We start from the raw sequence: 144,179 nt of genomic DNA, 5'->3' as shown, positions 1-144,179 counted from the left end.
CTCAGTCCCCTGACATTGTGAGGATCTTGGATTGAACACACAAACACTAACACAGCTAGAGCACATGATTTGTGTTTAGAAAGACTGAGCTATTTGGGAGCGGTGCGCTGCTGGGTATTGATGTCATTAACTTCTCTCTTCCTCCGTCTGTAACATTTGTGCAATTCTAGCTGGCATTTGCGTTGGAATGCTTCACACTGGTATGCACGTATATTGTGAATTCATGCCAGTTAGCAGTGTTGCATGGTTTTGTCCCTTTCCTGTGTTGATCTCTCTGTAGGCCAGTAAGTTCTATATGAGGAGTGCAGTTCTAGACAGGTGGCTCCCAATGAGAGGATAGTGAGTCCCCTACCACAGCCCCCCTCCGTTGCATTTTTTTTTTTTCCAAGCCCAGATCCAGTGGACCCATTTAGCTAATTGCATATCAGGGTCTGCTACTTATCCATGACAGCGCTGGAAGACACCAGACAATTAGTTAGTTGGCCTCAGTCAATCTGCTCTGCAAGGCTGAGCTGTGATGCTCGTCATGATTTGCAGCTTTCAGTTCTCCTCTACAGAAAACAACTAGAAAGCAGCAGCATCATCATCGTCCTGATTTTGTTTTCTCGCTGCATCTTTTTCTCAAATTTCAATCTGTAACAAGCTTTTTGGGATTTTCTTTTCTTTTTTTTTTTGGTTGCAGTGTTAGGTTTCAATCATGCAGCTTCGCATGGCTGATGAAGGAGACGTTTGCTGACGTTGGGGAAAATGACGACCGCAACCTTAGGGCACGAAGCATAATCCAGTCAGTTATGTCCGAGCTAAATGGCATCACCGTGACAGGTGTCAGACTAATTTGGACTAAATTAAGGGATGTTCTGCTTATTGGATGGATTCTGGTGGATAATAGGCTTTGGTGTACTTGAGAAGGGAGTAGGAATTTAACAGATCTTTGACTTAGGTTCATGATATACAGGATTACCCAAGTTGTAGTGCATCAACTAGGACCATTATTGAAGACTCTGATACAGTAAAGCTATTTTTTTGTAGCTCCATAGCCTACGCCATGGCCAAATTCACCCTCCTTTGGCCTCCTACACACTACCTACTCGAATGTCTTCTGTATTTTCTTCGTTACTTGATTTTTGTAAAAGTAAAATATGTTCAAAACTAGTTGCCATTGTGCGAGGAACCTCGGCCTTAACACAGCTGACTAGAGGCCGACTAGTGTTTTAGTGGCGTGATTACCGAAGAATGCCAACACACCAGCACTAAGGTATAAATACTTTTTACCGACACAGCCCCTACGGTGTTTCGAACAACATGGAACAATGCCACGCTCGGCCTTCACTGCTGGTAGTTCCTTCATGTTCCTTGATGCCTTGTTTAATAAAATGAACACTTCACTTTATATTTAATGGACAGATGAAAGAAGCGGCATAACACTCAATCCAACTCTTGGCTCGATTGTGAACAGTGTCTTTCTTAAAATGTCAAACTATTCCCTTTTAAGAGGAGCAAGTCTTTCTAAATGTTGTTTGTGCAAATCTCGTTCTTTTGAGTGAGTAAATGCCTCCCCTCAGTGAGTGAACAGCTGCCATTGATCTTTGAGGTGGCCTGCAGCAAGGAACTTAGCACCCAGCCCCCATTAGATTTAGTGGAGCTGCTCAGTGGCAACAACTGTGTGTGTGCAATAAATCAGCTTAATGCAATGAATTCACATTTCTACTTTTGCTTGATGTTCATGTGCCATAATTCTTCATTTCCATCGATGCACACACACACACTCATATGCGCGCCACGTCCTCTGTGAATTATATGAGCTACCTCTTTGACCTGTGCATAATCCAACTGTGTTGATATTGTTTCATGTTGCGACGTCATACTGGGCAGTTTTATTAAAACCTCCTTTTTGGGGGTGGAGCAAGGTGTTTCCCAGGCACCATATTGTCTGACCTGTCCCAACTCTGCCCTCTTCTGCACTGTGTGATTAATGAGGCTGCAGGATGGACGGAACAATAAAGTCCCGAGTGGCATATTGTGCATCCAAAAGGCTTCCAGCAGAAATGCAGCAATTTACCCCCCCTCTCCTGATCATGGAGGAGTTTCCTCACTCATTCAAGTTTTGACCAGCCTTATTTCCTGTCTTTTATTCAATTACAGACTTGGCAATGACAAAATATCCTCAGAGTTAAGTGTGCTTTTTTAACACATACTCTCCTCTGGTGGCTGTGTTTCCCTAAACTGAACATGTTGGGTTTTGCTCAAAGCAGTCCCCCTTAGTCTCAGAGGAGACAATTACAGGAATACAAATGTTAAGTTGTGTGAGATAAGGATTTAGTCTCCTTAAGTGTATTTAGTTTAATTTGTGTGGTCAGATTATTTTCCTTTGGGGAATTTTAAGCTCTTCCCAATGATTCCTTACCCGTTTTATTGTTGTTTGATCTGTGACAAATGTCCTGCAGTGGGTTTAATTGGAGGCCTTGTTAATTGGTACCTTCAATAACCAAGTATTATCAAAGAGAGTGCACACATTGTAACGTGCAGTTCAAGTAAGATTTTATGTGTAACTCTATAATTTAAATGTTGCAGTAAGACTAAATCAAACATCTTGTTACTTTGCCAGTTTGAACAGTGCAGTTCAGTAAAATATCACTTCCTGTTTCCAGCGTAAGTGGAACTGCACACTCATTTTGTTTACAGGTCTTATTTACATCTGCCGATGTTGAAAAACGTCTGCGACCTGTCATGCGACAGCTTAAAGCTCTCCTTTGCTTGAGGTTAGCAGCTAAAATGCTAATTGCAACTGATTGTTTTAATATGCGCTCACAAGTATCTAGCTTTAAGTACCTTTAAGTACCCGGCATAGAAGATACGTCTCCGCATATGTCTCAAACCACATTTCTGTATGCAGATAAACACGGATATCACAGCCATCTCTAATGGACCTCTACCTACTGCTGTATCCGAAACATGAACAGTGCGGTTTGTTGTGTTTGCGTCATGACAGGAGGTTTTGGGAAAATGACACATCTTTTGGAACAAGCACGCACATACAGTATATAATTTATTTATACACCTAATGTTAGCTATCTTAGAGGCTAGCACAAAGCTCGCCTTGTAACACACAGTAGTGTCGCCGCTGTGCTGTTTCCAGCAGAGAAAGAAAAAATCTGAGATTACTGAGGTAGTCTGTAACTTCATATGGCTACTTTGCATGCATCTGCGCATCACTAATTAACCACAGAAACACTTTTTTCTTTCTTCAGTGGTTTTTCTTTAAACAGACATTTATTATTTTAAATGAGTTAATTGCAGTTTCACCCAAATTATCAAGAACCCCAATTCCCAAGATTTCTCCCGAGGAACTAACCATTTCTTTTACCCTGTTGGCTGCCTGTGTTTCCATTGTGGTCTTATCCTGCCTAAATGCAGAACTTGTGAGCTTGGCATGGTAAAGTGAACACAACGTGCACAAATGAGTACCACAAGAGGCCTTTCACATGAACTTTTTCTTGGAAACACGATAAACGTGATCTGATTTGAAGGCAGCATAAAGACAAGCGAAGAGGAATTTTTGTGCATGACTATATAACAGCTGGCTTTAGGTGGCTGTTTCTAACTCCCCTGGATTTCATCATTGATTCATCCTATCCCGTCCTATGCTTTCTTCTGTAAATCTGTGTTGATCTATTGAAGCACAATAACATTACATACAGCTAGAGATTATTAAAACTGTTGGCTGATAATGGAAAAAAAACACCGAAGTTCCTGTACTACCCCAATAGGCGGTTTATACTTCTGCATAAACTCGACGCAAGGGCTGTGATTGGTAGTGGCGTATTGCCACTTTAGTATTTCCAGCTGCTTCCCCATCTCCGCAATTTTTTAATTGATTGTTTTGGATCAATAAAGATGGAACACATCTAGGAAAGGCTAACTGAGGAGGTTTGGAGCATGTACATACGCTTTGTGCGTAGATTACAGCATCTATGACCTGCAGAGGTATAAACTTCGCTTAAGAAAGGGGTATTTTAATGGTAAAATAATTCCCCACCCAGGGTATCCGAGTAACCCCAAAGAGTTTTCGTACCTATAAGCAAATGTCCTGCTGTGAGAAAGGCCTAAATGTATAATTCTTTACCTCCCCAGTGGAACTTGAGATGTGAGCCATTGTGTAAATCAATTGCCTCCCAGTAAGAAACCTAAAACCTTTTTCTGCTCCCTGCTAGTGTCAGCGAGTCGATGACACTCAAGGGACAGGTTGTTGCTGCTACCTGTCTGAGAAAACTCAGCTCTAAGGGGTGATGAGAGTCATTAGCGATGGTTAGCAGCGCTGGCCGATGTTCGATTTCATCAGAATTTAGCTGATGTTTGGTTTTGACCCTCTAACTTCACACTGTTTTTAGTAGTTCTTTCCTCTTGAATGTGACGGATAAATGTGCCGTAGACAGGTTTTCCTGTGAAATATACTTAATCCTACCAGGTTGTACCGCATATGAAAACCAATGGCTTCTGCTGCGGTGCGCGTGTGTACAGCAAGATTTTCTTGACTGTTTGTGAGATTGTGAGTGCGTGCAAAGCCTCCCGAGGGAGAAAGGACAGGGAGCGACAGTGAGAGCTTGCTGTGTGCTGCTTCCCCCTTCGATGATCCACCTTTAGAGTGTCGCTCACTTGTCCCCCATCAGTCCTCCAGGCTGTCACCGGAGCGGCTGCAGCTTGTGTCATTAACTCTGGCTATGGGCGCTATGCTGCACTGCCTGTACAAGTGCAATAATCCACGCTGCCTATTGTGAAATATATTCTATTATCCCGGTATCCAAGTCCAGAACATTTGGAAAAAGAACTATAGCAATATACCACATGTCACTGCTGTTAAGTCTTTTTACTAGTGCAAGAATTATGTTACTGCTTAGGGCTTCTGAATTATTACTATTTGAGAAAACGCTATTTTAAAAAAAAGAATCTTAGTTGCACTATAAGACATATTTACAGGTGAAAGGATTATTGGTAACCCAGTAGTAATGGTACTAAATAAAATTCTTGGCTTTTAATGTGCTTTTTTTCTATCAGGTAATGAAAAGACAGTATAAGTAGAGATAGACAGAGTTGACAAACTATTTATCCGTTCTCTATAACAATAAGTCCTTATAACTTATTTTCCTCACCATAAAGAACAAAACAGTTTTCAACTCAAACTGCTGTTTTTGGAGCACTTCATTTTATTTTCTCGAATATTTTCCAATTAAGCTGTAATTTATTTTTGGTGTTCGATAGACATGCTTATTAAATTGGCATCCAACTACTTAACCAGATGCAATTTCCCCTTTATTCTCAACAGCAGGCTCGTAATTATTCTTGCTTGTCGTAATTATTTTTTTTGCCTTGAGTGAATCTTATCCTTATGTTCTGCCAAATATGCCATAGCTTATTACAAATATCTAAAAATATAGTGCTGAGCATGTGTGCCTGGAGATTTCTGCGGAGCATGAACGCTCCTGCTGTTTGATCCTTTTCTTCCATTTGTTCGTGGGGGAAAAAATGCCTTGCTATGTGAACCTGCATGTACTGTATATATTCTGTGCATTTGTCTCATAAATGTTCATTTGTTTCTTTCAGCTGCGAAGACAAGCAGACACTCGAGGCTGCGTTTTCCTCAGCAATAAGGTAAGAGGCTGCTAATGTAGACGTGAAGGCACATAGTGCCAGAACGGCTCTCCTGTCATCTGTTTGGTCTGTAGCTGGATAGATTTCAAAATGCCGCTGCAGATGGCGTGTGCTGCAGCACCACTTGGGCATGAAAGGGAAGTAGCGGATGTGGGATTTGGCTTTTCATTAGATTAAAATCAAACATAGGAATAATTGCGACGGAAGCATCGTCAGTACTTGATGTTGTTTGCACTAACATATTTAATTAAATCATCTCATTTACCCTCACCTGCTTTTGTATTGATGCTACATTTCACCTCACAGGTATTCATAATGCTCTTGGTAGTTGGGTTACATAAAGTTTGGCTGAAACTGTAATACTGTACTGCGCCGCACTGGAGATGTTCTACCTTGCACCAGCGTCGCTGTCGGTGTACAATTACATCGGCTGCTCTGTTGTGCGCTACATGTTTGCCCTGGCAGCTGATCGGGGCGGGGAGCACTTTCCAGCTGTCAGGGAGCCATATGGATGCATACTGTGCAAGTTTTCATCCCACAGGCTCTTCTCTCTTCTGTTTTTAATTGCAGCGGTGGCTTCTGTTTGGTTTCTTGCACTTGGGTACCTCTTTTCTGGTTTTATGAGCATTTCTGTTCACGGACACAATCACAGAAATGCAGGGAAAGCTGAGTGTTTTAACCACGTCATATACACTTCACCTGTATGACTCAGTTAGAAGCGTGACTCAACAGTCCGGCTGAAACGAAACCATCTACTTCCGCTCCAGTTGTGTTTACCCTGTGTGTGTGTGTGTGTGTGTGTGTGTGTGTGTGTGTGTGTGTGTGTGTGTGTGTGTGTGTGAAAGCCAGGCATACCTGATTTAGAGCTGTTTGCCAAGTACACTCCATCAATTACCATTTGATCTCCTGCTGACTCAAAACATGATATTAATTGCTTTTAGGTAACTACCAGTAGTCAATGGATTTTTAATAAATTAAATGTGTGTGTGGGCCTTTATACACGTCTGCCTGACGACGTGCGGCAGTGTACATTTTCAAGCTGACTCAATTCGCTGCTTTCTGAGGGCAATTAACTGTTAGCATCTGGTGCCCAGCTTCTCTGTAACCATGCTCCACTCCACAAATGAGTTTACAGTTGCTGTGTGTTTTAGCTTTCCAGCAGTTAATGAGCGCGGATGTAGATCTGTGTCATGCCGCGCTTATGTAAACAGCCAGGTTTCTGATTCTGAAGCTAAAATCTGCCAAGGGCGCAGGTTAAAAAAGTGGCTTTTGGGTCGGAGGTGATGTCATGCAAATGATCCTCTACGTGTCGGCTGCTCACAAGTGCCCTTTAGCCTTTTGGCTTTACACCAGCGTTTAACAGAAAGGCACGGGACAGAAAACAAATCTGCAGTGTTTCAAAAAATTTGTGTGATGTCATTTTCATATAACATAAGAGGGCCATTCAATTAAATAGTGTGATACACTTTTAAAGGTTGGTGTGCTCTTTGTTTACAGTGACAATCTCTAACATTTCAATCCTGTTGGATTTTAGTGACAACTAATCCTAATCCTAGGGCTAATCCGAGAGGTCGCAGAAGGTTGGGAGCAGCAAAACTAATTATTGCCGTTGTAATAACGCAGTCCTCTTATTTTGTGAGCCCCAGTGATCTGATTTTATGCTGCACACTGCATAAGAGTGTGAACAGCAGGGCACAAAGAAAGTAGTAGGTTACCTCGCTGAGAATTTGGAGGTGTGCAACCTGTGGTCTGCAGCTCTTCATCTAAAGCCTCATTTAGAGTCCTGCAGGACATAGACACCGCAATCTACGCACGTAGCCAACGCCGGTGCGAGCCATTTATACTTGTGCGCTCGTCAGTCTGGCTCTCTCTGTAACAACGCCACCCAAATGCTAGTCGGCGCTGCGTCTTTTTTTGACATTCGGATTAATTGTGGTTTCCACTTCCTGCTTCACTTTCAGTAATGGCGACTGAAACTTTCGCCGAAGACGAATCGAACAAATGCTTGTGCCTTCGAACCTCCTCACTTAACCTTTCTTCGATGTGTTCCACCTTTATTGATCCAAAGCAATCATTTTGAAAATTTTGAAGATGGAGAAGCAGCCGGAAATACTAAGCTGAAATACGCTACTACCAAGCGGACAAATCAGAAGTCTGAACCGCATATAACGGCTCACTGTGGCTGCTCCTTCAGGTTTTTCTGTTTCCTGAAATATTTTGAACTAATCCTCTATCAAAAAATGACAAATTTGACTCTTGTCTTGCTATGTAGACACATTTTTTATGAATGATGGCAGTACACACTAATCCCACTGTAAAAAACGTATTCCTTGTGACCACCTCATAATAACAATCAGATCGTGTTTTGCGAGTGAAATCCTTTTAATGTGAGTCACATTGTCAGTAATACATTGTGACTTACCAGACTTTTCCATTCATGAAAATTTTACATGAGAGGTGCCATTTAATGTGGAAAGTCTTCCAGGCTTTCTCTCAATCTTATGTTTTCCTTAAAAGCAAAAGTCTGTCTGAATCTGTCACGGACGTGGACAGCCAGTGTGATCCCGGCCTCCACCAGCTGTTCACTGTCCTGGCTGTTGACATTCTGAGCTGTTTGCTCACAGTTGATTAGTCTAGTATGAGCCCGGCTTATGAAGCCGTGTCGGGACAGACAGCAGAAAGTAAATCTTCATACAATATTTGCTCAATATCAGATCAGATTTTGTTGTCTAAACCATATTTATAAAAGAAATATAGAGATCACTGGGCTTGAGCATCATTGAACAATCTGAGGAAACTTACTAAATTTTTATTTAGGGGTTTTGTGTCAGTAAACGGGCAAAAAAACATTCTGCAGCAAATCGGCTTTCCATAATTTATCCATTTTGGAAGGAATTGAGTTTCAGCCACGCATTGCTGCAGGACCTCTATTGTTACATTTCCAAATGACTAGCGGACAGCGCTAACCCCAATTTAGGTATTTATTCACAACATGTTCCTTTGTTACTGTTACAGGCATAGTTTTATCCTCACTTCCTCAGCCAAGAGGGATAAAACATTTAACTGGAACTGGCACATCTTTGTTTCTTTAGTTACGGCTGGTTTAATCACTATGTAACACAGTTTATTACACTTTAAACATCCCAACCTTTCCACATGGAATTGCCCTGAGTGGATTATTGTTGCGCTGTCAGCCACTTTTCTTGCCAAGAAGATCGATTAAATGTATAGGCCTGTAAGTGCAACTGAACAGCGTGGCCATGTTTTACCCATATGTCTGTCGGTGGCCGAACACTTGGCTCTAGCAACCCACAGCACACAGATTCAAACTCATAAGAGAGGATAGTGATCAGTGTGACATGGATATATTTACTGTATGTTATCTTAACATGGCAGCTGGACGACTGTACCATTGCATCAAATACTCTGTGGTTAACAGAGGCGTTATACACTATGGTGACTGCAAAGGCAATGGTCACGTCTGACGATGACCAGATGTTGTGGAATTACTGAGTCATAGTGGCATCATTTAGCAGCAGTGCCAGATGTTCCCTAGACATAGCTCAGCGCTGTGCTTAGTGAAGAAAGGGGTGACGTCACATTCACTCCTCTCAGGAGCAGGGCCCTGTATACCTGCTTCATGCTATCGTATTTTCCTCATGATTTCATTTTCTAACCAAGTTGCCTTATAACTTGAATGAACAACCTGAGATTCCTGGGTGCTTTTGTAGCGTAGCTTCCAGTTGGAACTGAAACGTCGCCGATGTCAACGGATGTCAGCCTCTGGGTGTTGATGTCCCTTGTCATTTGGTTTGTGAACTGCCAGTTTATGTTTTTGGGAGCCTTGGTCTCGGTGGCTTACTGGCTCCTGACCACATCTTACCCCGACTCTTTCACGCTACCACTGCATTCCTTCCACTGCCAGATGTTTTATGGGCAAGCAGCGGTCATACCCTCCTGGTGGGGGGTAACTGAGGCCATCACCACGGCAGCTGACTGGCACCACAACAGTGAATCACCTGTTTTTCCAGGCAGTGTGGCTGTGTCATTGGGTAGAGTTGTGTAATCTGAACTGTATCTCTGCCGAACAGAACAGGCATCGTTGTCCAGAAACCCATTGGCTTTCTTGGCATTCAAATCTAGATGTCTATCATGGGTCTCCCCCTTGTTATATTTCTGGTTAATTTGTGATAGTATCCAATAAATGTACCCCTCAAGCCCCCTCCCGCCCCAAAAAACATCAACTCAGTGTAAACTGTTAATACTGTACTTGTAGACACTGACACACCTGTATATTTGCCCAGTAATGATCAAACTACACTCGTTCCTGTTTGAGCCACTTCATCAGCTTTCATTATGCCTCATTATACATCAATGCCGGTACTTTAGTCAGAGTCAGCCGCTGCCACATCAGTGACATAATTACTAAAATCATCCACAAATTTGACTCATCCGTGTAGTATCGGCGATCTCTTTACCCTACAGAAAGCCGTGGATTCATTATCGAGGAAAGAGACCCCGACGGCCAGAATTATGCCTGCGCTTTAGCTAAACCACCCAGTCCCAGAAGAAACACAATCCAATAATGACCCTGTAGTACAGGCAAGGTTTATCGACTCACCATAGTGTGAGCTGTCCACATAACTTGAGGGCTTAGGAATCTGTATGTGTCATGAGTACGTACAACCGAAAGTCCCATACGACTTAACAAGAGATAACTTTATAGAGAAACATCTCGCTTTCATTTTCGCCTCAGTATCTTTGAGATTCATGATTTCTCTACTGTTAAACTGTGTCCTGCAATTTTAGATTCGCAATGAAGAAATTTGTCAGTATCAGATTCGGTACTATGATGTCACCAGATCTAGGACGTGTCCAAGAAAAGTCCAGATAAGAAAGAAAGGCTATGTTCAGATGAAAAAGACAAGAAAGCGTTGATGCCAAGGACAAACACAGATCACTTTCTTTTCCCCCCCAAAAGGGAGAGACAAAAGTTCAACACATGCATTAAACATAACGAAGTAGTAGGAGTACAGGGACCAAGTATACTTAAAGCTCTTTTTTATAGATGACATCAGACCAAGTATTATAGTGACATTAAAATACTTGTTACTAGTTGTGTGCTTGGTACTGCGTACTTCATATATCTAAGAGGAACATTGTGTTATTTCTTACCCCAAAAGCTGCATTGTCTTATAATGAAAACTAAAATGTCATGAATCCAGAGTAGGAAGTATTTTCCTCCGACATGTTGGGAAGTATAGCAGCACAAAATGGAAATGCTGTAAGTAGCCGTGCAGACGGATGGGATGAATTATAGGCCGGTCTACCATTTTGCTTCAGTCATTTCTCCCTCAACAACCAACTTTTCACAACAAGCCGTAGCTCTAAGTGGAGTCTGTTTGGAGACAAATTGTAGCTCTGTCAGAGTCGGGGAAGGCGAAAGAAACACGGGAACGGAACATACGACGCTGCAAAAAGCACTGACAAAAATGTTGGGTGAGTAACATTTGATCTAACTATCAGGGTGGTCTGTGTCTGGTTTGGTGACTCTTGCTTTTCTGTGTCACTGATGGATGCTGCTCAGCTCTGCGACGAAGTGTTCAGAGAGCTCGGTGGAACGGGAGGACGTGGTGCTGAGAGAAAGGGCTTTGTAGACAAATGGCTGGTCCCTTTATTTACGCCGATCTGTATGTGGCCTGAATTTCGGCATAAATATCGGATGACAATTGTTTTAGTGAGTGCTCATAATTAATCTCTTATGCATTGCTGTTGATACATATTTCATCTCCAGTCCAGAAACTTGTTGCAGCTTTGGCTTGATGCAGCTCTTTGGCCCGAGACAGGCTGAGGAAGCAAAAAGAAAAACAAGGAAAGACTCCGAACTGCATTCATGTCTTTTTTTTAAAAGGTGGCCCCACTTGGCTCCGTATGCTCACTGGTGTTTGACAAGAAAAAGGCTTGGTGGATGATTAAGCTCCTGGAGCTGATTGCAGGTTTTCACTTGGAGAAAGTAGTTTTTTCCCCCCTCTCGATAAGTGTGTGTATTCCCGTTTGCCGTCGCAGTGTCACTCTGAGGGCGAGATGAGAACTCCATCGTGGCCGGAGGCAACAAGTAACAGAAAAATTGATGTTTGCAACACTGTGTTGGGGAATAATCTGCTGATAGAAATGAACAGGTGTTGTGCTTTCAGCTTCAGTTCTCTAGGCTGCTAGAGTAGCTTTGATACTTCCTGAGTTTGAATGAAAGCAGGTTGATAAGTTCAGTTTTCTGATCAGTCTATGAATGAACAGCATGTAACGTAGCTCTCTCTCTCGCTCTCTCTTGTCAGCAACAGTGTTGATACATATATCTGGAATCATTTTTTTTTTCCCCCGGATCTGATAGAGATCTTTTAATATTTAGTATCAGACGATCCTAGTCCCGATCAGATCTTAAATAAACAAAATGTCCTCCCGTGGAGATTCATAAAGGCTTTTCTTATCTTTCTTGTCTAGATCTCATGTGCACCGTGCGACTGTATTAAGTCCAATAAATGGGGCTGTCAGAGTTAATGCAGTATCAAGAGGGTAGCTCCTACCTCGGCTCCAACAGATGCTGAAATGCTGTCTTGAGGGAATGTTTCTCTTCTTTAAACACAGCATTTCAGTTTTTGTTTTTAGTGCACTCCGTGTACTTTATTTGCGTATCAGGTTCGTAGTATTGAGTGACAATCTCCTACTACCACATCGGCAAAGAGAAGAAGAAGAAGTCGTCTTCTTCTTTGTCATTTTAACACTACAGGGGTATATAGTTTTGGTTTATGACACATATAACATAAATAGCTGCGCAAGATTCTGCATCTCGATCCTGATTTGGCCCCGATATCTATCTCCTGATACCGTTGTGGACATCCCTGCATTCATCCATCTATTGGTGATTTAATGGATTCATTCATTCATCAGGGATTGCAAAGTACTGAGGGTAGATTACTAGTAATTCATTGTGGCCTCAAGAAAGGCAATGAAAGCCTTTGTTTCCCCCACTTTTGAGGCTACGCCTCCGAGTGCATTTCATCAGCTGAATACAGCCTTGGCTGCTTTTAAGAACAAACGTCTCTGATGAACATTGCACATTTTAACAGTTTTTTTATATATATATATATACACGTATATACTGTCAAATCCACAAATCCGTAACACATCTTTAGTGTTTCCATACCTTATAAGCCAGATCAGATATTAGTCAGGCCGCAATCAGCCTCTGTAACCACGGCAACCTGTATTTGAGGTTGGATCTATATTCTAAATGGAAAACAAAATCTTGGTCTTCGAGGGAAAACTGCAATGTGGGAATAAGTGAGGGTCGTAATAAAAGACTAACTCATAAACGTGTTGTCCTGCGCAGCCACGCTTGCTCTCAAGCACCTCATCAAAGTTGATAGCTGTGTGACAAATTGTGCCAAATGCTGGAGGAGACTGTGGTTCATGGCAGCATATTTCAAATAGATTCCCTCCTTCTGGTTAAGACGCTGAGTTGGTCCAGGTTCGCTCCTCTCATGATTTTCATTCTTGGAATCGTTCATCTCAGCTTGAGCAGCTTTTCCATTACTTTTTCTTCACTTTATGGGAACATAAAAAACAAACAAACTAGGCAATAACCGCACGATGATGCGGGCGCGTTGGATATTTAGGACTGTTCAGCCCTCCGCTGTGTGAAAGCCGACACCTGCGCTGGAGACTGGAGCTGCTGCTGACAGAGATACATCACCTGGCTGTCCCTATTTGCCGAGCTTGTTCTCTCTCTCTCTCATACAAATGTGCTCATGCAAACACACGCAAGGAGGCAAAGCACTTGTAGTTTCCGTCCCCTGACCTCTACCAGGTGGATAATTATGTGCACAGCCGTCAGAGAGGCGGATATGAGCTTTGTGTACCCAACGTGTCTTTGTGCACACGAGCCTGCAATTAAACTCTGGGCGTTAGTGTTTTGTTAACTATTGTATAGTAAGCCCTCTGGCATTTCAGTGAAACTATAAATCCAACAACGTTTACATTGTGATCAGGCACATGACATTTTTATTCTATAGTCCATTCTGTCCGCTGGCATTAAAATAAACGATTAAAATGTGATTCGTGGACGCATCTCCAAAGCTCCGCTGCTCCTTCTACTAACACGTCATTATCAACATTTTCTCAGAGGCTTAAATAAAGTCTGAAGCAGTGGGTTTTAAATGTTTTAGTATGTTTTCTCTGATGCTAACAGTGGAAAACAACCTTGTGGAACCCAAGTGTAAATATTCATTGACGAGTTCACCTTGAAAGCTGATGCGTGTGTGCCTGTGCTTCCAAACGGATCCCTCTGTGTGGCAAACACTCTTTGAAACATTTGAAAGGCTCGTGGCATCCAGTCTGACTGGCTTCATGGGCGATGAAGTAAAAACAAGAAAAAAATAATAAATAAATGGTAGAATCGTTTATGTGCTGGCGACACAAAAACCACGCCAATGGAAAGTCAGTGAGGATCCTAATGACACATGTGTTGACCATTCCCTGTTCAGCACCATTTCATGGCAGATTTCGCAATGTTTTTGTTTAGGTGGACTTGACTTTTACTTTATCTTACCGTGACTTTTATGAACCTGTAGTAAAAGCAGGAAGAAAGATGGACCACCTTAGCAGGTTGGAGGGGTGGTGGCTCCATTCATTCACAAGGCCTTTCTATCCTGGAGGCTGAAGTTTTAATCCAGTGTTGAGAAACATTTCATTTCATTTTTACACTTTCATTCTCACACACAGTCTTTGTTGGGTTTAGGAAAAGACCGGAGCTGAAATACAACCTTTCAGATACGTGGTGCAGATATAAATGTCAGTACCCATTCAAATCTATTACTTTCAAAGTCTACGTGCTGCAATAAAAGGACTTAAATTACTTTTCTTGACTATTTCATGAACTCCCATAGAGCCAGGTTAACAGAGCCCAGAGCCGCATGCTGAGTAGAATACAGAGCTGGGTGTCGGTGCTTGACTCAAATGCACTTAACAGTATTTACTCAGTTCCCCGCTCTGTATTTTCCTCTAACTCCGGAGTCACAAGGGCACTCTTTTGACCTCCTGTCCTATGCCGTCGCATTCAGCCTGCTGGTTGATGGTGACCTCATTCTGAACTGTGCCGGTTTGGCACGCAGTTCCTGTGTGTGTGTCTGGGGCTGTGTGGTTCAGAACACTTTCAATTCTGCTTGATGAGTGGTCAGACAGAGCCTTGAACGTCTTGTTTGCACTGCATTTGTGTGGACCTGACGGCAGTCAGCTGAGATATATATAAATGGGTTTAAATGGTTTTTAAGAAAGGACTTTTTGCAGATCTGCACCTAATTGGGAAACATTTTGATACTGATTCATCACGGAATAATAATAATCCTGTGTATATGTGTCTGTGAAGTTGAGAAAATATGACTATGAAAATATATAACACTTTTCCGGTAGAGAAATAGAAGGGTCCAGCAAGCTGTCAGATGTGCAAAGGGCGCTGAGAACAAAGAATGCTCTGAATTTCAAGTGTTTGGAGGGTGGCGTTTTTTTCTCTTAGGCTTTTTACAAGTACATCAAAATAGTGTGCTTCTCAATTGTCTCTGATTTACCTCCAGTAGTAGCATATTAAGCTATTACTGCATTATTGTAATATATACTTATACTACACGACATATTTCTTAGAAGTCCTTCAATCATTCAGCATCTTTGCATTATGTAGTCCTTCACCAGAGGCTCCACAATGAAAGTTTCTTGTCTTAGCTTTGTTTTGTCCCAGGTCTTGGTAACGGACATGTCAAATTAAAACTTTTCATCCCTGCGTACGTGTCATCACGTATCACAGCGTTGGAAATGGGCTTTCTCCACAGTCCCATTGATTTAGAAAACTGAACAAATGAGTTTCCAGTGGCCCTCGTCCTGGCTGCGTCCCCTGGGGGCCGTGTGGGGAGTGAATTCCACTGTCATATGATAAGGTTTGATTATGCTGTGCGTGTTGCTGTTTTACTTGGTGGGACCAAGTTGTGTTGCTTTAGGTGAGAAATGAAGATGCTTTTAATTAGAAACTTGTGATATAATTGTGTATCTATCTGGAAACCAAAGCGCTAAATTAAAAGCTGATGTTACGAGGGGAAACCGCATGGACACGTCTGCATTATCCACTTTGTCTTTGGTGTCAAATCTAGGTTACTAACACGCTCTGGCCAAATATTGAACAGGGACCCTGGTCTAGAGATGCTCTTTGATTGGCCTGTTTGACTTGTGGGCTGTTCTATTATTGGATTAGAGGCCATGTTACTGTAATAGGGCCTGGGCGTTCCCAGCAGGCACTGCTCTGCCTCATTGATCTATTGAACAATTGCTACATGTTCCAGTGCTCAGTCTCATTTTCCTTTTTATCTCATGAAGCCCTTTGTCTGACTCTAAGGCTGACAGTTTTCACTAAATGAAATCGAATTCTGCGTGTGCACAGTGACAAAATGTAACCTGCTTCCCTCTAACTCTTTGGAGTTGTCCGTGAAATGCCTCCGTCTCCTCCGCCAACGCCACAATGCTTAACACAAACGGTACTGACAGCTCACAATCTTTGGCGTCTGTCAATAGTTGTTCTCGTGGATTTGATCCTCGCCTCGACCAATAGTGCGTGACCTCACACAGTAAGATTTGCTTAAGGCTTACTTGCATACCTTTCAAGAAAGGATCAGTTATTTTAAATGTACTGTGGTTTGTATGGGTAGGTATTTAGCTCAGTCTGTGCGACTATGTGAGAGTTTGCCTTGACTACTTAAACTGGCGCTACCTTCACCAACTACAGCAGTAAAATGCAATAATCCAACAATATGTTGTCACAGGTCTACATTTTTAGATTTAGAGATGTTTTAAGTACATGTTTCTGATATTTTCAATGAACAGCTCCCTCTAGCTTGCACCATTCACAGATTTAATTTCAAGTGCAGCCTTTTGGCCCAGGGAACACAACAATCTGCCTTTCTCTCCGCTAGTTCTTTGACGTCGGCTTGATGTGTCACTGCCTTTACTCCCCCATACCCTGAGGTGGCCATATTCCTCTGTATATACTCTCAGCATTGTCATCTATAAGTGCATATCATATTTTAACAACCCTTTTGTAACTTTTTTTTTTCTAAATGATTGTGAGGCACAAGTTTACCCGTACCATTACAGTTCTAGTGGACTAATTTAAATGAGTTCCACGTTGCGTTACTTTCAAGTTGAACACAGACGGCATGTAGGTGGCTGGGGAGGGGGGGCATTGTTGAGTTGGTCGTGGGTATTCACAACTGTCATTGACAAAATGACCCATGCGGGGTCCTTCCCTTTTGGTCCTGGCAGCTCTGAAGCTGAAGGGTACTACAGTATCAGGTTTCCTGGGGGGCCTCACTGATACAATGTCTCTAGCAGCAGGTCGATGACATCTTCAAATATGATACTAAGGCTAAGATACGCCGCCAGGGCTTGGCTGCTTGAATGCAGCCGACTCCTTTGTTGGTGGCAATGTGTTTTCTCTTTACTGCAGTGGATATCTGTGCTCGTCCATCCTACATGTGTTGTACTGCAGGTTCAGTTTTAGTTGTCATATGTTATACTTAGGTATGCCACCATGCAGACAAACAAAATGTTTTTCCCAAAGGACAGACATGTTAAAAATAAGTACAAAAAAACAGCCCTTCTTCCCAACTTCCCTTGCCCAAACATTTTTGCGGTTGAAAATTGGTCTGGGGGCACTCTGTTGGGAACCTGTTATGTTCCATCAAAGGGACAATGAAATCCTTTGGGCGGGTGACCGTGATGTAGCCTGATTGTATTTGCCACTTACTTGCAGAGGTATTTTATTTCTCCATATTGGTTGAAACATGGCCCTTAATGAATTCCAAATGGCGCGTTACCGCACTCATTCTGATAATTCACAAAAAGAAAGTAATACCGTGAAACATGCCACGGTGTTGAGACACAACTGACCTGGGGTCTTCATAAAGTTTTTCCTTTTCACAAAATAAAGTGGTTTGCCCAAGAATCCATGTTGACATTTAGCAGGCATGATGTGTCAGCTATCTTTTTCACCTTTTTTAGTTTAGAGTGTTACCATTAACCTTTACTAATTAGCACTACGAAGAGCAGCCTGCTAATGGAGAGATCATTGGAGTTGACAGACATTTCCAACCCTGAAGCCATTCTGCTAAGAGGCTAAACAAACTTAACTAAAAACCCATCATATCTGCCTCTGTCAAATCAGCATGGCGTTTGCTGTGCCTTTATGGAGATGACCCACTCGTCGTCATGTGACTTCAGTGTAGAATATGTATTTCTATACATATTATATGAGGGCTAGTCACCATCTGCTATGGTTTATTTCTAAAAATCCCCATCTATTATTTAACAAAAGGCCAGCCGACTATGATTAACGCGGCCCAGGATGAGGTTCTGCTGTCTGCCGTTGGTGTAAACCACATGGAAATTGTTGCCAACGGTAGAGAGTACTGTTGAATATTCTTTGTTATGTGAGCCTGCAGTGGATCAAAGGAGTGTAGGTGTAACTGGTGCAGTTGAGTTTAAAGTCAGGTGGGGGATGGAAGTTGTGCTTATGTATTACCGTGTGGGAGTGTAAAGTGTATTAATGATTATGCGTTTATCTATCTCTATCTGTGTTATGTTTTCACGGACTGGTGGTTCAGTAGGTTTAGTGTGTGTGACTCCTCTTCCTCTTCTCTAGGGGTTGTTTTTGCTCTAAATTTTTGAGTAATTATTAGCAAAAGCTTCCTGATGTTGTGCCGGTTTGAGCTTCTCTTGTTTGTCAGAAAATTGTCACTGAGGTCGAGGAACAAAGCTGAAAGGCAGCGACGTGAGGTAGACGGATAAAGCTGCAGACTGACAGCACCCCGGTGCAGCAGGTGGATGATACGTACAGTCGCATAAAGAAGGTAAATAAAGCGCGCAGGAGGCGGACAGACGGGGCTGCATCCAGATGGATCCACCAGGATGGAGACGGATGATGACAAGAGTGAAATAGCAGACTGCTGTAGTCATCACTGAAAATGCATCTCTCCTTCATCTCTTCAAGTGGAACTCAGGATGAAAGTGGTTTATGAGGCCTGCTTTATTAGTTCCTTGCAGTGTACAAATTCTGCAAGGAACTAATAAACAATAATAAATTCTGCTTCTGGGCCTGTAATTATATCAACTTATTAGTTTTAACTGACCTCAAAAGGCTCTTTGCCCTATGAAATGCCAAAGACAGTATTGGCTAATGATGAAGTTTTACATATTGAGTTACCGGATGAAAGGCATTTGAGTATGACTAACAATATGGCATTCAAACTGAATGTCTAGTCGTTTGGTACAAATTAAAATATCTCAAAAACCCTTTGGATGGAGTGGATTGCACTGCCCACATGGCAAATATAAATGACTTTGGGGATTTTGTTTCCTTGAGGGATAGCATGAGGTTAACGTTCATCCCTTTGAGTCAAAGGGATGCAAACTGTTTGCCATAAAATGTGGTACACGTATTCACTTCCCGGAGATGATGAATTTGAAAAAAAACTTTGATGATGCATTAACCTTTCCACTTTTATCATCAGAAGACCAAAAAGGCCTCAGCTTTACTTTGTGTTTAAGGCTAATTAGGATGCTAACCAGATAAACTTAGACCCAAAAGAGCTGCCAGAAAGGCTCCAGACTCTTCAAGGTTGTGAACCGGTCTGGTTTTGCCTTTGGCTTGTTTGGAGAAAATATCTGGCAATATCAGCAAGCTGCATGGGCTGCAGTTCGTCTTTAGCCTGGGGTAGTTGGCAGAACATGAGTCCATTGACATGCTAATTGGATTTCATTTGGAGGCGTGTTTCTACCGACACTTGGGGAAATAAATTGCTCTGCATTCAACTGGATGGTCCTTCAACCAACCAGAGCCATTTTGTTGCAAACTAATTCAATCCGGCGCTGCTCAGATGACGTGTGTGACTACGACGCTGTTACTTGTCTATCCATCACCGCATAAAGCCCAGCCCTAATGAGGTGATTGGCCCGGTAGCAGCGGTTCCAGACGAGCTTTCCAACACAGCTGTGGGCGAGGAAGTTTTTTGTACCTGGCAATAAACCTGTTTGTTTCTGCTGTGGACTGACTCCCTTTTTTAGCCAGCCTCAAGTGGCCCTTTAAGGAGCTTCTTCACACTTCAATGTTCTTTTCATCTTTCAACCCCTGATGTTGCTGCTTGGCTGACTCCGATGCTAGAGATGGTTTTGGTACCTCAGTTATCTTTACAGATACCATAAAAGATACCCAATGTACAGCTGATTACTGTAGCATTACTGTTGTAATTCTTTTACAGTTTCTGCACTCTATACACACAAAACATGAGGGAGACATTTTTCTAAAAGAAGAAAGTTGTTGCAACTTGTTAAGTTGCATCAGGTGCATACACGATCACTGAGGCGTGTTTGTTAGCGCTCACTGGAGCCATGTTCCTACATTGGATTTGGTAGCATCCTAATGATTTGGCGCTACTCTTGTGTTTTGGGAGGGGGCTTTACAAATCACATTTGATCTCAGCAAATCCTTTCTCATCGGCGGGAAGGGAAAATGTATGATAGGATGCTTTGGTGGTAATCCGGCTTGGATGGAGACCCTGCTTTGTCTTGATGTGGGATGAAGGAGAGATTTACCTTCATGTTTTTTTTAAATTTTTTTTTTATTGGGAGTGTCTTGCTCGCAATCAAGCTCAGGATTCGCTTTGCTGTGCATGATTTGTCTTTAATCAGGTACAAAGCTTGATGTTTAATAAGCCGGAGATGTTGTTTGGCCGCGTTTGTTTATGAGTCAAAGCGGTCCTTATTGTGAATGTGTTGTTTGTGTGCAGGGAAATAAATTAAAATCCACAGAGGGTTCACATCTTGCACAGGCTCAGAGGGTTTTAAGGATGGATAAATAAACCACGATGTGTGACATAACCAATTTTCATATTACGGCTGAGGGGAAAAGAGATTTGGGGCAATTTTTATATGTAGAGAAATATATGCAGTACATATATATATATATATAAGTCCTCAGATATTTAGTGACATTTCTTTGCAATCGTTGTACTGTTAATTTGTTAATTTTACCACCAGTTGTGAGTGGGATGGACTTTATGGAATAGGAATTCAGCTCCTCGGTTGTAGTACTAATTGGGGTGATTTGAAAAAGTGCAAAGAATAACGCTCAAATAAAAAGATTTGGTGATTTCAATGTATCACCAAGCAATTTCTCCATGTCTGGGAGATGTTGCAGTGCAATCTGAAGGTCTGTGTTTATTTCTGCATCTCTTTCAAAAGCCTCTGAATGGGTGACACAACCATTATGGGCGCAGCAAATCAATTGATACATTCAATAAGACGATTCGATGGATGTGATGGAGGAGCATACAGTATACGGATAAAAAACGGCACAGTGTGATTTCAGTGCTCGTGTCTCATGGCCGTAAATAAGCCGGCAGTAGTTGATGGTGTTGCTGCCTCCGCTAACAGGTCATCATTGTTAGTTTATCATTCTACGTCCTCCTTGCTTCCTCCTAATCTCCAAACGTCCTCTTGCCGTTTGTTCCACCTTGTAAAGACTGATGTTGCGGCGATCACAGTGTAAAAGGGGAATATTAAATTATAACTTTGTGTTTGTTCACCTCCCCCAACAAACTGTGCAAAGACCACCGAGGCTCCAGTAGCCAATCTAAACAGATGAAGGAAGGTGTTAAATGTCCACAACAGTAACTCTGAATCAGATGCTGCAGATACTTTGCGGACTCATGCAATGACACAGAATGTCTAGCATTTTAAAAATGCATCTGTGTGCTTGTAAATCACCCTAAGCCCTGGCAGCGTCTCCACAAAGTCACTTCTCTTATTTTTAGTACACCGAATCAGACACGGGAGCTTGTTTTTTTGTGAAAGATGTTGGCAAATCACCATTGAATGGTGAGGCTCACCGGAATAACAGTCATACCTTTCCTTGGAAACCGTGTTGCGCTCTGACTGCGTGAGCGCAAGCCAGCTGTTGGGAAAGTGTTTGGCTTTGGCCCAACCTGCCGTCAACATGATGAAGACGAAGCCCAGTGCAATAAATGAGATATCAAAAGGCTTTAAATACTGCTTAAAAACCTCGTTATATCCATTAATGTTTCATATTTACAAAAAAAAGTGCCATGCTGAGACAGAATTACACAACTCTCAACTCGTCATTACTTTGAACAATGTCTAGTTGTATTATTACCGGTGCTGGGTTCTTCTTACTGAGGTGTACTGTCAGCACGGAGAGACAAACACCTTCACTCCTCTGCGTGAACAAATCTCACATGGGAACTAGATTCTGAACGTCTCGGTCAGGGTCAGCAGTCGGCGGGGCAGAGGAGAGGCTGGCTGCTTCAGCCATGGCCCGTATTGACTTCTGACCTCTGACCTCTGACCCCTGTCTCTGCCACAGAGCAGCTCTGTGTTCCCATTGGTCCCAGACAGGATGTGTTCTGTTGGTGGAGTCGTAACACTCTTCTCATTTTGTCGTCCTCCATTTAGTTGTGAACCAAAGTAGTGTTACAAAGTACAGCAGCTTCTTTCTGGTTATTTTTAATAAACAGCAGATTTATTACTACAAGTGTGATTATTTATGAGACTTAATTATTGTTTGTCAGTTAATAATCTTGGTCCAACCTGCTATGTCAACCATGACTGAGAAGAGTGCGGAATCTAAAGTCTTTAAAGTGTTTCTTTGATCTGTTAATATTTAATTTCTTTAGTTTTTTCCTTTACGCCGCTGGACCTGAGTCACAGATGTTTTTCTCTTTATGTGTCAGCTTGTTCAGAATGACAGCGCGTGAACCTTGAACCTAATATACAATTTTAGTGAGATTTTAAATTGCCTGCAGTGAATCACTGATGAACAGGTAACAGGCTGACAGATATACGTTTTGTGTTTTGGTCCACCGTCTGTTTTTCTCTTGGTTAGAGAATAAGTAGCATGCTGTCAGTTTAACAATGTAAGACCTGTGTTGGCTTTATCTGCAATAACAAGCTGGAAATTGCTCCGCCGCCTGCGTATATGTGAAGAACATTATGTTTGTTCAGGCTTTTCTTGATGGGTTTTGGCACCGGCATAGAAACGACAAGATTCAAACAGGTTTTTACCCACTCAGTATGAAAAAAATAAAAAATACAATAAAGATTGTGTGGAGCTGCTTGGTCGCTTTCATTTGTTGTGGGTAGCTTTGCTGCTTTACCTTTTTAAGTCCTTCGCACAGTCTTTGTCTTTGTCCCCCAGCGGGGACCAGATGGGCCATTTTCAAAAAGTGATAAATTTGTTGTCAGCTCCTCTGTTTTATGAAGCATAACAATGGCCTGGCTGTGCACAAATTAGCACTTTCTTCGCATTCATAAAATTTCGTCGTTTATGGCGGCGCGAGGGGGAGACATTTTTCTCGAGTGTGTGTCACCGCACGCTGACCTACAAGAAGGCACAGATGCGTGGAAGTGAAAAAGGTTTTCGGTTGTGCTTTTTCAAACCAGAGAATAAAAAAGCAGATATTTTCTCAAGCCGAACAGTGATTCCACACTAGCTTTATATTAAGACTTCAAGATCAACCTGTTTGCATGAGACTTGTGTATCAGACAAGGTGTGTAAAGTGTGTGTGTGTGTGTATCAACAGAGGGGTCATTCTTCTCCTTCAACATCTGGCTCATTTATCCCAGTCAGTGAGTTTTGTCCCTGTGCTCAAGTTTTAAATCTCTTGGCCACATGCCATCTAATAAACCTCTTCTCTGTTCTTTTTTTTTGCGCAGGTGTAGCTGCAGCTCCCGCCCGCACCGCTTGCCAAGATGGTGGCGTTGTCGCTGAAAATCTGTGTGCGCCAATGCAACGTCGTGAAGACGATGCAGTTTGAGCCCTCCACCGCCGTCTACGATGCCTGCAGGATCATCAGAGAGAGGGTCCCAGAGGCTCAAACCGGACAGGGTGAGCGCTGAAGCCAGGCTCATATATACAGCAATATACAGCATAGAGGCTCATTACGGCTATAGTGATATATATATATATGTGATTATGCCATCCGATATATGACAATAAACTGAAGTAAATATGTTTTTAAGCTGCTAAATCCTCACGATAAGCAATTATGAAGTCTTGAATACTTCATTAACTTTCCATTTTCTTGACCTATCTGTTCCACCTTCCCTATACCAACATCATCGTTCCTCTTTTTCACTCTGCCATGTGTACAGACACGCATGAAGCATTTTCTGTTCTTTAATTAATTTTTTATGCTGGGTAAAATGAAACATTGTTCAGCATTTTCCCCTGCGCTCTACGTCTGCTGCTCTGGGACCATTAGGAGCTTTCGGGTCGCATGGTTTTGGGGACTTTCGGGTAACGACAAGAGCTACGTACCTTTAAGGGCTTTTCAGACGGCTTGCAACCAGTATAGCAACATCACTTAGTCCCAGTGTCACAAAATCATCACATACTCATTAAATCCAGGACGTCATTGTAAAACCTTTTCTCTGTTCTGTCGTTTACACAGCTAACGGTTTCCGCATTCCTGTTGAAAAAGTGGTTACCAGTGCTGCTGTTATGTCACCATGTCACTCAGCATTCCTCTAGTGCTGGAAATGTATCTAACCCGAAGTAGGAGCTATTAAAAACAAAACTAAAAGGTTACTTAGCATTACTGCCATCATTTTCAGTTCTTGCAGACACACAAAATAGGAGGTGCTGCATCCAGCAGTTAGAGGAACTATGATACAGTTGGCATACTGGCATACTGAATCAGTTCCGTCTTGGTGATGTCTAAAAGGCTCATGTTTCTTCTTGCTGCTTTAGCTTCAGACTACGGCCTGTTTCTTTCTGATGAAGACCCCCGGAAAGGCATCTGGTTGGAGTCTGGAAGGACACTGGACTACTACATGCTGCGCAACGGGGTAAACACAACAATGTGATCCACCCAAACATACACGCAACACAAGCACAAACTATGGAGTGAATGTTTACCTTCAGCCGTCTAAAGCAAACACGGTTACCCTGGGAGCTGCGTGTGACTGAAACCCTGGAGAGGGATGTGTGAATAACACACGATGGACAAACTCAATCAACAGCACCCAGGGGAGTTCAGTGGGCATCCTTGGACATATACATACACCAACACTTCTCATAGTTTATGTTATCTGTATAGTTTATGCTGCAGCTGATCATTGGAACTATATCCACATGTTTGAATGGCTGTTCTACGAGGTCTAAATCAGTATGATGATCGAGAAAAATACCTTAGAAATTGAGCATATACACCAATCAGCCACAACATTAAAACCACTGACAGGAGAAGTAAATAACATTTACCATCTTGTGACAATGGAATACAATGTTCTGCTGGGAAACTTTTGGACCTGGCATTTATGTGGATGTTACTTAGACATGTACCACCCACCTAGAGCAGACCAGGCACCCCCACCAAAATAGCAATGACACTCCTTGATGGCAGCAGCCATCCCCAGCAGCATGCAGCCAGACACAGACACACACACAAAAACAGTTTAGGAAAAAAAACAAACAAAAAAAAAACAGCACAAGGTGTTGACCTGGCCTCCAAATTCACTAGATCCGAAAATGATCAAGTATCTGTGGGATGATCCACAGAGGCCCCTCCCCTCAACCCATAGGACCCAAAGGCCCCCAAACAACATTCTGTTACCAGACACCACAGGACACCCTCAGAATGCCCATGTCCATTCTCTGATGAGTCCCAACTGTTTTGGAGGCACAAGGGAGACCTTCACAATATCAGGACATAATGTTATGCCTGATCGGTGTATTTAACAATTTAAAAATCCATTAAAGGGAACCAGTTACTGAAACAATTGGAAACTAACAATCCTACATTGGAACAGTGAATGAGATGAATGAGAAACTAAAAGAATGGGATGAATCTGAATATCACGACAATGAGGGCATCCATAAACCCTTTTAAAAACGGTTTGCAGCCAGCTGTAGATCGCTCGCCAGCCTGTTCTTAAAGTCTCTGATCCCTTGCAGCCAAAGGCTTGGCTTCTCTGTGCAGCTGTGAAGCACTGCCTCTCAGTACATTTGCAGTTGTGGTTGTGCAGCTCTAAATGTTTTATTTTTTTTCCCCTTTTCAAGTTCCACCAAAGGCAACCCAGGTAGAAAGCTTGACTGTGACCAATTGCTCTGAACCAAATCTCTCCTCATTGTTGTGATTGGAAGGGAGCGGCGGGCTGTGATAGGCAGCCGTTAAATCAGGTTTTCTGGTGTATATTCGCCCCAGGATACATTTGATCATTTTCTTAGCTGTTACTTTGGGTCGTTCTCTCTCTTACTCTCTGTGTGTGCGTGTCTTTCTCTCCTACATATAATTCCTGCTTCCCTCCTTTGAGCTCCTCTTTGCTATCTCTTCTTACATTTTCCCTCTTCCTTTTGTCTTTGAGCAGGATATTCTTGAATACAAGAAGAAGCAAAGACCCCAGAAAATCAAAATGTTGGACGGGGCAGTGAAAACCATCATGGTGGATGACTCCAAGACAGTGGGGGAGCTGCTGGTGACTATATGCAGTAGAATAGGTACGTCGCATTGCTTTGTTCTTTATTTGTCGAAAAACTGACATTAAATCTCACCCGATCAGAGGTTTTACAGACATAACAGACAAATGGGACGATAAAACAAAAAATATGCTCATAAAGCCTGACGGGAATCATTTATTTCCCCGTTGACCTCAGGCATCACCAACTACGAGGAATACTCCCTGATCCAAGAGACGGTGGAGGAGAAGAAAGAGGATGGCATGGGCACGCTGAAGAAGGACAGGACACTGCTGCGCGACGAGAGGAAGATGGAGAAGCTGAAAGCCAAACTGCACACAGATGATGACTGTGAGTCCAAGACGGAAGCGGCGAATGCTCTTATGTAGGAATATTTATCACGGATAGACAGGTTTTACAGCTCTCTGTGGTATCTACCGCTGGAATTTGGGAGTAGTACATCTAGAACTCTTGACCTCAACCCCTCCCCACTGTTGCAGCCAAAGACTGTGTCCAAATTCACTCCTTCAATCTATTATTCACTGCTCATTACAGAACGGACACTCAATGGTGTCCTCTGAGGTAGAGGTATTCAGGCTGAGGGGAGTGGAGGGAGGAATGGGAGGTGGAGATGTGTGTGGTAGAGGAGACAGGTGCTTGCTGGTAGTCCAAAAACAACTGGAAGTGTGTTTGTGTAGTTTGGATCAATTTTAAGGCCAGAAATTTACTTGATTTCTGTTTTTTTACTTAAGGATTCTCACTTTTTTCTTTTCTTTAATTTAGTTTAGTCTAGATTTTGGGTTTTTTCCTTTCTTTTCTCTATTTTTCTTTCGCTGTGGCCCTAAAAGGAACAAAATGTCACTTTTCTTTTCTGTGTTTAAAACAGATGCACATTTATGTCCCTCTCATCTCCGATTTCCATCGCCAAAAAAAGCCCGTAAATCTGTTGTGAAATCGTGTAGAAATGTGCCTTTTCCCTCTAAAGTGGGGTGCACTGTAGTGTAAATAAAGCAGAGAGAAGTCGAGAAAACAGAGTAGAAGAGCCAAGCGGGAGAAATGTGTGGTATACGTTTGGCTTAACAGAATTGATTTGTCCGGATTTGATTTTGCGCTTTCAGTGAACTGGCTGGACCACAGCAGAACGTTCAGAGAGCAGGGGGTCGACGAGAACGAGACTCTCCTCCTCAGACGCAAGTTCTTCTACTCGGACCAGAACGTGGACTCCCGAGACCCCGTGCAACTGAATCTGCTTTACGTACAGGTCTGACCCTCACTTTAACCGATTCTCACTGCCCACTAGATGTTTTTTTTTCTTTTTTTTATTTTATGCCTGAAGCCAAATCAGATATGTTGAAAGGAAGGTGATGGCCCATCATTGCTCCAAGCAGATCACCTTGGGGTGAGGTTTTCCCTCGCCCTACCTGAAAAACGCACAACTTTGATGACTGTAATCTAATGCTGGCAAGCAGCTACCACAGTCTGGAAAGACTTTTTTGTATGAATTATGGAATATTTGTCTGTGGAAATCATTTACACATGCTTTAGATAAAAATACAGTCTTTCTCAGTTCACTTTCTTTTAGGTCAACAAAAATTTTCATTTGTCTTCCAGGCCCGAGATGACATCCTAAACGGTTCACACCCGGTGTCATTCGACAAGGCCTGTGAGTTTGCAGGGATTCAGGCCCAGATCCAGTTTGGACCTCACATAGAGCATAAGCACAAGCCTGGATTCTTAGAGTAAGCATTTAATTCAAGAGGCGATAATGTAGTATTTTAAAGAAACCCAAATTCATTTTTTGCTCAGGAATGTATTTTTGGCTCTCTAATAAATATAATTCCTTTTATAAATATAAAATCAATGATTGAAATGGATTATTCAGTTTGTGGCCGAAAAATTGGAGGGCAGATTTCAGCTTTTCATGTGTTTAATTTCTTTCCAAGCCTAAAGGAGTTTCTACCCAAAGAATACATCAAGCAGAGAGGAGCTGAGAAGAAGATATTCCAGGTACGGTCACATTGTACTCGCATGTTGATTTCTTTTATTGCCATTAATTTTTTAATTTCATCTAACAATCGTGCAAAAGTGTTCAGATTCTTAGTACACAAAATAAATAAATAAATAAATAAATAAATCTAACCCACAGGACCACAAAAACTGTGGAGAAATGACGGAGATCGAAGCAAAAGTGAAATATGTGAAGCTGGCGCGGTCTCTGCGCACATACGGCGTCTCCTTCTTCCTGGTCAAGGTCAGTTGTAAATCACGCACATTAATCTTTGTGCTTTCATCAGAACTGTACCGCTATACCGGTCTTTTATTCAGAAGAAGAGATCCTCAAAGTTCAGTAGCGTCAAGTTCTTTTCTTTCCTTTTCAATTTTCTTTTTAAATTTTGAAATTGACTGAGCTGTAGTCGGAAGCTTTTATCTCAGTAGCGTGAAATCTGTCCTGTGGGCTCGGTGTTAACTGGGTAAAGGTGGGGAAATTGCGTGTGTGTGTGTGTCCGTTTGAAACTTCAAATCTTATAATCTCACCAAAAATACAACTTACCTGTCGGGGGTGAAATGTCCTACTTTTTTAGAGTTGGCAAAAACGAAACCAGAAATCACTTGGGTCATGCTCAATACACAAAGAAATCATCCTCATGGATATTTATATACCAGACGTTACTCTGTTACATCTTCGTCTGTCTCGTTTATTCACCGAGACGCACACAGACACACTCCTCCAGCAGCAGCCTCCTTGGCGGGGAGTGTCCCTGGGAGGAAACCGAATGTTGTCTGTGCAGCCGAGTGTGGCACTAAGATTATTGCAGAGCGAGCGGGGAGGAAGTGGAGTGATAGGGAGCTAGAGACTGTGACATCGCACAGGTAGTTCAGGGATACTTACTCTCCAGGATAAGCCAGCAGATGCCAGTTGATAGGAGCAATTTGTGGAACCACTATGACAAGAATAGCAGATAACTTCCTGCGTCCTGAAAAAAAACTAATGGGAACATCTCCCTGTTTGCTTCAATATAGCGCTTCCTGTCACATTTTCTGATTGCATTGCTCTCTAGTAAAAAAAAAAAAAAAAGGAGGTCAAAGGTTAAGTATATAAAAAAAAAAAAAAAGTCCCGTCATAACTGTAGCTAAACTCACAAAGTCTTAATTTGCAAAAGCTCACACATCTCACACTGTATTCCACTTTTATTTCACCTACCGGTCTTGAATCTATGTTTCCCGTGATCAGTCTAACGTCATTCCTGCATGCTTTTGTAGTGTCTGTCATCTTTGAGCTAAATCCAGCTGAGCAGAAACTTCTTAAAAATAACCCACTGGAAAAAAATGCACCTATAGTGTGTAACCTTTAACCTCTGTGGGGGCCCCTGAGATTTTACAGGCCCTACAGGAGTTTTGCACAGCTCACCTCTTTGCCCTCATGTCACAGCCTTTCACGCTGGGTCCATCTGCTCCCTAACTGCAGCTCCCGAAGAAACATTTGCTCATTCCGTGCAAGGGAACAGGGAAAGAAGTGCGCCGTATTTGGGCTTCAGGGAGCTGCTGGAGCATGACATTAGAGGTTTAGCAAATGAAGGGGGAGGCCGAGACGGCCGTCGACAGGCAGATAAAGACGCGATTAACACGTAACGTTTTAATTACTAGCTGGGAAATCTTGGCTTTTATTTTCCACCGGTTGGAGAGATGAATACCCATCTTGCCAGATCAGCGTGACGGAAAAAAGAAATAGACTTTCCTGCTGTGAGGCCTATGAATTTACATTTCTGCTGCTTGAATTTTTAATGTGTCCTCCTCTCTGAATGCCTTTGATTCCGCTAATACCCTCAGCAGGCAGAGGAATCTGTAAATGAAAGAAGATGAATGTGGGTTTGTTTGCATCTTGAGCTGGGTTTAATGCTGTTGACTTTCTCCTGTTCATTATACGACATGGTTCAATGAGAAGTTTTGCACATGTGCACGGGAAGGAGAGATTCTACAAATATTAACGCAGTCAAAATGAGACAGACATTCAGACATGCAAGGCCTTGAAATAAACCTCATAGACAGAGGTACATAATGTACAAGAATTCAGTAAGCCTTATGGATTATCAGTTACCAATAGGCTGAACCCAGGTGAACTTAAAGGGGTAGTTTCGGTTTGTACAGTTGTGTGAGATTCTTATCCATATTCACTGTATTACCTACAGTAGATGGTGGACAGCATGCCCCCAGTTTGGTGGAGAAGATGGGAATACTGGCATGGAAACCAAGCAATGAGCTGCTGTGGACAGGGTCATCATTAAAATGCATCTAAAATATCCCATCTAAAAAAAGAATCTTTATTAGTCTAAGTGTACGTTATGTTTAGAACATTATCGCTGCTTCTTCTTGCTGTCAGACAAGCAGCTGAAGTCGCTACATGGACCAAAGCTTTGTTCTACAATTTTGTCTACCGCTTTCTCAATTGGTTGTCTTATTTGGTGTGTTCACACATTAGCATGGATCTCAGTTTATTTTTAAAAAGCCACACGTGGATAGACCAGAAAATTACTGTTGAAGAGATTAACATAACGGTATGGGCTCCCCAAGGCTCTGGTGCTAGCTAAATCTGTGATAATATTAGCAAGTTAGCAGACACTTAATGTGACATTGCTTTTTTTTTTATTTATTTTTTTTTAGGTGGACCTTGTTTTGTGTGGCTAAAGTAAATTACTGTTGCTAACCCCACCTGTCCACAGCATTTTATTGCTTAACTTCCATGCCGGTACGCTTGTCCAAACAATATAAACTGTAGGTAACACACTCTGTTAGAGACCTTCATGCAACCCTGCTTCAAAGAAAGTGGACTATCACTTTAACTGGCAGTCCCCTCAGTCACCTCACTGTGTTGTTGTGTAGTTGGACCGGACCAAGTTTATGCAGTGCTGGGTTGTTTAACCCATCCACTACAGATCCCAAAGTGCTGTTACATAACCTTCCCTTTACTGGAAACTTCTCATACATCCTTATGTGCACCTTCGACTACATGTCTTGTCTGGTAATAAGCAAAAATAACACATGCACTCTTGCACTAAATCCCCTTTTATTGATGTTACAATGTGTATGTTGAAACCACAGCAGCAGAAAGGTGGTAATTCAACTCTATGATCATTTTGGAGGATGCAGATTGTGGGTGCTGTTGAACCGAATTGAATTAAACACAAAAGTGTTATTTAGTCTAGCCCGCTGACTAGAATGGAGCTGCCAAAATATTAGAAACATGTGTCGGTACAGCATAACACAATTCAATAGTACTACAAACCACAGAAAATGAAAACAGATGCTGAATGCTGTAACCTTCATGAAGATTTAGTGCAGTACTGTTACACATTAAAATGCATTTGTTTTCACTAGTGTGCCTAATAAGCTGGACTCTAAGCTGTTGGGTTTGTTGCAAAATGTTCTACCTGGTTGTAGACTTTCTATAATATGATGCTTCGCTCTTTATTTGTTGACGCCGTTCTTTTGATTATTGGTAAAATTGGATGTTTTTGCAGGAAAAGATGAAGAGTAAGAACAAGCTGGTGCCACGGCTCTTGGGGATCACCAAAGAGTCTGTGATGAGAGTGGAAGAGAAGACCAAAGACGTGGTCCAGGAGTGGCCGCTCACCACCGTGAAGAGGTGGGCAGCGTCGCCCAAGAGCTTCACCCTGGTAAGACACGTGCGGCAGACTACATTCGCTCCCAACAGGTTCGGTGTGAAAACCTGCAAAAACCTGGCTGGACACCAACGCAGCTTCACGCCACGTTAATCACAGGAAGTCAGAATATTTTATCTTTTCATTCATTCGCTTCACACTGAGCATCTTGTCCTTGATACTAAACAAGAACCACAGACTCACAGTAAAACCCACAGTTCCTGCTGTAGGCTATAAAACCTTCACTATAGTGCTCAGTCTGCCCCTCCTTTCATTCTCTTGTGCACTTCACTAATTTTACAGGAGCCTTTGTCTTCCCTGTCAATATCCCTCCTTTGTGTCAGCAGCCGGAGTCAATCAGCGGTATGGGTTTAATCTTGCAGATCTAGAAGACTCCCTGTCTCTATTAAATCAACGCGTCTTTCCTGCTGTTAATCCTCAACTGATTCACAGTCTTAGTCTGTGTGTTTTTTTGTGGATTTAGGTTTCATTTGCTGTTCACATTTAGAAGCTGTGCATTTATTATTCGAATAAGTGTTCACTGCTCACAGTTCATTACGGCCAAACCGAATTATTTTCCCATCTACTTATGATATATTTTATATTCATACATTATGCCAGCCTACTCTCCTTTAATATGACGGCTATCATCACTGACATTGTTTTCTGCCTCAGTGCTGCTGGTTATCTTTATATTTATTCTGAGCTTTTCTGCAATCAATACTCTTATCCATCCTTTCTATTCACTATCAATCCTGCATGTATCATGTACTCTAGCCAGCTGGCCAGATCAGATGCATGTATCAATCTTCTGCTTCTCTCTTCTCCTCCCTTCTCTTCTCTTCTGTCTCTATCTGGTATCTTGAGGTTTCTGCCCGTTAAAAGGTCGCCTCGGTGCTTGTTTCTGGAAAGCATCTTGAGACAATTTTACTGTTGACATTACATAAGTAAAACTGAACTGAGGTAACATTTAAAATGTGCCAATTTGAAGACTTCTCTCTTTTCCTTTTTTTATATAGAGAACATGCTTTACAATATGGGTAATTATATACAACTAGAAAACGAAGCAATGCTCTGCTTCCCTTGAGATATCCTTCCACTGTCATGTATGTATTAAGTCTGCCCCAAGATGGCTGTTGGGTTAATCTGACTCAGTATGTTGCAGCAGTTTCATGACACTGTGCAGCGTTCATCTGAGACTAACTGTGTCCGTGGATCCACATTAATCCTCACTGTAAATCCTTAGCCAGTAGTTATACATACTATACTGCTTACTTTCCTTAGAAGCCAGCGTTAAATGCGTCTTTTAAAATGTGTTTGCGTGTGTGTGTCTGTGCGTGTGTGTGTGTGTGCAGGACTTTGGCGAGTACCAGGAGAGCTACTACTCGGTGCAGACCACAGAAGGGGAACAGATCTCCCAGCTCATCGCCGGTTACATCGACATCATCCTCAAGAAAGTGAGACATTTATCTCTAGAGGCACTAATGAATCGATATCCTCCGGAGGCAGATCCGTTCTCAGATCTGGTGATGCCCCGATAGAGCTTTGGCACTGTGTCATGCAGTAGTGGTTAAATAAAGGGCTGCACAGGTACACTGCAAGAGCTCATCGTGTAGTTTTGAGTGAACATCTGACCTTCGATGATTAACTCAATTAAATGCCACTTTCAGAAGCGCCACGTCATTTTTAATCACAAATTCAAGAGAAGACTGCTAGCTTACAACAATATGTGAATTATGTGCAGGTATCATACTTCCTCTGCTTTTCCTTTGCTCTTATGCGGTAAACCTAGTAAACATGCGGCAATCTGAGATCAATTTCCTGCTCTGAGTTGCTCCAACGAATGTTTATTCTGTTGTTATCTCTCCTGCAGAAACAAAGCAAGGACCGCTTTGGATTAGAAGGTGATGAGGAGTCGACTATGCTCGAGGAATCTGTGTCACCAAAAAAGTATGCGAATTAGCCGAACTAATCAACGTGCATGATATCTTTGCTAACAGTTCAAATTTTGGCTATGACCTCGGCTCAGTACAGTACAGTGTTATGATGACCTTCAAAACTAATGATATTCTGACTGTATGTTGTCTTTTAACCCTAATTAGCAGCCCCGGTTTAATCCCGGCTTTATTTTAATGACATAATTAAGTGTAAACTGTGGTATGATGATACTTTGACTATGGGGGCAATAGCAGCATACAGTATAATAAGAACATAACACAAGATGAGGTCTTTTTTTTTTCTCTCTCTCTCGTCTGCCATCAACCGCAGCTCAAACATCTATCTTCCCAGACCTAATTTTCGTACAGGACCACCTCCTTAGCTGGTCTTTATCCTGAAAGATAATCATTATGCAATGAAATTTCACCGCACCGGACAGGCAGAGGCTATATCTGAACATTTCCTGATTAGATGCGCATTAGCTTATTTACCCGCAGTGGACTGTCAGTGCGTAACTGATGCCCTTTTCCTGTCAAGCTTCAGTTGATATTGCTTCCCTGCCTTCATCTGAGAGAGTATTTGCAACAATTGTTATTGTATTTTTTCTTCCTCTTCTTTCATCTTGGCGGGTGCACAGGGCCGACGGCAAAAGTCTTTAATACTGCAAAGACGCAGCAAGCCAAACTCTGAAAGGCCTTATCATTGGAAAAACAAAACAAACCTTTGTCTTCCAGAAATGCACAGTGGGAAGACTTTGCAGCCTCGGTCTGCTTTGTGTTAGTGGCCCACTGTCACAAATGCTCACTGCCTGCTGCTGAATTTGTCCCACAATTACTCCGCCAAGAACCAGAAACATGCCCTCTTAATTGTCCCTTATGATGCATTTATGGTTTCACAGACATGTTGATTATTTCGTAGATGCAGTATTACCACGTTCAGATTCCATAATAACTGCCTGCCTGTTGGCATACTTGCAGGTCCACCATCCTCCAGCAACAGTTTAACCGTGTCGGCCGGGTGGAGCACGGCTCTGTGGCGCTGCCAGGGGTGATCCGCTCCGGCTCCATTGGCACCGAGTCGCTTAGCATGGGTACCATGCCATCTGCTCAACAGCAGATCACAATGGGTCAGATGCACCGTGGACACATGCCACCTCTGGTAAGAACAGTGGGAGCAGAAACAGTATGATGTTTATTTATTTATCATTCCTGGAATCCTGTTAAAGCCTCTTAAAGAGGAGTTTATTTTGGCGAGGCCCACAGACAGAAGTATTTATTCTTCCCTTTACTAAGTTAATTTAAAAATCACTCCTGACTTCACTGAATCTGTTTATTTTTCTTGTATGTGTAGAGCTCAGCACAGCAGGCTCTGATGGGAACCATCAACACCAGCATGCAGGCTGTACAGAAAGCCCAGATAGACTTGGGGGAGGTTGACAACTTGCCACCACTGGGACAGGACATGGTACTATACACTGCTCATACATACACGCTGCTCTATTACATATATTATAGCGTCACTTTCAATGGATACAGCAACAACTTAAACAAGGTTGTCGGTTAAACTACTTGTGGTTTCTCTTTAGGCATCCAAGGTTTGGATTCAAAACAAGATGGATGAATCAAAGCATGAGATCCACTCCCAGGTGGACGCCATCACTGCAGGAACAGCCTCTGTTGTCAACCTCACAGCAGGTCAGTGGCTCCGGCATCACTCAGCAGAATGTGGCATGAGTCAGTGGGGCCATTGATTTATTACACTTTATATGAAACTAAATGATATATTTCAGACTTTAAAGTAGAGCTCAGCTCCAGTATACGTGGTCTTGTTCTGGGATTTATTGAAAATTATATGTAAATGAATTAAAGTCCTTTAGGAAGCCTTAGTTAAAAGTGGGTGAAAGCATAAAGACTTGCGCCCACATTTTTACAATTACATTTTAGGGATACTTTTTTTTCTGCAGTTAAAATTATTTGGTCAATTAGTGACTTTAAAGTAGAACTTTTCCACCAGTCTGGTGTTCATTACCATCATAGTAGAACCTGTGTAAAGTCTAATAGTTCCCTCATATCCTGCTGTGGTTTGGAGAATGGGGGCTGGTGAAGTGTTACTTGGCTCTTTGCCACTGTGTTGAAATCTGTCTTTTTTTTTTTTAGCTCCTGGCTGATTGCAATTTATTTTTTCACTGCTAAAAAAAGACTCTTGTATTAGTACAGAGGCTCTAATCATGGTTTAACACAAATGTTTTGGTTGAATGAGACAGTGAATCTTAAGAAGACTAACTTGAGAGCAATTTTTTATTTATTTTATTCCCTTCCTGATGCTCTCTCTTATCCTTTCCTCACTCCCCATATTTAGGCGATCCCACCGACACAGACTACACAGCGGTCGGCTGCGCCATCACCACCATCTCCTCCAACCTGACTGAAATGTCAAAGGGTGTGAAGCTGTTGGCTGCGCTGATGGACGACGACGTGGGAGGAGGTAACGACCTGATGAAGGCTGCCAGGACGCTGGCCGGGGCCGTGTCTGACCTGCTGAAGGCTGTGGAGCCGGCGTCTGGAGAGGTGAGCAGAGCCGCCTTGAAGTCAAATTCATCTCCTTCACCCTGTCTTTATTCGTCACGTTTTGGCATTTTAGCTGGCGTCCTCACCGATCCAGTGCTGACATGTAAAATTGTAAAATCTGAGGGGAATGATTGGAGGTGTGGAAAAGACCAAAGACCAAAGCTGTGCACCAGACTGAGGAGCAGAGACCACATGAGTAGAGTAGATAACATTGTTGAAAGAGCAGAAAGGGGGGAGTTATGTGGGAGACCTTCACTCTAGCTTTGACTCCAACCAAACTTTTCACCACTTGTCCTTAACGGTGTACTAGCTTGTCGCCGCAGTGTCTTGTTCCGTCCAATCCTTAAAAGCTGATTAAATTTGTCACAGAGCTCCCTGAGACAAAGTGTCAACTCTTAATAATGCCGTGTCTCTTCTGGTATTACATTTACGTAATTACATTACCATCCTCCGCAGCTCAACGTCTGCAGCTAACAGAATTGTCCTGGGTGATCTGAATAAAGACGCGAGACCGAGTCTGAGCCGAAACAGCTTAAAAATACATCAAAGCACACTTTGTGAATTATTCACTCATGCAAATGTAGCTTACATCTACTTAGTTTGCAGGACTTTTCCCCCAAGGTCTATTAAGAGTTTGTTGTTTTGTTGTGAAAGACTCATTCAGAAGTTAATGTACTGTACGGTGTTCGGGCGGAAATCTGCACATCTTGCTTTGGGACAACTCTCGAGCTTTAAACACATGTGCATAATGCATGCAGGTATTTGGAAAGATAATGGGTAGTCTTATAGAGAATGGAGGCCGTCTGTTTGCCAAACGTTGTGCAACTGAATGAAGTAGGAGCTGAATCTCAAGATACAAGATGGTGTTTAAGTACAGTTTTACATCCTGATGGTTCTGCGTGTGTTTCTGCAGCCCAGACAGACTGTGCTGACAGCAGCAGGCAGCATCGGCCAGGCCAGTGGAGACCTGCTGCGCCAGATTGGAGAGAGCGAGACAGACGAGAGGTTCCAGGTAACGTGGCAGCCAGTACATCCATCATTATCACTGCCTTCAGAGAAAACTCCTCTAATCAAAATCACATTGTGTCCACTGGAATATGAGGGGAATTCGTTTTTCATATTTTAACTCCATGTTTTAGTTTAAATGGAGTTTCTTTGAAACTCCTGAATGCTGGCATGAATAAGTTGTTAAATATGGTTTAAAAATGTAGATTAGACTATTGATGCTGCACCTTTGTCAAGACTTGTATAGTTAGTGTCAGTCTGTGGTTATAATATACACATTATCTTATTAAATATTTAGTGTGATGGCAGTTGATCCCATTTCTATGAAATATCTTTTAATTTATGGTAATGACTCAACACTACAGAGATATTCCTTTAGCACAGAATTGCACTGTGTAATAACCTCTTTGTGTACTGCTCCAGAGCTAACACTGATATATTTTTCACTCGTTTATGAGAACAAGGTCAAAATGTTATGCGTGTACAGGTATGAAGTGTTGCTGACTTTTCTTCTTGCCGTAGGACATCCTGATGAATCTGGCCAAAGCAGTGGCCAACGCGGCGGCCATGTTGGTGCTGAAGGCCAAGAACGTGGCCCAGGTTGCAGAGGACACCGTCCTCCAGAACCGGGTCATTGCCGCTGCCACGCAGTGTGCTCTGTCCACCTCCCAGCTGGTGGCGTGCGCCAAGGTACAAGAATGCGTTTATTCAGACATTGGATTGATATCAGTAAACCCAAGAGCCCTGTGCGTTAACTAACCCTGTTCGCTATCATTGGACTAGCTGGTGCATCAGTATTTGTATACTATGCATTAAAACTTGCTCTGGTATAAAGAGATCACTCGGAACCTATTTGGTTGAGTCCATGATAATAACTCGTAATTTTCGCAAGTGCCTAATGATGTAGATCTGACAGAGATTTATGCCTCCACGTATTAAAACAACCTGCGATGCATCTGCAGCACGAAATAGAGTGAGCATATCAGGATGCACTAAGGCACAGTTAAATACCCCGTGCCCTCATCATGTCTGTGCATCTTTAATTGTACAACCCACATGCCTCTAATTAGTTTAAATGCCCTCCTGGCTCCCAGTCTGAATGGTTGCATTTACTAAACAAACCCTCACCTCTCTGCATGGTTGTGTGATAAGAACCATCTGCCGAAACCCTCTAAAATCTCGTTTTCCCTCCGTCTTTCTATTTCCTCTGTTCTCCGTGGAGTGAGATTAGTGATTTAATGACGATAGCGTGTTATGCCGGGGTGTTTATTCCAGTGTAAAATAACAATAAGAAGAAGATTCTTTCTTGTTGCTATGCTTTTACACACTTGCATTTAACACATCCATTTGTATATACACACCGTGTAGTGAGCACACTTGAGGGGTTTAGGTTCCTTGCTCAAGGGTACTTCATTGGGGAATGTTAAGAGGAAAGCTGTGCTTATTCAATAAACACTCGCACATTTCTTTTTGTCACTGCTGGGATTTGAACCGGTTACCCTCTAGTCCCAGGATGCCAAAGGATAACTGTTTGTGTTTTTCATTATTTTCCACTTGACGTCCTCTGTTCCTCTTTCAACATCACATTTTAGGTGGTGAGTCCAACCATCAGCTCCCCAGTTTGCCAGGAGCAGTTAATCGAAGCCGGAAAGCTGGTGGACCGCTCAGTGGAAAGCTGCGTCCAGGCCTGCCTCTCAGCCACAGAGGATGGGGAGCTCCTCAAACAGGTCGGTGTGAACGAGAAAAATGCTGCGGCCTCCCTTTTAGCCCGTGGAAAAATAGTTTTAAAGTGGAAATCTCCTGACCCTCCGGACGTTTCTGTTTGGCTCAGTGACCTGACGCTATTCTGGAAATTCACCAGAGGATCAATTATAACATTCCACTAAATATGGGACCCGCTGATTTCTTATTTCTCAACACTCTCCCATAGGACCCTGATGGTTTTATCAAACCCGCATAACATAGGATGTGTGATTTAAAAGTAAAGTAAAGTAAAATATGAACTGTCCCTTCCCCTACTTCTTTCTTTCCCCCTCGCATTTTTTAATATTTTTCATTTTTGTTTTGATTGCACTGTGGTGTCATGATATTTCCATTTTTTTTTATATTATTTCACAAGAAGTTGAGGTAAATAACAATTTGATTTAATAGTTTACATCAGCTGTTATTTATTTAGGGTGTCATGTACTAACACATGGCTTAAGAAGCACTGAAGGTAATGAGTCTGGTGTGCCTCCCCCGAAGCTTCACAAATAATGCCGCTTAAGAAGCGCATTAATCATGTGCATCTCCCGTATTGCAGGTGAGCGCGGCGGCCAGCGTGGTTAGTCAGGCTCTGGGTGATCTCCTGCAACACGTCCGTCAGTACACCTCCAGAGGAGAGCCCATTGGGCGCTACGACCAGGCCACCGACACCATCATGACCGTCACCGAGAGTATATTCAGCTCGATGGGCGACGCAGGTGAGTCCGCAAGAGGAAAGGTTTTTAATAGCCTATGTTAAATGCTTTAGAATACAGTCTGAGGTATGTTGAACTCGATGCTCTTGTTAAGAAATCTTGATAAGAAATTATGCACAGAGCTCTAACTGGCATTTACAGAGAGTCAATGGTAATTAATTAGCCAGCTACCTTTGGAGGTTTTCTATTAATTCTGCTCGTTTATGGTCTTTAGGACTTTTCCTCTTTTTCGACACCAAGGGAAACATCTCAGACATTCAATTCAACATCAGCTAAAGGTTTAGTGCTCATCAAAAGGCCAATGCCATCCATCCATCATCTATCAATGCTTATCTTTTAGAGGAAGTCTGGAGCCAGTCTACAGCAGAGTTAACACAAAGAGACAAACAACCTCTCACGTCCACAACTACAGCCTATTTAGAATAACCAGTTAACCTAACCAAGATGATTGACACATACATAATACTTTATTTGCATATATTAGCATACTCGTGTCAGACAGTACAGACTCACAGAGCTGCTCAGATTGTAGGACACATTCATAACCTTGTTGGTAACACAGCTGCTGCCTGCAAATAAATAATTTAAAAAACCGATCCAAAGTTGGTCTGGAGTCCCTACGTTAGGAACTGATTATGCTCCTGCAAAGGTCTGCTGGGCCAATCAAATCGTTTGGCCGGACTTTATTCTGTAACGGACAGAAGAGTAGCAGCGACTTAGCCATGCATGTCGTCTGAGTGCTGTGGAGTTTAACTTTTCTAAATAAAATGTCTGTGATTGGTTGTAGCACTATCCCTATGCATGCACAGGTATTTTTTTCTTTGCATTAGTTGAAACCTACACTTGAATTAAATCTGAACGCCTTGTTACCAGACCCATATCGTGGTAAGAATTGAGTATGGCTATGCTAGCCTTTATTGAAAAGTTGATAGTGTAGTTAAAAAATCAAATGGTTGTTTTAATCTAGAGCTCAGCTGCTGACCCATGACTGATGTTATTTAATGTCATGCAGGCTGTCCTGTTCTGAGATCTATTGTCAACCACGCCATTGACCCTGCTGGTGACAGTTAGAGTCCACTTTAGAGTCAGCTGTCAACATCTCAAAACTGTGATTTGGAGAAACCCTGCCTGCATTAGACGCATAAAAAATTAATGTGAATGTGAAAGCACATCTGAGCATTAAAACCAGCTTACCGCAGCTGTAAAGTTTAAGATGTCTTTACAGTGTTGTCTGCACTCCCGTCATCCCTGGCTACTCCTCAGAGAAACTTCCTCGATGGCGGGTTTGAATGGACCCCTGTCAGGCGTCGCCCAAGACACAGTGAAAAGCTGACAGCAATTCTAACAAGTCTGACAGCAGAGAGAGGCCAACAGACAGAGAGAGATGCGCAGAGAGCGTCAGGGTCCTAGAGGTCAGCTCGGGCGAATTGATCGGCCTGACAGACGGGTGGAAGGGCTGTTTGCTCGGTGCAGGCCTAAATAAACACAGCCAGTTGGAGAATGCCGCCTTTGAACAGGTGTCAAATATGTCAGGTTATGTCACGCCTGCCATAAAACATAATAAAGTGTGAAGAGAATTAAAAAAAGGTACATCTTCACTATGAGGTGTTGGCAAATCAGCAGATACATTTATATGAACAACAGATTTTTAGTTAAGTGCCAGAAAGCTTTTATAATGCGCCAGGTTTGCTTTGACACCCAATTTCTCCCTCATCCTTTTTGTCTTACCTAATTAGTCTGATTCTCTGAAGTGGTGATGTAGAAACCTGGAGCCTGCGTTACACATAGACTGATAATGGAGAGGAAGGAGGCCTCTTGTGCCCAGTATTTAAATGTTAAAAATAAAAAACTGTTTGCATATTCATAGATTCCTCATTTCTGTAATGAGCAGGGAGGCACAGATGTCTTTTGAAGAATTTCTAAACAGTAATAGAACTTTCTTAGAATAGAAAATCCACATCAGACACATTATTATTTTGTCTTTGATGGTTAATGGCCTCAAATGAAAAATCAGTGCTGTCTGTCTGTTTGGTTTTATACCCCGACATGTCACTGCCACCCGTTGATCTGTTGACTCTTGTAACCCAACCCATTAATGGGTCTGCGTGTCACGCTAGCCCCTGTGAACATGTGAGTGCAAAAACAAAATGGTAACGCAGACGGAGGAAAAACGGCCCCTTGGAGAGAGAGCGGGGTCAAAACAATCCTGCTCGACTTATTCTCAGGCTTCATGTAAACGACGTACAAAGCCACAGGAATGGCATCCATTGGTTTGTGGAAGACCATTTTGATCCCCTCGGGTTTGGCATTTGGCTTTCACCATCTTGTTTTTTTTCCCTTTTGGAACCAAATGTACCTATATTTAGATGAGAGGGAGGAGCTGGGGTGAATCATGGAGGTCAAGCCCAACATACCTCTCATACTTATTAATGGAATTGCTTTCAGAAGGACCACCAAGCACATTGATCAGGAGAAGTAAATTTAGCTAATGATGTAAATGACTAAAATAATTCGCTGACGTATTGTGTCATGGGAGAAGTTGATGCTTTTTGAATGGGATTCTTTTGGAGCCAGAGAGATTTTTTATTTATATCCAGCACCTTGCGACCATCAGTGATACTGCCTTCACTTCTCAGTGAATGTCTTTTATATCCAATATGTAATATATATAATCCATTTTTCTCATCTCTCTCTCTCCCCTTTCCCTCACCTCCACCGCTCTTCTCACCCTCCCCAGGAGAGATGGTCCGTCAGGCTCGGGTTTTGGCTCAGGCCACCTCGGACCTGGTGAACGCCATGAGGTCCGACGCCGAAGCCGAGGTGGACGTTGACAACTCGAAGAAGTTGCTGGCAGCTGCTAAACTGTTGGCTGACGCTACCGCGAGGATGGTGGAGGCGGCAAAGGTGAGGAGCGTCCCAAACGTTTATGCTTAAAAGGCAGTGCGAGATGACTGACGCTGGAGAGCAGCTTGTGGTTCTCGGATACTCTCTAAAGTGCATCCCAAGTGACCTTTTCAGTAACGACACTAAAGAAGCCCTCATAAACTAGACACCCCAACAGTGGTGTGTGCGTCTTAAAAAAAGGACCGGCAATTTCACTTTTTGAGGGTGATTTTGCTGGATCTTGTGTTAAATCCTTAATAAAAGATGACCTTTAAAACTTTTTTTCAATAAAAACTCGAACAGTTCTCCCGAGGTGTGTCTGTAAGTGGTCTTAAAGCATTATCCACAGTCCTGCTAACCTGGATGTCGGAGCATCAAAATATGATAAATTGCCTATGGAGGTTCACCGCTGAATGTCACACGTTCACTGCTGAATTGCTGGCCCGGTATATCAGTCAGTGCCCTTTTCAGAGCCGCCAGACACCAATTACAAATTAGTGAGGTAAAATTACTGTTTTCGTCTGTGGAGGTTGGTTTGCTTTAAAGTAAGCAAAGCATCAATAAATACTGTAATAGCTGTTACAGCAGCTTTAGTTCCCCATGGGAAAGGCTGTGTGACACAAAGTTAAGCTACAGCAATATTTGTAATATTTTAAATGAAGCATCCTCAACGCAATTTGGTTTTAGTTTCGTCTCCACCTTGCTAAAATAGTTGATCCTGAAGGCAAACTCTGTTAGCCACAATCTATTCTCTTTAATCTCAAGTCTACATTAAGTGAACAAATTTATCAAGGTGAGCACATAAAATAAATACCCGTCGCTCTTGTAAACAGCAATTACCAGCAATTACTCTCTGAGGATATTTGAGTTTAGAACCAACAATAAAACTAGGCACAAGATTTGCAGGATTGATGACAAAGTGTCAGAGAGGACATTTTACTCTTTCTTCCCGGCCTGTTGGAGAGCAGGCTCATCTCGTCGTCCTCTGGCCAAACTATTTATCTCATCAGTCTCGTTATCCATCTACAGCGTCGCTCCTCACCGATATTAATAACTCTCCACGTCCACCATCAAAATTAAACGATGCCCTCCAGCAGCCAGACATGTCCCCATCACAGCTGTATATCCATCCATGTCAATAGAGACCCTAGCCAGCCGTTGCCTTGGTAACTATTAATTAATTCGATGCATTTTGTTCCTTCCCTGTTTTTAAATCGTCTGTGTTTAAGCCTGTTTAAAGCTTGTGTCAGGTCATGATTTGCTCCAGTCCAACGCATGCATTGCACCGCTGTTGAACAGACTTGTGCTTTTGAAGGCAAGTAGTTCCCCGTGATAAATTATGGTATGCGATATATTGTTGCACGCCCTCCGGAAAAAAGACACTTTCTAATATTTATGCAAATAGGGTGTTCTATTTAAATGGTGTCAGCGTTTGCCAACGGGCAGATGACAGCTGCAGACTCCGCTGATGTGAAACTGGTTAATAATTTTACTGTGATTAAGACTCCACCAAAAGTTCGTACCGTTGTCAGTTTGTAGCAGCAGTTAAACATTAACTTAATGATGTGGGCCGTTGTCGTGCACACCCTCCTACCTGTGTAGCTGCAGGTGAAGTCCTCAATAAATCAACTTGTGGCAGCAGCGAAGGGAAGGTGCTAAATATCAGTGTCCACAAAACCCAGTAAACTTCTACTGCCGGATGCATAAAAGTAGGAAGACTGATGATATGAATAAAGAGCATCTCTTGACATTTACCCGTCAACAAAGACGTGGGTGTTCGCATGAAGTGCTGCGGCTGGTTTGGGATTCAGTGACTGCGGTGGAGTCTGTTTTTTAATTTCTCCACACTGCTTGGTTAGTCTAAGATGACGTTTATGTATGTGTGAGGATTTCTCCCCATGTTTCTCATGCATATGCCGATGTGTGTGTGTCCTCAGGGTGCTGCAGCGTACCCAGAGAATGAGGACCAGCAGCAGAGGCTGAGGGAGGCTGCAGAGGGGCTGCGCGTGGCCACCAACGCCGCCGCTCAGAACGCCATCAAGAAGAAGCTGATCAACAGGCTGGAGGTCAGCACTGCCAGATTAACCAGATTAAGAATCACTGAATATTTACACAGAAGAAATTACATTATCTCCAAACGGCAAGCCTAAATGTCACCATCTCTAAAGTCCAAGTGAAGGAATCAGTTGGCACCAGGGCTCAGTGAATATGAGATGCTGATTTTAAAAGCACCTTTTTTTTTGGTTTTTTTTACCATTAAATGTCAAGGTTATGGACAGATTTGATTCAGATTTAGGTTTGCTGCAAACTTTTTTTTTTCTCAAAAACACTCTCAAATGGATTTAAAATTGGGTTGTTTGACTTGTTTTGCTGAATACCACCTCAAACAAAACTTTATGTTTGCATGCATTTCGTCACATTTGTTTATGAATTTCATCACGCCTTACTGCTCTTTTTCTTTTTCTTTTTTTTTTTTTACATACATTTACGATTCAATGTTATATTTTACCATGCAGCCTATATTCTAGGAGATAATAAGCTTATCATTATAAATCTTGTAACGACATTATCAGGCAACTAATTATTAAGGCAATTTTACTGAACATTTAACAGAACAAACATAACATCCAGACTGAAAAGACGACAGATGTGAAGGGGAGGCGGGTGGCTGCTGCAGACACAGACGGAGAGACATCGTTTAACCATATTTTTATACGTGGATGTCTGTCTGTGTCTTAATATTCCACAGAACGCCGCCAAGCAAGCCGCGGCCGCTGCCACACAGACCATCGCCGCCGCTCAAAACGCTGCCGCCTCCAACAAGAACACCGCCGCTCACCAGCAGCTGGTCCAGAGCTGCAAGGTGAGGATCAGTGTCCACAGCCGGGTCCCATTTGTCATTTTTCTTTCGTATCCTGGGCACGTTCCTGTTAGCTGTTAAATGTCGTGCACTTAAGGGTTTCAGTTATACGAAGCTGAGGCTTTCACTTCATCAGAGAACTTCCATATGTATGATTGTGTGTGTGTTTTGTGGTATAGGCAGTGGCAGACCACATCCCACAGCTCGTCCAGGGAGTACGGGGCAGTCAGGCCAAACCAGAGGACCTGAGCGCACAACTAGCCCTCATCATCGCCAGCCAGAACTTCCTACAGGTGCAGCCCACTATGGTCTTGTCGTTTCCTAACAAGGGAATGTTAAAACTTTATGTGCCTATACTGAGTAACATCAGTCCTACATTGAGAACCAGGCTGAAAGTATAAATAGTGTTTCCTATCGTGTGGAGACCCGTTAAAAATAGACCGTAACCTCTTTTTGATGTAAGTAGGCAGTAAAAGAAGCAGTGGTAATAGCTGTGCTACAGTACCACTGTGGCATTAAATAAATACCTATTGGTGAAACACCAGCTCACCTTTGTCCTTGCTCTTACCCAGTGCAACACTTAGTAAAGGAAAATATTTTTATGGAGCTTTTTTTTCCTTTAGAAAATGTAAAAGTCATCTCTGTATTGCTCTTGAACTCTGCAGCCCGGTAGTAAGATGGTGACCTCGGCCAAGTCGTCTGTTCCCACGGTGACAGATCAGGCCGCAGCCATGCAACTGGGTCAGTGTGCCAAGAACCTGGCCACCTGCCTGGCTGAGCTCAGGACGTCTGCACAGAAGGTAGGACACAGATAACACAGGGGAACTCATGCATGCATGCATGTATGTGTCAGCGGGGGTTATTTGATTCCACGTACTTACATTTTTCCTGGAAGCTCCAAGAGAATGAGCGGGCCCACCCTTATATATTCGATCTGTGAGTTAAAGCCGGCGATGCTGCTGGGGAAAGACGTCCAATAAATTCTTTTCCAGGAAACTCTCCTCGACAAATACCTACAAAATGACTTTAAAACAAATCAATCGATGTCACCTTAAAGTCAAGAAATGGTAAAAAAAAAAAAGTGCCAACTCTACATTGTACTGTGACACTTTTTACTGCATTTTCTAGGCTCATGAAGCCTGCGGCCCCATGGAGATCGACTCTGCGCTCACTGCCATCCAGACCCTGAGAAGTGAGCTGCAAGACGCCAAGGTGGCCGCTGTGAACGCCCAACTGAAACCACTGCCTGGAGAATCGGTAAGAGGAAATGGTAGCCCCATAAGACCGGCTCATTCATTCTGCCAAACCGAAAAGGCACTAAGTTCAAGCTACACAAAAGGAATTCAACTGCAGCCAACTGATGCCTAAAGCAGAGTGTGACAAGTTTTCAGCCTTTTTATATAGGTGCTGTTTTGTTTCCCCCTTTCTCTCGACTTCAGCTGGAGAAGTGTGCTCAAGATCTGGGCAGCACCTCTAAGTCGGTGGGATCATCCATGGCTCAGCTGCTCACCTGTGCTGCACAAGGAAACGAACACTACACTGGTTGGTATTGCTGGTATACTGTACAGAGTTGTGTTTAATCTCTGCCACAAGGTCAAAGATGGACGGTCACTGCTTTTCTAGCCTTTCTAAAGTTTGTCTTGCAACATAATCCTTTACTGTGCGGTAAGCAGAAGCTGCTGGAGATTTCACTACCTTTTATGGTATCCTTTGTTAGTACTGAGGGGATATGCCTCCTTCGGTTAGAACCTGTTTACTTCTTTGGAGTAATCTTGTTAACTGGAACACATAATATGGCCTCATTCCATTAGCTTTAACTCATCCAGCTGATGTGTTGTAGATGAGATGTCACATTTCTCATGAGACTCTTATTGTTGTTTCGTGCCTGTGAGGCAAACGGCCTCGTGGCCCCTTTGTTTGTGTCGCTTGTTGCAGCACATTAGTCAAGAGCGAGGAATTCGTTTTAACACATGAAACAAACCTATTTCCAGTTTTAATGATTTGAGTCTGCACACATGGCCGCGATATTCTCCTGTCATTTAGTGCCACAACTTTATGAATGATGGCTCTCCTGAATGTAGCTGTTGCTCTGATCCTGTGTGCAGGAATAGCAGCCAGAGAGACGGCTCAGGCCCTGAAGACGCTCGCCCAAGCGGCCCGCGGAGTCGCTGCTTCCACCACGGACCCCAAGGCCGCGGCTGCCATGCTGGACTCGGCCCGTGACGTTATGGAGGGCTCTGCACTTCTCATTCACGAGGCCAAGGAGGCGCTGATTTCCCCCGGAGACGCCGAGAGCCAGCAGCGTCTGGCACAGGTGGGTGTATAGTTTTATTTTTTTTCTTTTCAATCCTGCGGGAGGCAGGAAGCAAGTCCAACGCTAATCCTTCCGTTGGACTCTAGCTCCTGTCCCATGAAGGTAACACTCTCAAATGTCAATGCTGCAGGTTGTCAAAGTGAAACACATTCAAATTGTGTGTTCACAAAGATGTATAAGCAGTGTTTCACTTATAATGGAGTGTCATTCTGTATTTGCTCTCACCCTATCATTACAACCCTCTAGCTAGCAGCTGTTTAGTAATATTTTGCCTTCCTCATATAGTCTTTGTATGTCTTTTATCATTGATACACAGAAGTAATGTGACTCTTAAAGCTGACCAAGCAGAATCTGTTAATATGTAAGAAATAAGAAACCAAAAAAGGTAAAAGGACAGCCGCTTCTTTTGATTTACTCCTTGATTCGCTTCGTATTTACTGAATGTTCATATTGTTTATATGAAAGTTGGCTTGGTAATCTGTTAAAATGAACACCTGTCAAATTTAGCTAGGGACCTGGTGGCACGTTTAGAAGAAAAGAGCTTTAATTATTCATGCCTTGTCGCCTTGAATAAATGATGTGACGGCAATGCAGAGAGATTAGGATCACAAAAACATAAATAAACTTGTTTTTTCCTCTTTCTGGTAGGATGTTCTCTGTTGGAAGGGGTTCGGGATACAAATTAAATCGTATTGGCTCTTGTTTATCTTCTTCATGTGCTTGATATTTATTAAGAAAAATAGCAAAATGGTCACATGAATTCTGCCTAACATCCTTGCTTGTAAACATGTTAAGGTCAGATTTGTAGTTTAGCCTGTGCTCACCCTGCGGTGTCTTTTCAGGTGGCCAAGGCCGTGTCTCACTCCCTAAATAACTGCGTCAACTGCCTGCCTGGCCAGAAGGATGTGGACATGGCTCTCAAGAGCATCGGGGAGGCCAGCAAGAAGCTGCTGATTGAAACTGTGAGTTTGGTCTGTGAGTCTCCAGAGCTCTGCCAGATTGACGTTGGCATTGTTGCTCTTCAGTTCCCACAGTGAAAAAGGAGACATCCCTGGAGGATGTACAAGTCGATACACGAGTTAAAGCTGAAATTAGCCAGGCTTTGTTTCACCGTTTTTCGAGTGGAGTATCGATTATGTCATCATAAGCGTACAAATAAATCAAATATCAGGATTTAATTTTGATATAGTTCCAGCTTAATTCTCTCTCTTATTCCGTTTAGATCCCTCCTGCATCCAAGTCATTTCAGGAGGCTCAGAGTGGCCTGAACCAAACAGCAGCAGACCTAAACCAGTCAGCAGGCGAGGTGGTCCACGCCTCCAGAGGCTCCAGCAGCCAGCTGGCCGTTGCCTCTGGGAAGTTCAGCCAAGACTTTGATGAGTTCCTGGACGCTGGTATAGAGATGGCTGGGCACACTCAGGTCGGCGCTGTATATCACTTCCACAATAACATAAAGCGACCAATACAACCGTTGGTACCACAGTGGTATGACAAATTATCACTCATGTTTGTTTCATGATGTTGTGTCTATACAGAAAAAAGATGACCAGGTGCAGGTTATTGGAAACCTGAAGAACATCTCCATGGCTTCAAGCAAACTACTGCTGGCTGCTAAAAGTCTGTCTGTGGACCCAGCAGCTGCGAATGCCAAGAACCTGCTGGCTGCTGCTGCAAGGTACCATGATGCATTTTTAATCTTTTAAACCATATTAAACTGAAACCACACGGAGAGCTCATCTTCCCATCTCGGATACGGCAGTTCTAGCACGACAGATCCTAAGATCCTAAGATCTGACAGCTGGCAGCAAATAATAAGCCGGGAAAATGAAAATTATATTTTAATGCTATTGTTTATCAGTGCTCCAGTTGTTTTTTAACTGGGTAAAAAAAAAAAAAAAGAAGAAAGAAACATGAAGGCAAGTGTGGTTTGTTTTGATGTTCACGTTATCAGCATTCAGACATCTGTTCACATTAACACAAGGGTTTAATGGTGCTCACTGCAGCTGCCCAACCTCGTTGTAATTAAAAATATATAATAAGAACAAAACAATCTCACATATTTAAAGAGTAAATTGTAAAAAGTTCAAATATTTGCAGATGGATTGCACACACAAAACATTAAGTGTGCTCACACCAGCGTGTTCACAATCTAACCTGGGTGTTATTGTTTATTTCTTTTCCTTTTCTTGGTTTTAGGGCTGTGACTGACAGCATCAACCAGCTGATCACTCTGTGCACACAGCAGGCTCCTGGCCAGAAGGAATGCGACAATGCTTTGAGAGAGTTGGAGGTAGGAGCACATAACAATTTAATCCATCCTTAATAGTCAAGGCCTGTGTAGTAGACGTAGAAATAATCTAATGCGCCTCTAATTTGGGAGAATATTGAGAAACCTGCAGAATTTCTCGTAAAACTCTGCCCGCTCATCTCTCAGGCTGTCAGAGGAATGCTGGACAACCCCAATGAACCGGTCAATGACCTCTCTTACTTTGACTGCATCGAGAGTGTAATGGAGAACTCCAAGGTAGGCCTTCAAATCAGCCTAGCGTCCAGAACGCCAAGCACGCTGCACACACACATACAGATTAACATCCTAAGCATTCCTCCGTTTTTTCTCTTTGTTCTGATGGTGCCCCTGCACAGGTGCTGGGAGAATCCATGGCTGGTATTTCTCAGAACTGCAAGACCGGAGATGTGCCCGCATTTGGAGACTGTGTGGGGTCAGCCTCCAAAGCCCTGTGTGGCCTCACTGAAGCTGCAGGGCAGGTACAGCGCGGAGAGAGAAACCCTTCCCACAGTACTGTGTTAAACGGAGCTGGTGAATGATGCTAATGATGAGCGTTTCTTTGCCACAGGCCTCCTACTTGGTGGGCGTGTCTGACCCTAACAGTCAGGCAGGACACCAGGGGTTGGTGGATCCCATCCAGTTCGCCAAAGCCAACCAGGCGATCCAGATGGCCTGTCAGAATCTTGTGGATCCAGAAAGCAGCCCCTCCCAGGTACAGGCATGCATAATATTATCTGTATATGCAGTACATCGCCCAAAAAACTGTCAGTGAGTTGTTTATTATGACAGGAACAGCTTAGTGTCACAGCATCAGGCTGTTCTGCAGAGACGCGCCACTGTACAGTTTATAAACCTCTGCTGCCATTCCTGTCCTCTGGGTTATTGATGAAGACACGTCTGTGTACATTTTACATGTGTAAATGGAACCAGCTTGGCGTAGTGAACAGAACTGTTCAGAAAGAAAATTCAGTCATCAGCTTACTTAGTGACATAACTTTCAGACTCCACAAAAACTGATTACTGGAGTTTGCAAAGCTTTTATTTTTGGGCTGCACTAACACCTGATCCTCCAACTGTTCAAGCCAGTTGCCGTCATTGCTGCTCCGAAAGTCTAATATTAGCTCATTATCAGCTTCATTTTCCTCTGCAATGGACAAACAGAGTTTTGCCTAATTATATGGCGTCGTAACCGCTCTTCCATAGGTCATTTTCCGCTCGTCAGTCTGTACCACATATTTAAGCGAAGTTATTCATTATTATAAACATAAATACCTTTTAGACTCTGGCAGCGGTGAGTCTGTGGTTCAACTCCTGGCTGGCCTCATCTTAAGTGCATGTCATCCCTCTGTTTTTTTCCTTTATGAGATAGGAATGGTAGAGATAGAGGAAAATATGGTGAAAGTGAGAGCAAACACTGGACCTTTATAGACTTACACTGTTACGATTTATTTTGAGGCTTTTGTGTAACGTCACTCACAATTCCACGTATCATTTTTTAGGTAAAATCTCAGCTGCTAATTCACCGTTTGGTTGCTCGTAATTTGACAGGTGCTCTCAGCAGCCACTATTGTTGCGAAGCACACCTCGGCGTTGTGCAACGCTTGCCGTCTGGCTTCCTCCAAGACAACCAACCCGGTTGCCAAGAGGCACTTTGTCCAGTCTGCCAAGGAGGTGGCCAACAGCACCGCCAACCTGGTCAAGACCATCAAGGTAGGATTGGATGGGAGTCGGCTGTGATTCAGCTCGCATTTGTTGCCAAAAAACAAATAGTTTATGTGTTCTGTTTCATTCGTTATCCTTGGCTTTGATGACTTAATAGGTGATCGTATTTGCTTCATTACTCTCTCGCTTTCTAGGCTTTGGATGGTGATTTCTCAGAGGAGAACAGGAACAGGTGTCGCGTTGCCACCGCTCCGCTCATCGAAGCTGTGGAAAACCTGACAACATTTGCTTCTAACCCGGAGTTTGCCAGCATCCCGGCGCAAATCAGCTACGAGGTCTTGCATTATTATGTCAATAAGAAAAAAAAACAAAAAATGGGACGTTGTAATGAATGCATAAGCTGTGTGTGCTTTCTAACTAAAGTTCAGTTTGGTTTTCTGTAGGGCTCTGCGGCGCAGGAGCCAATCCTCCAGTCGGCGCGCGCTATGCTCGACAGCTCTACCTATCTGCTGAAAACAGCGCGCTCTCTGGTCATCAACCCCAAAGACCCGCCCACGTGGTCTGTTCTGGCCGGTCACTCTCGTACCGTCTCCGACTCCATCAAGGGTCTCATCACAGCCATCCGGTTAGTGAATGAGAATTATGCAAATGTTACGCACTGCTGTAAAGTGTAATAGTAAAAAAGAAATGACATAATGGTTGCACGTTAAGAGAAACGGTTTGACATTTTGGGTGAAATGCAAACGGTTCGCCTGGTTCCTTTATGAAACAAAGGTGTTATTTTAAGGTTTTCAATTTGAGGTTGCCAGGCAACCAGTGGAGAATCCAAGAAATCACCCAATCATCATTTTAATCCACTTTTATGCAGTTATGTAGTTGTGGGGATTAATGGAGGTGAAAATGTACAACTAAAGTTGAGAAATTAGTTTTCTCTGTGATACACCTTATGTTTGTATACACTGCTCTATAAAACACTTGAACCGTTGAACCCTTCGGGTGATACATGCACCTCTGCAGTTTCCATTTTTAATCACCTCTTTCACACTTTTTGTACCTGACCCTGATCAGAACCAAACGGATGCCCACGAGGGGCCGGTTCCCAGCCTCAAATGCTCTGAATGTTAAGGTTCCTCTTCAGCTCAGAACATCTGCACATTAGCATTCACACGCAGCCAGCTTAGCGTCTCTTTCAGTTCTGATGCCTTATCACAGTCTTCCTTTTAGACTGCAAATTCAGTGCTGGGAGTTGGGCCCGCTCGTTAATAGAACTCTGTGATATTCTGCAGTGCCAAGGAATACAAATAGCAATACACTCCATCCTGCAAATGCCGCCCTTATAGCTATGTTGGTCTCATTACATGCAAAGAGGAGGTTTCATTTAGTTCTACTTTCAGTGTGCGGCCATGCATGGAAATTTGAAGTCTTAAAACTTATTCAGCCCTCGAGGCCGGAGCCCCAGACAACTCGGGGGGTTTCAAAGCTAATCTGGCTGCCCAGCTTGATCTCCTTGTGCAGTGAGCAGACCCCACAGGCCACATTTCAGCAGATGCAACCTGAGCAGCAGTGAGATGAGGAAAATATGTTAAAAAGACGTCCCGGATCTCTCCTCTGTTTTGATAAGAGTTAGCTATGTTAACATTTGCTCTTCTTCTCGTCTCTTCCCTTGTGTAATGTTTCCTCTCTTCATCGCTCACCTTTGTCTCCAACTATTTTAATGCTTTCTGTTTCTCCTCTTTTCCTGCCCTCGTTTTTTTTTTTTATTCTCAGGGACAAGGCTCCAGGCCAGCGGGAGTGCGACTCTTCAATTGATAACATCAACAAATGTATCCGGGACATTGAGCAGGCCTCTCTGGCAGCCGTCAGCCAGAACTTACCCAGCAGGGATGACATCTCACTGGAGGTAAGCAACCATCACAAAATATCTGAACATCTTCCGTGGACAACCACTGGTATCTTTTCCTTTTGCATTTTTGTCTGGTTAGTTTTTCTACTTCCCTGAGCTTTTCCTTTTCTTTCCCGCTGCCAGTTTTACATGTCAGACCAGTATTATGATTTGCTCATTCTAATAGTAGTCCTGCAGTAAACCTTTGGATCCTTGTACCCTGAGATAAGTATATTTTAATACAAGTGGTCATAACAGGTTTTGACTCCTGCACCAGGCATGCTGAACTACGAAAAGTTTAAGCCTACACATAAGAAGCTAGTGCAGCTTAGGGCCAGTATCGTTCGGTTTCATTTTCTTCAGTGCTTTTTAGCAGGTCCCTGCGGACTTCTTTGAACGCACCTCCGTCTCCAATAAAAAGCAACACAAAAGCTCATTTCTTTTTATTTCCTCTCTTCAGGCTCTACAAGAGCAGCTGACGTCCACCGTGCAGGAAATCGGCCACTTAATTGACCCCGTTTCCACTGCAGCCAGAGGCGAAGCTTCCCAACTAGGACACAAGGTATATATAGGGCAGGGAGTTAATTACTTTTATACTATAACTGTGGAGCCACAAAGTTTTGGCAGCAGGATTCAGTGACTGGAATACTGAATATTACTTTGTTAGGCTTGGGGATAACTAACAGAAGTAATACTGTGGTAATAATCCCATATATTCAGTTATATGTAGGCTACAGCACAGAAGCACATCTAAAACCTGTTTACCTCAGGTGACCCAACTGGCTGGCTACTTCGAGCCACTTATCAAGGCCTCTGTGGGCGTGGCGTCCAAGCTGAAGGACCACCAGCAGCAGATGACTTTCCTGGACCAAACTAAGACTCTGGCTGAGTCAGCCCTGCAGATGCTCTACGCTGCCAAGGAGGGTGGAGGAAATCCAAAGGCAAGATCGTTTTGTGCAATATTCAATCCTGATGATCTGAGCCGTTTTAGTGCCTCAGTGACGATGATCGACTGTGTACGGTGATTTTTATGCACGTATGGCATACATGTGCGAGTGTTTCACGTGTGCTTGTGCTGCGTCGCCCCTCACAGGCCTCGCATACCCATGACGCCATAGCAGAGGCGGCTCAGCTCATGAAGGAGGCGGTGGATGACATTATGGTGACGCTGAATGAGGCCGCCAGTGAGGTGGGAATGGTGGGAGGAATGGTGGAGTCCATCGCAGAGGCCATGGCCAAGGTGGGTACAGTGTCTTGCTTTGGGATGCTTTGCTGCGCAGTAAACTGTGATGATCAGAAGACTGAGTGTAGTGTCTATACACTTTTTACTTGGCCTTACTGTTGCCCTAATGAATCCCCACTCTCTGGGTCTCGAATATCACAGCTACACACACTCCACTGTTTCTCTTCCTTATCAGTAGCTCACCACAGTAGTCAATACATCCTTTCCTCTTACGTGTTGTCCATCTTTCCCTGCGGGTCTCTGAGGTGTTCTCAGGACAGGCAGAATAAAATAAATAGTCCCTCATTCTGGGTCTCTGCCTTGGTGGCTGACTTTCAGAAGAAAGCCATTTTGACCACATACCCAACTACAGCTGTTGTCTACTCAGCTGAAGGATATTCGGGACAGGTGTCTTATTTAGATGAGCCCATTCTACTCTTGTTTATTTGGTCTTTCTTGCAGCAGCATTGAACCAGCTCGACGCCAGCTGGTTGTTGTTTGACATTTCTATTCCGTCTTCTTTTGCGTCACAAATATTACGGCTGCAAATCTGATAACGCGATCAAGTTTATCTTAAGATGATAAGGGTTTCGGGCTCTGGGCTTTCTAAAGCCCCTTGAGAGCGTTTTGATTGGCGTTTATATAAATAAAACGGCGCCGGAAAAAATTATTCAAGACCCTCTGTTGAGCCAAGAGGTCCTCACATTTATCCCTCTCCATCCATCACTCCCAGCAGTCAGAAACGGCCAGAAAGATCGAGCCCAACTACAATGTGTGGCGTGAGACAATGTTTTACACCTTTCTATTTTAGTATAAAGTCCTGATATCTTTGGTTTGAGTTGGGCCCTATTGGCAAAAGCCAAAATGCCGTAAAGAAAAAGAGTGGTTGAAGGCTGATAGTAAGTGCAGGGGAATTGGCAGGGAAAGCAACTGTTCTTAATCTTTTCCTTAGTATGTTCCAGGGTTCAGACAAGTAACCATCATTTTCTAATTAAGAGTTTCCTTTTTGGCCCATGATTTCCTGTTGTTGTGTGTAATATCTTGATTACGACCATACAGTTTCCTAACACAAACACAAGCCACCGATGGAGAGGGGAAACTGACCGTCAGCATTGGCCATTCTCAACCAGTGTCAGGCAATTTGGACTATCTTTCCAATTAAACTCCAGTCAAACTACTGGCAAAGGTGCGAAGCAACAAAAAAAAAAAAGAAGCCTTTTATCTCAGGTACAGACAGAGAATAGCATCAGCTAATTACATCCCTCCTCACCCTCCTGAGTGTGAAATATGCAGAGGTGAAAAAGTGCCTCAGATGCGTTGGTTCAACAGAGGGAACAGCAGCGTCTTTGCATCGACTTAGTGCAACATGTCATGAATAATTAATGAAAATGGTTCATTTTAGTCCTGCTTGCTGGGTGTGTAGGTGTTTGTTTTGTCTGTGTGTCACCCGGCGTACTTGATTAAATGGGGATAATCCTCTTAGATAATCCATCGGCATAATGGTCACTCTCCACCGAGGGCTGAGCAGAGGTGATTTAAAAGGCTCCTGATGATCTCAGAGTCACTAAGACGGCACAGTCTAGGGTGTTATTTCGCGCCACGGGGGGAGTGAACACCATGTACTTGTGATGTTGTGGATGAATTTCAGTGCCTGCGTGATTTTCCCACATGGCGTCATCTCTCATCTCCTTCCCATGACACTCGCTCACGTGCGTTGAACACTGTCTAATTTAGCAGAAACACCAGAAGCGCAGTGTTTGCGCTGCAAAGCAGGTGATGGAATGTTTTTGTAGTTGATGCCTTTTAAAGCTGTAATTACAGAGTGGATTTGGTGGATAAATTATAATGAGTGTTTATCATCCGTACAGAGGGTTTATTTGAATATGAAATTGCATTAATGCTGGTTTGCAGATCAATTCGATTCCTGCACACCTGGAAGAATTGGTTAAATTGAAGGGTGGATTAGATTTAATATGTCACAGCGGCTCACGAGCCGAGTGATTGATTGTCTTCATGTTTGAAGACGTTGGTGAGTGAAGGACAAACAAATCATGCCTGCGGTGAAAAACGCAGTGACACTTTATCTTTGTGTACGCTTTTCCTCAGCTGGATGAAGGTACGCCACCTGAACCGGAGGGCTCGTTCGTGGATTATCAGACCAGTATGGTGAAATACTCGAAGGCTATTGCTGTCACTGCTCAGGAAATGGTAAGCCTTTAAAAAAAATAACGTTTTCAGAAACGCGATTGTGACTTGTGAATGTGTTTTCATTGATTAGATTAGTAAAACCAACTGAATCGTCAAATACATCAAATGTATTACTTCCTGTTAAAGTAGCTTTTTGAACAATTCAGTCCTGGTTGGTTTTACTAAAGGTAAATAGTACGGGTACGAAAATAATGCAGGAAGCAAAACAAACTATTCTTGTTAAAAAAAAAAAATTTAAAAAAAGGAACAGAAAGGTTGGAGGTTTTTGCAGCCTGTTGTCTTCAGCTAACAGCTTAATATGGCTGCTCCTTCTTCTTCCATTACTCCCTGGTATATTTCATTTCTTATCTGCTGACAAAAATAACAGCTGTCCTGTTCTGTACTGGGGAAAGAAAACAGTATCAAAACAAATTCCTCCAATTACAGGTAAGTATATGGTCATTACAGACCCACTGAGGGTTCTTGTTAAACCCCATCTCCCCACCAGTCGTTTAGAACTGAATGGAACTTACTCTTTTTGTCCTTTTTTGTAGACACCTTTTTGTAATGTTAGCAGTAAGTACCGAGCTCACTGACAAACATACTGCATTAGTAGGATATGTTCAGTTTGTATTACAAACCCATCAGCTATTGTCTGATGACTTATTCATATCCGTACTCTATATCTATTTGTAGCAGTAGCTTGATGCTGCGTTACTTCTGGGAACAGACAACCACGATCATGTAAAAGTATAAATGTTTAAATACTTTGCACAGGGGCTCAAAGGCTCAGTCAATATTGTGTTAAGTCATCTAGTGTCAATGGAGAGTTGCTTAATTTGTTTATTTATTTAAATGTAAAATGTGAAATTGCCACTTTAAGGATAAATCAGAGCTTTCATATGTGGTTTATCAGAGATTGCAGCACATACAACCGTGGTTGATGCTAAAGGTTGATTTTTGTTTCTCAACATGTCTTTACTTCCTAAAAGTGCTAACTGTTCAGTCCAGAGTTTCAAGATAAATTCACCATGTTTATGAAGACTATTTGTTTTCTTTAATGTGTGTACATTTTCACCAAGAATCCAGCAAAGTTTGCTAACAGTGATTCAAGTAAACCTGTGATTTGTCTTGGGCTGAAGTTCAGTTATCTGTTTATCCGTCAGATGACTAAATCGGTGACGTGTCCGGATGAGCTGGGAGCCTTGGCCTCACAGGTGACCGTGGACTACAGCCAGCTGGCCGTTCAGGGGCGACTGGCTGCATACACAGCTGAGCCAGAAGAGGTGAGGAAGACACCCGAGCGCAGTCGTACCCATTAAGCTGCTCTGCTGCACCGGTGTGGCAGATCACGTTTTTCTATTGCACATCAACCCTTACAGCCGCATGCATGTAGTGCACGTGTCCGTTCATAAGATGCAACTTTATTTTTCACAATTTCTAATTGCTCTTTATACAGATCGGTTTCCAGATCAAGACCAGAGTGCAGGAGCTCGGTCACGGCTGCATCTTCCTGGTGCAGAAGGCTGGAGCTCTGCAGATCATCCCGTCTGATGGCTTCACCAAGCGAGAGCTCATTGAATGTGCCCGCGCAGTCACAGAGAAGGTACTATCCTGACATTAAAGTTGGAACGTTGCTGCATTTTGATTTTAACAAAAGCAGTTTATTTATTTTTAACCATGTTGTGCATTTCATCACCTGCAGTGTTCATTAGAAGAATTGCTTTGTCGTCTACTGAAGCTAAAAACATTATTTGACTTGCTCCATACTTTAACCCAAAGCCATGTCACTCTGGAAGTTTTTCTGTCAAGTCTATTATTATACACACTGACTGTTTAGTGTTCTCTTAATAGCTTCACATTGTGACAGTTTAGATTCAGTCTTTTCCTTCAGCCTTTTCTGGTCTATCGGGAAATTTCTACTTCCACTTGGACTTCTTTTAGGAAAGCTAATGGTTGAAAGCAGTTTGACACATACTCATTTGATGACAGTAATGCTGTTTAAATATTCTAGTGGTTACTGTTTAGGGTTTTTGAATGTTGCATATACAGTATATTTTCCCCATGAAATGCTTAAATCACAAATTCTGTAGGTTGTTAAAATGATCCACATCGCTCTGTTGGTTCTTTCTGTTTTGTTTTGACCCATAAGGGTGAAATCATGTGTAAATGAACTGCCCAAATTATAGTACCACTGCTAATTAAGGTTTTAATATACAAACAAATAATAAAAGGCTTCAAACCAGCAGCTTCTCAGCAGGTTTAGATATGAAAAAAACTCCAGTCTCTGCCTCATGTCAAGTTATCAGCACTCCCTCACCTGCATAATTGTAGGGTGTGACGTCTGCCGACTGTCTCCCCAGGTGTCCTTGGTCCTCTCAGCCCTCCAGGCAGGCAACAAGGGCACTCAGGCGTGCATCACAGCAGCCAGCGCTGTGTCCGGCATCATCGCCGATCTGGACACCACCATCATGTTCGCCTCCGCCGGGACGCTCAACGCGGAGAACGACGAGTCCTTCGCTGACCACAGGTTAGAGATCGAATTGTGTTTGTGCCGGACTTCATGGAGTCTGCGAGGGCAAGACCCGACTGGGGTCTAAAAGCAGCCCTCCGGTTATGTTTCATCCCAGACTGACAGAATGACCTATTAGGTGCTGACTGAGGAGGAAATGTCTGGAGAAACTACAAATTACCCAGAGGGTTTGCAAGATGCAGGAAGTGTCACATCTCTAATTGCTAAAAGAAACAGCATAAGATTTAGAAAGTAGCATCTGTATACTTTGTATATTTTCTGTAAGCCACAGAGAGTAGTTTGTAAAAGTATTAATTGTTTGATTCTGTTATCCTGGTTATTTCTGCATTAACACAGTACAAAGAGATGTATATCTAATGATCCAAGACAAGACATGTCACTTAACATCAATGCTGTGACCAAAAACTAAGAATCCAAGGAGACAGTAGATTGAAACTGTACTGTATCTCTCTGAACAATCATTAAAGCGAGTGTAGAGAAGCTGTGTCGGAGCAGGATGAAAGACAACACAATCACTTGATCTCAAATTAGTGTACGTCGCAGCTTCCCCAGAAATCAAGAAGAAACTTCCTGTAATTTCTCTTGTCAATTAACTGCCTTGACTTGTTAGACAACCTCACTAATCCTGCTTGTGTTTGCTTTGATGAAGAAATGCCTCTGATATAGAAAGGGATGTGTGCCACTGTGTACAGATTTATATCCTGACGCCTTTATCCAGTGAAAGAATATCCAACACTTTTATCTGGGATGTGGTTTTGCACTTGAATGCTCGGTCGATTATAATTGTCACATCTTCTTCTTGTGTCTTTCTTTTCACCGCATGCTTGCTCTTCTTCTCTTCTCTCTCTGTCAGGGAAAACATTTTGAAGACGGCCAAAGCCCTGGTGGAGGACACAAAGATGCTGGTGTCCGGCGCGGCTTCCGGTCAGGACAGGCTAGCTCAGGCCGCCCAGTCTTCAGCCAAAACCATTACCCAGCTCACGGATGTGGTCAAACTGGGAGCTGCCAGCATCGGCTCTGACGACCCTGAGACGCAGGTTAGGCCAGGTTTTCAGTGCGCCTGTTATCAGGAGAAATTACGAAAGAATGAGCAGTGAATGGCCGTAACCTTTACAGCGTTGTGTCTCTCTCCCTGACTGCCTGGTGATTAGTCACTTTTTATCTGTCCTTTTTTCCAGGTGGTTCTGATAAATGCTGTCAAAGATGTGGCCAAGGCGCTGGCGGAGCTCATTAGTGCCACCAAGTGTGCCGCTGGCAAGTCGGCAGATGATCCGTCTATGTACCAGCTGAAGGGCGCTGCTAAGGTGGGGCGATCAGAAACTATGTCATAAAATTTAAAAGCCTCTAATGGCCTTGAAAAGAGATTCACATTTATAAATGTGAAAACATATTTAATTTTAGCAATTTATTTTTGAAAAGAATAGAAGCTGGCTGCCAGCGAAGTATAGATCTGAACTGACGGATGTTGTATCGGTGCATAGCAGGCGTCCTCTTCTTCCTCAGGCAGGACCATTAATCAGCTTCAACGCCTCTCCTGCCATCAGTGAACCTTGTTCACATGATCGACTGGTGCCTCGGTAGTTTAAGTGACCAGGAAGTCCAGGATGATGGCAGGAAACTGGGATATTTCAAGCCGAGATAAATCAGCCGAGTCTTCTGCTCCGACACACATGGAGTGTAAATTTTTTCAGTTCATAATTCACTGATGGCACTGGTGGCTGCTCATTATCACCTCGAGCTGTGAAGTTTAAAAAAAGCGAAAGTCACAGTCAGCAACAGCATGGAGTGTCATGGGGTCTTTCAGATGACAAAAACATGGCTCTCGTGTAATTTTAGGACCCAAGGGGAAGGGGAAAAACGTCTAGCATGCCATTTGTAAGGTTTTAAGATTAGGTCATGAGGGCTAGAGGTTTTCCGCTGTGGGTGTTGTGCGCCTCCTATCCTTCAGTTGGAGGTATTACAGCTTTAACTCAATGAGGCTTTTTCATATTCAGTCGATATTATTCTCATGTAATAACATCAAAATTACATCTTAGAGATCATTAGAAATATTTTATTATGTGTACTTGATGATAGAAATACATTCCAGATTCTTATATTTCCTGTGTCCTCAGGCCTTGTGTGCACTGATGTGGTTAAGGGTCTTTATTTGGCATATTTAGTTTTCTAGATTAGTCATTAAGCAGTCAATCCTCACCAGTTATGTTATCCATTCATAAATTCTCTTGCACCTAATGCTAGTCTTAGTCATTTAAAAAATCAAACATAAATTCTCCAGTGGGGTTGTTGGCCTAACGTATATGTATCTGGAGATTATGTGATAAAAACAAATGTTTCAGTACCCTCTGCCCTGTTGCTCTTTAAAAATGGGAATGAACACTGTGTTCTGTACTTTTTCTGCCAGGTGATGGTGACCAACGTGACGTCGCTGCTGAAGACAGTCAAGGCCGTGGAGGACGAGGCTACCCGTGGCACCAGAGCGCTGGAGGCCACAATCGAGTGCATTAAGCAGGAAATGGCGGTGAGGACGAGAGGAAGGCTAAGAGCATGAACGGATGCTGGGCATTTCTAACCTGGCGTCACCAGCTTCCAAAAGACCACACGACATGATATATGTTTAGTAAATGAGTGAAAATGGGCTGACGGTAAACACTCTTCATCAGTTTGTCTCTGAATCAAGTTAACACGCCGCCTGTTCTTGGTCGCCCACAGGTCTTTCAGTCTAGGGATGCTCCCAACAAGACGACCACACCTGAGGAGTTCATTCGCATGACTAAGGGCATCACCATGGCAACAGCAAAAGCAGTGGCTGCGGGAAACTCTGCCCGCCAGGAGGACATCATCCATACTGCTAACCTCAGCCGCAAAGCCATTTCAGACATGCTCACCACCTGCAAGGTGCATTCCTCATTCCTATAATGTCTTTAGTTGGATTTAGTTTTCGTCTTTTATTCACAATGTTTAATACCCACTTGCGATTTGAGTATCTACTTATATTTAACTATAGAAATAAATGTAAACATGGAATTTGGGTGTGTTTCTGTCTTTCAGCAAGCTGCCTACCATCCAGAGGTCAGTGAGGAGGTGAAGAACAGGGCATTGATGTACGGGACAGAGTGCACAACTGGATACATCGGTCTACTGGAACAAGTACTGATGGTAGGTCCAAGCAGATATGTTTAGAGACATATTTGTTTTAGATGAAACTGATTATGGTTTAAGATGGATTTAATACCCTATGCTATTAACTTTATATTATGTTGTTTCTTAACACTGCTTTGAAGCTGCGGTGTGTGATTTTCATGATAAATCATCATGTATAACATTGTCTGTGTGATGCGTCTATGCGTAGGTGCTGCAGAGGCCGACTGCAGACCAGAAGCAGCACCTGGCGGCTTGCTCCAAACGAGTGGCCGGAGCCGTCACAGAGCTCATCCAGACGGCTGAGGCCATGAAAGGTAATGACTCATACACACACTCAGTGACTACACCACCACGCGTTACAGCACACAACCCTTTTAACAACATGTGTTATACGCAGTATATTCATATCAGCCGTGTATAACTTTTATTTACTAGTGAAGCTTCCTACAACTTGTTACAACCCGCCGTAGGAGGCCGGATCATCTGTAATATAATGCTTTAGTGATTTCCCATGTAACAGAGAAACAGATACGTTCCTTTAGACAAACAAACAAAGGTAATATTCCTGTCCTCCCTCTCTTGCCACAGATGGAGGTAAGTTAGCGTTGTTTTCTGTACTGCGACTTATTTCACCAGCTGTGAGCTGTTCATCACCTTCTCTCCTCAGCTTTAACATTGATTTATTTATTCTCATCAAATCCAGCTGCTCTCAGGCTTCTCCAGTACATAGTCAGCTCCATCCACCACTCCATCGCTTTGTTTTATGTGCCACCTCTCATTTCAAATAAATCACTCCATCTTCACTGCAGTGAATGGCAGTTTGTGGTATTTCATCAGCTATGCATGGGACATGAAGATACACAGCACTATTTTTTTTTTTCCTTTTTTTCTGTGTGCTCACTGTGTTGTTGTTTTCTTTGCAGTGCGAGGCACGTTCTGTTAACACACCAGTTTGTGAGTTATTGCTGAGATCCTCTTTTTCGCAGTCAAATGTTTATAACGTGTGTGCCTGCGCGCCTCAGGTTCAGAGTGGGTGGATCCCGAGGATCCGACCGTGATTGCGGAAACCGAGCTGCTCGGAGCAGCGGCGTCCATCGAAGCAGCAGCTAAGAAGCTGGAGCAGCTGAAGCCCAGAGCGAAGCCAAAGGTGGGTGACTGGGTGATGGATAACTGAGTGGAGAGGTAATGATGTCTCCTCTGTGTTGTTCTGAAAAGAGCTATTGAGCTGTAGCAGTGGTTTGCCTTGTTATCACTTAAAAGCTTTAAGGCGTTAAGCCTAAAGAAGAAAGGTTCATTATGAAACACTTAGGACCAGGAAGTTATGTCTCATCAAACACAATTTTATTAAACGCTTGATATATTGACAGAAATGCTACAAGTCCTGTATTCAAAAAAATAAATAAAACTTAAGTTTTATTTATAGAAATGATCCTCCTTGTAATGTGAGTTGGTGATGTTTATTGAGGAATTGGGCTGATTATTCTGTATGCCAATGCAATAGTGCTTGGTAATATTAATGAATCAGTATGTAAGTAAGATTTAATTGTTTCATCTGGTTGAAACACTTTACTTACACAGTTCAGTGGTTTTCAACCTAGGATTAGGGTCTCCTGCAAAGTCACACAACATGAGTCTTGTGAGATGGTAATTTGGACAGGAAATACTAGTTCTGCTGCATAAATTTGTAATTAATTAAATATTGAATACTTAGTGGAGAACATTTCTCTGTTAGAGCTGCTAACCTCTCACAAGAGGATTTAGCATTTCTTTGAAGTGGTGGTTTTATATTGAATTCCTAAACTTATCATCAAAGAAAATGAGATGAGAAATCTAGTAATTACTGCTGTCGGATAAGTGCATTGGAGGTAAATGTGATTTCTTGGTGAAATTTAGTGTCATAGAAGAAACTTAAAGTGAGTATGCTTATGATATATAAATGTACTTAGTTATCTTGTTGAACAGTGTGTCATTAGCCCAAACATTTTTAAAATCAGGATTCCATCAGAGTCTTGATCCTATAAAAGTACCAGTAGACACCAATCAGCCACAACATTGTGACGGAGAAGTGAATAATATTAACCATCTTGTGACAATTCAGTGTTCTGCTGAGAAACTTTTGGATCTAGCATTCATTCGTGTGGATGTTACTTAGACATGTACCACCCACCTAGAGCAGACCAGGCACCCCCACCCCATAGCAATGACACTCCTTCATGGCAGCAGCCATCCCCAGCAGGATGCAGCCTGACACAGACACACAAACTTGAAAAACAACACAAGGTGTTGACCTGGCCTCCAAATTCACTAGATCCCAAACTGATCAAGTATCTGTGGGATGCACTGGAACAAGTCTGATCCACAGAGGCCCCTCCCCTCAACCCATAGGACCCAAGGGTCAGACCAACCATAACATTATGATTAGGTCATAATCACTAGTCAAATGAATGGCTCTGAATATCTGGTGTCATGGCACCTGTCACTAGGTGGTATATATTAGGCAGCAAGTGATTTTTTTGTCAGGTGTTGGTCATATTAATGTAAGATCTAAATAAATGCCAGGACCCATGTATCCCAGAAGACCATTACGTTTTTATTCACTTTGGCGGTTGGTGGTTTTAATGTTGTGGCTGATTGGTGTATATACAGTATTTGTAAAGTACTCTCAAGTTCTATATATTTGTATATACTTTTATTTTGATCCGATATCACGGAGGTTACCACACCTGTGGTTGATACAGATTTCCTTTGTAGTGATAACTTAACCCTTATCAGCGCTCTGTGCCTGTCTGGAAACATCCACTATGCAGACTGTATTATTTGTGACTTTTAATATCAACAAAATGAGACGTCTTGCATTGTGACATTTATATAAATAGCTCTCTGTATTTTGTCTTGTCTTCTTGCAGCTTAACCAAAGTTAACCAGATTTGAACTTCCTATAACAATCTAAGATCTTTGTGTCAGTTCATTGGACATTCACGCCCATCTAAGTTTAACCTTTGAGCTGTCTCTGTTGCTTTCCTCATTGTTGAAGTGGAAAACTCCCTTAAACCCAACCTCCCCTGCATAATATTATTGTCAGTCGTATCCCATACTGTGTTCCCCTCCTCCTCTTCCTCCTCCTCCACCCATCCGACCATCTGTGCCAGTTCTAGCTTAAGCCTGTCCCAGTCTGTGTCCTCTAGCGCCCAGTTAACCCCCCCCGCCCTCCCTCCTCGTATTTCCCTGCCTGCCCCCACCACCGGAGGCCTTCTCTGCAGGGCTCTGTCTGATATGTTTGATATATTAGGTTGTTATTCAGTCCCAACTATATATCAAACATATTCCTACAGTGTCCCGCTCTGTCTACAGACTTGTGGCGTGAATGTGTTTGTGTGCGTTTAAGCAGGCGTGTACAGGAGTGTGACTGGATGTCTGATACGGTCTTGTTTCGGTCTTGTCTGTGACCTCTGGATGGCTACTTATCAGCTGTTGCAGTTTGAAGAGATGTTTGTGAAGCTTTTCGAAGTTGTTCTTTGTGTCTCTTAGTCGCTATATGTGCCAATAAATGAAACGTTTTCCATCATAAACAGAAATGTGTCTACAAAATATTGAGTTTGATTCATGGTGGAATGTGATTTGAATAAATCTCATTTTGTGACTTATAAATGCTACAGTTTGAGAAGACCAGGTCATATTTAATGGTCATTTTAACAGTCATTTTACTTGATATTTCAGAATCAAATTCTGCCTTGGTGAAAGGCTTTTTGCCATGTGACTAAATGTTCCTCTTCCCCTCAGCAGGCTGATGAGACGCTAAACTTTGAGGAGCAGATTCTGGAGGCAGCCAAGTCCATCGCTGCAGCCACCAGTGCTTTAGTCAAATCGGCCTCCGCTGCCCAGAGAGAGCTGGTGGCTCAGGGAAAAGTGGGCTCCATCCCTGCCAATGCTGTGGACGACGGGCAGTGGTCCCAGGGGCTCATCTCTGCTGTAAGTGTTGCGGTGAAGTGTTGCAATCTGATGCACAATTTGTTTGCCCCCCGCCCCAGACATTCACTTTTTTCGCTTGAAATTTTTGCTTACAGGCCCGTATGGTGGCGGCCGCGACCAGCAACCTATGCGAGGCGGCCAACGCCTCGGTGCAAGGCCACGCCAGCGAAGAGAAGCTCATCTCTTCAGCCAAACAGGTGGCGGCCTCCACTGCCCAGCTGCTGGTGGCGTGTAAGGTGAAGGCCGACCAGGACTCTGAGGCCATGAGGAGACTGCAGGTAGAATATCATTCAGTTCCTTTTACAATCCTTCTAGATAACGTGAAAAGGAGCAGTGTTCATATTTACTAGCTTTTCGCTCCAGCTTGTTTATGGGCGTTCAGTTAATTGGGTAATATTCTTGCTGTTTTTCATTAGGAAATATAACTAATCACATTTGCATTATTAAATCACATTAAATGGCATGGTTCTTTTCCATCTTTGAGCTACTTGTACTGGTGGGTTATTTTGATTTTACGCTGCTGTTACACTACTTAATGCTCACGTCATCTAATATAATGTAATAATGTCATTTGGTGCTCGCCAAAGCAGAAAATAATACGGTACATTTTGTCTGGAAAAGTCCTGGTTTGCTAAGCTTAATATCGACCAATATAAAAAAAACTATGGATATGGTTACAATCTGATTGGGCAGCTTTTATAAACTTATCCTTTGTGAGAGAAAGCCTTCAAGGTTCATTTACACTCCTGCGGGACATAGACATAGGCTAGCCCTGTAAAAACACCACCCGAACGCTAGTCGGCATTGTGTCTTTTTGCCAGTCGGGTTTTGTTTCTACTTCCTGCTTCACTTTCAACAATGGCGACTGAAACATTCGCTGAAATTTTGCTGAAGACGAGTCATACTGTTTCTTCTGTCTGTATCTCCAAACCTCCTCATTTAACCTTTCCTCCATGTGTTCCATCTTTATTGATACAAAACAATCAATTCGAAAATTGTGAAGATGGAGAAGCAGCTGGAAATACTAAAGCGGAAACGCGCGACTACCAAGCGGACCAGTCACAGCTCGCGCGGTCTACGTCGCTGCAGCCCATAGTAACATTTCTGGGGAGGTGCACGTAGGGTCTGTGTAGGGTCTGCGCTGTCGCTGTAGCTACGACGTCAAATTGATGCAGAAGACTAAACCACCTATGAGTCTTTGGTGCGCACCTAGACGCAGAAGGGTTTGAATAAACCGCAATAACAGCAGTTTTAATTAAACCAAAACTTGCAGATGTGAACACACCCTAAAAGTACTTTTACTGATGATACTCTAAGTACATTCTGTACTGTCACTTCTGTTATTTTTTATAAAATAAATACATTTTCTCCCACTTTCTGCTGTTAATCTTTATTCTACAGATTGCTGGGAATGCAGTGAAGAAGGCATCAGACAACCTGGTGCGAGCGGCCCAGAAGGCAGCATTTGACAAGTCAGATGAAGACAACGTGGTGGTCAAGACCAAGTTTGTTGGTGGAATAGCTCAGGTATGATCTATAATAAGGTGTAGGTGTTATTTTCAACTTTTTTACGGTATTTATTTCTTAATTCAGGATTGATTGATTAAGTATTGGATAATTAGATCTACTTGGCTCTATGATCAATAACCACTTTTTAGATCTACTTATAGCACCTAATTATATCAAGAAATAAAATGTCTGTCCTCATATTCTTGAGTTGTCTTTGTCACACACGAGTGTGCGCTGCCATTTTGTGCAGTTGATTTAATGCCGTTGAAAATATTGACCGACTTTTGAAATACCCTCGGCTTCTAGATCAGCTCATAGATCCTGCTGTCTCTTCGCACTGTCCAGTGACAAATGCTCTAACTCTAGAGTAGTGGGAATTGAAGTTAAGGACAAGTGCATTCTCACATTAACATGCTCAGGCAGAGAGATGAACACAAATGAACACACAGACAAATCAGCGATATAGGAAACGGTGAGAGATGACAAACAGGTTTTTAATTTGTTTTAAAGCGACCTTGGGGCACGATGTTAAATGCTGTAAAGTAAAAGATTTCCTTTGCGTCTGTCTAGATCATCGCAGCCCAGGAAGAGATGCTGAGGAAGGAGAGAGAGCTGGAAGAAGCCAGAAAGAAGCTGGCTCAGATCAGGCAGCAGCAGTACAAGTTCCTACCAAGCGAACTACGAGAGGACGACAACTAACCGACGATGCTGCACATTCTTAAACCGGCATGAATGACACGTCTGTGTTTGTGTTCAACTTTGTGTCTTTCTAATGGTGCACCTGAACAGGTATGCGGCCAACAGTGACTTCAGATATATTGTGACTGATTGAACAAACCAGTAAAGCCCAGGTCTGCAGTGAACACCGCTGACCACATCATTTGGAAAGTCTTCAACTACTAGCAAGTTTGAAATACTACTGCGTGGAACTGACTACTTCCTGAAATTAGAAATGAAAAGGACTGTGGTGTTTTGACTGAAGAGCCTCTTCATGTCCCTGTGTATAAGCCTAACTACTTCAGCAGATGTAATCTAAACCAGAATGTGACGTGCTTCAGACAAACAGCACAGCTCATATGCTCTCATGTTTGCCTGTAAGCTACCTTTTTTTTTTTTCTCTCTTTTCTTTCTTTTAACACGTTGAAGCTCTAGTGCATAAAATGAAAAATTGATTGTGCTGCTGTTCGTGTCAAATAGCCGTTTAACTGCAGCGTCACTCTGAGAGCGGACACACTTCAGCTCGGTACTCTGATTTGGTATGAATGTAGGCCTTTATGCTCCAGTCTGGCACCTTAATGTCTGTCTGAATCATGTAAATCACTGTGGCGTGTCTTGACTTTAGATCAGTGACCAGTGAACCCTCATATGAAGAAAGAAATTTTGCATATTGGTGTTTCTTGGACCATTGTGTGAATTTCAATAATGCAAATCCATTTTGGGGACTCGTCGACACTGACGGTCATATGAACATCTCATGTCTTTTTAGCCATTTGTGCAGATATTTGTGGGCTTTACATGCAAAATGTCCTCTTGAGACGATGCAAAGAATTCTGCGTGCTCTGTCAGAGACCTCGACATGAGACATCATGTCACCATGTGAATGCTTTTCTACACAGGACAATGCATTACCATAGAAGGAATATTTATTACTCCCGAGTATTTTTAGAAGAGGGACATCTTTTCCCAGGGGCAGAAATAGTCTCTGTTAATTGCTGCCGTTAGCGGAGGCTTGGATAGCTTCAAGGCAAGATATCGGATATCTTTACAATCTTTAAAATATTTTCTTTTTTTTTTTTGCTACTTTTTAATAATTTCAGGTATTGGAGACTTGCATACAGTATAAAGTTTGATCATGATGCAATAAGATTGAAGGTGCTTTAGGGGGCAGTATTGGTTTCTCCTCACACCGTGCAAACTTGAAGTCCAGGAGGTGAGGTTGTAATGTAATGTAATTCGGTGCTGGTTTTACTTTCAGTATAGAGTGGTTGTCTGGTAAACCTCGCTGGTCGTTTGGCTCCTGCATCGTGCAAAATTAAGAATGACTGGAAAGAATACCTCGGACCAGTTGGATCCTGTGCAGTGCCACTTCTGCGCAGGTGTTTTGTCTCATGGTTTCTACTCCCAGCGGATGTTCTTTGGTCTTTTTGTTGATACTTTCCTCTCCAGCCGTACAGAAAAGTCAGTCACTACCAGGGATTGGTTTGCGTCAGTCGACCTCCAGTTTTGGAAATCCAGGAAGTTGCAACTTTTAGAAAATCTGAAAATAACTTGGCAATAAGCTGATTCCTGCAAATCTAACGGCTAAAAGTTTAAAAGGAGTGAACTGAAAGTGAAGGGACTGCAGCGCTAATCACTGCAGTTGTTCGTTCCCCTTTAACGGGTGCTCTGTGCGACTTTTACTGAACATGCTACGTGCTGCAATAGACCCTTTTCTTTACCGAGTTTGATTGTAATGCGTTTTGTTCCCCTGTCTTACTCTATGGGCTGTTACATTATTAAATCACAGTATATTGTAAGACTAGGTCCTGCTGTGAAAATGCATGGCTTTGTGCTTCATAGCAGAGTTACTCAGACTCCAACGAGCCAACAGCTAAAGACAGTCACTTTTGAGTTTTTATTTTTTAGAGTTGAATTTACAGGGGTTTTCTGGCATTGTGTCCCGTGTGTGTGAGAAAATAAAGGAAGAGGGAGGGAGGGTGGGAGGGGTCACTGCTTATAAGTCAAGTCTGTAGTGTAATTATTAGTGCCTTAGTCAGTAGCCCATACAATGTCCTGTCTGCTTGAGTGACAGCTTCACCTCAGTGGTTAACAGAAGGTACTGGACAAGCTGTTGTTTGGAAATATAGGTTCATGTCTGTGGGGTTTTTTTTACCATTTGTTGTCCCACTTGCTAACGTGCTGTTCCTCTAAGTGCTGAAACAACTCAAACCCCTTTACCCTTCTCTCTGCAACATGTAAGGCCTTTTTGGGGGTGACAGAGGAACTGTCCGCCAGTCGAGAAAATGTGCTTCAAATGTACTATCAGTATACACTGTTAAAGTATATAATATAGATATGAACACATTTTTGTACTGCATTCCATGGGCATGTACCGCAGTGCTTCTAAACTACGACAGACCGGGGATGCGAGCCTGTCAACTGCTTTGCTGTGTGTTATGAAGTCACTGTTTTTTTTATGGGTGGGCTTTATTTCCCCTTGTCCTTTTAAGACTCTACGAAAGATCCGTGTGGTATAAGAACATTTCAATATGTCTGTCACCATCCAGATGTTGTGACGCAATTCAATGAAGTAATTGAAGTGGTCCGTATGTTATTAACTCCCTTAACAGAAATAAATTAGGACGTCGCTATGGTAGACAAAAGCGATAAGGTACAATATAAAAGATATTTATCTGGCCTCGATAAAACTATTTTTTGTATTCACTGAAATTAAAGCATTTCAATGTATTTAAATATCTTGTGGTTATTTCAGTGAGCACAGACAGAAAGGTATGCATGTTTTACACGGGGTAGGATTTTAAAAATGTTGATCAGGCATAACATTATGAAGTAATAAAATTGACCATCCTTCTTTCTTTTGGACCTGGCATTGGTGTGGATGTTACTTAGACATGTACCACCCACCTAGACCAGACCAGGCACACCCACCCCATAGCAATGACACTCCTTCATGGCAGCAGCCATCCCCACCAGGATGCGGCCTGACACAGACACGCGCACAAAAATGTCCATTCTCTGATGAGTCAGAACTGTTTCGGAGGCACAAAGGAGACCTTCACAATATTAGGCAGTTGGTCATAATGTTATACCTGATTAGAAGACGTTGTAGTTCTTTCCATTTGAAGTGGGAATCCAAGTTCCAAGAAGGTAATTCCAGCTAAAACCCCACAAGCTGGGAAGCCCAGCATCAATTCACCACTCATCATTTAACCATTCATGCACATTACTGTCCAACTTTCCTCTGTGGACTAGTATCATGTGATGTGTTGTCATCACCTGGTGTTGCCAACATGTCTAACCTGCCAGTTTCCAGTCACGTTCCTTGGCCCTGATGAACTTGTCCTTTGGTTTTCCAACTTGCACACAAAGCTCCTCTCAGGCATGGTGTCATTTCCAACTCCACCTTCCAATGTACATGGAATGCAGCAAAGCATTGGAAAGTCATTTATTACTTCATATAAGCTCAAACATCTGTTACTACATTCAAGGGTAAACTACCGTTAAGGACACGGAGGTCATCTTCGTAAATTTGCAGAATGAATCAACGGGGGGGGGGTTAATAAATTTGCAGGCTGATTCCAGTAGCCTGTAATTTTAGACTAATGAAAAATACATTTTTAAAGAACCAACACAAGGCATGAATATTGGAAATTGCTCGTGTTTTGCTCTTTCATTGTTCAAGTCATCAACATCCTGCTTTATTCACATCATGTTCACATGCAGAATGTGAGACACAGTTTTCATACCTGTTGCTCCTATAAACACATTGTGTCTTGAGCTCAAAATGAACTGAGAATCAATATCCCGATTTTTATGTCTGGTAGTTTGTAGATAACTTTGAAACAGCATTTGAGCCTTTTCTGTTGAGAAATCAAATTTATTGATGAGTAATAGAAACAAGCCACGCAGAGTACAGACAATACATAAGCCGAACAATAAATGAATGCAGCAGGGAAGGAGTTCCAGTGATCCAAATGCTCCTGGTTTTTCTGTTACATCCATGTCTGATGTTTGAGCCACAGTACTGAGAGGATGCAGGACCCCTGTAACCTCTCCCATCTGAGTTTATAACAAGAGCGGTACACCCTGGCAAGCAAACAGAGGCCTCTTTGAGTGTCTGTGTTGGTGTAGTGTCAGGACAAGACGGTATTTCTGAGTCAGCACTAAACCTGGAGCTATACTGAGCCGTGGCTATGAACTGAGACCCATGCTAAATTTGTCCGGCACTAAAATTTGAGGAGGGAATGTCAATTACAGGGCTACAGCTGCTCCCGCGCACTGCTTTTAAACCTGGAATCTGGACATTTTTATTATCAACTTTCAGCTTTTAATGCTGCAACTGCAAACGCTTTTCCAAGCGACAGAAAACTAAGTCTCAGAGACTGATAAACATTTTCGTGTTAAAAGTGGATTTGACTTGGAACAAGAAGCTCTGATAGACTCACTTGGCTGGGGGGAAGACAGCAAAAACCCTGGCTAAAAGGACGAGGGCATTGAATTTAATGTGGACAAGCAGCTGAGGGAAGACACCCCATCCATTATTTTTATGTTCTAAATCTAATTATAATGAAAGTCAGAAAGCGGGTACAGTTACTGATGACGGCAGCATGCTACATAGCAAGGCTAGAGGTTCATCCACTAAAGACAGTCATATTAAATATAAGATTACCTGTCCTGACTTGGTGGCACCACACACACTTTTTTTCCTTTTTTAATTAAAATAAGGTCACATCTGTGGTAAACTTTAACAAGCACTGCACTCTGTGACTTTAAGCAGTCATCGCACCAAGATTTTTGCTCGACCTCATCACATAATGTATGACGAGTCTGATTCGGGTGAAGCACGGCAAGAGATAAGGTTTGGCTCAGATGGACTGACACTAATGTTATCCCTCCCTGATACTTTTAATTACTGAGGAGGAAGTGAGAAATTCCAGTCTAGACATTAACAATGAAATCATCCGTGTGCTCTGGTTTTTGTCATGGGGATCCTCTCACTGCTGTCTCTCCTACAACGAGCTGTTCAAACAACACTTTTATCTGTGCTCCGACACAGTTTGACTGAACTGTAAAAACTGTTGGATGTTTTTGCTGTTACAAAAATGATATAAGCTCAGTTGCAGAATGGATCACACACGAGCAGAGCTGTCACAAAAGCAGAGACTGTGTTCAGATTTCACTTTATTCACGCAGCCATGTTTACATCCTCTATGGAGAGTTTGAAACGTTTCAAACATTTATAGCATAGTTTTTGTATATATTATGTTTTGTTCTCTTTAAAAGTATCTTGTTTATCACTTCGTGCTGCTCACATGCGCCTTAAATTGGCCTTCGGTGACAAATCAAGACATCTGAATCTGAATCTGAAGACTTGTGAACTCAACAGTACATCAATAATGCATACATAGCCATCAGCAGACAATGGTCACCTAATGATATCAAATGTCAGGTCTCTTTAAACTAAGTAAGAGGGCCACATACTCTGGTGCATGATGGGAACTCTGGAAATACCAAGGGTTGTTTCAATAACAACTGTATGTCATCAGGGTTTAACAGTCATTTTTTTTTCAACATACATTTTTCTGCAACCTCAAAAAAAACTACAGTGGGATTTTCTTTTTTTCCCCCCCTTCTGGTTGTTGAATTGACATATAAAAGACGCAAGCATTATAAAAAATATAAAACGTTTAGTCAGTAATGGCTAGTTACTCATGAGAGAAGAAATCAGTGTAAAAAATACAAGGTTAAAATGTCTGGCGTTGTTTGTGTCACGGCCCTGGAAAAAAGGTTATAAAAATCCCATTTAACTCCAGTTACAGACAGACTATGTCACATCAAAAAGAAGTTTGTCTTATCTGTCAAATACTCCATGAAAGTATTTTCAGACGTCCAAAATCACTCCTAACCTAATTTGAGAAAATCATTAATTGTTGGACAGTACAATGTGGTGATGTTCGTCTCTCCATCTATCCAGGGTGCTAGGGTGTCATGGATTGCACCATGAGCCTCTCTGATCTCTGTATATGACTGGCATGCCTGGCTGGATGGCTCACAAAACACATGGCAGGATGACAACACAGTGACAGCTGACAGCCTTAAAAAAGCTCCACAGGAGGGATATCAGGCCAGACCACCAAAGAAATAAAACACGGCGGTGAGAAATACAGCAAAGGGGAACACTTTAATGCAAAAGTAGACCCCATGAAATATTATCTTAAATCCAATGACGACTGCTTTAATTCTCCTGTACTTTGAGTATTTAAACTAAGGAGCATGACGTTCTAATGATGCGTCAGGCCTTGGCTTGCAAAAAAAAGTAATATGAAAGTGTTTTTTTTGTGTGACCTATCATTTTCATTACTTTCAATTAGTTTTATGAAGATGGGAAGTGGCAGAGAATCAGATTGGAAAAGAATTGATGCTTCTTTTCTAAGTCAGACAAAGGGTAGGAGTGGCTATGAGGGCTGTGGACAAAATCCAGCAGGTGTTGTCCAAGCAGTAATATCCCAAAATATGCTCTCAATACATCACAAAGTTAATCCAAGGAGAGAGACAAAGGATCATCATGGCTTCTTAAAGGGAATGACAAAATTATTGTCAGCCTGGTTTGTCAGCTGTTATGAACTAGAACAAATGTTCATATTGTTGTCTTTGCAGGACTATTTTCAACCAATCATTGGTTTTTCCTGTGGTCCAGTGTTCCTAATGTGACCCAAAATTAATTACTGTGGTCGACACTAAAGTATAATTACTCGAGCATCCACCAGTCCTGACAGTGAAACAGCTGAGGCTGTCCCAGTGGCCCTGTGAACTATCACAGAGGCACAGTGAGGGGGCCGCTGAAATGCCAAAGCTTCTGTATCTTCCACTGTGCACACCACTGTATCCACCAGCGGCGGCACATTGGAGACAGAACACTCAGGCATGTATAGTGAGAGAGGAGCTCAACAAGCCAGATGATATAACCCTACAGAGAGCAGAGCCTATCTGATTGCTGCTCGGATGCTGGACTATGTTGTGAAGAGGGCGCTGAAATGATCCCTGCAACACAAACAAGCCATGCTGGCTAACATGACACCCCTCAAGGAGAGAAGAACTTTCACAGGGGGCTTAACTAATCACATATATTTGTTTTGTGTGAATAGCTCTGATGCATGAAATGCTATTGTAATCCATCCATTGCTGATCTCTGAATGAAGAAGAAAAATGTTGACATCTGAATGTAGGGTTTATTAAACAGCCTCAAAATCTTTGATATGGCATTGCTGGGTGTACAAATATACTCTAACTGTATGGCAAGGCCAATTAATATCTTATCTGCCTTCTTCTCATGTGACGTTCCTGGGTCATTTTTCTGGGTGATGATTGGGTCATTGTTTTCAGCACGTTTTTCCTAAATCCCCTCCCCTCAGATTGATTACTAACTCTTGAGTCTTGACACTCTACGTTCACTTGGAGGGTGTTACAAATAGGAGTGGACGTCTTGGTGTGAAGTGGGAGTGCCTTCCTGACGTCCGCACCCCATGTATAGTCATAGAAACGGTCAAATGTCTTGGAAGAGCGAATCAGTGAAGAGTTTCGGAGAAAAAGACAGGTCCCACGTTGACAAACAGCTGCAGTTGTTTCCAAAAAAGTATTGGGTATCCAGTAACTGCCTAGTCAAAGTACGTATTTGACTCACTACACACCAAGAGAGCTCGCACTCCAGCTTGGCGCCCAGTGTGGTTCAGACGCTCCGGTCCTTTCATTCAGTTTCTTTTGTTTTTGGTTTGCGCGGAGAGCCCCGACACTAAGCGGCCATGGATGCCATCAAGAAGAAGATGCAGATGCTCAAGCTCGACAAGGAGAACGCCTTGGACAGAGCTGAGCAGGCCGAGTCAGACAAGAAGGGATCTGAGGACAGGAGCAAACAGGTCGGCATTCAGTGTGAAACCTGCTCTGGTGTTTTTACGCACCGGTGCCAATGGCAGGATGCGCGTCGCGCTCCATGGTTCTTAACCAGTGTCCCACGACTGAGGATTAACATGTCTGGTTAGACTGACTAATACAAATCATAACAGCTTTATTTCTGGAATAAATTATTTCATGAAAATGTATTTTCATTATTCATCGTTCAGCTAAACATTTTTAATGATAAACCAAGATAGATTATTTTGACAGGTAGGCTTTAAGACTACATGTCTTCCTTTAAGAATAATTGTCTAAATGCTTGATGTAGTTTTTAAAGTAGCACAATATACAATCTCATCTCTCTTCTCCGCGTACCAGCTTGAGGATGACCTGGTAGCACTGCAGAAGAAGCTGAAGGGAACTGAGGATGAGTTGGACAAATACTCTGAAGCCCTGAAGGATGCACAGGAGAAATTGGAGCTCGCTGAGAAGAAAGCCGCAGATGTGAGTTATGGGCAGACGATACCACAGCTGATAACCCCTGGTGGGGAGCGCATTGCCTAATAGGCTGGTCACCACCTCTCTATACAGATTCACCAATGCTAGAGTTATGCAATGATCATTTATTACATACCTGTGGGCTGCATAGGATGAATATACGGATAGTTAATTTTAGCTCTTGTGCTGTATATGGTAAAGTCACAGCTCACTGGCTTACCGTGGCATTCCACGGCCATTTGGACGAATCTGAGGGACAGTGTCTGGTTTCAGTGATGCATTTTGCCGGAATATTTTGGCTTGTAAAATCCTTGACAGATTTGTGGTCGTACTGGTTTCAGTTGGCACCTCCACAGTTCAGGCCAACCCGGATGAAATTACCAGTTTATTGACTGCGTTTAATGTTAGGCCAATTAAGACTAATGAAGTACGTCACAAACAGAAACAACGACGTCAGCAAGTACACGACATAATATAAACTTTATTTAGCTAACAAATGCAGAAGAGGACATTATTTAGCTGCAACAAATTCAAAACAACATTAATAAAATAAAAATGAAACACATTTAAAAACTGCTGCTGTCCACATCAGTTTTAGCAGTTTGTGAGTAAAGTTGTTCCACTTGTAGTAGAAAATCAATAATAATAGGAACAATATTATTTAAAAAAATATAATTCACGGTAATTTAATGAATTAAACCTTTATTTAGGAGAGTCTGTGTAATTTAGACACCTTGTTGTAGCTCTAAATTAATGTTTGGAGCCGTGATTTTGATAGGGTTAGCTCAATTTAACAGTAGGGGATGAGCTTAAAATAGCGAATGGACTATTTACCTATGTAGTTGTCAAAAAATATAAACAGTGACATAAAATGCATTTTAAAAATCATTAGATATCGGAATAATTCACATATTTTTGATCCTGTCGATATATTTAATTGTTTACAAGTAAAATGAGTTACTTCCGGGGTTGATGGCACGTCCCAATCCTCATCAGCGGTTGATTAAAGGCGGTGGGGGCAGGGATCAAACGCGCCGCATCTCCAAGTGTGTGTGTCTGCGCTGAGGCTGCCCGCTCAGAGCTGAGAGGAAACTAGCTTAGCTGAGACAAATTGAGCAAAAATGGCCGGTGGGAGCTCCCTGGAAGCCGTGAAGAAGAAAATCAAGTCGTTGCAGGAGCAGGCCGATGCGGCGGAGGACCGGGCAGCGTTACTACAGCGGGAACTGAACCAGGAGAGGAGTTCGAGGGAAGCAGTAAGCTGCTAATGATTTAAGGCAATTAGTCCCCAGGCATCAGGCGTAAATCTGGTCAAAAAGCGTGGCGGCTAGGCCCGCAGCGATGCTCCTATGCTCGAATACAAGTCAGGTATCAGGTAGACGAGTTTGAAATTAGCACACTGTTGGATGCAGAGGATAGGATGGGCGGATGAAAGGACACCACCCGCTTCGTCCCGAATAAACAAACAGCCCCGTTACAAGTAGGCTAACATTACAGCAGCACCACAGGTCCTGTGAGATGGACGCCTCCCATGTGCTCCTAGCTAGTTGAAGCACCTGGAGATGCGTTTATTCTCCTCAGAAATACTAAATTATAGGCCAGTGTTGTAGCTAGTGCTTTTACAGGGAAGAAAACGAGACTTCTGTGAGACAAGATATTGCAGATTTTATGGGAGAGGGCTAATAAATTGAGGATAAAATGATATTGCTAACATCTCTTTAGTAATAAACAGGTGTTGGAAGAATAGAAATAACGTGAACAATGCAGCCTGTAGCACCCCTCCCTTGTGCTGGCCCCGCCTGACCCAGCCCATGGGGAGTATGGGATGCGTTGGGAATACTCAAATTCTGTAAAGCCAAATAAACCATACTGTTGAGCACAATTTAAACTATGCAAATGAACTTCATTTGACTCTCCGCGATTGCGGTGTCGTGCTCTCCCAGGCTGAGGCTGATGTAGCTTCCCTGAACAGACGTATCCAGCTGGTTGAGGAGGAGTTGGACCGTGCTCAGGAGCGTCTGGCCACTGCTCTGACCAAGCTGGAGGAGGCTGAGAAGGCTGCTGATGAGAGTGAGAGGTGGGGATCTTGCACCTGGAGCACGGATGTCACTTGGTTAATACAGTGCACTCGCATGCCGCGCAGTGTGTTGATATACATAGAATCACATTGTTTGTGTTTCTTAGCTCCCCTGTCATTGAATATTTTTTGTTGCGGATTAGAGTAGTGCTTATGAAAAGGCTGATGTTGGGACAAGCAGTTTTGATTTTTTTTCCCCAAGTAAAATAGTAGAAAATAACATCACTCTAATCCATTCATGTATTGGGTCCCCACTGTTGCAGGTCTTTTGGAGTGCCACGGTCTTGCGTTTCAGAAACATAGATGCATTTGTCTTGAATCTTCAAGAATCAAATATTTTTCTGAACAGCTTTATAGTAATAATCAACCTCTTTGGACATGATGCATGCTGTCCTCATATCTGGCTCGGTGCTGACACCAGTGGCTACAAGTTACACTGCAAGACAAACCACTGTGCTCTTTGTCACCCCGAGTAGAGGGAATTATGACTTACCTGACTTGTTTCTTTCTCACAGAGGCATGAAGGTCATTGAGAACAGGGCGATGAAGGACGAGGAGAAGATGGAGCTGCAGGAGATCCAGCTGAAGGAGGCCAAACACATTGCTGAGGAGGCTGACCGCAAATACGAGGAGGCAAGTTTCCCAGCTGTTCACTGCACTCTGGTCTTTGAGCTCATCTTAGATCTTTCAGCGGACATTGCTAGCTGTTTTTTTTTTTTCTTTTTCTTTTTTTTTGCCAGATGTATGTATTTAACCCAAGTGATAAATAATCATTGTGTGTTGTGACTTCAGGTGGCCCGTAAGCTGGTGATCATTGAGAGTGACCTGGAACGTACAGAGGAGCGTGCTGAGCTGTCTGAGGGGTAACGACGCTATTTCCTTCTTCCTCTATCGGTTTCACACATATTCTGTTGTGTTTTGGTTTTCACACATCTCTTTTTCTCTTTGGCGTATTTGTGTTTACTCAACCACACTGTAACTCAACAGCAAATGCGCTGAGCTTGACGAGGAGCTGAAAACAGTCCAGAACAACCTGAAGTCTCTAGAGGCCCAGGCTGAGAAGGTATGATCGCTAATGAATAATTCATACTTTAAATTCCTGAAATGTGTTTGAAACTTTGTGTATTACATTGTCTTGCATGGTTTTCCTAACTCTGGCCTTTGTATGTGATTACAGTACTCGCAGAAGGAGGACAAGTACGAGGAGGAGATCAAGGTCCTGACAGACAAGCTGAAGGAGGTGAGTTAGCGTTATGATAAATCACCACTGTGTCCATTTTTTGTGTAAATATGTCTCTGTCCTGTGTAAAATATTTCATGTGTGTTTTGTAAAGTTTCTTTTAAAACTCATTGGGTATTTGGATTAAATATGCTGACTATATATTTGTAAGCCTTTTTCCTGTAGAGCTGTGGTTAGTAATGTAAACCTCTTAATGGGAATTGCTAATGTTTGAACGTATTACTCCACTCAGGCTGAGACCCGTGCTGAGTTTGCAGAGAGATCAGTCGCCAAGCTTGAGAAGACCATTGATGACCTGGAGGGTATGAATCATTTACACTTGATTTATTGTGTTTATCAGAGTTTTTTGTCTTTTTGTAATGAGATTTTGGTTACTGTTACCACTCAGCTACAAAATGGGAAAAAAAAGTTATCTTATAAAACCATAAATACCATTTGTCTTTAATTTAATTGCTCAAAGGCACAACGAAAGCACAAGAAAGGAAAACCTCTTTTGTGTAAAGACTGATGCTGGTCAGCAGGTTGTTAAGTATCTCCACTGTCGGTTGTCAACCGGGGGGGAAAAACAACGATATGATGCACTGAGGCTGTTGTGATATTATTCATGTTGTCAAAGCCATTTCTCACCTCGGTGCTGTTTGGCAGTGTGGTGTAGTGACTGTTGATGGCCAGCTAGTCTTGAGTAGTGCTCGCGGGGTCATGGAACATACGAGGCAGTTTCTCTCTGACTCCTCAGGAATCTCTCACTACATCACCAGCTGTTCATGCGCCCTTCCTATTTCTGTCCTGCCTTTTTTTTCCTCAGTTTGTCTTTGTTTTTCCTTTGATTTTCATTCTCTGACGCTGTTATTTTTCCTTTTCTTATTTTCAAATCCTTTGCTACCCCCTGATATTAATTGCAACACAATAGATGAGCTGTATGCCCAGAAACTGAAGTACAAGGCCATCAGCGAGGAGCTGGACCACGCCCTCAACGACATGACTTCCATGTAATTCACCACGTTTGTTTCTGCTCAGTGCCTTAGATCTCAGCAACCCTAACCACTTATATCAGTATACAATAGCTCCCTCTTGTGGCATGTTTGAGTGCAGTGATTTTAACTCAGATAAATTAGTTTTTGAATCCACTTTCATGTGCCTAACATTGATTTGCGATTTGACTAAAGGTGTTTTACTGTGTTCTTAGTTTTAGATTTTGCCTTTTGACATGGGCAACTACTAAGTAGCACTGTTAGTTTCCCTTATCATTTTCCATCATTTGTAAGTTTTATTTTCTAGCTTTTCTGGCTTACTCCTGCATCCATTTTCCTCCTTTGCTTCTGCATGTCATTCATCTTTCATTCCTCCTTTCATTTTCCCCGCCAACATTTCTGTTCTTCTTCTTCACAGCTAAATTCTTACACCCTTCACTCCAGAAGCAGCTTGAACATCATCATTTCTCTCCTGTGCAGCGCAGCCCAACTTTGTCTCCTTTGTCTCTCTGTGTTTCTTTACTGCCCCGCCATGACTGCACATTGGGCCGTCGCTGCCAGCATCCTTCAATTTTCCGTGACTCATACAGAACTTTGAGCCATATTGCTTTCTGTAAAATAAACATTCTTCCATCTTTGTCAGCCCTTCCCTATTCTCTTGCGATGTTTCTTCATTTCCATTTGTCCCATCCCTTTTTTTTTTTGTTGTTTCTTTTTTTTGTCTATGTGTTTTAATTTATTTTGCTGAGTAGCATTTGAATAAACTCTGAAGCTCCTCCCCCATTTACTGTTCCTTTTTCTGTTTGAGAGGATCATTTGATATAATTGCAGTGCTGGTTGCTATTCTAATTGGAAATTCATTGAAATTCAATGCTTGTCCCTTTTGGTTTACCTCAGAATTCACGACGTTGGCAATTAGTAATTATCTTGGCTTATTCAGTCATTTAAGCTGCAGTTTCTGAGCATGTTCAGCTTCATCTATAGGGATTTTCTTGCAATCCTAGACCCAGTCTTCAACACTGAGCAGCTTCCCTGGTAGAAATGCAACAGAAGAAGTGTAACCAGTGTAATCAAATACATGCGAGTTATAGTTAAGCATAGCAAAGCAACTTGAATCCTGTGTAGAAATGGTCGTTTTTGCTACTAACATCACATGCTAATGTATAGACACGTATACAAAGATTCTGAATACGTTACGTGGTTATTGCAGAAGAAATGCTGAGGTTTTGATTTGATGAAAATGCAACCAGTTTCAAAGAAGAATCAGTAACTTTGGTTGAGAAATCACAAACGTGTTCTTAGTTTCCTGTATGATCATCGTAGCTTGAAGTCCTACACCATATCTACTGACGTTGAATAACTGAATTGAATTCTCATTGGTCACAAGGCTATATTCACAATATCTGTGGCAATAAGAAACGTTAAAATACAATTTAAAAAAGCAACAATGACTGTGTATTCTGCTTTAGTTAAACAAGAAAGCAAGCTAGTGATGGTTCACAACCTTTTTTGAAATGTTACCTTTACCTTGTTGTGTTCATGCAGATGATGGTTCATCCGCTTGAACACGAACTGACTCTTGTCACTAACTCTTTATCTTTTGTACTAACACGCCTTCTGTCTGTTTCCTCTCTTACCTGCTTTCTGACTGTCAAGACCATCTATACAAGCAGCTTGAGAAAAACCATCTTCTGACCAATGAACTGAGAGTAGCCTTGAACGAGGCGTAAACTGGAATGGGCTCTCGTATGCTTTATTTTTCCTGAAGTTTGAATGTCCAAGAATATTGTATGAGACAACTGTGTATGTGATAGCTACACAAACCAAGCGATGCTTTGAACAAATGGGAGTACAAACTGAGGATTCTTTCACATTATGCATGCTTAAAGTGCAGTTTCAAGTGGGAGGACTGACAACCTCGGGTCAGGAAATGTTACGGCATGGATTTAATATACATTCTCGGTTATAGTCGGGGCTGTAGTACATGAAACTGGCTTTAATCTGCATTGTGCTAGTGTTCATGTGTTAAAGGCTGGTGATGGTTCTTGGGCCCCACACCAGGGGAAAGCTTAAAATACTACAAGAGGCCGAAAGTTCTTTCTAAATCCCTGACACTAAACCAAATTTCAACACCAAAACTACACAAAAATAATGAATTATAAACTGAAACTGTATATGATGATTTCTCTGATGTACTGAGATCAAAACGGCTACTATGGTAATGCAGAGTTGACCTGCTGCTCCATAGGGAGTTTTAGTTTTCAGTCTGTAGCAATACAGTAACAATTGTTGAGTTTCTATAATAACACATCCACCCATGCCAAAAGGAAGATCTTAGGTACTGAACACTTACTTCACTTAAAGCTAAATGGTAGCACCGGACAAATATGTCACTTGGCATGTAGCAGTGAGAGCGCAGTGCCGGCCATTGTTAATATGGAACCTGTGGCTATTGAGGGTGTGAACGTATGAACTACTCTGAAACCTGGCAGCACTGTGTCTGTAAAAAGTAGAGCGGGATTTTTAAATTACAATAAAGGCAAAATAATGATGTATAAAGGGTAGGGAAGGGTTGGGGGTTAAATTGGTCCTCAGACTTATGTTGAGGTTAGATTTTCTGATTAACTTGAAACTGCTTGAAGAGAATCATAGGACTTGATACTGTAAGCCCAGCATGGTTCAAATCCGTCCAAGATTGCTTTGGACCATTCTTTGTTCCTAGAAACCGCTCATTCAGTCTTGACTACAGCCCTGTCTATAGCTTGAGTGTAACATTTACTTCATGCTTTAAAGGTCCAGTGTGTAGGATTCATGTAGTCTGTTAGCAGAAACAGAACATAGTATTAATAAATATTTTTCATTGCTGTATTTCTGCATTGTTTTTCATTAGCTTAGAATGAACCACTGAAGCTCGCCAAGTTGTGCCACTATGTTTCTACAGTAGCCATTGGTGCACCATTGGTTCTTTCACAAGCTAAGGTATTAGGGAAGGGTGTACATTTTGGTTGCAGTCTGCAATCTCAACAATAGAGGGCGCTTAATCTTGGCCACTGGTCCTTTAAAGATGAACTAAAAATGGGATTTTGGGTTTGTGGAATAGGCTCACAATATTAACGATGTGAACTTACTCAATGAATGCTAACCTGTTACTGAAAACAAACAAACAAAAAAAAAAGGTTTCTAACAATATCCAGCACATGTTTAACTCTGTTATACTGGACTAGAGCTTTGTCTGTTCTCTGCATCTTTGCAGCCACAGTTTGTTTTATGCTTTTTAACTGATGCAATGCTATATTAACAGATAAACTCACACGGGCTAAAGAAGAGGGCCTGAGCGTAAAGCAGATGCTGGATCAGACTCTAATGGAGATGGTCAACATTTGACCCAGCTCTGTCCCTATCCCCACATTGCTACGTCTACTCTGAATATGGCTGACTACAGCATTTGGCTGCTACAGATAATGTGGGTGCTTGTGTTTATTCATCTCCCCTTGTCATCTTGAAGACACAAATTCTACAAAAGTAGCAGAGTAAACTTTGAGCTACAGTTCATCTACACTGTTTTTTTACATGCTGTATTGAAAGGTCAGTTAAAATTCACTGTTTATCTTTAATGGTTTACATGTATATGTTGGGAATTTGCACTTGTTCTGGGGAAAACTACTGCACATGAACATCATGAATAAAGCCATAATTTAAGCAAAGTTTATATAGAAGGGACTTTTATTATATGTACTTTTGTAAAGCTGCTTGAGTGTGTCAGTTTCTCCTGTATTGTAAACATTTATTCATAGCCAGTGATCACTTCCACTTTAGCAAGGAAGGGATTGTTAGCACAGCTGTAAATGTACTGTATTGTTTCAGCTAAGCAAAATAGATACTTGCACCACTGGACTTGTCTGTTCCTCCTCTAGATGTTTTTGTTCTAAAATTTGATTTGCTTAATCTAGCGTCTCCTGTTTTATCTTGGAAATGTAACAGTCTTGAATAAAAAGCTGAGACAAGTAATTTACTTGATGTAACACCAAATGCTTTCTCTGTTCTCTTCAGTACAGGCGAATTACTAGAATACTAAATAAATAAGAAACCTTTACTTGTAATTGTATCTTAACATGAAGTGCAAATTACACCACTAAACTACCTAGTTCACTTGTCATTTTTAAGTGGAGTTTAAATTGAAAAAAAACACAAGGCATTTGACTGTTATGAGTCCTAACATATAGACACAAATGTGTTGTTCAGCAGTGGTTCTCAACCCTTTTTTTTTTTTGTTTGTTTGTTTTTTTGTTTCCATTAAATGAAACATTATGAACCGATATCACATTATTCTATCAAGAAGGAATGCATCAGAAATGCACTAATTCAGAAATACATGCTTTATCTTATCACTAACCAACACAAAAGTTCATGCCCTTCATCAGGTTTTCCAAGTAACTGAATGCGAGCAGCTTGACTGCAGCAGCTCTTCCTCGCCGCTGGGGGCGGTGTCTGCCTCCAGCACCTTTAGCTGTACAGAGGTTAAAGTGCGTAGCTGTGCGACAGTGCTGGAAATCCCACAACCTGAGAGAGACCAATATGAGTGAAAATCATTTTTTAGGTGATTCTTTTCAAGACAGCAAGGCTGCGTACGTACTCAGCAATGTTGCCGAGGTGGTTGAGAGAATTTTGACCTTCATACCGACCAAATCTCTTCTCCGGATCGCGAGGTAACGGATATGTTTATGTGCTAAACTGTTAACTTAGCTAACGTTAGAGGCCGTCGAATGGGAGTCAAAGTGTTGTTTTCAGTGTACATAAAGTTACAGTACAGCTAGGAAGCTAAAGGGGTGCTTATTATACTTCTTTTTCTTGATATTGTGGGTCAGTTTCTTTCCGCTGCTCTGTCGTATTCTTGACTAAAGCGTAAACAAACAAGCTAACTCCTTGTGAAGTTTCGGTTTCGCTAGCAGGTGAATTTTTGGTTCGTGTCAGTGTGAGCAGACTATGAATGTGTCTGTGGTTTTCCTCAGTGTGAGCAGACTGTGGAGAAACTGTGCCCGCAGAGTGCTCCGGACCCAGCAGCAGCTGACATGGGTGTCAGCCTGTGGGTCGTCCACCTCGGAGGCCCACGTCCTCTGCAGCGTCCTGGCTGAAGAAGTGGAGGTAAACAACTGAACTGCACTTTAAAGGGAAGTTGTGTTGGGCCAACAAGTGAAAATCTAGAAAACAAGACTAAACCAGCAGGAAATATTCCTCCTATGGTCCTTTATGCAAGCGCTTGTCTTATCTTGGTGAGCGGGTACATTTATTTTAAGTTTATGGCGGGTCGAAGTTTAATCACTACTGGCTCCCTCTTTGGGTAGACAATACAAATGCAGCCAAATATTGTTCTAGATACCGATGGGAAAGACTTACACAATAAACAATTTGTTGGTGATGACATGTTTAGAATGATGTGCCATATTTTTAAAGTTGTGTATCATAGTTAAGTTAATAAAAACTTAAATCTACTTAAAACTACTTAAATCTCCTGTGCTTCTGATTATTTCCAGAAAGTCTTTCTCCTGCCCAAAACAGTTCTGGCAATGGTAGACTGTGAGGCCTTCAATGGACAAGCTTATTGCTACAGCAAAGGTCGGTACTGTTTACTGTCGTATTATTGGTTATGTTGATGTGTTTATTAACAGAAGTGTCAGATAGTGTCAGATGTCACTTCTCACAGTAGGAAACCACAGGTGTATTAATCATGGCTGCACTCAGCTTAGCATGCTGGTTTACTGTCATGGCTTACAGGGACACCTAGTAGCACTCAGTCAGTATTAATACACCTTTGCTATCTTATGTGACAAGTCAGTATGTGTGTGTTGGAATAGGCCAACGGTTTGAGTTCTGCTGGTACAAATACACATCCTGTATGAAGAAAGTGACGTAATGCAACAGTCAGACGACCTATTCAGAAATAATTATATTAAATCTAAAGCGCAGAAATAAGTAATAAGTGATTTTCAGTTGAATGTCCTATCAGTTCTGTTTGATATGCTTTAACCAAATGAACAGCACCACCACAAGTGTGTAAAACTTCAGTACGACTTTTACACACATTTTACAGAGAGTGGAAAACTTTCACATAAACTCACTTTCCATTTAGATACACGGCTGAGAACAAATGCTTTCTAATATAAGAGTCCTGCAATACGTCTTAGCTTCATGAAGTTTGTAGTATTCAGTATTTGGTTAAAATAACTGAGAGCGCTGTTGATTCAACAGTGTTTTCACTGTGGAGGCTGTGGTACTATAGTACTATTTAATTGTATTGAATTTCTGTTATTTTGTTAGCCCCAAACTACATCCTCCAAAATGATCATACAGTTGAATCACCACATTCCTTACACTGTTTCAACATCAACTGAACATTATAACGGTCATGACAGTAAGATTAAGAGCAGGACCCTTAGTTTTATATATTCACAGGTTTATTTGGTTTTTGGTCGCATTTGCTAGTAAACGTAAAAGTAAAGTGTCTATCTTATCTCTAGGATTGTACTTTTGGTAGGGTACTAAAATTTAACTTCCTACTCACGATATCTTCCGGCACACGGGTGTGATGAGTGTACTTCCTGTGTTTGGGGACAGCTGAGCTTGTACTAACTGAAATAGGTTCTTATTTAGCTCAGATAGTATTACAGCAATGTCATATGTTGAGTTTATCTTTCAAACATTGTTGTATCTATGTTTTAAAGGAACTTAAATAAGTGTTCTTTGTAGGTGTAAATGTCTGTGAATCTAAAATTAATACTATATAATTGAATGGATAGACACACAGTGCTGTGCAGATGTTTCTAGGTACTGAAAGTATTGCATGGTTCCTTTCAACAGTAATGCAGTAAACAGACAAAACATTGTCTCACTTAAAACGCCCATAAATTCAGGATAGATTGTTGTGTGAGCTTGTGGTCTTATGAAGATTGTTAGAATCCATCTGTCCAGAAAGTGAGTTTGCTCCAATCATCTCGGAGAACAGTTCTTATGTAGAGATAGTCTCGGTCTCTTCTGTCTCTTCTGGAAGCTAGACCAAGTTCCCAGCCTACACGTTTTCTTGCGGTAAAAAATTGGTCTGGAAACACGCTCTTGGGAATTGATTATGCTCCAACAAAAATATGCTGGGACAATCAAATGGCTTTAGTGGTGATGGACAGAAGAGAAACTGCAGTGTAGTCTCCATGACATCTGAACGCCGTGGAGATTAATTTGTTTACAGCAAAATGGCTCTGATTAGTTGTAGGACTATCCGATTGCATGCAAAGTGTTTGTCACTTCTGTGACAAATGGCATGTTACAGTCTCATGTTCTGAAAAGAATTGAGTCAGGTTGTACCAGGTCACTCTCTTCATACAATCTTAAACTGAATAATGTTGAGATCATGGCTGTCACACAAACTGTTGCCAGACTCCTTGTCCTTTGTGTTGCTGAAGTTAGCTCTTTCTAACTCTGGCTGGATCTTTGAGGTTGTTGTCATCATGCAGAATGAATTTGGGATTGATCGGGTGCCTCCGTGATGGTACAGCTTGATGGATAGGAAGCTAAACAGCTGAAAGGCCTAAAACATTTGCACAGACTGCACCTCAGTGACCTTTCTCATTAACATGTTCTTTTTGCCTGATCTGCACTGAAGCCAAAAAGAGTCGCCAGAGTCCGGACGCTATTGAAGAACTCGACGTGCTCTTCCCCAAGAGCTGTGACTTCATGGGCATCGCTGTACCAGGCGTAGTCTGTAAGTGTTCCTCTGTTTTGTTTTTTTGTCCTTTTATTGAATTAAAAAATAGTATCACCCCTCCAACCCAAATCAAATCAAGCGTAGCTATGTACAAGAAATTGTGTCGTTCATTTACTTCTGTGCCCTGAAAACAAAAGCTAAATATGTTTTTTTAAGTGTATATTGGAGGAATAGTTAAGCAGAGAGGACGGTGCATTAATCCCTACCGCTGCTGCCTAGTTAGAAAGCACCACTGGTGGCTGGCATCTCTCCCTCTGATAGATTGCCTAGTCTGCCTGGTGCTCTACTCCCCATTTCTCCATATAATCACATCCCTCCGGAGAAGTGACTCTCCATAAGCCATGTTCTCTTTCCTCAAGATGATGGCTTATCAGGATCCCATCATTTGTCAGGTTTAATGGTAGCCTTGGCTGTTTGCTATAAGACTCAACATTTTGGGATATTGCATATGAGGGTCACCACAGGGTCGCCACGCACATCTAATTCACTAAATTAAATCTGGAATCTTACACCTCTATAAATTATAATAAATTTGCCAAATAGCCCAGAGTGCAACTTATCGTTGGTGCATGTCAGTAGAGGGGCTGTACATGATGCTGTATGTGTTTAAAAAATCACTTTTGACATTTTTTTCATAATCCTTTATCCGTATCCTCCACTCTGTTACAGATTATAGAATTTATAGAGTAATGTTGAATGTTTTCTCATTTTGAACACAATGAAAGGGTTTCTGTGATGTATGAATTTGGCTCACAAGCACCCCAAAATAAAAAAAAAAAACTAAACACAGTGGTGAATGCTGCCTCCTTTCTTGTGATCCTGTATATTTATGGTAGAAGAGATTGATGCTTTTAAATTTGCATGGTGAGGCATCCATCTGCTAAACCGTGAGTGCCCTTGATTGAGCGATTGATTCATGGCTGTGAAATCACATGCTGTGTGTCGAGTTTGCTGTGAGCTACTCATGGAGCTTGCTGATCGTTTTTTAATAACGTTAAACATTTAAAAACAACTCCCACCTGAGCGGCAAACACCACAGTAGACTGGTGAATATAAGTTGCAGCTCCTCTAATAGCCACTAGGCGGCGACTTCTAGAAACTGATTATACAAAAATCTAAATGAAATTCTGCTGGTTAATGTACAATTTATTTCACTTGATTGATGCAATAATAATAATAATAACACAGTAATAATACAATAATGCTTTAAGGTCTGGTCTGGGTTATTTTTACTCTTTTTGTTTTTCTTCCTTCTTTTAAAATGAGACTTTTCAGTGCACCTTCAAGGAGGTTATGAAGACCTCATTGAACTAATCTGCTTATAATATTTAACTGGAATGACAAAAAGTATTCAATTGACTATGTCCAGTATAAGAAATAGTTTTATGATTCTTCATGATTTGGCTCTTTGCACAGTGACACCCAGCGGCGCCCGATCCAACCCTCCACAGGAGTACCAGGAGGGGGAGGCTGGCTTTGCAATCATGTTCCCCAGCACTGAGGGCGTCAACATCAAGCCCTTTCACTTCTGTAAGAAGACCATCTCCCCGTCAGCGCTGAAAGAAGCAGGTGGGTGTAGACTCAGAAGTTAATTGCAATAATCGAATGTGAGAAATGCATCCGTAAAATCTTCCGTAACTCATTTTTATATTACTCTTTTACTTGGCGTCGTTCCCTTCCAGGACTTGTCGACAACCCAGACCTTCGTGTGGTGCTGATATTTGTCTATGAGGCATATAAATCTGGAGGAGCGCGCTTCCTCAACCAGATACTAGAGCCGCTGGCCAAGAGCAAAGCTCTGATCGCTGGAGGGCTGGTAGAAAGTGTGTTCTCTCCTCCCAGACAATGGTGAGTTTATGAAATGAATGTAGCACAAAAATGTACCAAGTGACTTGCTATAAATATCATTTTCATTCAGATATTATAGGTTAATAGTTTTTTTTCTCAAACATATTCTTGCCCAGGGTTTATTCTGAACCATCAAATAGTCATAGTAAAGTTTAAAAGACTTCCAGCTCTAGTCTAGTCTACAACGCCAGGGAATATATCTGCTGGTGTTGTTCATATCTGATTTTAGTGATTGACGTCTGTATTGCTCTGTTGCTTATCCCATTTGGCTCACTGCCTGTAGGCTCTGATTGAGTTTGACAAATAATGGCGGTGTCTGAGCTGAATTATTAGTAGCATTTTTACTACGCGCTCACACTTTCTATCATCTCTCACTGTAGCTGTAGCCAGGGTGCGTACGGTGTGGTGGGCCTGGCCCTGAGTGGCCCTAAGGTGCAGGGGGCGTCTGTGCTCTTGGACCATGACATCAGCAACGCAAAGACAGCCGAAGCCACGATCCGGCGGCTGAAGGCGGCCAAAATTCCAGAGAAAAACACCCTGGGGTTCATGTTCGCCTGCGTGGGGAGAGGCCAGAACTACTACAACAACCAGACCAATGTAGAGGCTGACGCTTTTCACAAGGTGTTCCCCAACACTCCGCTATTTGGCCTGTTTGGCAACGGCGAGATTGGCTGCGACAGAATCATCAAAGATGACTACACGCTGTGCGACACCGACACGGACTGCCTGCAGCACGAGTACACTACGGTCATGACCCTAGTCCATCTAGGCTGACTGTCCTGCAGTAACAATGAACATGCAGGATAAAAGACAACCCATTGTGCTCTTGTTTGCAACAGCAGTCAGTAACAACAAACATTATGTACAGAGTGTCACGACTCAAGAGTACTGCTGCCTGAATTTCTGCTCACAAAGCAGGAAAATTGTCCCTTAAACCATCAAGGGAATTGCAACATTTGGGAAATCGTGTCCCATGGAGATTTAAATCTAGTGAGATCAGACATGAAAAAAAACAAAAACATTGGAAATTCAGATGTGATACAGCACTCTTGTGAAATATATTTGTGTATATTTTCCCAAATTTCACGCACAGACAAGGCACACCTTACTGTCTGATGTCAGCCTCATGGTCTGTTTGCTTTGCGGGTGAGTAAATGATTCACACCTGTTGTTATAGTTGTTGATTCAGCGAAGGCACTTTTCTTTTATTCATGTAAGTAAACGAGTGTGGTCTTACTTCCACAAAATCAAGGTGATCTTGATTAGAACGCTTTTGCTCCTTGTGTCGGTTTTACATTTAAGGGTTTTACATGATATTTCTTACCAATGGAGAAATTAAACTACCTTACCACCCTGCAAATGAATACTCCTCTATCTCATCTACCACTGTGTGTATGGGCACATGAAGAATTCAGTCAGAACTTCACAGCGCACCTTTTGCCTTCGCCCACATGTCAGGGGGATATTTAATTTAACTGCTGGACTTAATGGTAACATCGTGTCCTCAGCTTCTGCGGCTCCCTCCGCAAATCATGAGCGAGAACAAGGCAGAGCATCTGTCCAGCTGGCTCTGTAAGCAACACTTTCACATCCCTTTAGTCTCTTGGCTCCTGTACAACATCCAATTTCAGGAGGCAAGCGTTCGGAAATAATTAAAGAAGGCTCTAAAGTTAGGTGGAAAAAGTTAATGTCATTTTGGGGGCATTAAATAATAAATATTATTTGCTTTTTTTAACAAAAAAAAAAACAAAACTAGGTGCACATTTAAATATCTAGTTTTCAGAAAATCTACTTAATGCTACAGATTCCCAGATTCCCCTCCCTCTTCCCAGGTTGCCCTCCCAGTCCATATCTCCCTTTCCAAATACCTTGGTGACATAAAGGTGCAATTTCCATGATATACTGTACATGTTAGTTGGTCAGTTAGTCGCTGTTATATGTTGCTGGTATTCAGCTTTTCTGTAACAAAAATGCAACAATGATTGTAGTGAGAAAATTCCATTATTTTACCTTTTGTTTTATTAAGGAAATAATATCTTCATTCCTTGCATTGTACATCCATTTCCATTAATAGTTTGTAGAAAAGGAAATTAAATAGTCTTTTAAGTTAGTCTAACTGCTTCTTTTTGGTGTTGATGGACTTTTCTACATGTGCCAAATCCTATCTATCATCTCAATAAATTACAATATGTGTAGATATGTGCTTGTTTTTTTGTTTTTTTTCTTTCTTTATTTTTGGCTTTAAAGACGGCACCAGCCAGCACCACTGCCTTTAAAGCCATCTCCGGTCGTAACGCAGCCTCCCTCGGTTGTAACTACAGGCCTACTACACTTAATTCAGATCACTACTTTTCATTTTTTATTTATTATTTTTTTTATTTTATTTTATTTATTTATTTTTGCTCACACCCTTAAATCTGCTCCTCAGCCTATAACGTCTTCCTCAGCCCACGTCCAGGCGTGTTTAAATAAAGGAGGAGACGCCTCGGATTGATTGATGTGCGCTCTCACCATGGACTGGCTGATACCGATGAATGACAAACGGTTAAGCCAATTGCTGTAAAGGCAATTTATATTCCCATAGTATCTTTATTTTGGGAAACCATGAAAAAAAAAAAAAAAAAAAACGCTCATGACACGGAGAGAGACGACCAACCAGGCGTAAAGCTAATAAAATCATCCGTGGCGACAATCCGCTCTCAAATTGGCCTCAATCGGGGACTGGGAAAATTTACTCGCAGGCTTTCTTTCTCTCTCTCTCTCACTCACACACACACACACACATACACACCCCACGGCAAACATTTTTAGACTGCTATGTCGTGACCGGAGCGATGCAAATGTCACACGATTCATTGGGTACTGTCAGTCTCCGGCACGAAAACGTCAATGTTTTGGTGGCCTTTGGATGAAATTCGCTGTTTTTTGTCCGGCTCCTGCCGTGGAAGGGGGTCGGTAGAGACCCGAGGCTTCGCGGGGCTCGTTTCAGCACCTGGACAGCTCCCCTCGCAGGGTTCCCCGCTGCGCTCGCCGGGGAAACCCTCGGCTGGGGAGCGGAACCGGGGATCTGGATCTGGATCTGGATCGACCCCCCCCCCGGCAAATCTGTGGCCAGCGGGAGACCGCACTTTTTAAAAAAAAAAAAAAAAAGGGCCGTTGCGTGATCGCTCCGATTACATCTTAAAAGCTAATATGATCTTGCCGTGTGACGATGCTTCTTGCGTTTGAGCTTCAGCCCCTCTTTTGGTTTTGCACTGAAATCCGAGCAGCGCAAGTGGGAGCAGCGGAAGCAGCAGCAGCAGCAGCAGCAGCAGTGGTGCTCGTCCAATGCAAAAGTGCTAAGGATAGCTGCAGCCTACACACACTGCGAGCCTGCTGCTGCTTCACTTACTCTGATCACCACCGAGGGAGACATTACTATCAGCGAGGGGGCAGCGGGAGGCTCAATTACCCGTCAACAATGTAAATCTCGCACAGGTAGGTCCTTTGCTCCAGATTAATAATTCATTTATGTACAGCGAGGGGCTCTCAGTAGTTGTGCGCGCAATTCCTTCCAGTTTCTCTTGACACCAGCAAGCAAATCAGCTTTCATCACCGGTGCTATTATTACTCTGATGGTGGGAGCGTGGGAAGTCTGACACGCACCCAAACTCCATGCAGTTTGGAGAGCAGATGGATGCTTTAGGAACGTACTCAAAAGTTATTTCATTTTTTGGGTGACTACTTGGAGTATTTAGCGTGTTCTTCAACTTCTCAAAATAATGCAGATGCAAGGTTGTGGCTGGTATTAAGGAGCTCTGTTTAGATAGCACATGTTTAAAAGATATCAAACAACCCTCATGTCAGATTTGTGTCCTAACTGATCCAAAGCTCAGAGCTAAAATCAAAAAGAATTTGCCTCAGACATCATCCTACAGTTGGATCAGCACCGGCCTGAACATTATACGAAGAATTTAATGCAAGGCTTTTGTGTGGGGTTGCATTAGTTGTAGCAGTCTGGTTTACGTGCCACTGCAATAATGCACTCCCAAGTTGTCCTCTTGCATTAAAGGCTGTGTTCTTCCCAGGTTCGACATGAAAGCAGCATCTCTCAGGTGGGAAGGTGAACTGCAGCACTAAAACAGGCAGGAGTGTGTGGAAACCTCGTGACTACTACCACCACATCTCTCCTCTCTCCATCACCATGGCTAATGCTGAGTAAGTACAGTGTACACACTATGTTTGCCGCTGATCTCCTTGTCTGCCTCGCTGTCTGTTTGTGTTTGCTTCCTCACACATGAAACAAACAGTCAAAGAGTGACAAATGGAAATGTGTCATCAAATGCCAGAAATATGTCAGCAGAGTCATGCACGAGCAACACTGTTTCTGATTACTTAAAAAAATTCCCTCCTCTTCCTCTTCTTATTGCGCTTATTTTCCCAGCGTGCCCCTCTCTTTCGCTCTTTCGCCGTTTCCGCGTCTCCGCTTTCGACAATAATGACCTTTGTTCACGCAGACACTGCCTCCGTTGAGGTGTCTCTGACCCTCGTCACTCTGAATGCACAAGCACATGCCGGGATGCAGATTCATGTGAGCCCACCTGCGCACTGCTGACTACAGAGCGTTTATTCTGCAGCCGCAAACACGGATCACTTTGTTAATGCCTTCTGTGGAACAGCGTCCACCAATATCGATTACAAACCAACACATTTTTCCCTTTCCAACGGACCATCCCCACCTCCGGTTTTCTCCAAGCTTTGCCTTTTTAATCTTCGTTCTCCAATCTGTGTGCCGAGAACAGCTGATGCATTACTGAGGGAACATGCTGTGGCCTGTGTGTAGGTTTGTGAGTGCGCGTGAAGACAAAGTAAGAGGTATGGGAGAACCGTGGAAAATCATTATTCTTTGTCAACTCACAATTCTGCTGCTGCGGTATGATGCTGTAATTTGTCTTATCTTAACTAGCTGCATTTATTCTTTTGACCTAGATGAATCGCCTTAAATCATTGCTCCATTTGTGCTTTTCTGAGAAAACCAGTTCTGCTCGTGGTCCCATACAGAGCTCAGCTCAGCTGCTCTCAATAGCAATGCCACATCACGCTGTGTTTAAGGAGAGAGGCATCCTAAAAATGATGACTACGGTGCACACTCGATTCAGGCGGTACACCCGAGAGAAAGTTTCGGCATTAAAGACTGATGACCATGTCACTGAGATTCATTAGAACCGAATATTCTCACTTCAGAAGGAAAGTGAGATGATCCAGCCAACTGTGAAAGAGTTTTTCCTTTTTAAAGCCATCGTTCATCACCTTGCTTTTGAGGTGGCACTGGGTTTATATACTGTACATCATCTGTACAAGTTGGGGTAAAGAAAACCTAACTTTTGTTTTATGTAGATTCATTCCGTTTGGTTTTCAGTTTAAAAAATGTATTGGTGTCAAATTCACCTCTTATTTTCAGTGGTGGAGGCATTATGCAGTTTTAAGTAACGGTACAGTTAGACATAGCTGGAAATTAACAGCGGGATCGTTGTAATATTTCTGTTAAATGTGGTGGAGTACAGAAAGACCACTGCTTGATGTTCACCGCAGCTCTTTGTCTTCTCCCCTAATCATTTCTGAGGTTTGCTACTTCCCCCTGTTTACAAATCTGAGCTAAAGTGTACAATTTCATAACCAAACTGCACACAGTAAACTGCGTGATAGTTTGGTTTTTCCCTTTAAGATTATGATGATTCGTCTGCGCTAGGAGGCCCCCTTTATTTTTTTCTCGCCATGTCACTGTTTACACTGTTTTTTGTTTTTTTGCTAGTGAGAGGCTGGATAGTTGTGCCTCTTTTGTTTAGCGGGTGATGAGCACATGGTGTCTTTCTGCCTTCTGTGAGAGATGCTCTCTATCAGTGGCCGGCTACTCTGCCCGACTGACTCTTTTCAAACACGTAGTCAAACATGCAGACTTCTCTGCAGATCTTGCAGGTCAAAATCATTTTGTGGAAAGTGCCACTTAGTTTGCTGAAACATAACTCAGGCCATATTTAATTTTAAAGCGTCCCTAATGAGTCCTTCAACGTCCCGATCACTCTTGTAAATACGTGTCAGTGTTGAGTTAATGGCACACTATTTACAACACACGTTACAATAAATGATGTCTGTTATGGTCTTTGCTTAATGTCTGTTGCAATAAATTTAACAACTTCATCCTAGTGCTGGAGCAGAAGGTCCCTTGCCTGTTTTAACTTTTTTGCTTTTTACAAACAAAAACCTAGATTATATTCCTGCTGCTAACATAATATATATCAACATAATTATTCCATTTTCACACTAATTGGTGGGAAAAGTCCTGCTCCTGTAAATTGTTCCTGGAAATAATATTATAATTTACGCTATTCACTCATTCTTTACTAAATTAAATGGTCAAATTTTACTGAGTTGTTGCTACACATTTGTCCTGCATAGAAATCTATATGCAACCATTATCCTATAGTGTCTCTTATGCAGAAACAAGACAGTCAGTGAAGACAGTTTTAGGAGTCTACAGAAATCTTTATTTTCTCTGTCCAAGTCCGTCCAGACCGGTTTTCCCTTAAGTGTCTGCAGAAATTAAAATAATCTATTATTGGACACTGACACAGTGTAAAAAGGTCCACGGACCTCTCCATTATAAAGAAGACATCTGCTGTCTTAGTCCTGCCCCGCAAGGGTCTCTGTGTCTCCTGTGTCTTCTACTGTTTGTATCTGTTAAGGTCAGATAAGAGACTGGTCACACCACGGCCAGAACGGTCCATTGTGCGGTCTGCCAATTCATCCTAGGTTAATCTGTAATATTATTAATGAGCTACTGTGCCTGGCAGACTTCATTAATATCCACCGGCATGACGTTATGCAAGTTTTTCTCTGGAAGTTGTAGTCGGCTTTCTAGGAAATTACTTGGAGCAGTTAGTGAATTGTGTGGAAGTGACAGGCGGCACAACGTCTGCGTTATGTTAAACACCAAGTTTTGCTGGCACGGTTGCAGTCTTGAAAGGACGGGAGGCGCTGGGTGCCAATAAATTCAATTAAGTTAAAATTCCCCCTTATCTTTGACCTTTACCTTCTTATGAGCACAAAGGAGATGTCTTTAGCTCGCTGCGTTGTCGCAAATACACATCAGATAAATACATTTCTCCTTCAAACTGACACAAGCACTGCGTCTACAGGATAGACGTTGTGGAACAGTTTGCACTTGGCTGTTCAGGACTCCTGTGCAACGATGAGCCTGTAACACTGATGCACAATGATGTCGAGCTTCTTCAAAGTTCTCCATGGCAGCTGGTGGGAGCAGTGAACATCTGCTTTATCTTCTGGCCAGGTTTGGGTGTGTTCTAGGTCCTCAGGCGCCGTGTTCAAACACCCCAGTCTAACATGTGCGTGTTGATCTTGTAGTCCACCGGGGCCTTGGACAGAGTTGAATGTGTTTCTGGATAAAATGCGCCCGGGATGTAAATATCTACTCCCCCCCGGAAAGTGCATTCGTAAAGCTTCCGTTGGGAGGCGACAGGCAGCGTAACAGTTTTTATGTTTCATTTTCTTGATGGATGCATTTGTTTACACTATGTATCAACACACTAAGGCGGACCATGTCAGGATTTCTATTTTATATTTCCTCACATCCCCATTTCACGGCAACATTTTCATCTGCGCTACACTGTGTGCTACCTGATACACACACCACATCTAACGCCTCATGTACACCGTATCACTGCTAATGTGATGTAATGTAGTAGATCTTATTCAAAGCAGACCTGACCTTATTGTTATAATTCAGAGTTTACTTGGAATGTATGAGTTATGAATGGTGTCCACTTAAAGTTTAAATATGATATAAAACCAGGAGGTTCAAACTGTCTTTCCTTCTTGGGTGTCCATAGGATGAATTTTTAAAGCCATTTTATTAGAAATATGGGCCCCACAGCCCCCAGACCACTTGACAGTCCCCTGGCGTGTATGTATTGAACCAGTTGTTTGAGGGAAACACAACAGAAACAAAGGAGAGTTTATTTGCTTCGAGCTAAAGCCCCGTATCTGCATGTTATTATACTGACAGTGACATAGCGTCTTAGTTCAGTGTATTAACATGCTAACATTTGCTTATGAGCAAACAGATCCAAATTATTCCCTTTCCTTGTCCCATGGCTGCTCGCGAGTCCGTCTTATTGCGTGGGGTCAGGAGGGTCATCGGTGCGACGCTTCCACTTGTCTGAGGAGGAACATTCTTCAGAGCCACTAGCCCCCCAGTTACTTACATGACCTTCTGTCTTAGTCAGTGAAAACCCTTGAGCAACTTTTGTCACATAATGACCTTTCCTACCTGGCCCACAACACTACAGTCCTCCATTTAATTTTATCTACCACCTTCAGGGAAAACTGCTCCCCTGAATATCACTTCTTTCCTGTGGGTGCTCTTCCGCAATTGCATTCTTGTTAGTCTCTCCGTAAAATTTTGCAATTGCCACATTCTGTTAGATAAGAACATCACGGGGAATCCAGAAAGGTCAGCATTTGTATTAAAGACCTCAAAAATGCATTTGTATTTGCACTCGGATAGAAACAAGGACGAAGAAGGAAGTTGCTGTACGTCGTTTAATTTTATTGTCAAGGGATATGATTTACAATACAATCCATTTAGTTAATCAGTCTGTTTTTCACAGTTCTATGCAACATGTCTGTGAAGGTTCTCAGTCGTCCAGGTGATGGTATATATCCAAAAGACACCTTGAAAAAGGGGCAAGTGGGTTTGTAGGGTTTCTTGAAGATGTTTCACCACTCATCCAAGTAGCTTCTTCACCTCTAAAAGTCCTGTGACATCTGTCCACATGAAGTTTAACCCCCGTTCACACCTAAAGCACTGGAGTCTGGGTCGTGGGTCGTTAGAGTAACATTCATTGGGGAAGGAAAACGTGATCAAAACAGATTCCTCCAGCTACCGGTAACTATCTGGTCTTTAACGGACCCCAGTCATGTAAATTTGGGCAGCAACCACAGATATTCCTTTTTAAACCCCAACTCCCCACCAGTCTTTTATAAGTTAAGAAGCTACTCTGGACAGCTGGGATAAGCTCCAGCAGACCCCCGCGACCCTTGACAGGAATGAGCGGGTACAGAAGATGAATGAATGAAGAAGCTACTCTGATGAGTGACGAAACATCTTTGAGAAAAGTCCAGTTGCCCTCGTTTCAGATTGATCTTTGGACTTCTATGCAACATTAATAATAAAATTGAGATATATACTGTTATAGATTAACTTTCTCAGTCAAGTTTTAACTATCATCATGTGGAATGGAGTAGCGAAAAAGGAACTCTGAATGAAATATCACAAACCTCTCAAAATGCGTGACTTTCCACATCACTGTAGATAAGAAACTTGCTGAACATCGTGCAAATCCACGGCCTGGGTCAGCACCTTTTTCCTGATATCTTGACTGTCAGCCAGGCAGAGCACCAGGCACATCACTGTAAGCTGTGGGGCCAGCGGGCTCTGGACAGCTTGTGTCTGTCATGAGTAGTTATGTGTACGGCCCTGATTGTTTGGGAAGAGAGCCAAACCTGCTGCTGTGCCGTGGATGAGCGGTGGTATGAATGAGATGTTGTTTGTTGTAGAAGTGTGTAGAAAACAACATCTGTCAGGTGCGCACCGTGCGCCGTAAGACTGTACGTCCACAGGCTCGGAGTGGGAATCAATTATTTTCCAAGTAAAAGAAGTGTACAGGAATTTGCACACTGACAGCTACCACAGTGCAACGATGTACGGGACCGTCCTGACATAGGTTTACTGTCATGGGACACATGCTAACACATGGTATCTCCTTGGTTGGTTGATTATTTTTTTAGTGCAGCACTAGTTGCAGATTGAAATCAATAATAGAGATATCTTTGTGGAAAATCCCAGATGTTCTCCTTTCCCTATAAACCAATATCCTAATATCCTCAGGCAAGGCCCTGCTGGCTTGTTTCAAGCTTTAGATTATTCACGACCGGGTCCGAGGTTTGGAAATGTGGGGTGTCCATACTTGGAACTTCTCAGCTATGCTCTCATTCAGTTCGTTTTATTTGTATGCATGTATGTACTATAATCATGAGAATTTCTGAAAATGCTGCCTCCTTATATTCGGCATAAAATAAAATAATGCAATATCCATTGGCTTTGCTCATACAATACATATTACATTACTGTACAGGAGTCAACACCATCACAGCCTCTAGTGACTGTCTTTTGGACTATATAGAGTATGTATCATCAAAGAAATGGAAGGCCGTCTTGCCAAGGGAAATAATCCCGTCAAATTGGGATGAGGGCTGCAGCCCTTGAGACTAGACTGCAATAACACTTCTTGGAAGCAAAGAGGTTGTTTTTTTATTATTATTATTATTGAAAAACAAAAAAAAAACTATGAAGTTTTATGCTATACATGAAGAAACAATAGACCTCTCTGACCTCCTTTATTGGATTTAAAGACACTTACACCTTGAAATCAGTATAATGATAAGTCTGTGGTTATTTCTGGCAGTTATTTTGTACTTAACTGTTGGTAGTAACTTATTTTTTGTTGAACCACTTTTTGAGCCTTTATCTCGTGTTTATTAGTGGTTTGTTAGTTGTGGAGCGGACCACCTGCATTTAAAGCAATGCAGCAAATTTGAAATTTGAAACATGGCCCATGGATACATTCTCCCATAACGCATGAAAATATAGTTAACAAAATAAATATGATTTTTGCCTTAAAGCTACAATCTGGAACATTTATTTCCACCTGAGAGTATTCACCCTAACCCTAACGTTAAATGGTGTGTACGATGCCCACAGTCTGCCGTCTTTAAGTGTTCTCTGATCGTGAAAAGCCACACCATTGGTAATCTATGTTTCTCCTCACCATTGATTGCTTTATCTTTAGACTGTAAAGCTTTCAACAAAAGCCGAATTTTCTCTCTATCTGGAGCATCAGAATATTTTCTTGGATGCTTTGTCGTTCTATTTAATTCCTCATGCCTGGCAGGTTAACAGAACCCATAGAACGATAGTTACATCCATAACTTGCCTTTCCTCATGAGGCTCCAGGAGCTTCTAGCTGCTGTAGCCTGCTCCTTCTCAATCCCTGTGATTGTTCCCTTCCTTAAATCCGGCAAACAAGCATTGCTGGGCGACGTAAAATCCAACTTTTGATCCTAACATATTATGTCCCTTTCCATGGAATACGTAGTTTGTGCACGTAGTACTTTTTGCAATCCGTGAGCTGATAGGTTTCCTCATTATTGTACCTGTTCGAGGATACCATTTGTTTACAACAGCCGTAACTCCTTCAGTGGGTTGTTGTGTGGGCTGATGATGTTCACCTTACATACTTTCCAGTTGCTCTCTTGCATAGATCAATGGGTTGAGGTTACTCTGCTTTACTGCTCGTTCTCATGCTCGTTATTGTTCATATAGTCTATGACAGTGGGATGCTTTTGGAACCCTTTTAGCTGTTCAACATATAACTATAGCAAAGTGTGTCATTTGGATTGGTGTAGTGTGTACACATTAGCAAGAAAGAATGCAAATTGAACATTTTCCTGGCAGCAGTTTAAAGTGTAAGTGGTATTAATGTGCAGTTATGACAAACATCATGCACTTCAGTGAAGAATAGTGCAAGACAAAAGCACGGTTTATGCCGCTGCGGGACATAGGTGGCGTAACCTATGCACATAGCCTACGCTGGTGTGAGCCATTTATACTTGTGTGCTTGTCAGTCTGGCTCGCTCTGTAAAAACGCCACCCTTTTTTTGTGTCTTACTTCCTACTTCACATTCAACGATGGCAACTGAAGCTTTCTCTGAAATTTCGCCGAAGATGAGTCACACAAAAAAAATCTTCAGTTAACCTTTCCTCGATGTATTCCATCTTTATTGATCCGAAATCAATTCAATTCTAAAAAATTGCAGAGACGGGGAAGCAGCCGGAAATACTAAAGCGGAAACACGCAACTACTAAGTGGACCAATCACAGCTCTTGCAGTGTGAATTACTATGACGCGTAGTTACATGTCTGGGGAGATGCACGTCAGGCCATGGTGTTAGGGTCTGTTTTCTGTTGTTTAGTCTTTCAAATATATGTTTATGGTTCAGTTAGGTGCTGTTTGGTGCTTCAGACAGGCACATGTTTTATGTTCACTAATCTTTTAAATGTACTTCCGATGGGAATTCGACTGGTTCCTTGTTACCCACTGTTAAGGTCACAGTGAGTCAGAGTCGACATCAGATCACCTTTGGTGGCTTTGGTGACTTCATCATGATTAGGATGAAGTCACACACCCACCCACACACACGCACACACACGCACACTGCACTCTTTCACAGTGATTGGAATGCCCTCTAACAGGTCACTCCAGATTGCATCAAAGGTCTTTAGGCATTGACATTATCATTGTATATATTTTAGTAAACCAAGGTTGTGTTGTGGACAGCGGGGTCATGCTATGTGAGCATTATCTGCCTGCATACCTATCTGTCTTGTTTGTTTATCTTTCCTAAAGGTACACCCGTCTGTCAGATAGCTTGTCTCTCTTTGTTGTAATTTTAGGTCACTTGGTCCCACAGAATTTTTAAAGATCACCATAGTGGGATAGAGCGTATCTTTTATCTGGATGTAGCCAGTGACTGCTGGGAATACCCTTATTCTTTCTCCACATAACCACTACCGCTTCCTCTTTCTCATCATCTTGTCGACTCTACATTTCCTTTCCCACTTTGCCGTGTCAGCCTTCTTTCCTCCGCTCTCCTCCCTGACCCTTTTCTCTCTGGCTTCTTTTCTGTCTTCGCTCTTGCTTTTTATGTGTTACCTGCTCTTCTCACTTCCAGTCCTCGTCCTGAGCCCATGTGCTCTTCTTTCCTATCTTGTCACTTTTCCTTGCACCTCTCTCTCTCTCTGATTTCAACTGTCCCCTGTCCTTCTTGTATAACCCCTGATATCCATCGTTTTTCTCCCACACGGCTTCCAGTTTTGACTCCCTTTGACGTTTGAAGGAGAGTGGGGATCCACTCAGCTGACAAAGGGAGAGGCAATGACGTCACAGCAGACATGATACACCAGCATCTGCTCTGGTCTAAAAATACACACCACAGGGCACACACAGTCAGTCTGCAGCTGCACTCAGCATTTGTTTCCACCTCCACGCTCTACTGAGATGGCCCAGCTTTTACACAACTGGGGCTCGTGGGCACGCTGGGCTACATGCTGCTGGCCTACAACTGAGCACCCTTGATGTGATTAGATATTGCGATTTAAGACTCTAGCTGGGTGAGGGTGTATCTTGGCCGATGTGAACACCAGGGAAGATGGAAGCGTTCTCTCTCAAACTGGTCAAAGCCCTCTTAGAGACCTAATCAGAGCGAAATGGTGAGGAAAAGCCAATACCATCACATTATAAGAACATGAGAATCTCTTTACCTGTCCTTTACTGTAACTATTTATTCATCTAACCCGACTGGTGTATTTTTTTCTTTTTTTCTTCCATGAAACAATTATTTCATAGAAAAATATTTCAGCATTTTATAGTCCTTATAATACTACTGTTCTTCAGAAATCCTGTTTTGATTCCCTTACTTTGACTCATTTCCTCAAATCAGATGGATATTTTTCAGCAGCAGTATTATATCTTTGAAACTTTAGGCATTACTGTTCATATACTATCTATTTATATTATTTTTGTTTAATATTTCCATATTTTCACCCCATAAAACAAGGATCACAACAGATTATATAGAACATTTACAATTTTCTGAAAGACTATCTTATGTTAGTTGTCTGGATAGCTTTCTGAGTAATTTATGAAAAACAATATATGTACTATTATACATGCAGTCAGAAGTATGAACATAGTACGTATGTGAATAAATACATAGGGACAGTATGTTATGCAAGTAGTGCAGCAGTGTGCAGTGCAAGTTGTGCAAAACGGTAATATGATGAGTATGAACACAAAGAGAAAATTGAGAAAACAAATGTACTATGACTACTGCCAGTGCACCCCTTCACGACTGTTATAATGTTCAGTTCATGTTGGAACTGTGTAAGAAATGTGGTTATTCAACTGTGTGATCACTGTGGAGGATGTAATTTGTGGTGCTGTTTGACTGGATTGAATGAAACGCAAACATGTTTCTGTCAACTCAATACAATCCAATAGCACTAAAGCCTCTGAGATGAAAATCAGTTATTCTAAATAATGAATACCATGAACCTCCATGAAGCTAAGATTAAGTGCAGGACTGTTATATCAGAATGCGTTCGTTCTCCAGCCATAAACACTGCTCAGGTGATTTTACTGACTATAGTTTCTCAGTGAAGTATGCATCTGAGGGCTGAAAATGATCAGATTAAAAGTTGTAGAAGCACTAATCAAAGCAGGCAGGAACCGTAACCTAAAGTTTGAACAGAAAGAGACCTTTATAGTTGTATACATCAGTCGTCGATAAAGTTTCATTACACCACTATCTGCAGTGTAAACAATAAAATAAATGCACATCAGTCAGTATTCCCAGTCCTGCCTCTTTTCATTGAATTAATGAGAGTTGTTCTGTTCAATGCTGAGAATTACGTTTTAAAGGCTCAAATGATTAAACTGACTGGAAGATTTCTGGACAGTCGCAGCAACAAATACTATACTCTGTCCATTTGAGCAAGGCACAGTGCCTGCTATTCCTCTGCTCCACTGGGGGGATTGAGACTTTAGTAGTTTCCTGGTGATGAATGGGTGTTTGTGTGTGTCTGACCCCACGTTAACTCCCCGAGATCAACACCGTAAATAAGAGCGCGTTCTTAGTGTAGTTACTGGGTTGAATAATTATATATACTATATATTTTTGGGATACTTAGATTCTTGATAATTGATGCGCCATTTTTGACGTCTGAACTAATGAATATTTACCTAAAATGTTAAAGAAAAAAAAAAAAATATGATGATATGACATATGATGTTTCAATACACATCTGAGAATTTGTATGAAGTAATGAATGTCTTTCTGTTTTCTTTCTCCATGTATGTACTGCTGGTGTTGGCATGGAAGTAGGGAAGTGGAGCAGGCAGGTCTGTCAGATTTGGAGATCATCTCCCAGCCGGTGGAGGATGAGAACCAGTGCCTGGCTCCTCCAGTGCAGCTGGTGAGTTTTGGCTACAGAGATCTGCCTCTCGCCGCTCTGGACCTCTCTCTGGCTGGCTCGCAGCTGCTCTCCAACGCAGATGAAGACGAAAACAGGGATGGGTGAGTGAAGCCGGTGTTGCGTGGCGAGTTCCTTGTGATATATAATTTCTTTTGTTTATTCTTTTTTTAAACACGTCCAGCCCCTGTTGCAATGTGTGAGTGAGTCACATGCGGTCGTACAGGGTTAGATTTGTTTCTCTGTGAACAGCTTGGCCTCATAGAGGGGTGGCACTGTGGTTTTTCTAGGTGACTATTCAGACAATATTATCCTTCATCTTATGAACACTGGTTTGGAACTCAAACTCAAAAGACTTGACTGCCAAAAACAACAAAACAAATAGAAACACTCCACCAAACATTACTTTCTTCCTGACTATTAGAGGTTATCGTTCCTCTGCCTTGAACTTGTCATGTCTAATCTTTGCATGTGTCAAAAAAACTAAAAAACAACTCGGCACAGTTTGAAGAGTGATTTATTTTTCTTGTACTTGTATATTGTGGTTTTGCTTACTTCAGTTAGCTTTTGATATTATTTTCAAGTCAGATTTATAGTTGCACGTCACTCCAGACCGTACGCTGCAGCCTGTTGTGCACCTCGCCAGAAAATGTCGGTGGTGACGCCAAACGCAACACCTGGCTCACAAATGCATTTCCTTGTTTACGTTCCTCAGCGGCCGGACAAGCACAGAAAATTCACCCTCCCCTTGTCTCCTTTGAACCATCTACTCAGATGTCTCTATTTTCTGCATTGCGGAGATTTCAGTAAAAGTAACTGTTGATCAACATTTATTAGCTTCAATTCCAGCATGAGCCACTTACTTGCAATCATCATAGCGTGACGTACAGAGTGAAACTCCACACAGCTCACTTGCGTTTTAGCCGACACACCAGCCCACAGGTATAAATGCTTCCACTGGCTTGGCCGCTACAGTTTAGTCTCCACATAGAGCATTTGCTTAGTATTGTCTGTTGTCTAAAAATAGAGTTCTGTTCTGCCATTGAAAAAAAGTTAACTCTGCTGATACCATCACTTTTTATTTTTATTTTTATTTTTATTTTACCATATGGATTGTGCTACAGATTATGTGGAGTTTGAAACACATGCACATTATCCAAGCAGATGGGGTCTAACAATGACGTGTTTTGGAGTCTGACCCATGGCACCCGAGACGGCACTATTTATATGTCATTTTATTTTCGGTGTATGGCTGTAATTTTTGCAACTCTTTATAAGCAGTTTCAAAACTTGTTTGCTGTACCACTGTAGGTGATATGCTGCACATCTAGTAGGGTGAGACACTGGCACATTTGGCAGACTTCCATCCACACTCACTGGAGCAGTTATGTGTGACATGACCCCTGTTATGATGGCTATTGTGGAGCAGCAACCTAAAGTTTCTATCTATATTTGTAGCACCTTACACTATATAGTTTTACACTGTATATCAAACAACAGCAACTGCGTCTACAGAGATGCACACTCACATTAATACATGCACACAAGCCCCATCAAGCTTACATAAATGCCACACAGTATGCAAGATTATCATCCATCATGTGTTAAGTCTCCATGCCAAAGTCCTTGACATGCTGTCCCTGTTGCTCAGGATTACGTCCATTTATCATTAAGTGACAACCTCTGGGTTGTCCAGCGTCCATAAGTTAACCGAGATCAATTCATCATTTTCAGATATCCGCCCCTCCTCCTCCCCCTGCTGGCTGACAGTAGGAGCCTTTATTGTAAATGACGTTTTACAGTGCGCGATCCAGAAGCCGATAGTATCACACATTTAATTTCTTGTAAGTACTTATTTTGTACTGTGTAACATTACATGCTGTCACACTGATTTACTTTGTCTCAGAGTTGATCAAAAGCCGACTGTTTAAGGTTGTGTGACGGCATAGTTGATACCTGATTGGTGTGTTTTATTATTTTTATATTGCCAGTCCATACTTTTCTCTGTGACGGGGAACAGTTTGGAAGCAGAACTTCTACATCATCTTCCACATTTAGTTCAAGAGAATTAGACGATGCAAATAAAAAAACAAAAAGAAGAAAATGCAATGATAATAAGTGCTGTCGTTAAGGCTAAGGCGCATGATAACAACAACAACAATAACTGCTGATAACAGTCATTGTGTTCTGCATTTGAACATGTGAGAAATGCCGGTTTAACATATGGATATGAGGTCACATCACAGCCATCCTTTTGATTAGTCATAACATTATCAGTTTTTTTTTCCACTGTCCAGTCTTTCCATGCTGTCCAGCAACTGTGACTCAAACCTGGCTCTTAGCGTGAGCTCTCACTGGGATGCTCATAAACAACATAAGCTGGAGTATAGGATCCAATACGCGCGCACACTCACACACACACAAAACTCAAACTGGTTCTCGGAATGATAGCTGTACAAGAGCACGCAGACGCATAAGCGTGCACACATACACGCACATTTGCATGGCTATCTTTGTGAGGACATTCACTGATATAATGCTTTGCCAGTCCCTTACCCTGACCATCTCAACTAAGTGCCTAACCGTAACCCATACCCTAATTCTAACCAGAACCGAATTGTAACTTTTCCCCTAAAACCAAGTCTTAACCCTGAAACGGCCTTGTAAAGAAGTGAGGACTGGCCAAAATGTCCTCACTTCGATGGTGAAAAACTGGTCCTCAGAAAGATAGCTGTACAAGATCACACTCACGCACATAGACACACACACACAGTAATGTAAATTGCTGAGTGACCTAATAATAACTATAAACAACAAAATGGCCCCGCAATATTTGTTGTCCGTGAAAAATTGGCCCCCGCAACTTAATAAAAACAAGACCGCACAAACACATGCGCACGATCTACCTCATCCAAGTACTCCGTTTGACACCAAATCAGCTCTCACTCCATTGGTTCCCTTCATTTAGCCAGTCATGGCTAGAAACAGATGGATTTCACGTCGTCAACCATCGTTAGTGCCGACACTCACACTGTGCAGGTACTATAACCAGTACAACCCATGTGTCTCTCCTTCCATATCAGGGTCAGTGATAGCATGTTTTTTCATCCCTTTACATAATACATAGATGTGTCAGTGTTTGTTGTGAATGCGCTCTGACGCCTAGGTTTGTTTTTGTTGTTGGGGAAACACTTTGGTGTACGGTGATGAATTATGAATTGAACATTTCTATTGTAGCTCAACCTCTGAAATACCTCTTACCTCTTCTTAAACTTCTCCAATAACCGTCTCACTGTTGTTGAGTAATCACACAATGAGGCCACCAGTTTGTTTAAATGAGCTTGAGTCAGAGGGCAAGAAACTACATTTCTCCTTCTGGTCCAGAAGCTGAAAATGAACCCCTGTTTTAAAAAGGCACAGTAGAGACTGTGGTGAAGGTTATTTTACCAGTTAGCTCAATTTACTCAAAGTGTGCTTGGTGTGATGGGGTCACTATTTCATATTTAAGTCATTAGCTCAAAAGCAGTAAAATGCTGCAGTAAAATGCTGCCAGTGGGAGTTGTAAAAGTCATCATTCTTCCTCACTGAAATTTAATTTAAATCCACCAACCATGAGCTTTACTTATGTCTATGTTACATCTTTATGATAGCCTAAATGCTATGCTAATCATTCACAGTCATCACTATAACCGACCTGTGTCTGACCTCATATTGTCGAGTTTCATTAGGATGCTCCCATACAAAGAGTATTTCCTGTTGTTTATAGGTCTCATACCACACCAGGTGTGTGTGACTGGAAAAGAAGATGGGGCCATTCTGACATTAAGGCCACGTCATTAGAATCTGTGAGATGATGTGAGTGCATCTCATGAATGTGTCACTCAGCCCACTGCCCCTCGCTCAGGACCCAATTCCGTTTTATTTTGTGGATTTCAGCACCGCTGGGCTTTCGGTGATTACGCCTGTGCCTCTGTCTCCTCATTACCGTATCGATCTACCTCTCAAACAGACAGCGGCCGTTAGCCTCCTTAAATGACATTCACAAACGCCACGCCCGTGCACCATCATCATGTTTTACGACGGCCTCCTGCGGCAGTGGGCAGCTTTCTTAAATCAGCGCTTTTCCATCACCTGCCTGTGACTTGACTTTGTTGGGTCATACCGTTGAGTAAGCACCATCAGGCCTCTGCCTGCGTTCGCCTTCAGGATGGAAATGGGGGAAATGGGAGCGCGTCAAGTAGAGTGACCGATTTTTAAACTCACCTTTAGGGAAATTGGGCAAAGGAAATTATCCTTTTTTACGGGTGTGTAGACTGATGAAGTGAAGTTCAGAGGAAGCAAGACGGCAGCGGTGGGACAGAAAACCCACAGCCATCAAAATGAAAACGTATGAGGGAGAAGAATCCCTTGGCTGCTCTGCTTACTCCACCTGGGAAAGTGGATTGCCCGATCACTGGCACCACACCCCCCACACACACCCCTCTACTCCCAGACTGCATTAGCTGGCTCATTGGGTTTCTGAGATAGTGAAGGAGCGTCATGAAGAAAGCTGTGCATGGGAAATGTTTAGGCTTGCTCTGTAGTGATGTTTGGCAAAACGAGAGCGTGCGCCCCTGAAAGTGAGAATGTCACAACCGCGGTAGAGGTGTTTCATCAACGTGGTGATGGTTCATTGGATGAGGGGTGGAAGTTATTTTCACCCGGAGTTTGAGAACGTGTTGCTGTCAGCGGAACTTTTCTCATCCGCTCATTTCAAAAAGAAAGTGGGTGCAAATGAAAAATATGCAAACTAAAAAGATATATTTTCTCCTTAGAAGACGCGGTTTATCTCAAATTTTATGTGCCAGCTTGTGGTGTGTTTTAAAGCTACTCAGCTAATCAGTCTTGTCGACAAGTCCCTGAAATTGAAACTCTACGAAAAAAAAAAAATCACGTATTTACATGCTGGCAGTGGGAAAGAAAGTCAGGCTGTTTTGTTTTTTTTTCTTTTCCCTCGCAGATTTACAGATTGGTTGCTAAACGAACAGAGCTTTGTGTTATTATCGTTTGCTTATACTGTAAAGTCGCAGCGTGTTTCATAGCGGGCAGCAAGCAGAGGGGATTAATCAAGAGAAAATGCTCCCGTGTCAAGCTGCCACAGTGTGATGAAGCACCTACTGTCAGGCATGTTCGCATATCATAGCCTGTAGCATTGTGAAGGTGGAGCTGACCTTACTGCTATCTCTCGTATAGAGCGCTGCCCTCACTTCACATTATGGCAAAGCAGTCACTCTCGCGCGGCCCCTCATCCTTTTCTCTCTCTTACACATATACATTTGCATGCATGAACAGAAATGCGGCACATAGAGGATTTATACGCCGAGAAAGACGGAGAGGAAACAAGGCCAGGCCGGAAAAGCCTTCTCACTGCACTGCGTAGTGGTTGTTATCTAATCCCCTGTAATCATGGTTCACTTCATATTCCAGTTTATTCTGTGCTGTCACACCTCATTAGGAACAATAGTGCTCCTTCATTGATGCCTCTGTACGTTTGGATAGGCTCCTCTTTCTCGCTCTTTCACCACCTTTCTACGTATTTCTGCGTCTCTCCTGATTTCCCTCTGTATTCCCGCTTCTCCCTCCATCAGTTTCCTGCTTTTTTCACCCTCATTGTCTCAGGGTTTTTCCATCTTTTACAGCCATCAATTTTTACACAGAGTACGCCAAAATACCAATCGGCACTAAATGCCAAGAACCAACCCATGTTTTCTAATCCCTGTAAAGCTTTGCACACACACATCACACTGACCCAAACTACCAGAGGCACCTTCACAAGCCTCCAGGAGCCTCCAGGTCCACAACTCTGTGGTAAGGGTGAAGAAAAGTGGACAGGTTGGAGGTGTCCAGCACCCGTTTACCGTATTGTTGCCTAACAGAATGTTCCTATCAGGAGAGAAGTGGGCGACATTGTGGGAGGTGGTTGTTCTAGCTAGCATCAGGGGGCAGTTGCAGTGTTAGCAGTTTTGGCGCCATGGTAAGTGGAGTGTAGTTATTATTAGAGTTGGGCCCATCCATCTTCCTGTCTAAGAAAAATGCTGGGAGGACCAAGGTGGTGTGGGCTACTGTTCAGCACTTTCATGGCCGCCCACTCTCGCCCTAGTCATCAAGCTGCTTTCGTTTGTTTGCTCACTTCAGTTTTTTTTTGGTTTGTTTGTTTTTTTTTTTGGCTGAAGGGTTCTTTTGGTACATTTTAGTTGGCATGTCTGTAGGCTTCTGCTGGAGTATGACTTTGTCACAAACAACCCAAGAAGAAACCTCAGGGCGGAGGATCTGGAGGGCAGGGCCTCGCGGTTTAAACTGGCAGCCACTGACGATAACTGGGCAAATCATTCAAAAAAATATTCTAAATCTTCAATTAGAGTGAAGCACGCAACATTCAAGATGTCAAGTTGGCAGCACCTGGTAAGAAAGCTGAGAGTTTTATTAAAAATTCTGAATAAAACTTTTAACTTGTAAGACTGGACTAACCTAGCAAGTAACTAAACAGAAAATACTTAGGTATACCACTCAATCTTTCCACAGCCTGCAACCCTACACTGATGATTCTGATTCAGGACAAATAGATTTTGCAATAACATTTTGTAACCCAGCACTTGAGATGCTATACTTTCTCAGAGGTCTGATGTGCACGTAGGCAAGTATAAGAAAGGTCATTATGTGGACTGTGGGAAAATAGATAAGAGGAACGAGCTGTGCTTATTATTGACTGAGAACAGGGGGCATGGATGGAAAGTGCACTGTAAAAATAGATTAAAATTCAAGTTGCCAGACTGGCTCTCTAGACCACCCCAACCCGACTGCAATTACACGTGCACACCTGAGCAGTGGAATAATGTCACCCCCCATCCAAGTGATGGGCGTGCGGTTGCCAGACACAGAGACAGAAGCATATGTTGCTGATACGGCTGGTCCAAATGTGCAAGGAGTCCATGGTTAGGTACCAACGGCAGATGGTTCATCTAAATCTGTGGTGAGCAAGGGAGGGAAAAGAGGAAAAAACAAGTGCTCCTACCCTTTGCCACCCACCAGCTTTAGGCCAAGAGTCCAAATGTTCTATTTTCAAAATAACTACTGGCCCATTTGCAAGATTTAGAGCGTGGTTGATGATGGAAATGAAACATTGGCCTGTTATCCAATAACAACCAACAGAGGAATGATTAGGAAGAATTTTTAAAGATCCTTAACCTGACAAATGTTTTGAAAATGTGCACATTAATACAGAACCAAGTTGTTCAACCTTATACTGTAGGACCGTGTTTGGATTGCACTGCATTTTTAATTTGGATGTTTAAACTTTATTAGTGGAGGGAGGGGAAAAAAAAGGTTAAATGTTGAAGTCTTGCTTTTTAAAATAATGCATTCTCAGAAGGCTTTCACCCGGTCTAGCCAATTTGGCCTGATTTAATTAGAGAGCTCGGGAAGTTGTCTGAGACAGCGACCAGGGAGTGACTGGCCCTCCTGTTATCTACCAGGCTTCCTAATTCCTCTGCCACAGGGATGGCTGCAGGCCCATGTAGTATAGAAGCAAAATGTTCATCGTTTGCTAAATGGCTGTTTTCTGTCATTCACGAGGACCAATGGACATGACAAACGCTTACTGTCAGAGATGTTCCACGTATAAAAAAGCTAAAATTGTGCTTTGGTTTTAAAGCAAAATGTTTTTAGATGATATATTTTCTCATTACTTGTATCCACATATCCATACATTAGATGCCCACATCTACGATGATTTGTGGGGGGCAGACTGACATCCATGCCTTTGTGTACATTTCTCCTTCCCAGGTCATCTGTTTTGCATTTTGCCTAACATGACATTAGTTTTACTGTCTTTTACACATCCTCCTGTCTCAGTACTGATAATACTATAACTGTCATAAATACACGGACCGCCATTGTGTAGCTCATAACCCGTATTCTCACTCTGTGCTTAAATCACACACACGAGGAAAAGAGACATCACACACACACACAGACATAGAACGAGGAGAGTGGTGGCAGAGTGGTTGCTATTCACAGATATGAAAAGTGTGAGATTGCTTTTTTGGCTAAAAAGGGAGAAGGGTCAAGTTTATGCCTTCTTGTAGAGACCAGCTTGTCGGCCCTGGTGAAGTAGATTAGTCTCTGTTTACATCGGTATAAAATGATAATTTCTCATCTTACCCGCATCACAACTACAAATACGAACACTACTGTGCATGTCATAGGTTAAAAAGGGATATTTTATATATCCAAATGTGTTATTGAGGCCTAAAGTAGGGTTTGGAGATGGGATTTCATTGAATTTAATAGGTGGGCCTTGGATCACCTGAAGAACCTCTTGATTGAACATACTGGAAATTATGACTCCAAATAATTATCCTAATACATCTTGTTTTAAGAGATGTTCGGGTTTCATGGATTAGTTCCAGGAAATTGATGCTTCGGAATACACCTGGTGTGGACCGTGGGTTGACACAGGCCAGTTTGAGTACACAAAGAAAGTCCTGGAAGCCGGACTGTAATGTACAATAGTGATGTTTTGAATATTTGAATGCCTTGTTTTGAAATCACCATGCACAGTCTCATCAGTCTTTCTTGTCCCTAAAGTCAAAATACCGCTGTTTTTTTTTTATACTTCATCTTAAATGAGCTGCAAAATGGCTGGAGATTTGCTCAGCTCTCAACTGACATCCATAACCATCTGCAGTCTGCTGCAGTACTATACTGATCATGGCCTACTCTGATTGGCTGCATTTATATCAATGCACACATATGGTATGTGCACACACAGAATACAGAATACACTCAATATAGGCTCACACACACTGACCTTCTTGTCCCCTTGTAACATACAAATGAGTCTTTCCCCGTCGCTCCCATAGGACTGTGAGGAAAAGCTGAACACCAGTTGCCCTTGTTCATTATGTTGTGTGCACACAAAACTGTTCACAGTAAACCGAGCTTCTAGCTGCAGGTTCAGTGTAATTTCAACTCTTTCTTCAAGTGTGTGTGTAAGTCAAATGTGATGGCTTTCTGCATTAGGTTTTTTTTGGTCATATTCTTTTCATTCACTTCTTTAAGTGGGTCACTGTGCTGCTGGGGGACTCCACAAATAAGTACTAAATACAAATGGCTTATTTACGTAAAACCATAGCTGTATACCTGTGGTTTAGAATTTTTCAAAGGCAGACACAAATACATTTGGCATAGTGGTAAAAATGTGTGCATTTAAACTTTAAAGGCCTGGTTCTTGATAGCGTCATGTATGGTCACATCATAAGACCAAGACTTTGTGGTTGTTTTTCCTGTGTCTGTGATAGCGCTCTGTGTCATTTTGTAATTGCTTTTGGCTTGTCTTTGGGGTAGTTTTTTTGTGTTTTTTGCATCTCCTTATGGTTGTTTGATTTCCTTTCAAGCAAGAAGTAGTAAGAGCCACTTCATGCAGAGGTTCTGACCACCACCCCTGGCCACCATAATGCTCCTGTCTCTGCAGGGCAAGTGTCAGGACCAACTTTTTTGATGAATGAGACTATCAGTGTTGAGAAGTTGCCTTGGGTGCTTGCCAATGTAATGTTTGGAGTAAACTAGTTTTGTAAACGGTCGCTTTTTGATGGAATTCTCTCTGGGATTGTGATCACATTATAAAACCCTACGTCTAGAATGACCAGTTAAAAAATAGGTCAGTAGAGAATGAGTGAGATCAAGGAGCTGTTATGTAACTGTATGAATAAAGGAACAATTTGAATGAATCGTTTGTTTGATGTAAGATGGTAAAATATTGTGCTACAATTTGCATGCTATATTTCTTTAAGCTGTCACTAGAATCAAATGTGAGCTAAATCAGCTCTATCTATGTGCAGAGGTCGGTCAGCTGCATGGTGACTCCAGGGTTAATCATCTATTTCTCTGTTTCCATTGAAAGTGCTGCAGGAGTTTTGGGGCTTACCTCTTCCTTGCTGATGTGTTGTGATCAATGGAGCAGAGGCACTGGTAATAGGGAACCTTTCAAATGTAAAATTAATTACCTGCAATCTGACAGCATCAGGGAAACTCGGCATGTATTTTCTGCTTAGTTGGTACTCCCCTTTTCTGCATTCGCTAGCATCAAGCATTGTGTATGTATGCGTATGTGTGTGTGTGTGTGTGTATGGAGCCTGCTGAAGACACATTTGTTTCTAGGAGATGATAAGATGCTGCTTGTCAGGTTGGTCATATTTTTCAGGTGAGGCTGTATTTGCCAAGAGCAGACAGTTATTTTGCTTGAAAGGACTCTCAGAAACTCCCTTCAGTGAGAGGAGTTTTTTCTTTCTCGCTCTCGTCCATTCTCTTTTTTTGTTAAAACCAAACCATATGAACTGGAGAATTTCTTGACAGCCTGTTGTTTGGCTCTACATTCAGTGGTTTTGCACAGTGCCTCGTAGTGCCTTCAATAGCAGCATCTGGTTTGGTGCATATACAGTAGGCTACACGTGCAAACAAAATGGTCTGTGTACTGGTAGTGATTCATTTCATTCTTTAAGATTTCTTGTACTATGCTGTTGATGTGTTGTACAGAGGAAAACATTTACCATTCTCCTGTTCTGTGATGTAAGGAGTCTATTATAAATTATATCAATGAAACCCATTTATTCCTACATAAAATACATTTGACCTCATGCTCATCTTATACTTTTCTGCTAAAATGAGAATTATATAACAAAACATCAAGTCAGTATGCTATGATGTTCCTTTTGACTTGCTTTGCAACCTCTAGTTAGTTTAAGCTAGTAAAAATTCCTCTGTTCAGCTTTGCACAAGTTAAAGCTAACCAGAATTCTGCTTTTCTGTCGCTGGCAAGTTGCAGCTGCAGCTTGCCATCTATGTAAAAGAACATAAAACTTGCCAGTTTACCTTTAACATGATCAAACTGCGTTGACAATTTTGGTTAGCGACTTGAATGATACCATCAGCCTCCGCTCTGCTAGTGCTAATTAGCTAAATCAGTATGCGCTCCTACTAAACTGAAGATAATAAACATGATACACGTAAGGAGAGGAACCATCTACAAGCTAATCTGACTAAACTGTGACATTTTGAGCTTAACAGAGCAGGGTTCTTTCTCCGTGTCTCGGTTTGGGAGTAAATTTGTTTTATCCATTGACTTTCCCGTCAGCCTCTGCTCTGCTAATGCTAATTCGCAAAATTTGTGTTGCCGTATGCTAAACCCGTGCTGCCCTCAAATGGAACTCATGAGCCTTTGGTTACCAAATGGGAAGTACACAAAATACTTGACGTTCAAGTGATAACATCAACCATAAGACATGAGAACATGGCTGCCAGGCAACCGTCGGTCTGTAGAAGCCACCGAAGCAGACAGTTTAGCAAGCAAGAGAGCGAGTAGTATAGAATTTAATTTATGCAAAGGCTAATCAAAGGATAAGACTAAAAAAGTGCCAAACATCAGCATTCAGTTTTCAGAAAATCTCCACTTAGAAGGCTGTGAATACCACTAGATTGGCCTGTTCTTGGTAAACATGAAGAAAATAACCAATTCTACCCTAAACTAAATTGGATTAAACTAAACGAACACTAAATTTAACACAGCACACTCCTAGTTTTCGCTGTGTTTCTTTCCGCGTGTTTCAGTACGGGCATACATTTGTTTCATCTACTGGGGTCACATTTCTAGCACAGCAATACAGCATAAAAATGATCTCACTAGCTCCTGCATTCACATTCGCACTTCTCACCCTAGGAATAGTTGTTATCGCCCGTTTCAAAGCACCTCAGGTGATTAGCCAATAATAGAACTCAAGTCAAAGAAAAAAACTCTTCACTTGTGAGCAAAAATAAAAACTAAGATGGGTGGTGCCCCAGTTCATTACACCAAATAACACTGAAGTATTGTCAGGACTCGGATTATTGAATGTTTGTTAGGAACTGAGTTTAATATGCTGTCAGTCCTTCAGGTCAAAGTGAATTGTCAAAGAACCTGTTATTAGAACCAGCTCTACAGTCTGCTTTTTGATACTTTTTGCATTCAGAGCATCACAATATTAATGACAAGAAATTAGGATAAACAGTCAATCAAGGGACTAATTCTTTTGCCGAAAACCATAAGGTCCTATTGTGTGCAGCAGTGACACAACCCTCACAATGCTATGATATTAACCTTTATTTTATGTTAACATTAAAGTGTAATGGTAATGCATCGACTAACCAGGGGTTAGTCAATCTCTTGCCAACCTCTCATCTCATTAAACATGTGATTTAAAAAACAATTCTATCTTTAAATCAATTGAAAATCAGTTCCCCTTTCTTTATCTCAGTAAAAGTCACGAGCTTAAGGTCTGTTTCATCAAGAATCTGTGCAAAGTGCTTTTTCTTCAATTCAACCTAGCTGCAATAAGACGAAAGGTAAAAAAAAAGATACAAGAAACTGTGAGAAGCAGAGGAAGTAGAACTGAAGGACCTATAGTCTAACGCCGTATGTTGGACAAAAGGTGAATAAATGTTTAAGTAATATCTCTCTCTGCTGCAGTGGAGTACTTTATCTGATGAGACCATCAGGTGCTGTGAGTCTGACAGTTCCAGCGTTTGGTGGCTCACTCGACATGCCGGTATTGATCACTTTGCCTGATTTAATCTCCCTCCTCTGTTTCCCTGTCCGGCTCCACTCAGTCTCACCAGCAGTGGCAAACAGTGACAGCTCTATCAACCTGCTAAACACACACTGGCGTCAGAAAGGATGTAGAGGAAGAGGAGGAAAAGCGAGAAGGCAGGAGAGATAATAGGAGACATGTCGAGAGAAGATCCACAGATGCTGTTATTGTCCCAAAACGTCTCGCATGCAGGTTGACTAAAACAACACAGGCAGTGTGACTGTTATTTGCTAAACCGGTGTTAGGATGTGGACTCAAAGCGGGTTTGAAAACGACCAGTTTGAGAGGTGACCTTGTCCGTTGAATGTGCTTGTCTACCAGTGACTTGGGCCAGGTGGTTCTGTCAGACTGTCAGGGCCGACTGGGTCAGAGAAACAACATTTGCTACTGTTCTGTTGCTTTAATAAGACTCATTAATATACCGCATGTGTCACCAGCAGCGTCTGACTGCGTCCCCTCTGGGCTGGGCTAGTTTGGGCATGACATGAAGTAAGGGCACACGCATTCACTGAATTTAGCCCATTTGTCATTTGTGGAAAAAAAAAAAAAGAAAGAGGTGCGCGTTATTGATGCTAGGCAGATCGTAACTCAGGTTTATTGCCTTGTTGACTCATTTTAATATCCTCAGATGATAAATTTGATCTTGGAAAGGATGTTGTTTGGGGCACTTTGAACAAGCTGGTTACTTAATATTGTGCTTAAAGGGAGGTCTGTCAGGATTCAAGTCCAGACTATTAAAACATGCTGTATGTACGTAGTAGCATTAGTTCAAGTGTACTTCGTAATTTCAGCAGTAAGGAAACACACTACTCAAGGATTGAAAGAATCGTTTGACATCTGTGGAAATCTGCATACCATCTTTCTTGCCAAGGCTTAGATGAGAACACTGACATCACTCTCATGCCTTTGTGCTCAATATGAAGCCATATACCCCTATTAGCTTCTATTAGCTCAAAGACTGGAAACAGCTAGCTCAGCACTGTCTAAAGCTCATTAACCAACATATATATGCTGGATGATTTATTTACCCGGAGCAGTAACGTCCTGCAGTTTTACTGGCAAGACTCCAGGATGTCTCTGTCCTCCAGAAAAGTGTTGGTCAAAATCAGTAATTCTCCACAGTTTTATTCCCAAATGTGTGGAAAAGGCAGTGTTTAGATAACGGCCTGAAAATTGTAGAAATTAGAAAAAAAAACTTTCATTTAAAAAACTGTCTGTTATGGTGCTAGTTATCGTCGAATGAGGTATCACAATGGTGACTGAGCTTATGAAAGCTTTTCATTACTTTATATATTGTCTTAGACTTATTAGAATACGAGTCTGGTAACATGCCATTTGGATTTCATTATGGGGCTTCTTTCAAACGTTATGGAGAAAGAAATACCTAGCCCTACAGCCAATCTGAGCTTTATTGTAAAGACGGGGGATTTCTCAGTATGTGTCCTTGCCTGTACTTGTGTTCTCGTGGACTTGTAAATCACTTGTTGCTCAAGTACTTTTCCAATTCAAGGCACGTATCTAATCAAGTACAGTTCAAATGCCCAGATGTGTTCCGCCTGTTTTATCTGGGACACATTGGGAGGTAAATTGTGTGAACAACGTAGGATGGCCAAGTATTCATCAAAAAGCCCACTGCTATTCCAATAACAGAATTGCTGTACTGCATCCTCCCGTCTGTTCTTCAGACTCAAACTTGTCATGTTTGACTCTGAAGTAGTCAGAGTCAATACCAAGTTGTTGGTATTGATGAATGCCTAAATTCAACTCTCCGATAACGTGTATGACTACGTCGCTGCTACTCTTCTGTTCATCACCGATCTTGAGTGAGCTATAGTGCTCACTGTTGTCATTCAGTAAAATGAAACACAGCAGTTTGAAATATTGCATAGAGTAATGAAACAGTGAGCAGCTAACCCTAACCCTTGAGCTGTTACGGTGTGTTCAGATTACCAGTGAAGAAGCAACCGGCTGCAAGTTATTTTCAATGGAAGCAGGATATATGAAGGTACAAAAACACGATGCTTGTTGCTGCGTGTTGGGCTTGAGGTTTTTGAGGCGTGAGAATTGTGTAACCTATAGTACTAAATCACATTCACTGTTTGCATCAGTAACTATAGGAGTTACCAAACCAGATAATCTGATATAACTGCAACAAAATTCAGAGTTTACTGGAAGAAAATAATTAAGTTACTCCATAGTTGGTCCTTCCCTTTAGGTATGGCTTGGTGTTCCTTTTGATTGGCTTCAACATGACATGATACCTGGATCCATTAACGTCTGAGGAGACTGTACCCTTTATTTACCACTTCTTTTTACTACTAACACTGAAAGAGTTTTGCTGTTCTGCTCTCCCTCTTGCAGCAGTTAAATGAAGCATGAAATCACTTAATATCTATTAATAATCTAATCATATGGTGGAAGTCTGTTAAACCGTGACCTCTTGAAATTGAGGTTGTTTGAACCAGTGAACTGTTTGGATGTCTCAAATGCACTGAATTACCAAAGCACATTTTGTAAAAGTGCAAAGACACTGCTACTCAGCATGCATTCCCTGACTCGAAAATAAAAAACATTTTTGATGAGTTATATGATATATATATGTCTTCACTGTGCTGATCATTCACTATCCTGGAACAGGTTTGAATGAATTTTACTCTAATATATTGCTTGGGGTGGCCACAAAACCTCCAACTTTAAAGGAGGTTACTAGTGGACGGTGATTGGTGTAAATTCACTGAGACTCACTTGAGGTACTTACTGCGTGTCAAAATGTTTCGTGCTAAAAGAGTGCAAGGACTCCTCATCATCAGCAGGTGGTAGTAGTCTGTATTCATCGTTCAAAATTAGAAACCAAAAGACTATTATCTGGGAGGCTAGGAAGCTAGGAAGAGCTACAGACCGTCATACGGAGCTGGCCTCTCCTGATTCGTGACGATCAGCTGGTTTACAATTTATTCATCCTCAATGATTGTGCTATTGTAAAAATGTTTGTGTATTGAATGTTCAGATTAGATGAATACGTGATACGAGAAACCCCTTCTGTGCAGCCTTTGATCTTCATCATTTCGTTTACTTTCGCCAGTTCCTTTTCTCTTCTCGTGACCTGGTTCTCAGCCAATCAACGTGATCTCTCTGACCAACTCGTTCCGGTACCGATTCAACATGCTGAATTGGCTGAAAAGCTGCCACCGGGGGTCTGACTAGTGCCAAAGGTGTGGGGCTGGGGCCACTGGTTTGGTGTGTCATGGCCTTAAAGGTGTTCAAAAAAAATAAAGGCTCAAACCCAGTGTAGTGCAAATGTAACATAGTCACAGGCGTGAAATGCGTGTATGTGATAAATTTTCCATTTTTTGTGACACATAAGCACGACTTTGAAAATAATGTACATGGGTTCGCAGTATCTTTTGTGTCTGCACCACATCCTTTAAAGGCAACCCGTCTCGTGGCAGTTTGTGAAATAGTCGTGAACTTTTATTATTGATTCATGCGTATGGACACGAGTTTCAATTTTTATTATTTGTGACATTGACCAGGACTTGTATGCAGTACTAGCAGGTGCAAACACGGACAAAAGTTCACCTCACAAGATGATGCTGACTTCAGTCACACACGCAACATTGAACTTTGGGTACTTTTGTTTTGTTTGCGCACAAGTTTCATGGTCACCCACCATTTCATTTACATTCACTTTCACATGTGGTGACGGCACAAAAGTTGCTGCCAATTTAAAGCCATTATTTTCAAAGTGGTAATCTGTGACATGTGAAAAAAGGAAATGATTTTTTTCCAAGGACCCGACTTGCTAGAGTTTTGAGACTGTTTCCTGATGACACTTAGTTTCCATACCTGGCATTCGCAGAGTCTCACTCTGACTCTTGTGCAGCAGATTCTATACCATCTGGAGCTTGCGCACTTGTTCCACCCCACCCAAAGCCAGGAAGATTGCTATCAGCATGATTACGCCTTCATTAGATTAGCTTTGCATTGTTTAGAGGCTTGAGGCTCAACCCATGCAGAGCTGAACGAATACTCCTCTCTGAGAAACCAGTGAGAGGGTGGAGTGATCAACTCAGCAGCTGCTGAACACATTTCCCTTATTGCTACATAAATGTGTTACTTTGGAAGCTAATCACAAAGAGGGCACCTAGAAAACTGTTTTCATTCTGATTTACTGTATTTTTTTCTTCAGTGAAGTCCTCAGTTGAACTGTGAATAACAGTTTTGCAGTGTATGTCAACTTAAAACATTTCTACCTGACCAAACAGCCAAAGAGGCCCACATGTGAAGTATAAAAGACACATGTGTTGTCTCTTCCACCGACTGAGCAGGAGTACGTGTGTCACAAATGAGGAAGTGACTCGTAAAAAAAATTCACCCCCCCGGGATAGTTTTGCCATAGCGTAAATTCCACTCCAATAAATGCTCCAGGTTCGGCAGTCATTTGCTTAAACTGAGAGGTCGACATGAAACCTCTTAATCATTTTCCCTATGCTTACCTCGAAGATCTGCACTGTGTGATCATATTAAAACACAACCTTTGTAAAAATAATTTCAAGCATCTCATTTAAAACACAGACAGCAGTGACTTTTAATAAAGTAGAGGCTTCAATATAACACAGAGTCCACTAAGACAGTTTTCGGAGCCGCAGTGAAAATGGAGCCATTTTGCCACCATAGCAGCTCATATTAGCGCCACGCCAAGGAATGAAGACATGATCAGAGGAGGGAAATGCTCTGCCAACGTCTGCCTCTTCCGTGCCAGTGCATGGGGAGAAGGGAAAGGTAGTGGGCAGAGCCAACTTTCCACTCCAGCTGGAGAGCTGGTGAGAGGCATTGTTTCTCTCGGCTCCTACTGTCAGCTCTCGTAGTCGCCGATCTACGCAACTATCCTGCTATTTCAAATACCATTTAGGAGTGCTTATGAATTTGATCTAAAAGATTTCTTGAAATACTATTTCTTTTTCATATTATCTCATTTTCAAAGAGACAAGCGACTGTCTGGTGGTTTTTGAAAACATTCCATAGTTATACAAACAGTTAACGGATCCTGATGATTTATCTTTAACTTTTGTCTTGGGCAGCTAATTCTGCAAAATGGGGAAACCTCCTTCCCAAGCCTCATCCTTGACAGTGACTCCCTTCATTGCTCTGTAAAAAAGAGTACATCAAAATTCCTCTCACACCGCTGATGGCTCAGTCACTCGTCCACAGAGCCTCACTGTCCCCGTCTCCGTCAATGCTGTCTCTGACCACACTTTGCTCAGGCCATCGCCGCCAAAGTTTGCCTTGATTTAAACAGACATCACCTTTCATGAGAGTAAACTAACACCCTCTGTTGGCCATGTCAGGAAGTTTAAATATCCACATTGATTCCATGTCACTGGTAGGGGCTGGGATCATGGATCCACAGCTGGCAATGTCAGATTAAAATATATGCCTAATAATATAGATGCATTTTTCTTTTTTTTTTTTAAAGAAAGTTTCAGTTCTACTTTAACTGGTAGGAGAAAGTGTAAGATCTAAATTTAACCTCAATGTCACATAGCAACATTTATATTATAATATAATAATATAATATATTCCTCGGTCAGGACAAGTTTGAGTCTGGCAAAATTAAGTATTTGCAAGCGCTTGACTGTGTTTCTATCACTTTTTTGTATTATATGTAAAAATTTCCAAATGCTCATGTGTATTTTATATCTTTTCATTGTATTCGTTGTTTCCTCTCCCGTTAGGTCCAACTGGCTGAAGCCATGCTGCGGGCGTCGAGTGGCCCTGTGGCAGGTCTGTCTGCTCAGCGCTGGCTTCAACTGTATCCTGGTGGCCTGTGTCATCCTGGTGGTGCTTTTCCTGTCGTTGGAGCTGCTCATAGACACCAAGCTCTTACAATGTAAATAGTGTGTTTGGTTCTGCCTCTTTGACCTGTACTTTTATGTGAGGAGGATTTTGCTGAGCATGGATATTCCTCTCCATTAATACTCTGTGTGACGTTCATAAAAGACCTGGGGGGCCCGCAGCAGCAGCAGCAGCAGCAGCAGCAGCAGCTCCACTGGAGCACTGGAGTTTAATGTCCTTGAGCATTAAATCGAATCTTTATTAACTCACGCTGGCGCTGCTCTTGCACTGTGCCCGACCTGGTGACAGGGTCACATTAAGATAATTTATTTAGAGAAATAAAAAGTCCTCTTCTTCTTCTTCTTCTTCTAACCCTTCTTCTAACCCTTCTCCTAACCCTTCTTCTCCTTCTTCTTCTTCTTCTTCTAACCCTTCTTCTCCTTCTTCTGCCTTCTTCTTTTTCTTCTTCTCCTTCTTCTGCCTTCTTCTTTTTCTTCTTCCTTTTCTTGTTCTTTTTCTTTCTTCTTCTTCTTTAATAGTCTTATCTTCCACCACTGTCGCTGTGTGTTTAAATGCTGATGGTTGCATTGCCCATTAATATGCATGCTTCAATCTGTTACGCACTGTGTAACTGTTGACTTTAACAAGTAGACAAATAATCTATATGAATGTAGCTGTTATGGAGACCATCAGTTTTATGATTTAATCTATGCTAACTTGTGGTAATGATATTAACTCCGTATTAAAAAGTCCTGCGTTCCAGCTGGGTGTGTAGTCCTCTCAGTCACAGAAGAGCTGGTGGAGCTGGATGGTTAATGGTTGTGATGGAGAGTGATGGAGAGAGGTGATAATGAACCAAGTCTCTTGTCAGTGGCAGCAGGCACACATCCACATCGATTACTGGCCGGCATCCAGCTCTGATGATACCCAAGTCTCGCTGCGAGGACTGCAGGACTCTAGTCAATTTAGATCTTTTGTAATCTTGTTCTTAGTTCGCTGCCAGTCTCACAAGACAAATAGAGGAGTAGGCAATAAGGCGGGACTGGGCAAGAGACTTCACAGATAGATTAGTGGTGTAGGACATGGGTAGACACAGGCTGGCACTGTGGGTTAATGAGCAGACTCTGAGATAACGGGAATCACCAGAAATGATCATGTTTAACATTTGTCATGTTTCTTATCTCAATAGTTTCCAATGCGTTCCAGTTTGCCAGCATTATCCACTGGATCAGCCTTATCATCCTATCGCTCTTCTTTTCAGAGGTATGTATAATATTGTAAATAAAACCAGATTTCTGATTCCAGCATTACTTAATCACTTAAAGGATGTTATATCGTAGCATGGACATTTCTTCTGAATTTATAATTGAATTAAACCAAGAAAAAAATGTTTTTAGCTGTAGATTATGTCACATCTCCAGCATTGCAAACCAGGTAAAACCCTGAGGGATCTATCTAATTTCCATTATTATTTAGTCCATTGTCTAGTCAGGAATAACCGTTCACTTCAGAAATGCTAGCTTGAGGCTGGATGGTGAGTAAAATGTCCATCATTTGAAGCATTATTGTAATTGGTCTTAATAAAATTTAAGCCATTATGTGATAGAAGTATGTCTTATCATTGCTCTGGAAGGGTTAAAAACAAATGGAAAAGGGGAGAATTCGGCCCTCAGGCCTCCACTCCAGTGCAAACCAATTACCCTGACAGCCTCAGCCCCAATGCCCAAAACCAAACATTAATTACCAGTGAGCCAGCAAGAGCAATAATTAAAGCTGAGTTTAATGAGCAGTGGGGATGGGGTTACAGTGATGTGATCCATGCAAACACCTCGCCCAATGACATCACAAAGGAAGAAGAGTCACCTGGGAGTGGCGTTAGATAGATATGAAATATCTGCTTCAATCAGAAAACAGAACTCTAACTCTAAGGGTGGAGCACCTGCACTTCTCACTTGACACCAGCACTGTTGTCCAACATGATGGATTAGCAAGACCAGGCATACATGACACCCCATGCTAATTAGGGTGTAAAATCAATGCCCTGTTCAACACAGTGTCCCACAGCATTTACGGTGTAGAATCTAATATGTGATTTGATTCTTGTGCTATTCTTTAGTAGGCATCAAATGAAGTATGCATAGTTATTATTTGACAGTATTTAGAAATAACGGTGATTTAAAGAAGAAAGCAGACACAGGCCTTGAGTCACTTGTTGTTACAGTGGTTGTTCGATAATGTGATGTCAGCTCAAAAGACTGAGAATATCACTACAGCCTCTGATGTGCCGACACACTCCCTCACTTATCTATTTTAAAGTTTTCACTGATCTCTCTGTCTGCCTGCTTCAGACTGTCTTCAGAATCGTAGTGCTCGGGATCTGGGACTACATAGAAAACAAAGTTGAGGTGAGTACTGGTGTGCAGGTAGATACTGATGCCAAGTTACCGCTTGTTCTCACGTTAAAGCGACAGTTCAGACCTTTTGTCTCCTATTCCTGTCAGCCAGAGGTGACGTGTGACTGCTGTCTGCCATTCCTTAGTGTCTTCTTGTCTTTCAGCCCTCTCCAGCGAGGAAAAGCCAAAACAGTTGTGATCCTTGTTCGTCTTTGGTTGCTTTTTTTTCTTTGTCAGACTGTAATCCTTCCTCTGAAGACCTTTTTTCTGGAGCATCAGAGACGAAAACGCAATTCCCAGATTCTGTTTCATTCCTCGTGACGTGCAAAGAGGCTGAATTCATAAGAACACTTGTTACATTACTATCGTTCATTTATTTTTTTTCTGCCATGCTCCTAACTCCCAGGCTATTCAAGTTCCATCGCCGTAGCAACTCCACTTTTCAGCTCTAGCAAGTCAATTATTGCTGGCTGACGTATTTTTCTCTACTGGCGTGCCATCTTGGGAATCTACTGTACACACAGACCGGATTTTAACTTCGGTTTGCTGTAAAATACAAATAAATTGGCAACCCTAATTTGCATTTTATTTAAGTAGTTCAAAAAAATACACTTATTCGCTTTCTTACTGAGAGTTGATGACAAGGGCATTGTTGCTTACACATAAAGTAAATATGAAGTTGCTACTTTACACAAGCACTGGAATTGGAGGGATACAGCAGACTGTGTCCAAATGATTTTCGAATGAATATTGCAGATTTAGTTACCCTTCTATTTTTTATGCTGAGCTAAATTATTTGGTAGTTAAATTATTTACCGTGGGAGTGGTATCAATATTTTCATCTAATAAGTTATTACATTGGTGAAAAGATTATTTTCTAGCAACCCTGTTGAAGTGTAAATGTATGCATGAATAAACAAAATCTATTCGGAGGAGGGTCAAGGGTTGAGCAGGGGCTTATTGTTCCCGACAACAGTTACACATGTGTGAATTCTGTATGTGACTTGTGCGTATGACCCCTTCAGGTGTTTGATGGTGCTGTCATTGTGCTGTCCCTGGCCCCCATGGTGGCCTCCACGGTGGCCAATGGGCCCAGCAGCCCCTGGGACGCCATCAGCCTCATCATCACCCTGCGCATTTGGAGGGTCAAGAGGATCATTGATGGTGAGGAAGCAAAAAGGAAAAAAATAAAATAAAAGAAGTCCATATGTGAGAGTGAATCATTCTGTGAAACAAGTCAAGGAAACACCCGGTCTTTCTTAACTCTGAGGGACCGCACATATGCACAGAGAATCACCTGGCCTTGAAGCTAAATGACCCCATTCTTTCCATGATTATACAAATTATTTGCTATTCAGAGCAATATAGCTATTGATCATCCCTCAGAGTAAATTGCTGTCACTCTGCTACTCTAACTTGTATCGATTGTAAGCGTCTGGTTAAGTAGATTCAGAGAAGCCATAATGAATATAGTGGTTGTTCTCTCCTATGCTAATGCAGACTGGTTCGATATCTGTTCAGAGGTCACCCTCACTGCGGGCCCCTGACTGCATACGGGATCAGCTGCACATGAAGCACACAGCAAACAGTTTGTTCATGTCAAACGAGACAGCGGACAAGAAAAGTGCTACCCCCTTATACCTGCTCTTGATAATCACCTAAAATGAAAGAATGCTTTTAGGTACATGGAAATCAGTCTTGGTTGATTTCTGGATGGCTTTAATCCAGATTTTATGGATTTAATATTACGTCTAGCACCCAATCATATCTGCGCATTGAACCTCTACACCTTCTGCATCGATATACCCCCAAAACACATTCAGCTGGAGCAGTAGCTTCCTTCAGAGAGCAGTGCTTCTTAACATGCAGCTGCAGCGCCGGTTTCCAGGGAATGAACTCTTGATTTTCTTCGCCGCACACCTCGACCTGTTGGGTTTGATATTTGTGAGTGATTGAGTTTCCTTGTTAGGCAGGCGGCAACACACCTCGGAGGGAAGAAAATAACATTCAGACCAATAAATATACAGCTGAGGGACCGGCTCAGTTATGGTAGGAGAGGGATCGAGTCTCTCACAGAATAAGCCTGACGTATAAAGTGGCAATGTTTATGTCAGTCCGGTGGGATTGGTAATGCAGAGGAATGAACTGCAGCTCAATTTGTGAAGAAAAAAGAAACTACAGTATGTGGTACATAATAGCAGTGCAGAGTCAGATGGGAAATATCAGCTTAAAAAAAAGTGTATTTGCTGCACAATAACTTAGGCAACTCTAAGTGTGTGTCAGTGTATTCCTGTTTAACACAGTCAGAAACTGCTCATAACAGTAAAGTAAGTATATGAATTATTTTTATTTTACTATAAACGCCTTGTTGAATATTTGCCATCTCTTTCTATCTGGTCTTTGTTGGATAAATAAACATCAGTAGAATAAATCCAAATACCTGGACTTGTAGTAAGGGTATTGTATTGAACAGTGAACTTATAATATTGTAGATATACTGTACATATGCTCAGCTATATCTATATCTTAATTGATGAGATATAACGATAGCCATGACTGTACCAGACCATGCTTGTGTGAGCAATGAAATCCTAAATGTGTGGACACGGCTTTGTGTTGACATCTGAGAAGTTGTGGTGTGAATTACACTGTCATGCATGTGCTGCCAGACACACACAGGCGTCCACACACAATATAATCGGGTAATTGACACACTTCCGGCCGCGTACTGCCACACATTTTTACATTATTACTGAATAAAGAACTTCTGATTGAGCTTTTCGAGCCCGTTTGAATCCTGACCGGATTGACCCCCATCTGATGCCTCCTCTGCTCGCGATGTGTGTGTCTGCCAGCACGACTATAAATAGGTACAAGGAGCATGTGGCGATGGTTGTGTGCTTTGCTCTCTCTAACACAAAGCCTCGTCTGAGTCTCCTTGTAGTCCGCGATCACAGCAGCAGTAGCAGAGACTTTTAGACTGAACTATTGTAAATAGTGTTGGAGATTCTTAGGTTTACGTGGCTCGCTGCTATATTCTCAGTCAGGCTGTGCCGCGTTGCGACGTGTGATTTCATGTGGCTGACAAATGTGATGACAGAGAGGTGTGAAAGACTGATTGTCTGCCAACTGTGATCACAACAGGTATCCAAATTTATTCTCACTATTCTTTTTTTAGGCCCACCTTCCCATCCTGCTCCAGAAAGTGTGTCATGTATAAATACATAATGAAGCCAGATTGTAGGAGGTGGAGTTACTGGTTGACCAAGACATGATTGTAGGTGTTTGACGCATCAGTCCTATCCTTCTGATATTTTGTGCACAATATACTTTTCAAATAAACTGATCAATCAATCAGAAAAATAGAAAATAAAAGGTGCAAGATAACCATTCAGCGCCATGATAATGAGAGCTGATGGAATCGGTTTGCAAAAAGCAAGAGTGATTCCAGGTTGTTCAGAGTATACCAGCAACACATATGTCTGACCACACCTCATAGATAGTATCAGAGAACTGTTAGAAGTAGATAAGCAGGAAACATATCCAAAGAATCAACCTAATAAATAGTAGATGTGTTCTTGGTATACAAAGTGGTGATTGAGGATCAGCTGAGGATCAGCTGAACACAGCATGCCATACCTGAATGATATAAGAAGCAGATTGTTATTGACAACTGTGGTTTACAATGCTGGTACTTCTCTTGTTGCAATACCACCAGCAAACACTAGGTGGGTGTCATTTATCAGTTCAGCTCTTTTGGATGTAATGGCATCTAGTATCAAAAATAGCTCCTAACAATCATCCGATTCAGGACATTTCATTTCAGGTGCAGCAAATCCAGAATAAAGAGCAGTGGCACTGGGGTTGATAATAATAACAAAGCAGGGACATGGTCATTACAATCTCACCAGAATCAGTCACGTCCCTGACTAATTCTTTCTCCGTGCATTCAGATACTACGTGCACATTTTTTTTACACACTTTACAGGAATATCTAGATTGATAATTGTCTGCTGCAGCAGTTTAAAGGGGAAAAAAACACAACAAAAACATGCCATGTAAGAAAAACATAGAAATCAATCAGATTGCAATGCAGGGTCTACAGTTCCAAAAGCCAAATCAACCAAATATCTGGACTTGTAATGAGAGGACCGCCTTGAATAGTGAACACATTGTATTGATTATATACTGTACATATGCTAAGCTATATTTATCCAAGCTATATATCCAAGTTATATACTGTATATTCAAAGGCACATGGATATGCTTCAGGCACTGACTGCTAACCTGTGGTAACACTGTCAACCCCAGGGAGAAACCACCAATGGTTGACACAGAGCTTTGTCTACCTTGTATCAAAATGCATTGCTCATTAATCTTGGGGCAGTTTCCAGGAACATGGCAGGACTGCAACCTCCTTTTACCCACATGTTGTACAAAGGTCCCATATGTTAACTCTTTTGGAGGAACACTATAAATCACGTCTGAAAATGTACTTTGAATCCTTCAACTCAGCATATACCACGATCCCAGTGGAACCTTTTCAGCACCTTATTTAATTCCTTCTGTACAGGTGTAGTGTTACTAGTTACCAGTAATTAATGAGCGTTGCATATGTGGTGATGGACATCTTTGGAGCAAAGGGTCAACCAACACTGACCTCTGACCCGGTGTGCTCTGTATATTTTACCATCTCCTAACCAGCTGTCTGACCTAAAGATACTTTTCTCCAGTAAGTCTTGATGCCTGTGAACACTGTGCTTCCTTCACAATCCTTTTCACACTATTCAATTATGCAGTTAAGTGTCAAATTCTGTTCCTCTCCCGTCTCTTTCATTTTAGCGTATGTGCTTCAAGTCAAAGTGGAGATGGAGCTGGAGATCCAGCAGTGTGAGAAGACCAAGGCTGTGAGAGAGGAGCAGCTGGAGCGTCTCACTCAGATCTGTCAGGAACAAGCTGTGAGTACCAAAACACCGTGCATTTAACATTAGTGCCGGGCTGCATTTCCCCATATGCATATGTGTGGCAACAAAGCTACATAGATCGTGCAACTGCTATCACAAAAGGGAGCACTATTTCACAGCACATGCATGTGAAGTAGTCCCAAAATTTAATCAACAGATTTGTGTGCATGGACATGAGTTTCCCATTTTTTTGGACACTGACCACAACAGGTAGACAGAAGGTTGGAGGGTCAGACGTAAGGGATTTGATTCCTGTGTGGGACCATTATGGTTTAAGTTTCATTTTCAATGTGTCGCTGTTTTCTTTCACTTTCATCTTTCACTTGGTTAGGTACAAGGAACAGACACTTGGTATTTAGGAAAAGGTCATGGCTTCAGTTAAATTATAACCTTTAAGTGGAGCAAGCATGAAAGACGCAACCATTTTAAATAGATGTACCTCCTATAGTAAAAGGAAAATCTGGTCACTTTCAAAATCTCCAAGCTGACTATTGCCTCAGTTCTGCAAGATAGATGGAAAATACAAAAGCACAATAGTCTGTTTTTAATTTAATGTTATATCCATTTTGTAAAGTAGTAAAAGGTCTTCTGCATTTCCAGTGGTGTGATTAAATCCACACAGGCCCATATTGTGCTTGGATGCATGAGAAAACTGTCAGTAAATCTGTCACCAGAGGAGGGCAGCAGTACCTCACAAACCAGTCATGTCTTTCAGCGCATTTCATCATCATTCCTCAGAACATGCACCGATGGGCACACACTGGGAAATGCAGACTATAATAAATATTGATAAAGACTTACCTGCTTAGTAAAGCCTCACTTAAGTGCCAGACGTTCGGGCCTAAAACGAGGCGTCAGCAATAAATAAATTCATTTTGAAAAAGAAAATGATCAAATCCTTCCAAACAAATACTTGTTTATGAAACTGGTGTTTATAAATGCAGATAATAGTTTTCCAGTGACTCTTACGAATCTTATCCCGTGGGTTTATAAACTGTGTGTGTGACCTCATACGTCAAAGAAACTACACAATGTATTTTAATATTTTATATTCGTTCTTCTTTGTCCTCCACTGTTTTCTTTTCCTTCGTTTCCTCTTTGCACACTTATTCATTTGTCTCTTTTTCTATGTATGCATTCACATCAACCATATTCAGTTTGAGATCAGGCAGCTGCGGGCGCATCTAGCCCAGCAGGACCTGGACCTCGCAGCAGAGCGTGAAGCAGCCATGCAGATCCACCACGTATGGGGCAAACAGGGCAGGAGTTTTCAGGTGGTAGAAGGCCTGACTCCTGGGGAGTCTGACGATGAGGGCGGTCAGAGGAACCCCAGGGAGCCGCATGCCACTGCAGGTATAGTATAGTTTCTTGAACCTGCTTGTATGGACTGTAAAATTACAGCTTTTTTTGAAAACATACCATACCAGATGTTTTGATTTGCCTGAGAAAGCAGCGTGACAAAACAGGAGAGAGGTTCAACATAAAGTATGTACATAATTATGTGGAACAAAAAGTCTGTAACGTGGTAACATCAGGTGAACTGGATGCCACAGCATGTACAGTTAATTTGGAGCAGTAGCCCTGGAGCATCTCTGAGGCCAAGCTCTTAACCGTTGCATGCTCACACACAACACCCATCTGACCGCAGGCAATCTGGGATCAATGCAAAGGCAAAAAAGCTTTTAGGATCTGGTGAATTCTGGAGAAAACAAGCATGTCCTCTGACGCCGCGTCAGCCTGCGTAGGACCCCGCTATGCCCCAGCTGTCTTTCTTTCTGCCCCCCTCGTGGTGAGCCCAGCCGAGCCAGCCCTGACCACTCGGGCTATTTCAGGTACAGAGTGCTCTGTGCATTGGGTCTTGTTAGGAGAGAGTGGGCTCCTGTCAACATCTGTTCCCCTTCACCTGCAAACCACAATAGGGCACCAGGAGGCTCCATGGTGGCCACAATATTACCCCAAGGGCATAGTGGGAAATCTGGCTCACAGGAACAAGTGGGGCGTTTTACAGAAACATGGTCACTGGGATGAGCACTTAGGCCACAGTGCCCAGGTGATGTCAGGTGTATTCAAATCAGGTCAACTTTATCTGCACACAATGTTTTCTCTCTTTCTTTCAACCAGCAGGGTGCCATCAAACTACCAAGAAGTCTTATGAGGGCATTGTCCTTTACAGGGGACTCATGTCTCAGGAGAGCGATGGTTTTGACACCTCAAAGTACCAAAGCATGTAGATATGAAAAACATCCACTGACAGTCAGTGTTAATTAACGAACAAGTGGAGTTTTCTCTCAGGTGCTGAGAGAAGATAGTATTGACGGATCCCTCAGTGCAGCAACAGAACCGTAACAGTAACATAGTCATTGGAACGAAGAAAGGTGGATAGGACAGTTGGAGGAAAATTTTCTGAGATTGAGTATGAGCCCACAGCCATGCCAATGTATTTGTGTGTTCTCATATTTACAATTGTTAAATAACTGGCAATGAAAGTAAAGTAGAACTGAATCTGATAGAACTCCAGTTCAGTCTAAAGTGCTATCACCAGAACAAAATGATGATATTTTGCCCTGGTGGTAGCACTTGATGTGACCTGCGGATCAACACAAAGATCCATCTTGTGGGGAACCATCATTGTCTGTAGAGACATTTGTGTCAATGCATCCAGTTGTTATTGAGGTTTATCAGTATGGGCGACAGTTTGACACTGGAGCTCAAAGTAACGTAGCTGGAAAGTCATATGGATGCATAAATCTCTGAAACAATAAAGCTATTATGTAATAAAATCAATGCCTGTTATGATTAAATGTTTTTTTTAATATGCATTAGCAGTAGTTGCAGTAGTTACTGATATTCTCAGGGACTACTTATAGGGGCATAACTATTGTTCTCAGGCCAGGAGATGGTGTACAACTAACGCTTCACCCATCTAAATGATAGTTTAGAGTTGAACTAAGAGGACCTCAGCGTGTCTCCTCTCCTTTTGCACAGACAGATGACAGCCCAATAACTTGACTGTTACAGAAAGAAGAGGAGAGTCTTTTACTTGTGCTGGACAGCCCATTCTTTTCCTTAAGACTCATGTGTTATTAATTGTAGAGTGATTGTCCCAGTCTTGTTTCAGTGAGTGCAATGCTTCCTCTCCAGGGGTGGCTCAGGGATTAATATTTTAGTCTGAAAAATAAATGAAATTACCCATCAGAGTCTGCAGCATGTCCCATGGGGCAGAGGCTAGCACTCAGGGTACTCTGGGTTAGCACTCAGCCAGCGGACAGTGAGCTCAAGACCAATCAAGCGAGCAGAGAGAGCCTAGCAGATCACAGCCATTCGGCATGCACACCGAGGGCAGCCAGAGTGGAGGGGTCAGAGCCTGAACAAAGAGCTGCTCTCCCTCACTTTTCCCCCATTTCGCTCATCCCTGCGACCAACCCCACCCCACCCCGTCCGCGTCCCGGTTTATTCCTAGCGCTGTAGCGGTGCAGCTAATGCGCAGCGTGGCAGTGTGGGATCCAGGCCACTCACCTATAAAGCACTTGTGGCCTGGGGCACAACCCATCTCCGTCAATATTATGTTGTAAACATAAGAGATATCATCCATTTGGACTAGTATCCAGTATGATCACTGAAATGGACCAAAGTACAAAACAAAAAGACCAATTACAGCCACACAGAGTATTAGAAGCATGTGTCTGTTGCACTGCATTTTACTGTAATTAGAATCAAACGACCAGTTCTGGTTCATTCAGTTTTCATTAAACAACTAAACAAATAGTACTCAAATCTGTAAATAGTGACAACACATATTCTTTGTGTACTATGCATATTTATACAATTTCTCACAGGCATTGGATAGGAGGTCTGTGGTGCGTCATTTAACTTTAATTCCTGTTGTTTTGCTATTACATAATTAATGTATATGTAGCCAGAATGCAAAAAACAATAGAACCAAATATATTTCGGTATATGAAACATTTGTTTAGCTGAAAAAAAGAACAATAATTTTAGCATTATTGTGTTTATTTTTAACTCAGATCCAGTTGTCCGTGATGACATGAACAACTATATCAGCCAATATTACAGTGAAGCAAGCAGTGGTAAGTAACTATTTCAAAGACATCACAATAAACAAAAATAATCATATTAACTTTGAGCAGTTTAGAGGCCGTTAATATAGGACGTTAAACATAACCAAATTTTTCAACACATATTTTTGTTGTACCAGTCTTGCAAAGATTTAATTAAATAAAATACTTCTTTATATATGATGGTTTCTTTAACTGATGTTATGATGTGAATAGTCTAGATTTACTTCTTCATTAAGCCGAGTTAATTTCTTTACTTATTTTCTGACTTTTTCACTTTTTTATTTTTAAGATGCTGGAGTCTCAGGCTTAGGTGCCCGGGTCATCACCACAGCAGCCATTGACGTCCACCTCCCCATCAGCACAAACCCCATCCAGTCTAATCCGATGCTTGCTATGGAGCGGGTGGGCAGCGCTGTGAGTGACGCCTCCACCAGCATATCACGGTCAAGTGGCAGCCTGACAGCCCGGCCCCACAGCCTGAGTAGCCACACCCCAGGTTCATCTATGACAGACTGCAGCAGCAGCACAGCTCAGGACCTCAGTCTGAGCTACAGCTCCCATCGCTGCCGCCCTCCTTCCCTCTCAGGCCAGGACCCCTGCAGGGACCCCAGCATGGTGGTGCAGGAGCTACTCTCCTCCCTCTCTGAGGACTCCTGTCTTGCTCAAAAGGGCCTGGCGGTCGACCCTGTCAACCTCAAGCTTCCCAGTCCTACTGGTTCCGAAAATGCCAGCCCTGAGTTGGACAACAGAATAAACATCTTCAATCGCAGGAACCAAGAGGAGAGGCGAGGCCGAGGAAGGGGTTGTGTGCTGTTGCAGACCAAGCCACTGATCCACTTGCAGGGCAGCGCCACTGAGCCGTCTCTGGAGGAGAAATACCGCCTACTAGGACCTGCTGACTCACCTCTGGGTCACATGCCTGACACATAAGCTACAATTACACAGGAATAGGAGATTTTATTCTCTATTTACTGCCATACTATTTGGCACAACTCTTATGACAGGTCAAACCTCACGAGAGGAATCGTAGAAGATTTATAAATTGGATATTTCTGTTGCTGTGTAAATCCAATCTTAGCCAATTCAGAGCAAGCTTGAGCTGTAGCTTCCAGCTGACACTAATGCTCCTTCACTTGATGTGTTCAGAGGTCAGTAGTAGAGATGACGACAAGAGTCCTTAGACCCTTTGTCATACTGTCCACCTTCCCCCTTTCCCCCCTGTATGGAGTTTTGAAAACAAGAAATGCCTGGATATAGCACAACAAAGACAGTAACATCCCGGTAAGGGGAAGTCTAATGTGTTCTTGGACACATTCTTCATCAGGAATTCTCACTTTGAATAGGTCCTAAATGCACTGAACTTTACACAAATTAAAACCAGCAGAGGGCCTTTCAAGCCCATACCGAACAAAAACATAAATGCTGAACAGTGTTGCAATCCAAGACACTGTTCTCTTGAATTTCAAGCAGTTCAAGGAGTGTTTTCTATTGCATTTTGTTGTTACTTAGTTTCTTTTCATTTGTATTATCAACTTTAAACATGAATTATGCTGTTCTTTGTTCAAACAGGCACAGGGTACATACAGTAAGACTGGCTTAACATTTCAGACAGTTTTTTTGAACCTTTGTCACTCATTTGTTTGATTTGAAACCATTGTCAAAATTTATTGGATAGCATTTCTTTTTCTTTTACTTATTCAAAAAAAAAAAAATATTAGTAGGGTATATTTGTGTGGATGAAATGAAAAAAGGTAAGTGACTGGACCCTTCACCTGAAACTAGATTGGAGTGCTTGTAGCATGAACCTTTAAAAAGATATGTGCCATAAACGGCGAGCAAATTCTTTGCACTTTAATGTTTACAGACACTTTTGTAAACTTGATATAGAGGATGATATTGCCAAATGCAGGTGTGGTCATTTGAATGAAAATAGCAAAAATAAAAGTTAGTATTTCCTTAACTCCTTTTAGATCACTGACTCTTAATACACCTCGTCAATTGGTTTATACCAGGTCAGAACTTTTTTTTTAAATCGTGTGAACCATGGAATCTTATCAAAAAACCATCTTCTGACAGCTTCATGGATGCATCCTCCATTGTGCATCGTACCATATTATTTCATTAGCGTCATCTCCTTATTTGCATATGATTTTGAAAAATCTGAATTATTTAATGTTATTAACATTAGACCTGTCACAACAACCACCAACTGATGAAGTCACTCTAGGTGTGTCATGAGAACAATAAGCCTGCCCCCACCTCATTACACTCCCATATCATTAATTCAGAGGATAAACTGCTGTACCATTTTGTTGCTTGTCAAATGTTTACAAGTATCCAGAGAAGGTTTTAATTGTTAATAATGATTACAGCTGCAGTTAAGCTATTAACTTAGGTTTTTAATTTGCAAAACCGGGATTTGTTGCCTTGTTCAGGTCTTTTATTAATGACACTGTAAATATAGGACTATTACAACTACTGCAATAGCAACCTTAACACTGAATTAAAAATAGCCCTATTAAATGGTAGTTAGAGTAGCCTAAAAACTACATATTAACCCCACCCTTGATCTTCTTTTATGTATGGACAGGTGAATGGACATATAAAGTATATTCAAAATATAAAGATATGGGTTTTTTCTTCAAGGTTAGACTGTGAAGAATTCTGCATTTGACAGTCAAAAGTCCAAAGACGTGCTTTGGTATTTTCTGATATTTCTGTAAGGGCCACTTTGGTCAAAGAACCTTGTTGCACTTAAAAAACTCATTTTGGCAGCATACCTCTGTTCTTCGACCTCCCTACTCTTTCACAATCCTAGGTGGGAAGCTCAAGACAGGAGCAGCAAAGACGGCGGTTCAGGACAGAGTGAGCTTCCTTGACACAGTATTGACACCGTTAGTTAGACAGACACATCATAAAAGGACGAGTTAGGTTGGGGGGGGTTTGCAAAGCAGCTTGCTGAGAAACAGCAAGGGAAGGCAGGCTAAAGGGACTTAAAAAGGCGACTTGAATGAGATTTGCCAGGGACGCTTCAGCTGAGCTGTAAGCTGATATTGGCGAGTTTATAGATTAACTATCAGCTGATGAGCCGGGGGTTCTGCCTGATATAACGCTACACTCCATACGTAGATAAGAACCTGTCTGCCGACTACTGTGCATGTGACTAAATTGCAGCAAACTTGATGTGAACGTTGTTATTAGAGAGGTTTGCCTGTCAGTATTAAAAAGAAATTGCTTAATATTTAGTTCAGTTCAGGTAAGTTGAGCCATCTCTGGAACAGCCTAAAAGATAATGATAGAAGAAAATAAGAATAATGAAAATTAGATTGCAGTCTAAGAGCTCCAGTGAAAATAGTAAACAACACATGTCAGGTGTGTGAGCAGACTGATTGATAGGAAGGGAAAGAAAAGTAAAGACAGAAAAGTTACAAAGCCAACTGTGTTTTTCTTTTCTTTTTTTTTTTAAACAGTCAGCATGCAAGTTGATAACCAGGAGCTGAAGCTCACTGGCCATTACTGGACCCATCGCATCAATCTCGCTTAGAACAACAACAACAACAACAATGCCCGCTGCGTGCCATGGACCAAGTAAATAAATAATGATCTGCTTGGCTCTTGACACACACAAAAAGAACCCTGTTGAATATGGGTGCCAAATCCTGGCCCGGCCTCCATCCGTCATTCTGCCCTGGTATTAATGTCTCAAGAGGAGGTGCTGTGCCTCAATCTAAACCCCTTCCAGCTCAACCAGCCATGTAAAAAGAAGGGACAGGGTTCATTTTCCAGGTCCACCTTGCTGCTCAGCGAGGAGGCTAAATTATTTCATCTGTGAGGAAGTCAATTGTGCTAATAACCACAGAGACAATGTCACGCTTTTCCTTTTACAGCAAAAGAGGAAATGAAAGGTGAGGCTAAATGATTCACATGGACCCTGTTTGTCAATACGTATCATACCAGGTGAGTCTGAGTTAAACGCTGAAATTTGATGGGCAGGGACACCGAGCAGACCTTTAGGAGACGGGATAAGAGGTAAATTGCTTTTGGGACCTCTCCGGTGAAACCAGAGGCACAGTCCCTGTCACACTCACAGGAAGCTAAGTGAATTAACGGTGGCCATTAGACACTTAATAATTGAAATGTTTTAATAACGGCACGAAGGGAGTCACTTTAACTGCATTAACATTACATGATCATTGTCTCATTAACAGAGTGAAACCAGTGGCCTCCGAGATGAGATTCACATCTGCCCAGTGTTTGACACAAATATCAACTGTCTTAACCGTGCAGGTATGAGGAACAGAATTTACTCAGGTCCTGAGTTACAGTAGAGTTATGACTTTCCTGTTTCAATGCATACATTCTCAACGTGAACTGAGCAGACAGTGTAGAAAGGCTCATGAATGGCTCATGCTGTTGATTGAATCTTTCCCGTCAGGTGAATCCACATCATTATTATGAATTAAATTAGTGGGATGTTATATTTTAATATTACCATCCATGAGTGTTTGGACAATGAAATGTTTTTTTTATTATTTTAGCCATTTATCAAAACATACAACAGTTACAATATTCCCCACAGTGGGATAAATAAAGGATTATCTCGTTGACTCTCAGCTTTGATGTGAGGGCATTCACATCCAAATTGGAATAAAGTTGTAGGAATTAAACCTATTTTATACACAGTCTCTTGTTTCCAGGGGATCATATGTAACTGGACAAATTAACTAATAATAAGGATGATGTTCATTTTTAGAAGTTTGTCCTTGCGCAGGAAATTAATGTGGTTCCTGTTGTGTGATGCTTTAGTGTCGCCGTCTTGTTTGTGGGTCTGTCTGCATTTAGTTTTCCCTTTAGTTTTGCCTTTAGCGAGCGAAATGGAGCCTGATCAGGTTGAGATCTGGTAACTGACTCAGCCGTTGCCAAATATTATAAATTCCACTTACCTTCAAAAACTCCTGGTTTGCTTTCTCTGTATGTTTTGGGTCATTGTCCATCTGTACTGCGAAGCCCTGCCCATTCTCTCACATCATCAGTAAACACTAGTGGTCCAGTGCTACTGGCAGCCATGCATGCTCATACATCTTTAGACTTATGAATGGTTTGCATCTTGTGGTGGATCATCTGTATTTGTTCTTATGAAGCCTTCTCTCCTGAGAGTGTCATTTACTGGCTGCTGTGAAAGGATTTTTCTTTATCACGGAAAGGATCCTGAGATCCTACTTGGCCGCTCATATCCCTCATAGATTATTTTATTTTTATTTTTTTTTACAGGTTAAAGAAGGCCTGTTTCACCTCCTTTGAGAGATCCATTGAACCCAAATTGTGGGTTCACAGAAACCATTGCCAAATGCAAATGCCTCACGATGAAGAAATAATAAAGGACTACTACATGAGTCGTATTCTTGTCAGTTGTCCAGTCACGTTGGGGCTCAAATATGTAGCTGTGTAAAAATGATACTTGTAATTCCTACATTTTCTCCATCTTTTAATGTGAATACCCTCAATTTAAAGGCGAAAGAAATGTGTCAGTGTCCAAACATGTATGGACCTAACTGTATGTCTTCAGTTTTAACACATAAATGATTAGGTTTTGCTACATCAACTTAAAAGGTGATTCATATCAGTGTTTATGGCTCATTTCCCCCTATAGACAGTATATAAAGATGGATGACACATTTCCAGATCTTCCAGCTGTTCAAAAGTGAAGCCAAAATATTGCAGAATGGGCCTTGCCAAGGATGTCTTGGTGACAGTGTCGGACTGCAGCAGGTGCCTGAAGTATGCTCACTGTACGCTGCTGGTTAAAACATCCAAAACACGCAACCATGACACAGCTGTTGGGGATGAAGTTCGCTGCCTGTCACTAAAATTAGCGAAGAGATTAGTGCAACGTTTACCACTGATTCATGACTGTAGCCTCTCATACACATACAAAATTGTTACAGCTCACCACTTTGAAAGGAAACCTCGCTGCCTGTTTGCAACAAATGTCTGAGCCAAATAAATTTCCAAATGCTTAAAATAATTAAGTGAAAACTTCAGAATTGTGATGACAACTTTGCATAATTTTAAATAATAATAGCAATCACACATTTCTGGCAAATATTTATAAAAAATAAAACAGAATATATTGATCTGACCCTTAACATGAGCTGGTAAACAGCGTAAAATGATTCCAAGCTGCATTTACTGACTCAAGTTAACAACTGTGGTCTTGTTTATGAATCTAATCTCTTGTGCGTGGAAGAGATTTTGAACGCAGCCTCATGACACCAAACCACCGGGTACAGTAGTACTATATATAAAAAGGGTCATCTCATTGAGAACAAATAGATGTGGGGGACACCGCTGCATAGCTGCTGCAGTCTGACAGATTCAGAACACATCTCACACGGCACACTCCTTCAAGAGGCTCTGAAGCAGGAGAAAAATACAAATAAATTATACATCATTCTTTAAAAAGCTTCTCAGGTTCTCTTTTTGAAACATACTTCTTAAGTGCACAGGATCCAGAGGTTCGCCTGGTGGAAGAAATCCACTCAGGAGACTGTTGTCATGGCTACTGAAGATTTTTCTTTGGAGCATTTACATGCACCTTCTTCTGGTACCTTTCCCCTGGATGCTTATTATGCTTCTTTTGGTAAAAGTGGGTCAACAATGGAAGAAAAAAAAAAAAGAGGAGAACTGAAAACAAGACCGACTGAGTGACCAAGCTCAATCACTTCAATCCTCTGGAGGAATATTATTAATTATTAAATAAGTTTGTTGTTAACTGAACAAAAAATAAAATCAGAATTAATTCTTGAATCTGATCCACATGTAGTTACTTTTTAAAGGAAAAGAAAAACAACAACAACTTAAATATACATTGCATTGCTCCTGCCTGACGCATGTTATAAGCAATTGGAAGATGATGTACGCTAGTTAGTCATGTGATAAACAACCGATGTGGTCCTCGGGGACATGTTGCACTACATCACGCTGTGCTCCACAGAACTGAATAAAATAATCTACTGAACATCAAAATTAATTCAGCAATCCAATATGTACGCATGCAGCTATGCATGACTGGTTACATGGAGGCTAAATTAGTAGTAAAAAGCACAACTCTTCAGGGACATGGTTGCCATATATGAAACTTTTTTTTTCTAACTCTGTTAAATCTGTGCACATGTTCATATTCATTGTGCTGCTTCAGCAAGAAATACTCTGACAAAACATTTACATAGATACATAGTTTTAAGAAATGGGAGTGCCTTCTGTGTTGCTGAAAGTGAGCAGTTTACTCTTCTTTAACTGCAAACTAGTTTCAAGTGTGAACAGATCAATCTTTCTCTGTCAGTGTCAAGAACAAGTTATTTATTGCTCTGACCACAAACTTTCAGAAAAAAATATTTAGTTGGACATTTAAAATATACAATAAAACTCCTCTGAAATCTCTAGTTGACCAGCATCTACTGACTCAAATGTTTCAAAATAAAAAACTTGGCTGATTATTGCATTGGTGATGGACTATCAAATGCTCCATTCTTTTTTTTTTTGTCCTAAAGTAAGACTTCAAGTTTCCAGCTTGTTTAAATCAGATATTTTTCAGTGTCCCTGCCCCTAAGTACAAACATTGACATCCTGAATCCGGGAGCCCTCAACTTAGCTGGACTTCAGAGCCTCAGCTAAATCACAATCACTGTCCCGGCCAGAGCTCAGGGTGTCTGCCAGCGTGTGCCGGGGCCCTGCAACATTTCCATCTGGCCTCTGGGGAGTCGCACATCAATTGCTCTCAGCTAAATGCACTCACATATGAATATTTCAGTACAATT

General features: G+C 42.1%; 4 protein-coding genes across 8 annotated transcripts; all 4 read left to right on the top strand.

The window, feature by feature from the left end:
* Positions 1-23,490: 23,490 nt before the first annotated feature.
* Positions 23,491-70,971, top strand: LOC311485484 (talin-2). The gene is made up of 56 exons (XM_084540908.1): positions 23,491-23,641; positions 24,506-24,603; positions 26,125-26,254; positions 26,411-26,563; positions 27,331-27,473; positions 27,824-27,951; positions 28,156-28,219; positions 28,359-28,463; positions 31,729-31,884; positions 33,225-33,326; positions 33,743-33,819; positions 34,785-34,965; positions 35,158-35,271; positions 35,393-35,501; positions 36,166-36,374; positions 37,288-37,386; positions 37,902-38,069; positions 38,972-39,106; positions 39,682-39,841; positions 42,576-42,742; positions 44,659-44,787; positions 45,471-45,584; positions 45,761-45,874; positions 46,247-46,381; positions 46,710-46,838; positions 47,021-47,123; positions 47,687-47,895; positions 48,738-48,857; positions 49,118-49,315; positions 49,431-49,570; positions 50,092-50,185; positions 50,330-50,419; positions 50,539-50,661; positions 50,751-50,894; positions 51,731-51,892; positions 52,039-52,179; positions 52,288-52,469; positions 53,612-53,744; positions 54,187-54,288; positions 54,497-54,667; positions 54,820-54,966; positions 57,055-57,156; positions 58,302-58,421; positions 58,595-58,741; positions 59,499-59,665; positions 60,522-60,705; positions 60,847-60,972; positions 62,073-62,189; positions 62,381-62,566; positions 62,720-62,827; positions 63,021-63,126; positions 63,835-63,959; positions 66,593-66,781; positions 66,877-67,059; positions 68,183-68,308; positions 68,861-70,971. The coding sequence occupies exons 1-56, from the start codon at positions 23,506-23,508 to the stop codon at positions 68,987-68,989; spliced, it is 7,629 nt and encodes a 2,542-aa protein (XP_084397034.1). The 5' UTR covers positions 23,491-23,505; the 3' UTR covers positions 68,990-70,971.
* A 5,823-nt stretch (positions 70,972-76,794) lies between these two features.
* On the top strand, positions 76,795-85,656 carry LOC311485689 (tropomyosin alpha-1 chain-like). 5 transcript variants are annotated; one of them, XM_084541262.1, is made up of 10 exons: positions 76,795-76,923; positions 77,279-77,404; positions 79,339-79,472; positions 79,988-80,105; positions 80,265-80,335; positions 80,460-80,535; positions 80,650-80,712; positions 80,945-81,014; positions 81,623-81,701; positions 82,102-82,238. In XM_084541262.1, exons 1-10 carry the CDS (start codon positions 76,810-76,812, stop codon positions 82,103-82,105), a joined length of 855 nt encoding a protein of 284 aa, XP_084397388.1. In that variant the 5' UTR covers positions 76,795-76,809; the 3' UTR covers positions 82,106-82,238. The 5 variants fall into 5 exon arrangements, with proteins under 5 accessions (XP_084397388.1, XP_084397387.1, XP_084397386.1 ...); XM_084541261.1 differs by lacking the exons at positions 81,623-81,701; positions 82,102-82,238 and adding an exon at positions 84,985-85,656; XM_084541264.1 differs by lacking the exons at positions 76,795-76,923; positions 77,279-77,404 and adding an exon at positions 78,422-78,651.
* A 153-nt stretch (positions 85,657-85,809) lies between these two features.
* Positions 85,810-93,479, top strand: fbxo22 (F-box protein 22). The gene is made up of 7 exons (XM_084541259.1): positions 85,810-86,389; positions 86,693-86,825; positions 87,215-87,296; positions 89,335-89,433; positions 90,853-91,005; positions 91,119-91,284; positions 91,665-93,479. Exons 1-7 carry the CDS (start codon positions 86,259-86,261, stop codon positions 92,056-92,058), a joined length of 1,158 nt encoding a protein of 385 aa, XP_084397385.1. The 5' UTR covers positions 85,810-86,258; the 3' UTR covers positions 92,059-93,479.
* A 12,836-nt stretch (positions 93,480-106,315) lies between these two features.
* Positions 106,316-137,292, top strand: LOC311486136 (transmembrane protein 266-like; the record flags this gene model as incomplete). Its single annotated transcript, XM_084541898.1, has 9 exons — positions 106,316-106,536; positions 124,827-124,981; positions 126,116-126,189; positions 127,275-127,331; positions 128,345-128,483; positions 132,162-132,277; positions 133,441-133,636; positions 136,309-136,371; positions 136,652-137,292. 9 exons carry the CDS (start codon positions 106,316-106,318, stop codon positions 137,290-137,292), a joined length of 1,662 nt encoding a protein of 553 aa, XP_084398024.1.
* Positions 137,293-144,179: the final 6,887 nt, after the last annotated feature.

Source organism: Chelon labrosus (assembly GCF_963514085.1).
Source record: "Chelon labrosus genome assembly, chromosome: 3".
Lineage (NCBI taxonomy): Eukaryota > Metazoa > Chordata > Actinopteri > Mugiliformes > Mugilidae > Chelon > Chelon labrosus.
This window is presented reverse-complemented; position numbering and strand designations above follow the sequence as displayed.

What these genes read in the sequence shown, in the direction of transcription:
- LOC311485484 (XM_084540908.1), top strand. Translation starts at nt 23,506, where the DNA reads ATGGTGGCGTTGTCGCTGAAAATCTGTGTGCGCCAATGCAACGTCGTG. An exon ending in GACTATATGCAGTAGAATAG is followed by an intron (nt 26,255 to 26,410) that starts GTACGTCGCATT and finishes CGTTGACCTCAG; the next exon opens with GCATCACCAACTACGAGGAA. An exon ending in TCACTGAAGCTGCAGGGCAG is followed by an intron (nt 50,662 to 50,750) that starts GTACAGCGCGGA and finishes TCTTTGCCACAG; the next exon opens with GCCTCCTACTTGGTGGGCGT.
- LOC311485689 (XM_084541260.1), top strand. Translation starts at nt 78,520, where the DNA reads ATGGCCGGTGGGAGCTCCCTGGAAGCCGTGAAGAAGAAAATCAAGTCG. An exon ending in TAGAGGCCCAGGCTGAGAAG is followed by an intron (nt 80,536 to 80,649) that starts GTATGATCGCTA and finishes ATGTGATTACAG; the next exon opens with TACTCGCAGAAGGAGGACAA. An exon ending in TGACAGACAAGCTGAAGGAG is followed by an intron (nt 80,713 to 80,944) that starts GTGAGTTAGCGT and finishes TACTCCACTCAG; the next exon opens with GCTGAGACCCGTGCTGAGTT.
- fbxo22 (XM_084541259.1), top strand. Translation starts at nt 86,259, where the DNA reads ATGAGTGAAAATCATTTTTTAGGTGATTCTTTTCAAGACAGCAAGGCT. An exon ending in TCCTGGCTGAAGAAGTGGAG is followed by an intron (nt 86,826 to 87,214) that starts GTAAACAACTGA and finishes GATTATTTCCAG; the next exon opens with AAAGTCTTTCTCCTGCCCAA. An exon ending in AGCTTATTGCTACAGCAAAG is followed by an intron (nt 87,297 to 89,334) that starts GTCGGTACTGTT and finishes TCTGCACTGAAG; the next exon opens with CCAAAAAGAGTCGCCAGAGT.